The sequence below is a fragment of the Cucumis melo genome, chromosome 6 (genome assembly GCF_025177605.1).
Source record: "Cucumis melo cultivar AY chromosome 6, USDA_Cmelo_AY_1.0, whole genome shotgun sequence".
NCBI classification, from domain to species: domain Eukaryota; kingdom Viridiplantae; phylum Streptophyta; class Magnoliopsida; order Cucurbitales; family Cucurbitaceae; genus Cucumis; species Cucumis melo.
Genome location: NC_066862.1, coordinates 30,516,224 through 30,659,990, shown reverse-complemented (window position 1 = coordinate 30,659,990; position 143,767 = coordinate 30,516,224). Strand labels below are relative to the sequence as shown.

General features: G+C 31.5%; 7 protein-coding genes and 1 non-coding gene across 16 annotated transcripts; 4 read left to right on the top strand and 4 right to left on the bottom strand.

Moving 5' to 3' along the window:
- Window positions 1-22,301: 22,301 nt before the first annotated feature.
- LOC103491130 ((-)-germacrene D synthase-like) lies at window positions 22,302-25,791 on the bottom strand (the record flags this gene model as incomplete). Its single annotated transcript, XM_008450957.3, is given in 7 exon segments — window positions 22,302-22,710; window positions 23,221-23,469; window positions 23,563-23,707; window positions 24,000-24,218; window positions 24,478-24,770; window positions 24,772-24,851; window positions 25,524-25,791. Coding segments are annotated over 7 exon segments (1,548 nt in total), but the record flags the coding sequence as incomplete, so codon positions are not given.
- A 7,303-nt stretch (window positions 25,792-33,094) lies between these two features.
- TRNAG-UCC (transfer RNA glycine (anticodon UCC)) lies at window positions 33,095-33,166 on the top strand. The gene has a single exon. It is a non-coding gene; the product is annotated as a tRNA-Gly (tRNA).
- An 8,439-nt stretch (window positions 33,167-41,605) lies between these two features.
- LOC103490982 (DNA-directed RNA polymerase IV subunit 1) lies at window positions 41,606-56,817 on the top strand. Of its 6 annotated transcripts, XM_051086509.1 has the most exons (21): window positions 41,620-41,744; window positions 42,029-42,125; window positions 43,621-43,690; window positions 44,042-44,140; window positions 45,113-45,233; window positions 45,325-45,449; window positions 47,743-47,796; window positions 47,901-48,128; window positions 49,148-49,303; window positions 49,422-49,517; window positions 49,610-51,535; window positions 52,037-52,206; window positions 52,303-52,369; window positions 52,466-52,584; window positions 52,722-52,870; window positions 53,641-53,894; window positions 54,008-54,181; window positions 54,274-54,411; window positions 55,032-55,294; window positions 55,576-55,687; window positions 56,049-56,817. In XM_051086509.1, exons 3-21 carry the CDS (start codon window positions 43,655-43,657, stop codon window positions 56,217-56,219), a joined length of 4,458 nt encoding a protein of 1,485 aa, XP_050942466.1. In that variant the 5' UTR covers window positions 41,620-41,744; window positions 42,029-42,125; window positions 43,621-43,654; the 3' UTR covers window positions 56,220-56,817. The 6 variants fall into 6 exon arrangements, with proteins under 6 accessions (XP_050942467.1, XP_050942466.1, XP_050942465.1 ...); XM_051086510.1 differs by lacking the exon at window positions 42,029-42,125 and having other exon boundaries at window positions 41,606-41,744; XM_051086508.1 differs by lacking the exon at window positions 41,620-41,744 and having other exon boundaries at window positions 41,757-42,059.
- A 5,855-nt stretch (window positions 56,818-62,672) lies between these two features.
- Window positions 62,673-66,573, bottom strand: LOC103490981 (uncharacterized). 2 transcript variants are annotated; one of them, XM_051086507.1, is made up of 12 exons: window positions 66,440-66,573; window positions 66,256-66,352; window positions 65,911-66,135; window positions 65,454-65,536; window positions 65,275-65,375; window positions 64,932-65,055; window positions 64,659-64,813; window positions 64,209-64,345; window positions 63,966-64,136; window positions 63,663-63,887; window positions 63,147-63,383; window positions 62,673-63,047 (listed from the first exon to the last, which is right to left on the bottom strand). In XM_051086507.1, exons 1-12 carry the CDS (start codon window positions 66,526-66,528, stop codon window positions 62,904-62,906), a joined length of 1,788 nt encoding a protein of 595 aa, XP_050942464.1. In that variant the 5' UTR covers window positions 66,529-66,573; the 3' UTR covers window positions 62,673-62,903. The 2 variants fall into 2 exon arrangements, with proteins under 2 accessions (XP_050942464.1, XP_016900589.1); XM_017045100.2 differs by having other exon boundaries at window positions 66,256-66,357; window positions 66,440-66,521.
- Window positions 66,574-70,235: 3,662 nt separating this feature from the next.
- Window positions 70,236-73,844, bottom strand: LOC103490978 (uncharacterized). The gene is made up of 4 exons (XM_008450747.3): window positions 73,410-73,844; window positions 72,504-73,323; window positions 71,527-71,693; window positions 70,236-70,607 (listed from the first exon to the last, which is right to left on the bottom strand). The coding sequence occupies exons 1-4, from the start codon at window positions 73,589-73,591 to the stop codon at window positions 70,400-70,402; spliced, it is 1,377 nt and encodes a 458-aa protein (XP_008448969.1). The 5' UTR covers window positions 73,592-73,844; the 3' UTR covers window positions 70,236-70,399.
- A 911-nt stretch (window positions 73,845-74,755) lies between these two features.
- On the top strand, window positions 74,756-83,446 carry LOC103490977 (probable protein phosphatase 2C 6). Of its 2 annotated transcripts, XM_017045164.2 has the most exons (6): window positions 74,756-75,565; window positions 77,537-77,923; window positions 80,603-80,720; window positions 82,109-82,332; window positions 82,404-82,446; window positions 82,610-83,446. In XM_017045164.2, exons 1-6 carry the CDS (start codon window positions 75,236-75,238, stop codon window positions 82,630-82,632), a joined length of 1,125 nt encoding a protein of 374 aa, XP_016900653.1. In that variant the 5' UTR covers window positions 74,756-75,235; the 3' UTR covers window positions 82,633-83,446. The 2 variants fall into 2 exon arrangements, with proteins under 2 accessions (XP_016900653.1, XP_008448968.1); XM_008450746.3 differs by lacking the exon at window positions 82,404-82,446 and having other exon boundaries at window positions 74,764-75,565.
- A 15,017-nt stretch (window positions 83,447-98,463) lies between these two features.
- On the top strand, window positions 98,464-100,805 carry LOC103490976 (scarecrow-like protein 18). The gene is made up of 2 exons (XM_008450745.3): window positions 98,464-99,185; window positions 99,840-100,805. Exons 1-2 carry the CDS (start codon window positions 98,482-98,484, stop codon window positions 100,315-100,317), a joined length of 1,182 nt encoding a protein of 393 aa, XP_008448967.1. The 5' UTR covers window positions 98,464-98,481; the 3' UTR covers window positions 100,318-100,805.
- A 10,731-nt stretch (window positions 100,806-111,536) lies between these two features.
- LOC103490975 (peroxisome biogenesis protein 5) lies at window positions 111,537-124,673 on the bottom strand. Of its 2 annotated transcripts, XM_008450744.3 has the most exons (15): window positions 124,260-124,673; window positions 123,954-124,076; window positions 123,688-123,865; window positions 122,363-122,556; window positions 121,530-121,781; window positions 119,636-119,758; window positions 119,233-119,388; window positions 118,097-118,278; window positions 117,753-117,999; window positions 116,891-116,975; window positions 116,061-116,170; window positions 114,387-114,611; window positions 112,385-112,450; window positions 112,095-112,189; window positions 111,537-112,011 (listed from the first exon to the last, which is right to left on the bottom strand). In XM_008450744.3, the coding sequence occupies exons 1-15, from the start codon at window positions 124,374-124,376 to the stop codon at window positions 111,933-111,935; spliced, it is 2,232 nt and encodes a 743-aa protein (XP_008448966.1). In that variant the 5' UTR covers window positions 124,377-124,673; the 3' UTR covers window positions 111,537-111,932. The 2 variants fall into 2 exon arrangements, with proteins under 2 accessions (XP_008448966.1, XP_016900629.1); XM_017045140.2 differs by lacking the exon at window positions 119,233-119,388 and having other exon boundaries at window positions 124,260-124,618.
- Window positions 124,674-143,767: the final 19,094 nt, after the last annotated feature.

Below are 143,767 nucleotides of genomic sequence, written 5' to 3'. Positions count from 1 at the left end.
TGAGAAAAGCGTTGTGAAAGGCTCGTCCGATGCACGAACTGGACGGTGTCGACAAAGGGTTATTGCAAACGCACTCTTCGTCAACCTAGTCAATACGTCGACAGTCGAGAACTACTAACATTTGTTAACGACGTCAAAAATACCTTATTGCCGACGTTCGCCAAGTACATCGACATCGTCTAGTACACGGCATCAGCATTGTTGTCTAATTTAATTTTTTATTAATTAACGTAAAATTAATAAAAATTATTAAAATTTTAAATTTTATTAATTAACATAAAATGAATAAAAATTATTAAAATTCCAAATTGAATTACAATTAACATAAAATTAAAAATAAATTATTAAAATATCAAATCGAATTTATATTAATATTAATTCAAATATAAGTACACGTTCATAGGTCTAGAAATTGCATGAATAATAAAAAGTAAAAATGAAACTTAAAACATAGTTCTAAGCGCCGACGCTAGTTTCTCAACTTTTGCACATTGCCTTAACATGACTGCAGCTAGTATGATCATAGGAACATGGGCAAAATGTGCAAGGAGAAAAGTTGAACATTATTACGAGGTGCGTTGAGGGAAATACAAGGTTGCTTCGAACAGAAATAACTCTTACTTTGGTGGTTCTAGACAGTTGATTGGGAAGAGAGGAGCACTAAATGATAAGATCGATAACATAATAGTAAGTCATAGAAAGTTTCTCACTTGCATATTAAGTAAATTTGATTGATAGCTTTTTTAACAATCAATCATATTTACCTAATATACAAGTGCTACGGCTTACCTGTTCGTGTTCTCGATCTTATCATTTTCTGCTCCTCTCTTCTGAATCAATTTTTTGAACCACCAAAGTAAAGGTTCTTTCTGTTTGAAGCAAGCTTGTATTTCCCTCGACGTAGCTCCTAATAATGTTAAACTTCCCTCTTTACACATTTTGCCCATGTCTCTATGATCATACTAGCTATAGTCCATGTTGAACTTCGGACTGCTACTTTTGACTTTCTTTGAGCTCCTTCATTGCACATAAGCTCCTCTATAGACTTCTCATACTATTTCTTTTCTTTCTTCGCTGCTTCAATATAGCATATTGTAATTTTGAAATACACAACAAGTTCGATTTCAAAAATACATACAATATACATTCAAAATAACTAACTGTGAGACCACATGAAGGGATGAAAGCATTTGCACAATGGAAGAATTACAAAACCATTATTCAATTTAATTTGAAAATATAAAAATACCAATACATTGGCAAAAAGATACATAAACTAATTTTATAGAGGCTAAGCATGCTTTCAAGAAATAAATTACAAAGAATGAATAGCAGGAAACTTACGCACGTTGACGTCTCTCGATCTACAAAACTCCAAATTAGAGCACTACCACCTAGAAACCTTCTTATTCTCTGTGTTGAGATTTTGGTTTGTGGGAACCAAAATTGGAGGGGAAATTCTAAGAGAGTGATAATTTTTCTTGAGAGAATTTTTAGTACACAAAACTTGCAGAACTATTTCGTTCTCACATACCAGTATCTCCTTTTTCTTCAGTTTGAGGAAGAGGAAAGTTGAAGAGTAAAATGGGGAACGTGGGAAAACCATCCACGTTCCCTATTAATTTAACTAATTAAATTAACATTAAAAAATTATTTAATTAATTAAATCATATTTAATTAATATATCATTTAAATCATATTTAAATGAATATCTCTCACATAACCAATATCTCTCACATAATCTAAATGATCGTGTACCAAATCGCTTTACCAAATATATTACGCGCGCATTGTTAACGGTGTATTTTTGGTATTTTACACGTTGGGCCTCTGGGCTTTTTCCATTTTCGGAATTGTTTTATACAGTGTAAATACTTTGCCGCTTTTTTATATTTTTGAAAAGACCCTTAATTTAATTAAATCAAATTAAACTAAATTATTAATTAATTTTTAAATTAAATATCGTATATTTAATTTAATCCAAATTTGAATCATATTCAAATATAAATTTCTTTCATAACCTATAGTTTTAATGTGTATCATATACGCATTAAATTTTTACCTATAGTTTTAATATGAATCTCATTCACATTAAATTAATATTTGAACTATTCAAATATTTTATTCTCTCATAAATTAATTTTGAATCATATCCAAAATTAAATTTATATAATAAAGTTTAATTAAAATATAAATTGTAATGTATCATCATACATTATATTAATTCCCAAAGTAGATTTGAACATTTCAAATTACAACCAGTACAATTAAATTTCATTACCCTTTTACGAGTTAAGGAGGAGACCTAATGGACCTACAGATCAGAAACTACAATGATATGAGATTAATTGGTTAAACTCATTAACCACACTAATCAATATTTGTTAACTGTGTGTTCACTCCACTAAAGACTCGCAACTGAATTCTTCTCACTGTAGACATATTTTTATGTTTACGGATGTAAACCAATACCAGTAAGTTAGTCCTTCACACGTGTTCGTAACACCAATTGCATCAAATTACCGTTTTACCCCTGGGTCACTTTTTAGTCTCCTTGAATACCAGTACTCCACTAATGAACAACTTGTTTATGGTCTAACCACTAAACATAAATCCCTTTACGTACCATAGAGAAGGTAGGTCCCTTTGTTCAAGTCCTAAAGACACCATTTAAGGGAACCCTTATCTACTTACCCTAAAGTCGAGAATGAGTGAATTTCATCTTGTGTGATTATGTTCCCAGCTCCCCACTCGATCTTATCCCAAAAATGATAAGCATATTGAGTCAATAATCTGGCCACTCTCACCCGTACAAATCAAAGGAAAGTCTCTTGCAAATAAGAGTTCGTAATACACTCAAAATTAATACTAAGTTACCTAAGTCATCCTAATGAAATAGAAATCTAACTAGTTAACAGAGTTACATCTACTAGTTACTATTTCGCGGTCTGATCTTATGCACACTCATTGCATAGGATACTCTCATTCACATGTCACCTACACAAACGTGTTAAATCATTGCGTTTGTATCAAATACCAAGTGAGTCATATCCATAGTGCTACCAGGATAAGGTACCCAACCTTAACCCTATACTATAGACCCTTTAAGCTAATCTCGAACATTGATCCCTGTATGTCTCTACATACTGTTCAAGACTCATCAAACAACTTATGATGTTAGTTTATTGGACTTGGGTTATTAAGACAAAACTAATAATATAAAGAATAACACTTATTGAAATTATAATAATGATACTTTATTAATAATGATCAATGGATTATATTTACTATCTATGAGTTTTATGGCATAAAACCCAACAACACACACACATGAACTTAGCCAGGACAAATTAACAACAAAGTATTCAACAATAGTCAGGACAAAAAAAAAAGCATCAACCAACAACCCAACCAGCCAACGATTGAAAAATAGTTAAAATCATTTATGACATTTTTGAAACACGCTTTTAATTAATTATTCAAAATAAATTGTGATGATATGAAATTTGAAAGTGTAGAATTAAACATTGAATTAATTTGATTAAACTAATTTTGATTGATTAAAGATGTGTTTTGGAGCAATAACTTTTGAATATTTCAAAAGTGATATCAACTATTTTTAAACACTCCAAATCATACACTGAACAACAAAAGGAACCAAATAGAACAACCATCAAACCTTTGGCTTAAACAAATCAATAGGACGACTACCTAGCTTGTCCATCAACCATGTGAAAAATATATTAGGAACTAAGGAAGATCGAATATTTTTCTGATTATTTCGACAAGATTATATCACGCACTTACAATAAAAAGTTAAATCGTTACAAATTGTATAGAGACTAAAGTATTATTTATTAATGTTCAAAGACTAATTTTTAAAAAAATTTACAAATACAGAGACTAATTGTTTAAATTGAATGATCAAAATATGAAATACCAGTTTACAATTTTATATGAAAAATATGAATATACAATACAAGGGCATACATACAAAAAATTGAGTAGGTGGCGGCGACTCTCGACTTCTCTCTTGAACTTCCCTTTAATTGATTTCTCTCGGCGGTGACTCTCAGCTTTCTTCAAACAAAGCTTTCGACCTTCTCCCTTCTCAGTCTGTGAATTACAGAATGCGAAGTTGGTTTTTTATAGAAGAACTCCTGACGTTTCACTTGTAACGTCGGTATAGGATCCCAAACTCGCACGCAATCACTTATGGCATCGTGCGAAGACTGTCAAGCAGTCAAAATACCACACATCTCACGACGTCACCTACCCACGTCGGCCAAGGTCCATCTACTCACAACGTCATGCAATCCGGCATAGTGAGAACCCTGTCAAAGGCAGTCAAAACATCACACGTCTGGCGACGTCACTTACCAACGTCGGTAGAGGTCCGACCTCTCACGAAGCCATGCAATCCAGCATCATGAGAACTCTGTTAAAAATAGTCAAAACATCGCACATCTCTCAACGTTACCTACTCCACGTCAGCAGAGGTTCGACCTCTCACAACGCCATGCAAGCCGGTGTCGTGAAATTGTTGTTAGAATTTTCAAATGTTCACCCTTTGCTGATGCAATCAAAGAAAGGTCGACAAAAGGTCGATCACTCACGACGCCTTGTATGTAACGTCGGTAGTAATTGAGAAAACGGTGACACATACATGCATGGCGTCATGAAAGTCTATATTATTATTTCAATTAAACGTTTTCGCGACGTCTCCTCGCACAGTGTCTTGAGAGCCTTACCCTTTGTCGACGTTATTTGTGCAACGTCACCAAAGATCCATACTGCATACGCTTCCTTTATGGTGTCGCGAAAAGTTTCTTCTTACGACATCGTTTTTTTCGATGTCATTTTTTGCGTTAGCAGACCTTCGATTTTTTGTAGTAATACAATCTTTCCCTTTAAAAAAAATAACACATTGTTTATTGTAAGTATAACCCATAGACTATAATATCGTACTTTGCACCCAAAATATGCCCTTTAAATTTTCTATTTTGATTTTCAGAGAAAAAAATTATACTCAAGGGTTCCAATTCAAGACAATTTTGTTTTCTTTACTCTCTTTTATTTTGTTGTTTGTTTCCATTCATGTGAGGTTCGGTTATCTACATGTTTTCTTTTTTAATTAGTTTCAAACTAGATTTGTGGTAATTAAATTTAACCTTATACTATTAAGAGAAAATTTTCTGATCGAGTAATTGTTTACTAATTAATTTCTAGACGAGAAATATTATAAATTCAAACACAACTACTAATCATCTCATATAGTTAAATTTCAAACATTTGAATCTATCTAGCAAGGCAAACATATTATTACATTACTTTCCTTTATGTCAATACATGTAACGACTCAACTCTTTATACTAAGTTGAGATCATTACTAATAATAATACATAAAAACTTGCTTAGCAAAATGAAAGATAACTCTAAATTTTATTGAAAACCCTCAAATTCTCATTTATAAATCATAAATAGAAGTACGTAGAAATATGTAACACCCCAAAATAAGGTATTTTTAATTTTAATTATCTAGTTTAATTTTAACCATGTTGAAATTATTTTGGGTATTATTTGAGTTAATTGTTGAAAATTATTGATTTTGTGGAATGTAGGATTAATTAAATATTTTGGAAAAATATTTAGTTAGTTTAGAGATTAAGAATTTTTGGTGTTATTAAAGATTTGTTTTAAGTGGAATGTGATTGGTTGATTTTATATTTGGTGAAGTTGAGGTAATTATGATTGATTATATATATGTGTTTATATAATTAATTAAATTGTGAAAATGTTAAGAATAAGAAAAGATAAGAAGAAGATTTGATAGGAAGAGTTAATAAGGAGAGAGGACATTTAAGTTTTAAAAAGGAGATTAATTTGTTTTAAATGAAGAAAGAGAAGGTATAAGATTTAGTTTGGGAAAAGAATAAGGAAAAATAAAAGAAAATAATAATAATAATTTTATTCTTTTTTTTCTTAAATAGGTCTCAATTTACGTGCGTTACTATTCTTTCTTCTTCCTCACAAACCCTAACCCTAATCGTCGCCCTTGCTCCGCTGCCATCTGCCACGCGTCACTTATCTCTGTTATTTCCGTTGTGCGTAAGATCCCTGTCTCCGTCATCTCCGTCAGGTTCATCTTCAACCATCATCAGACGTCTTCGTCTATGTTCATCAAACCAATCCGAGCCAATCCCTCCGTTTGCAATAATGAGTTATGTTGATGATGATGACTGATAGTTATTAATGAGTTATGTTGATGATGACGACTGATAATTATGACTGAGTTTTGTTGATGATGATGTTAATGATAATGCATGAAATATTAATCTCATGAATTAGAACGTTATGATTTGTAACGCTCCAAAATAAGATAATTTTTAATTTTAATTATCTTAAGTTTAATCTTAACCATGTGGAATTATTTTGGGTATTAATTGAGTTAATTCTTGAAATTGTTTGATTTTTTGAGAAGTAGGATTAATTAAAAATTTTGGGAGAATATTTAGCTAGTTTGAAGATTTGGAATTTTTGGTTTTATGAAAGATTTGTTTTAAGTGAATTGTGATTGGTTGATTTATATTTGGTGAAGTTGAGGTAATTATGATTACTTATATATATGTATATATAAGTAATTAAATTGCTAAAAGGTTAGGAATAATTATATTACTGAAGATAACATAATTATTTAAGAAAAGATATATTATTTTGGGAGAAGAGAAAATAAGATAGAAAGAAGATTTGATAGGAGGAGTTAAAGAGGAGAGAGGATATTTGAATTTTTAAAAAAGGAGAATTGAATGGTATGAATTGTAGAGAGAGAAGGTGTAGGTTTTGTTTTGAAAAGAATAAAGAAAAAGAAAAGAAAAAATTATTATTATATTATTATTATTTTTTCTTAAATAAACCTCGTGATGCGTGAGACACGATTCATCTTCTTCATCTTCAAGAAACCATCACAAAACCCTAGTTGCCGTCACTTTTGATTCTTTGATCAACCTCCATCGCTTAGTCTGTCATCTGTCGATCTTGCCGTTGAAGCCGATTGCAAGCAAGCTGTTGATCACGTCGCAAATTCGAACAGCACGAACAAGAGCCGTAGTCATGGGTTGGGTTTCTATCGTGCTCCACCGTGCTCTAGTGCCTTGTTCTTCGTCGTCGTTGGAGCCTTCGTTTTCTCCGTCGTTCCGCCGTTGTAAGCATTGAGCCAAACTCCTCAGATCTAGTCGAGTCCACCCGAGCCAATCACTCTTTCGTGAGCCGCACTCTAGTCGATCGTCTGCATCAAGCACAATCGTTTCATGCATCTAAGCCGAATGCGCCCCCTTCTCCTCCTTCCGTCGACCCACACGCGCGTCCTTCTCCTCCTTCAATCGAGCCGCGTGTGTCATACCCTCTTCCTAGTTGAGCAACCAAGCCATTTTCCAGCCACCAAGCTTATTTTTTGTCCTTTTTCCATCTATTTTGCCAAGTTTTTAGTGGATTTTGGTTAATACCCATGAGATATTAATTTTGGACGTTAAATAACCTAATTTTGGATTTAAGTTGGAATTTACTTTAAGTTGGATTATTTTTCTTGAAGGATTTTTAGTTGAATCTTGGAAGTAGTTACCCGAGAATTTTTGCCTAAGGTTGAGTTGGTTTCAACCCTATTTGTTGGTAAGTTGGAAACCCTAATTAAATTTTGGTAGTTATTGGTTAACAAAATTATTAAGTTAATTTTGTCTGTATTTAGGACTTGATTGTTTGGGAAAGCTTGACTATTGCCGTTAGGATTACTTTTGGTTAAGCTAATCTCTAGGTAAGAGATTCTCCTACTAGACCCTTGTAATGAAGTTAAGAGTTTGCATGAGATTTTTCTATTATGCATTAATGTTGCTAAAAATGCATAATGTATTGATGTCGTATGATGATGACTGATAGTTATGACTGAGCTATCTTGATGATGATGACAGATAGTTATGACTAAGTTATGTTGATGATGATGACTAATGATGTTAATGTTAATGCATGAAAAAATAATCTCATGATTTAGAATATTATGATTAATACTCATGCTATGTTTATGATGTTATGATGTACTACATGTTATGGATAGGGTGCTTTGTTAACTTTGTCTATTAGAGTCGTACCCACATGGGTGTCCTTAAGGTCCCACCTTTTTATGATTGTGTGGTTCGACGGGATCACCAGTCTCATGAGATGTTATGTTTATGAGTGGTCCGACAGGATCACTTATAGCCCGATTGTCTTAAGTGTTCCTTCAGGTTCACTGAATATCAGTTTGTCCTAGGTGTTCTTTCGAGTTCACCAAAGACCAGTTATGTCCTAGGTGTTCCTTTGGGTTCGTCAAAGACCAAAGATGTTCGATGTTATATTATTGGGGATAATATAATTATTTAAGAAAAGATATATTATTTTTGGAGAAAAGAAGAAAAGATAAAAAGAAGATTTGATAGGAAGAGTTAATGAGTAGTAAGGACATTTGAGTTTTAAAAATGAGATTGATTTGTTTTAAATCAAGAGAGAAGGTATGAAATTTATTTTGGGAAAAGAATAAGGAAAAAGAAAAGAAAATAATAATAATTTTATTATTATATTTTTCTTAAATAGGTCTCAATTTACGTGCATTACTATTCATTCTTCTTCCTCACAAACCCTAACCCTAGTCGTTGCCCTTGCTCCATCGTCATCCGCCACGCATCACTTATCTTTGTTGTTTCCGTCGTGCGTAAAATCCTTGTTTCCGTCGTCTTCGTCAGGTTCATCTTCAACCATCGTCGGACGTCTTCGTCTGTGTTCGTCGAAACCAATCCGAGCCAATCCTTTTATTCGTAAAGTCTCTGTCGCGTCAACCCATTTCCGCCGCACAGTGTTCAGTCCCTCTGCCGTCTTCCTCCGTCAATGCCACGTCCTTCCGCCTTGCGGCAACACCGTTGACAAACCCTCATTTGTCGTACAATCCCCGCCATTTTTTTAAGCCGTTCGAGCCGCACGCAAGCCCTCCATCTTTCGTCCCAGCTGAATGCGTGTTAGAAAGTCATCATCTCCTCTTACCCGCGAGCCAAGCTATTCCCTTTATCCCTTGCAAGCCACTACTCCATTCATAAGTCGTACGTGAGTCGTCGAGCCACCTCTTCATCCACGCGGGTCGACCCTTCTACCCTACCCGAGAGTGAGCTACTGAGCCAGTTTCCTCCTTTAGCTGTGTCACATGAGCCACCTTCTCCTTAGTGAGCTAAGTTGAACCACTTTCCCTATTTTTGGTAGATATTGGTTAACAAAATTATTACATTAATTTTGTCTATATTTAGGACTTGTTTGTTTCAGAAAGCTTAGCTATTGATGTTAGGATTATTTTTTTTTTATTAAGCTAATCTCCAGGTAAGAGATTCTCCTACTAGACTCTTATAATGAAGTTAAGAGTTTGCATGTGATTTTCCTATTATGCATTAATGTAGCTAAAATACATAATGTATTGATGACGTATGATGATGACTGATAGTTGTGACTGAGTTATGTTGATGATGATGACTGATAGTTATGACTGAGTTATGTTGATGATGATGACTGATAGTTATGACTGAGTTATGTTGATGATGATGACTGATGATGTTAATGATAATGCATGAAATATTAATATCATGAATTAGAACGTTATGATTAATACTCATGTCACGTTTATGATGTTATTGTAAACCTGATATATTCTTTCGATTTTTTTATTTTTTTAAAAAATATATGAAAGGAATAAAAGAAAAATTAGAATAAAAGAAAAATTAAAATTTAAGTATATGATTTTTATATATATAATTAATAGCTTTTATAATAAAATAAAGAGAAAAGAAAAGAGAAAGTGAGGTAGAATTTTGGATTCGGTGCATTGCTTGTAAATTGAAAACCCACACCGCCAAGCTTCTTTCATTTCATTCTTCACCATTTTTTTTCACCATTTCTTCACCAAATTTCAAATGGGTTTCAAAGGGTAGAAGGCTGAGAAAGGAAGAATAAAAAGTTCAAAAAATGTATGTTGAAGAAGACAAGTACTTTGCAAGATAAACTTTTCTATAGTTCATTAAGCACGTCTCTCGTTTTTTATTGACTTTCAGCTATACAAAAAGAATTAAGAGGTGAGGTTTAAATTTACTGAAAGCTAATTCATTTTTGAACAAATTTTATGAAGAAAGCTTGAGCAAATTCTGGTGTTTATTGGGTAAATTTTGACAGAGAAGACAGGGCAGGTTCTTTTCATACGAAATCAAGAGATCTCTGGTTTTTTTAGTATTTCAGGGTGTACCAATGAAGTTAGGATCTCTATTTTGTATGGTTGAAAATCTTATTCAATTTACTACAACTTTCATGAAGAAATTGTAAACCAAAAATGACTGAAGATAAGTTACATTGTAGGGACAAGTTAAAAGGGTCGTAGTGTACGCGATTGTTGCAGTGGTTCTGTTTCGAGGGATGTACTCTGAGATTATACACAGGGAATTAGATTTAAATGTCTTCAGGTAAGTTATAAAGGACCTCAAAATAAAGATTTTTACATAAAGAACTCTCATTTTAGTTAAGTATTTGAAAAGTTAAGATCATTTGAATTTCATGTTGTGAATCTAGAAAATTTTGAGAAATGTGTGGAATATGGTGTTATTTCTTAAAGTTAGACTTCTTAAGCATTATCTTTAGTGAGCCATATCAAGCATAACATTTGAAAGATCATAATATTTAGGTTTCTAATACTTGGTTTTGGTTTTTTGACAGGCCAAGAGGAAATAGGTCGGGTTTACACACCGAGGAACTAGTCTAAGACGGTAAGTGACAAAAATAAGTTTTGAAAATGATTCTTTTTTAAAAAAAATGTTTCTTATAACTAAATGTTTAACGTGCTTGACTACGAGTTTATAAATGATATATGATTTCTATGTTTAGTTTTCGAGTATGAGTTTCGAGGTTAGATTTCATAATGGAATCCACATGTTAGCACGTAATTAATGAGTTCTGAAAAGCAGTTGAAATGGTATTTGTTTAAGCAAAGCATAGTTTAAGCAAGAATTATTTTAAGATTTTCAGTTTTTCCATAAACAAGCTGAGTAAGTTTAAGCTTATGCAAGGTGTTCTTTTTAGTTCACCAAAGACCAGTTTGTCCTAGTGTTCTTTCTAGTTCACCAAAGACCAGTTTTGTCCTAAGTGTTCCTTTGGGTTCACTGAAGGCCACAGATGTTCCTACGAGATCATTATATTGTGTGTGTTCGGGAATGCACCAATTTAGGGGTACTTATGTACAGGACTCTAATGGGAAGTTAATAGACACCTATCGGAACTAGTAGTAGGTCCCTTACTGAGTATATGTTTATACTCACTCTTTCTATATTTAATCATTCAGGCAAAGGTAAATGTAAGGGCAGTGGAAAGCTCGCGAATGGCTAGATGTGACCATGACATGCCACAGGAAAACTTTTTGTTTTTGCTTTTACTTTGTAGTTATAATTTCAGTATTCTTTGGTATTCTTTGACTATTTTTCTCCAAAAGTATATAGGACCCAAATTAGGAGTTTATTTTATATTTATTTCTACATTATTTATTTATTTATGATTTTAAATGCATATTTGAGGTTTTCAGTAAAGGATAGCTTTATTTTCCATTTTCTTTAGAGAGTTTTTATTTTCCTTTAAGTAGTAATGATCTCAACTTAGTACAAAAAGTTGGGTTGTTACAGTTGGTATTAGAGCCTAAGTTTTTAGGTTCTGCAGACTGACTTACGATGTAAGTTTTTGTTTTTGTTTTTACCCCTATGGCTAATACGGTCCTTCGTCACTCACCAGGCATGTTTTATGATTTATGATGATGCATATGTTTATGACCTTGCCTGAATTAAACTAGATAAAATATGAATGTTATGATTGTATAAGTCTCTAAAATAAAATCCTAGCTCGGGCCCTATCCAATTTTTTTAAAAAAATAACCATAGAAACAACTTACGAGTTTGATAAATGTAATAATACCAAAAATACTAAAAGTCAAAACAGAAAAGTAAAAGTGGTGTCACCACGTTCCCGAGACAACGTATAGCGGCCGACGTCCTCAAAATGGGTTAGTTTTAAAACAAAATAGGAGTTGTCACCAATCCTTTTCACAGCTTGATTGGACATTGAAATAAAGTAAAAAATTTTAAAATAAAATCATAAAAAATGGTCTGCAAAAACTAGAGTTGAGTTCGGGAGTCATTTGTGTATGAGGAAGGTGTTAGCACCTCACAACACTCGTTTAGAAAAACGGTAGCCAAAATTTCAAATCTTGAATTAAAAATATTCTTTAATTTATTTTAAAAACAATATCTTATTTTACCCCACATTATTCAATATTTGAAGTAATGATCTCATAAAATAAGTGGAGAATATTTCATCAATTAGACTATATGGAGGAAAATATTCTCATCTCAAAAAAGTGAGAAATTAATAAAATTTCTCAAAAATCCATTATAAGAATAGTCTTTTTATAGAGAAAATTTTTAAAAAACATTAATTAAAATCATTTTTTCTTGGGATCAAATCATGGACTCCCAAAGATGCGATCCCTCATCTCAAGAATTCTAGGAAATCGAACTCTCATATTTCCTAAATTCCGTCATAGAATTTTGTTTAAGAAAAACGATATAAGTTATTAGAAAAGATTGATTAAGAATCTTATGAAATCATAGATTAAATTTTGAACGTTCTAAAAACATAAAAAAATTATAACTTTAAAAGAAAAAATTTCTAAATTATTTAAAAAAAGAGTTATAAAAAATTTTAAAACTTGGAGAGTTTTAAATTGGAAAGATTTTAAAACATTGAAAAATTTAATTAGAAAAATTAGATAAGTAGAAACAAGAGTAAAGAAGCACCATAATAAATTATGCAAACATAAAATAACATATTGAAATTTTAATAGAAACATATTGGAGATCGATCTCGGAATTCCAAAGAATCGATTTTCGCACCTCAAGAATTCTAGGAAATCGGATGTTTTTAAAGAAAAATAATTGAAAATGTTAAAGTTTTAAACAATTATTAGCAATAACATATTAAATTGACCACAAAAGAAGGAAAAAAGTAAGATATTAAATAACATATAAAAACAAGAACATATTAAAACAAGCAATAATCAAAGTGAGAAAATATTAAGAACCAATAAATAATGCTATAAAAATAAAAAATAAAAAAGATTAAAAATGGTAATTAAAAAGAAAAGTAAAGATACAATATATAGAGAATAAAGTTTAAGAATAAATTAACAAAGGAAAGACATAATAATAAATAAAAAAGAGATAAACAACGAGTTAAGAAGAAATATGTAATAAATAAAAGAAAACTATAAAAGAGAAGCTCACAAGATGATAAATAAATAATTATAAGAGAAAGTAAAATAGAGAAATAAGAACAAAAAAAATAAGCAAATATTTAATCATTTAGTCTTTCTTTTTATTTCTTTTTTTTTAATTTTTTAATAGAAGCATGAAGAAAGATAAATAAAATAATGAGAATAGTAAGAATAAGAAAAAAATAAAGAACTTTGAAGGAAAATAAACAAAATAAAAAGAAGAAGAAAAGGAAAAAAGAAAAGAAATAAAGATTGAAATCCCAACACACTAAACTTACTTGTTTGAGGTGTGGATCATTGGGACCAATGCCCTACCATACACCTCCAACTAAGTTGGAGTTTTTGTGTGTTGGATTCTTGACATTGTAGGGAGAAAGATGAAGATTTAGAGAGTTGATAGAAGAGAAGATAAAATGGATGTTGTAGACCTTTTTATTTTTTTAAGAAGATATGAAGGTTAAGAGAAGTAGAGGATATGAAGGTTAAGAGAAGTAGAGGATATGAAGGTTAGAGATTTAGGTGAAGAGAAGATGTGAAGGTTATAAAAATTTTTAGGATTTTTTGTGTGGCATTTTCTTTATGTTGTGTTTTTGTCTCATGGATGAAGAAGAATAGATTATTTATAGTCAAAATCATTTCTTCAGATGGCTAAAAATTCAAAATGGTGGGATTTTTTTGAATTTAAAATAATACTAACTTTGGCATACATCTCAAAATGGCATGGAGCCTTTATTAACAAAACCAATTTTAAAAAGTTATCATATTGAGTAATTCTCTACCTACCTTAGTTAGTATAACTAATTGATTTAGTTACTCTAACCAAACTACCCACAAAACTTTAAAAATAGATAAATAACATTTTTTTTAAGAAAAAGGTAGTTAATCACAAAATTAAAAATTAGCCAAATTAAGGCAAAAATTAATTTATCAATTGAATTAATTTTAAATAAGGCCGAACAAAATTAAGTGGCTACAAGTGGAAGCAAAAAGTTCCCTATGGCAAGTTGCGGTCGCTTCTTGTCATTCGCCAGCTTCCATATACCTTTCCCTTTACCTTTGCCTGAAAAATTAAATATAGAAGGAGTGAGTATAAACATATACTCAATAAGAGACCTACTACTAGTCCCGCTAGGTTTCTGTTAACTTCCTATTAGAGTCCTATAAAAAAGTATCCCTAAACTGGCGTGTTCCCAAACACATGCAATCTAATGATTTCGTAGGAACATATCTGGTCTTCGGTGAACTCAAATGAACACCTCGGACAAACTGGTCTTCAGTGAATGTGAAGGAACACAAAGACAATCTGGTTGTAAGTGACCCCATCGGACCACTCATATACATAACATCTTATGACAGACCGGTGATCCCGTCGAACCACACAGTCATAAAAACAATGGTGATCCCGAGGGACACTGTAACGACCCAACTTTCCGGACTAAGCTGAGGTCACTACTCAGTACTAAGACTCGACCACACAACACAAAATTCATAACGGACCGGTTACGATTTCTTAAAACGTTAGAAATATTACAAAAACAGTTTCGGGCCCTATTTTAAATCACAGTCACAAAAGTTTCAATTAAAAACTCAGGTCATCAACTCAAAATCACAAAACCAAATATTCTAACAAAATACATCAGCGGAAGCAATAAGAAAACCGGACGCGTCCATATGGCCTTCACGCATCCTTCCTGCCTCTCGTCGGTCTGCCCCTCGTTGTGCCCTTAACTGAAAAGTTTAAGAAGAGAAAAGGGTGAGTATAAACATACCCAATAAGGGACCCACTACTGGGCCCGTTAGGGAACAACAGTTAACTTCCTATTCAGGGGTACCCTACATAACAGTCAGGTGGTTCCGTAGAACGCACATATCAGTCTCGTGATCCCGAAGGATACACCTATCAGTCTAGTGATCCCGAGGGATGCACATATCAGTCTAGTGCTCTCGAAGGATGCACATATCAGTCTAGTGCTCCCGAAGGATGCACATATCAGTCTAGTGCTCTCGAAGGATGCACATATCAGTCTAGTGCTCCCGAAGGATGCACATATCCGTAAGGTACACTACCCCATAGATGAAGCTAACCGTTACCCCTCAGTCCATACTAAACCGTCTACAACAGCCATATCCCAACAACATTCATATTACAGTTCCGCCATAGGCTTTGCCAGTCAGATAGTATAGGTTTAAACAACTACACCCGCAATTGCTATACGCATTTCCAATTCGCACACCATTATGATAACCCCTAGACCCAGTCAACTAATCAATCAAAATCGGACTCACCGTCCTTCCCCGACCAAACTCCATATTTTCAATGTCCAGATCAATGACTACCACGTACCCAACCGTAAACTTCAAGGTCCATCGACATACAATTCCAATCTACAACGTGGCCCATTAACATAACCACACTATACCGAACATCCAGCATCGGGGTCTATCCGCAAGCAACTCCTTACACCCGATAGCACACAAGCTACAACTAGCGGTCGCGTTACCTTTACATCAGACAAGAGTATAGTAACAATACTTAAGAGTCAAACACACATACATTTATTCGGTACAGTTACTAACGTGTAATCCCCTGTGGATTACTACGTTTCCAGCCTCGATCCGAGGTCCAGTAGTAGGAAAACCCTTACCTGAAACTCGGTTATGCCCCTCAATCGAGTCCACGCTCAACGGATCCACCTAAACGAAAACACAAAGGTTTTAATCGATGATACTAGTAGAAGTCATTTTAAATGGTCTTAAGCAACATCCGTTGACTTACCCAAGGAAAGGAAAATTATCTCCAAACAAGCCTGCCGCGGAACCCGAGAACTTAAACGTCAACTCCTTAATACCTTCAAGGGATGAAAGGTAGGACCAAATCTTATTCCAATATTCAAACTCGAATCGGATGTAGCAACATTAGGGAATTCATCGAAAACAATCCTTACCGAAGACTCACCGTGACCCGAAGTGGAGGGAGGAAAATATGGCTTAGGTGGCTCGGCTCGGCTTGGCTCACCCTCGGCTCGGCTTGGCTCGGCCTTGGCTCACGGCTCGGCTCAACTCGACTTGCGGCTCGGCTCGCAGCTCGGCTCAAGTCAGCTTATGGCTCGGCTCGACTCGGCTTGTGGCTCGCGGCTCGGCTCGATCTTCGGCTTGACTCGGCTCGCGGCTCGGCTCGGCTCAACTCGGATCTGCAGCTTGAATCGCAGGTCGGACTGGAAGCGGGTCTCGGGTCGGGTCAGCTTGAAACCGGGGCGACCACGAACAACGGTCTTCGGCGTTCGACGACGGGAACGCTTCGCGGCTTGGAGGAGTCCGACGACCGGCTCCGCTTCAACGCGGCAGAGAGCGACTGGGCGTCGGCGGACACGGTGAGATGAAGGACGCACGGCGCCGTTCGGGTGCGTGAGATCGAGAGGGAGTTCGGAAATGGATGGGCCGCGGCGGACGAAAGCTAGAGCGGTGAGATTCCGACGACGGAGACGGAAACGGTACCACCACAGAGAGAGGGAGACGGAGAGAATGGATGGCGACCGGCGAATGCGGAAAAGAGAAGGCTGGGGGACGGCAGCGGTGGCCTGCGTGTGGAAGACGTTGAAGAAGAAGAAACGGAATGGGGGGCGGCGCGCTTTAGGGTTGATTTTAAAAATTATTATTATTATTATTATTATTATTATTATTATTATATATATTTTTTTTTTTATTTATATACTAAATAATAATGTTATTAAATTATAATAATAATAATAATAATAATAATGTGATGTAATAATACTATTAATGTTAAATTATAATAATTATAATAAATAAGAATAATAATAATAACAAATAATAATAACATTAATATTAAATGATAATAATAATATTAATGTTAAATTATGATAATTATAATAAATAGTAATAATAATAATATAATTAATATCCTATTATTATATAGAAATTTACAAAATATTAATTTAAAAAAATTCATAACCCTAAATCTCTTTTTCTACCCTCTTCGAAGGAAACTGAGAACTTACTCCAAAATTTTAAATTTCCGAAAAATTTACACAAAACGATAAAAGTTTACCTCGAAGATTCGGGGCGTTACAGACACCCATATGGATACAACCCTAATAGACAAAGTTAACAGAACACACAATCCATAGCATGTAACAGATCATAACATTATAAACATGGCATGAATATTAATCATAACGTTCTTAATCATGAGATTAATATTTCATGCATCATCATTAACGTAAATCAGTCATCATTATCATAATATCAGTCATACTCAGTTATCAACATACGTCATCAATACATTATGCATTTTAGTTACATCAATGCATAATGAAGAAATCACATGCAAACTCTTAACTTCAATACGAAGGTCTAATAGAAGAATATCTTACCTTGAGATTAGCAAACAGATACTAATTCTTTGGTTCACAGTAAATCTCCAATCTATTCAGTCTTAAATATAGATAAAATTAAATTAATAATTTTGCTAACCAATATCTACCAAATATTTAATTAGGGTTTCCAAACTTACCAACAAATGAGGTTAAAACCAACTCAACCTTTGAGGCAAAATTTCTCATATAACTACTCCAAAATTTAGCTAAAAAATCCTTCAAGAAAAATAATCCAACTAAAAGAAAATTCAACTTAAATCTAAAAGTAATTTATTTATGGCCAAAAATTAATATTTGATGGGCATACCTAAAACCCACTCAAATACTCACCAAAATAGGAAAGTGGCTCAACTTAGCTCACTAGTGGCTTAGCTAACAAAAGGAAGATGGCTCAAGAGGGTGAAGGCACGCGGTTCAAGCACAGGGGCGGCTCGACTTATGGCTTGTGTGTGCGGCTTCGATGATGGCACACGGCACGAGTAGAAGAGATCGACTCAGCTTCGAAAGAGTAGCGACATGAATAGTTTGTGCTCACGGCTAGGCTCGCAAAGAACTACCGGACGACTTACGAAAAGCGACGTTCAATAAGACACGACAGTGGAAGATGAAGGCTCATCGACGGTGAAGCTTCTCGATGGAATGACGCAGCGGTGAGGCGAAGAACGGTGCTTCAGTGTGACGGCTTTCGTGACGGCTTCACCGTGGCCAACGAAGGAGAAGGAGAACGCGTGCAGCAGAGAGGTTGACGGAGACGACGGAGGTGGTGGCTGTGACGGCGGCGGCGGTTAGGAGCTAGGATTTCTTTGAAGAAGATGATGAATAGTGATAACACGTATCCCGAGACCTATTTAAGAAAATTAATAATAATTTTATTTTTCTTTTTCCTTATTCTTTTTACCATTTCAAAAACAAAATCAACTTATTCTCTATCTTCCTTTAATTCCTATCAAACCAAATAACTTTATTCTCTCTCCTCATTAAATCTTTCCATCACATCATCTCTTTTAATTCCCAAAATTCCTATAACATAATAACCTTCATAATTATAATATTTTAAGGGGTTTTAACACAAATAGCCTAATTAGGCCTATGATATTTCACAATGAACCTAATTTTGCTATATATTACATTAAAGGACTAAATGGGCTAATTTTTTACATAAAAGTCTGGCACAAATTACTACACTACCCATAATTAATTATTAGCGATTTAAAAATAATAATAATAAAAGGAAAGTGTAACGTTAATGCCGTATATTGAGGCATTTTCGAACCACGAAAGGAAAGTGAACAACGTGTAATACACAGTAGGTTCCTCTAGGTTCTTCTGCAAGAAATTGTTAGGGTTTTTGAAATATTTTTCATCGCTTCATCATCGTTCTTCCATTTCGATGAGTTTTTTGCAGCATTCAACCATTCCGGTGACCCATTTTTTCTGTCTTATTATTATCAACTAAATGGCGTATATATTAAATCTATTTCGTGCGCAGTGATAGAGCTTGAAAACGTGTTTAGGGTTTTCAATACCTCATCCTTCAGCAGAAAATCAATTTTTGGCAATTTTCGTCTCAACATAATCTTTACCGTTCAAGTAAGTTATTTTGTTTCGATTATTAAATAGAAACAAATGGGGTATATATGGAACAGTCTGTGAAATACTCATTTGTTAATGTGAATCTAATTTTGAAAAATTTTATACATAATAGCATAGAACATAGACAAATTTTACAGTTGAAGTAACTTATTTTGATTCGATTAATAAGTAGAAACAAATGGGGTATATATGGAACAATCTGTGAAATACTCATTTGTTACTGTGAATGTAATTTCAAAATAATGTAGACACAGTACTGCAGGTTGTACGTATTTCTTGATTGGACATGAATTTTGAAGTCTGTATATATTAAAGTAATGCATGTCGCATACTGTGTAGTTTATATTCTTGCATAATTTATATTGTTGCATAGTTTATATTCTTCCATACTCTATAGGAAAATCTTGGAAAAAAAATGGTTAGAAGAAGCGAAAGATGCCTTGGATCAAGGCTGAAGAAGATTAAATCTAACAAAGGAAAATCCTATTTTGATAGAAGATAATGCAGAGGTAAATTTTATATTTACTGAAATACAATAAAATATTGTATATATAGTTAAACAAATATTTAAAATGTGTATATTTCGTAGGAGGACATAAGAAATGAAGAACCTCCGAATTACGAACCAATACAAACAATTTATCCTGAGAATGATGAAGAAGATTTACAAGGGCCAACAGGTACACAGATAGTAGTGTACGATGATAAAAATTTTATAAGAAGGGATATGGTTTTTGAAACTCCAGAAGCCAAAATGCCCAAACAGAAGAAAGGAAAACAAGTAAGTACATGTTATATGTATTGTTGTATATATATTGCATATATTACATAAGATTTCTATATGTACTAACGTATATATGTACTTAAATATATATATATTGATGCTAATTCCCTTCATTATATTTGTTTGAAGATTAATGAAGGACAAATATCGCATTATGTACCTGAAAACTTCTCATCCGAGTCTGATGAGGTATATGAGGTATATTGGTGATTTATACATATTATAAAATTGTATATTATTGTTAATTATATTCGATTATGAGCAGGACAATGTACCAATATCGAAAAGAAAATTGTTCGAAACTGTGTTCAAGGGGAAAGGAAAGGAATATGCTGCTGAAAATGTACGTATATTTCAAATGTATATATGTAGATAACTCGGTTTTAATACTAAAAGTTTGTTATTGTTTGTATGAAATGTAGGTATCTAAAAAGAGGAAGTTTCACAATGGGGTTTTAACTCAAATAGCTAAAAAATCTACCCCATCATCATGAATTTGAGTTTGAAAAGAAGTCGAAGTCAATGAACCCAAACAAATAGATAAAGGACCAACAGAATGAACAATAAGGGCAATATGACGCTCAACATTCGATGTTATTATATGGTAAACCCATTTAACATCATTATCGTTCGTTATAGACAAACCATTCTTAACACATTTTATAGGACCTAGGCAAAGGTATATATCAATATTGTTCATATCAATAATACTGTCTAACTTGGATCTAAGGCTATTGTACAAATCTTTATAGCACATATGTTCATTAACTACAATCTCGGACACACTAAAACTAACGTAATTGTGTGATTCATTGAAAAAACCATCGAAATATACTGCAATTCTGGTCATCCTGTAGAACATATTAAGGGGTATATATCAAACTAAATATACTTCAAAAATGTCAATCCGGTATATATTTAAATACACATTTATGATAAACGGGTATATATTTAAATATACACTTACAATAAATAACTACTGTAACTTAAAATGTAAATATAAACTACAGTATATTAGGTATATATTTAGAATAAAAGATAAGAAATATAACTAATGAAACAAAATGTAATTTAACTACTGTAATATGTACGTATATATCAAAAATGTAATCTAAATACTGTAACGTTTCTATTGTAAATATAACTAATTAAAATTGTGTATATATTACAAAATCTTAACTAACCTGATATATGTGAAGGTGGTTGGATTCGTAAAGAAACGAAGGTGAGCATTGTAATATAATCTTAAGATTCCGACGGTTGAGGATTTCCGACGGAAGAAGATTGGAAAAATCGACGATGTAGAAAATCGGTAATGAGGTAAATTCCGGGAGAAGAAGTTAAATGTAAATAAAGAAAAATTATTATCCACGAAATAATCGAGCTAAATATCAGAAAATGGAATAACGAAGAGAGAGGATGGAGGAGAAAAAATGGAGAAAATTGGATGAAGATATACTTTTTAAATAATATTACCATATAAAAACATATATTATTTTATTATAAAGCTTGAGCATTTATAAATAAGGAAACTAAATTAATATAATTACAAAAACGTTTTTTAATTAATCAATTATTAAATATTAATTGTAAGTCTAAATAAGGAAATTATATTGTATATAATTATGATAACAATAATGTAATTAAGGAAATGATTATTTATTAAAATCGAAAATTATATATATTAATTGTTAATGTTAAGGATAAAATTGTCCACAAAATAAGTGATTTCCTATTTAAGTAAAAAAAAAATTAAATTTAGGATATTTCCAAAATATCCTAGCTAAAGTAGGTCTTTCCTCTAAATCTTTCTTAAATTATAATTATTTTTCTCTTTCTTTAAATAATTATATCATCACCAATATAATTATTCTCATATCAAAATTTCTTTAATTGTATACATCTATCTATACATATATATATATATATAATTGTTCTTGATTCATTCAAATTCAACACCAAAATAATCAACCCAAAATTAAATCTTCAAAATACCAAAATCTCACTTTTCATACTTAATTAAATATTCATCCAAAGTATTCAAATAAAATCTAATTTCTACAAATCAACAAACTATCTCAAATTAACACCTTAATAAATCCAACTTCAATCAAATTACACTAAGATAATTAAAGTTAAGATTACCTTATTTTTTGGGTGCTACAATGCATATAACATAATTACTTTTTAAGAATCTCTTGTGATCGAACACACTCTTGCAAGCTGAGACGAACTTTATGCATCATATAATACTCATATAGTAATGCTTAAAACATTTAAGTTGGTAAAGGTTCTACGATGATAGAGGCAATGAAATGTTTTGTCGTCTTATCAACAAATGTGTAACCGTCTTCTTCTTTATAGAATAGATCTGAGAGTCTTGCAAGATTCAACACACGTAAAAGGATTTCATTTGAAATGTTTGTAGTTTTGATATAATCTTCTGTTATATCTCTCCATGCTTTAATCACTTCATTCTCCAATTCCACTAAGGTTTCTTCTTCTGATAATCCATGTTGTTTCATGTGACATTCAACAGCTGAGCCAACATCACCTCTCTCTTGTTCAAACTAATTACAGATGAAACATAACAAATATTAGTCAAATGGAATAATTTGCATCGTCTATATGTAGAATTTCTTATATTCAATTCATTATAATCGCAAATCTTAAAGTAGTAGTCCTCTACTCAATAACTTGCATGTTGATCTCAATTATTATTATTGGATACATTCAATTTGTTTTTTAAACATATTATCAAGTTGTTTTTTTTATAGTAAGCATATCGTGAGATCTAATTACTATTTAAATAGTGCTAATGTGAAAAGTAGAGATACATCGTAGCGAAAGAAAAAAAATTCGGTTAAATTGCGAAAAATAGAAAAAGAAAGAAAGATGATGCTCTACTCATTAAATTTGTAAATTTCAATGCTATATTAGTAGATTATCTTTCTTGGACACACTTTTTTAAACCATAGAGCGTGTTGTGTGACAACTCAATTTATATGAAAGAACTGCTAGTTGAAAATTTCAATAAAGTTAAATGCAAGGACAAAACTTTAAGAGGAACTTTTTCTTACCGTGTGAGAAGTTACGTCATTCATGAGCCTCCCAATTATTCCACTTGCTTTAAGAAGCATTGGGTCACTCTCAACCCATTCAAAAGCCTCTTTTGAAGCAGCAACTCCCATTCCAACAAATGAAATTGGAACAAAAAGATAATAACAAGTTGACACAGTTGCTACTTTCATGTACTCTTCAAATGTAGGCACATACCCTTCATGAAACCATTTTGCTTCTGCAAAATAAGCTCTACATTGCCTTTTCATCTATACACAATTATTTAACATATATATTAGAAAAGCTTGAAAATTTGAAAATAAAATTATATAATATTGACGAGTAAATTAAAATTTTCTCACCCCTTCTTTTGCATAGTGAATAGCATATGGAATAGTAACGTTGTCCTTGTTGATATCTTTTTCAATCTCCTCATAAAGTTTTAATATAACTCCATAGAAAATTTTCATGTACTTTGGGAGTTTCACAATACAATTCATATCCCATCTGAAATAATTTAATCAAAAAGATATGTTATTAGCTTTAGGGTTTAGGGTTTTACAAAATAGCTATGTTAATCTCTCCAATGGTGAAAGAAATTAGTAACATATATTTCATCTTTAACCACTAACATAACCATACTAACATTGCCAAAACGAGTATATGTAACTTAAATAACATAAACCTCGTAGTAAGATTTTAAGATCAGATATATTTGATTCGTCCACTTTAAACATTCTCAAAAAGCAATAATAATTCAAAAGATTAAATCGATCAAAGAATGATGAGTTGTTCAAACCTTTCAATTGCTTGTGTGAATAGTTGAAGTTCATCCAGTGTAGCATATAAATCATACATATCATCAAGAACCGTTGCAAGAGCAACAATTTTGGCTAATATTATTCTACCAAGAGAATATTTGGGTTCATAATAAACTCCCAATGCCCAAATGTAACTCTCCACCATCCTATCTCTTGCAAAAGATAGTTCTTCAAGTAAATTTAGATGCTTCCACCATCTATATATATATACACAAAACCCAGTTAGAGCTCCCAAAAAAATTGCATGTCTCCTAGATAAAAATTAGAAAATATTCTATTACAAAAAGCTAAATTAGGCTCATCGAATAATTTTTCACTACAAGGTATTTAACCAAGGAGGATTATATTTAATCCTACTAGCAACTCAACAATTGTTGATCAAATCAAAATTTTAATATCTTTATTAAATTCAAAAAATAATTATAAAAACTTTATGATTTAGAAAAAGGGGATCACCTCGAAACTTCACATAGTTCTTTTTGGTAGAGTTTTTGCATAGAATTGTAATCCAACTTAGCGAATTTGAGCAAAACATTGTTCTTCAATGGGTCCATTTCATAGATAGAGATATGGCGTTTGATGATAAGCCTTGGCAAAGCTTTTAGGATTGGCCATTTCAAAGCATATGCAGCTTCATCTCTAAAAGGAGAGCTAACATCCATAGCCATTTCTTCAAGCTTAGTAGTCGTAAATGCTAAAGCTCTATCCAATATAATCTCTCCCTTCATTCTCCAATGTGATGCTTCATACCAAACTCATTATTTCCCTTTTTCCTTTCACAATTGATTCTTTGAAATCTTCATCTTCATTTGTAAACTTGTTGAATATCTCTGTTTAAAATTTACAAACAAGTCAGTTCTCGTTAGATTAGATTGTTTAAGCAAAAATTGACAAAAGGAATGGTGATTTTGGGAAAAATATTAGCCATAACGGGGAAAACAATGAAACCGAAACAAATTTAAAACTTTATTTTATTTGTTTATAAGGGTTGGTATAACTTCAAAATAACATTTCAAAGTAGATTAGAAAAAATTAGTAGTTAAACTACATGTTTTTAATTAGAGGAAACAACTAATAATAATTTTGTGTCAAAAGTATGTCTTAGAAATATTGTGTTTGGAAACACTAGTCTCTCATATTCTCGGCGTGCGATTTAAAAATAGTACATTTAATTTACTTTTAGAATCCTTCCAACTAGAGGAAAAAACTTTTAACAGTTTTTTTAAATTGTTTCAGGGTTGAAAAATATATATTAAGGTGTGTATTGTGAAGCTCAAAAGCTTTTTTTTTTTTTTAGAAGAGCACAACATGAAAATTTTTCAAGTGGTTACCCAACTTAGTACTTTTCAAGTGGTCACCCAACTTAATACTTTTCAAGTGGTCACCCAACTTAGTACTTTTCAAGTGCTTTTTTTTTAGAAGTTCAAAGCTTTTTTCAGGGTGTAACGTACAATGATATTTGCATTTTAGGATGTACTTGAGTATTGTTGGAAGAAACATACCAGTTGGGATAGCATAGCCTTGTTGTCTAAGCAATCGAAATCGAAGGGCAACCTCGTAAATGTTTTCATCATTGTCAACTACGGAAGGCTTTTGCATGTGGTGCAAGATCTCAGTAATCTCTTTCTCAAAGTGATAAGACAAACCTAAGCGTTGAATTGAATCAATCAAACTTAACTTTTGGGAAGGGTTTTGAGCAATGATAAACATGCTCATCACTTCTTCCTTGAGCTTTTGAACCTCTTCCTCAACCATTTCTTCTTCTTCCTAATTTTCATAATATATTTATTCCAAAAAAAATCATATTTCATTAATTATATATTTCTTAGAAACATAAATGAAATTTAAATTAATGATAAAAATTAGGTTAAAATACATTTTGTGTTCTTTAATTTTCGTGAAAGTATAAATTCCATATACTTCACGGTTGATACCAACAAGGTGTGTCCAGAGAAAGAATGAAGTTCTTCCAAATTAGATTTCCTAAATTGAATAAAACTCTTCAAATATTATGGACTAAAACATGTCATTTAAATAATAAACAATATGAAACAAAAACACTTCATCACGAAGGCAACAAATATCATCTATGTGATGCTCATTAATATTGTATATACCATAGTTTTGGATTGATGATAAAGGAAATAATGTCCCCCAACAACTGGGTTGAAACTTTGATGATCCACGAGGAGAACACCGTTATCATTGAAAGAGCCATTGTAATTAATTTGATGCCTTTGCATATGATCCAATCGTATCTTTTTTGGAGGAAAAAAAAAACTTCTTTCATTAACGTAATAAACGTTTATTATGTTAATGAAGTTGATAACATGCATAGGACAATGTTATGCTCTTTTTATTTTGTAAGCTTATTATTTTATTGACTCGATTAATCATTGAAAGAAAATATGTTAAATAGTAAAAGATATCTTTTTAAGTATTGTTTATATATAAAAGTAAAATCGTACAAATTAGTCTACTCGATCTCTCTACTTCATTATATATAGTTTGTTTCTACTCGATAAGAAACTTAATCGAGCTCTAAAGATATGTTATAAGAGAGAAAAACATAAGCTCTAAGTAAATCATTATCATAAATCAAGATATATGTCACTCTAATATGTGTCTATAATGTACAATTTTATATAGTTCAAAGATATTGGCTTTTATTGTTTTATCTAATATTTGAATTTTGTTTTATAATCATATGAATCGAATTAAACTTTCAAATAGAGACGTAATAAGGAAATTAAAATAAATCACCCTTCTCTTTGGTATATATAGTTTGAGTTCTATTTTGTGTTTTTAAATTCACCAAGTTTATATATTCAAATACACCTAACACACTTAATACTTAGTCAAAATTTTGAACTTCCTTTCCTTCTCCTTTGGCTGCGTCCTTTGAAATTCATCATTCGACAATTAGTCAAAATTTCGGTGTTCCACTTTTTTTTAAAATTCAATCTTAACTTATCCACCACTTTATTATGAATATATAGCTAGGGTTTACATGATGATATTTTTCTAACGGTTATGTCATTCAAAATGATTTTTTAATATATAACAATGTAATTTTATTATAAATTTGTAAAATTGTATTACTTAGGGTCAAAACTTTCATCGAAATTAAATGTCAATTTTTATAATATGGGACAATTTGGTCTTTTTCAGTTTATAAGCAAATTTATGGTCACTAAATATAGCTCAACACGCTTATCAATGTACATACTTAAGAAACCTCATTAATTCGTAATCATTCTTCTAATGATCGATAAAGATTCCATTGTATACATTAAAGTTGAAAATCTAAAAGTACATTTGGATTATACATGAAAAAAATGTTTTTCAAGAATACATTTTCTTTTAAACATTTTTCTTTAAAATGAGTTTAAAATATAAACACTTACTTGTTTTGTTGGATCTTTTTACAAGGGTTTAATATACATAATTTTGTTTAAAAGTCTATTTTCTCAAAATTTGGTTTTGAGTATTTTCTTTAAAATGGATTATTGTTCAATCTCATTGTTTACAAATGCATTTGTAAATTTGGAAAAGTTATCAAACAGCTCATTTTTTTTAAATAATTGTCTTTTCAAATTTAAACTGTTTAAAAGGTAATCCAAACACACCCTAAACTATTAGAAAAATAAAAGTAAATATATCTTTTATTTTTAGAAAACAAAGTTAGAAATAAAAACAAACAAAATCTTGGCCTATAGAAGGCAACAAAATTACATCAAATGGTCATAAAAGAAAAAAGAACATACACCCAAACATACAAATTTTTTCCAAACATGTAACTATAAAACAAATATACCATAGTGTTGGACTGACAAGAAATGAAGTAATCTCCCCAAGCACTTGGTTGAAAGTTGGCACATCTACGAGTGACAACAACCCCATCATTGAACGAGTCATTTTTGGACCTTATGATCACTTGATCAAATGCCATAATGACACTTATTTTTTCCTTTGGTATGTAGCTTTTGAACATAATTTTAGAGCTTTAACAAAGTGATATTTATAGGAATAGATATTCAATGAATAAATAAATGAATGGTCTTAAGGTAATTTGAAAAAAGGTGTGAAGCACACTTTGCATGGATAAAAGACTTGGAATTTAAGTTGGATACAAGTCAAATATTAATGTTTGTGACGTGAACTCTTCGGCGTATGGCACACTTTTGGAGAAAGGTTGTTATATGCATAATGTAGTGATAATATTTACAAAATATAGCAAAATTTTAAATTCTATCAACGGTATACATTTATTAAGTCCATTGATATACATTAATAAAATTTTGCTGTATTTTGTAAATATTTTGATTTATTTTGCTATATTTGAAAATGTCTCTTAAAAATATTTTGCTCTTGTTAACAATTTGATTCCTTTGATTTTTAGTATTTAAAAACAAAGATAACCTCTTCCATTTGTTAAATTTCTTGATTTGTTATTTACTTTTTTATTAATATTTTAAGAAGTTGAAAGCCAAATTTTCAAGAGTAGAAAAAGTGGTTTTAAGTTTTTTTCTTCTCTTTCTTTTTTTTTTAAATTTGGTTTAAAATTATTCTAAGTTTTTATTCAGTAAATATGCAAGTTATCATAAGAAATCGAAGAAAAATAGATTTAATTTTCAAAAACAAATTTATTAACGATGATTTTTTGTGTTTAATTGTGTTTTTTTTGTGTTTAATTGTGTTTTTTGTGTTAATTGTATTTATTCACTACTGAAAGATTAGAATAGGTAAAGACGCAGAATATGTTCCAAACGGTTTTCATTATACATATTTTACGTGTATTTTTATAGATAGAACATTTGATCGATTTACTTATTATTATTATTTCAAAATTTTAAACTTCTAGATTTGTGTGCGTCATTTTTTCTTCTCCATTTTTTTCGTAGTGCAGCTGCCGCCCATCCTTTCCTTTCTTCGTCCGGCATCTTTGCTTTTCGTCGGTCGAGCAGTAAAAAAGAAAAAGAAAATGATATTAATACTAATAATATTAATTCCCCTCTCGGTCAGCGTGAAAAAAAGAAATCAACTTTTCATCTTCTTCTTCGTTCATCCACCTAACACCCGCCCCGTGAGCAGTTCGTCGTCCGCCGCTCAACCTCCTTCTTCATCTCCGTCCAGCCGTCGCCGAGAAAAAGTCTCCGTCCAGGGCGCCAAGTCTCCATCGCGTACTCCCAGCCGTCTTCCACCACCAGATCGTAAGTCGGCGTTTCCATTTCCGTTTCGTCCAGCCGCGCCGGTCTCTTTCAACATCATTAACCAATATCATTCAATCTATGTAAAATCTTCAACAACCCAAATTTTAAAATTTCAATAATTAGTTAAATATTTTTTTAATAAATATTTAATTAATCCTGAGATCAAACAATATATCTCAAAATAACATTCAAAAATTTCAAACATAATTAAATTAAACTAAACTAAGATAATTAAGTTTAAAATTTATCTTAATTTCTTTTAGGCGTTATCTAGACCATAATAATTATTGAGCACTGGTGGACCATGCAAAATAAAAAACAGACCCAGATAGTTAATTAACCCCACCATGAACTTAACCCAAGTTAAAGAGAAGGTGTCGTGCAACCATATGAGAATCAAATAACAAGTGTTATAAAAAATTTCCATATCCCATCGTTTTATTTGTAAATTATATAAATTTTATTATTTTTGTAATACTCCAAAATTTAAGGTAATTTATTTTTAATTATCTTAAGTTTAAATTTTTTATTTTAGGTGTTATTTCATTGTTGAATTTTATTGGAACTTATTAGATATTTTGAAAAAATATCTAATTGTTTGTATTTGAAAATTTTTGATTGATTATATATTTGATTGTATAATTAATTGATTTTAAAGTTAAAATAATTAGGTAATGATATTATTTTTTTATTTCTTTAAAGATAAAGGTGATTGGATTGAAGAGAGAGGAAAATTTGAGTTTAAAGAAAAGATTTAATGGATTTTAAATGAAGTGAAAGAAGATTTGGATGATTATTTGGGGAAAGAAAGAAAAGAAAAAGGATAAGATAAAAAATAATAATATTATTATTATTATTATCATTATTATTTTGTTTAAATGTGGCATAGGGAGTTGTGCCATCTTCTTCATTGGGAAGAAAAAAAAAGAGAGGAAAACTCTAACCCTAAAAACCCTTACGTCGTCGCTCGCCTCCGCCCAGCTTCGTCGTTTTCCTTCCGTAAGCTAGTCGGTCGCCGACCCACACCTGCAGTATCCCCTTTCGTCCGTCAGCGTCTTCATCGTCGACCGAAACCCAAAGCCAAGCTATCTCCGTCTCGATCTGATTTACTCCGTCTTTGCCTTAGCGTTTGTGCATCGCCGTCGAAGCCCAGTCGGTCGTCGTTCCCGTTTTGCCATCGTCATCCGCAAGCCGCCCGTCTCCTTCATTAATCATCGTTGAAGGTAGCCAACGACCTAAGCGCTTCAGTCGTCCACCTCCATCTCACCGTCGCGAGTGTCGCCACGGTGTTCGAAGAGCTGCCGTCCACGGCGATCGTAGCAAGCCACACCTTCGTCTTCGATTAATCGCATCCCCACGGCAGTCGAGCGCGCCTTAGCCAAACTCAACCCGCGCTGCACGCGACTTCTGTAGTCGAAACTTGCAGCGCCCAAGCCGAGCCGCGAGCACAGCGCGAAGTTCGAGTCGCACCCGAGTGAGTCGCGTGCGCCTGTACAAGCCGTCCGAGCCGCGACTCCCCTAAAGCACATCCCAGTCGGTTTCTTCCCGAGCCGACCACCTACCTGAGTTAATTTCCGTGCCTTAGTCAAGCCGATCCCTGTCTTCCAAGCCATTTAAGCCACCTAACCTATTTTTTTGTCCTTTTCACCTATTTTTGGTAAGTTTGAGTTGGGTTTTGGTTAGTGGCCAACAAATATTGATTTTTGGGCTCTAACTAATAAAATTTTGAATGTTGGATTAAATTGGTTAGATTTAACTAGAAATTGAGTTGAGAATTTGTCCAACTAAGTGTAAATCAATTTCATGGTAAGTTAAATCAACTGGATTTTTGGATTCTTAATCAACTGCGAGTTAAATTATTAAACTTAGTTATTTACCCTTATTGTTTAAGATTTACCCTTGGGAAGCATGACCTTGTTAGGAAAATCTCGGTTTTAACTAATCTCCAGGTAAGAGATTCTACTACTAGACCCTTGAACTAAATTTAAGAGACTGCATGTACTTATGGTTATGTATTAGTGATAGTTAAAATGTATAATTGGATGCTATTGATAATTACTATCATTATATAGGTGTTTGATGATGGTAGTTGTTAACATGTTTATTACTAGTAGTATACTGATGATGACGACTGTGTTATGTCTTTGATGACAATGTTTGATTTAAAATGACATGATCGATACTTATGTCATACTTATGATAATGTATGTTATATTACATGCTATGGTTAGATTGTGCTGTTAACTTTAGCTATTAGAGTCGTACCCGCATGGGTGTCCTTCGGGATCACCACCTTTTATGATTGTGTAATCCGACGGGATCATCAGTCCAGTATGACATAGACATAGACATGATTATGAGTGATTCGTTAGGGTCACTCACAGCCCGATTGTCTTAGTGTGCCCTTCGGGTATACTAAAGACCAGTTGCCTTAGGTGTTCCTTTGGGTTCACCGAAGACCAGATATGTTCCTACGGGATCACAGATTGCACGTGTACGGGAACGGGAACGTGCCAGTTTAGGGGTACCACTTTACAGGACTCTAATAGAAAGTTAACAGACACCTAGCAGGACTAGTAGTGGGTCCATTACTGAGTATATTTTTATATTCACTCTTTCTTGTTTAATTTTTCAGGCAAAGGTAGAGGTAAGGGCAGAGGGAAGCTGGCGAATGACAAGAAGTGACGGTAGCGAGTCATATGGATCTTTTTGCTTTTGCCTTATACCATTGATCAAATGCATTTATTTTATTTTATTTTATTATATTATATTTTATTTATTTTTCTTTAAAACTAGATAGGGTCCGAGTTATGATTTTATTTAATTTTATCTTTACGTACATTTGTTTATGATTTTTAATGAGTATTTGAGGTTTGTTTTATTTTCTGATTTTAATTTAATATAATTTATTTATCTTTTAAATTAGTAATGACTTCGACTTAGTATAAAGAGTTTGGTTGTTACGGTTTTAGTATAATATTATAGTGTCAGAGGATTCAAACCTCCCACCTCTAAAATGAAAAGTCATATTCATTCTCATTTGCTTCTTTATAAAAGGAACATTACTTTTATTCTTAATCCCCACACAAAATATAGGGTTATGATTGGTAAGTTTATGAATAAAACACTTGAGTCAAAACATAAAAGTGAGAAAAGAAATATTTAATTACTCAAAGCAATGATAGGATGTTGTAACTTAAAATTCTATTTTAATTATTTTAAATTATTTGAGTGATAAGTTGATTTGTTAAGATTTAATTCGCGATGGATGTTAATTAATTTTAATTCGGTAGATTAAGAAACTTTTTTGATTTTAAAATGTGGCAATTCTCCTCGATCATAATGTCTATTCCACTTCCATTTTCATTGTTGGGCCGAATTGGGCTTTAGGTACATCCTTCTTTAGAAATTATGGCCCATGGGCTGTTCTTATAAATTAAAGGATCTAGGGTTTAGAAATTGACGATGTAAGCAAGTATTGCTTACACAAACTATACCTATTTCTCTCCATTAAACTAGTTGGCCGGCCTTTATACACTTGGGTCAACTTCCTTCTTCTATGTGTATACCTACTAGTATCTACGCTTTCAACATTCACAAAATCTCCTAATTTTTGTAATGAGTGAGTTCTTTTATATATGATTTAAATTAAACCTTTTCGAGTTCTATCATTTAAACTCTAAATTTTAATTAATGGGTCACTTTTGTTCTAAAACTATTGTTTTGCATAAATTTTTACACAGTTGAATATGACTTCTGAATCAATATAATACTAAATATAAATGCTAAAATTGATTGAATAATAATTAAATTTTATTTAAAAAATTAAATATGTTAAGAATTTTGAAATCAACAAATTAGCGTTTGTAGTCCAACGGTTAGGATAATTGCCTTCCAAGCAATAGACCCGGGTTCGACTCCCGGCAAACGCATTTTATTTATTCTTATAAGTTTTAGATTTCCTGTGTATTGCATTGTTTGCCAAAATCTTTTGCATATAATTTTCAAACTATTTTTTTTTCTATTTGGTTTTAGATATATTTTCAAATTTTATTTCATAGAGGTTGAGGGGAGCTTCTCTCAACTTCATGTTCATTATATAACTTATATTCGAAACAAAATTTGCATTTTATCAATAATATTAGTTGGTACAGTGGTAAATTAGTCTTCCAATCCTTTGATATAGATTTAGGTTTAAGTTTTGTTTTTTTTTTTTTTCTTTTTCAAATTATTTATACTGAATTATAAAACTCATCAACAAACTTTCTAAATTTTTTCAGTGATTAATAAGATAAATTAATTTCTAAAATACAAATTGATTTCACCCCTATTGCTATATTAAAATTAAATGATTTCATCCCATTCTATAATATATTGTTTATGGGTAAGTGTAAGAGTATACAATTATATAGAAAAAGGAGAACTATTTTATATGATAAAATTATTGAAAACATTTATAAAATATAAATGTAGCAAAATGTCATTGTCTATCATTTTCTATCGATGCCATTGATAGACGACAATGACATTTTCCTATATTTATAAATCATTTGGTTCACTTTATTGTATTTGAAAATGTCTCCATATATTTGTATTTTAAACAAATTTATATGTAAAACGTATGTGTAAAATTTGTCATGATCAGCTTTAATCCAACAATAATTAACATGACATTTCTTCCTAAAAGTTGAATGTCTAATCCTCCATCCCACAATAGTTGTACTAAAAATATGGTAAAAAAATGTGTCATTTTTTACCCATATTATTTAACAAAATCTATACTTACTATATTAAAGTAAAGTTTGGTGTAAAAATTGGTATATGTGCGTGATATAATTTATGTAAATTGACATGAAAGTTATAAGTGTGTGAAATTTAATTATAATAAATGATCTTTAATAGTATTTTTTACTATTAAATAATTGTAACACAACAAATCTTAATATTTTATAATATTATAAACTTTTAGTTCTTACACATCAACTAACTACGTTGATTTCGAAGTTTATTTGATTAAAAGATATATATTTCTTAAAACAACTTCAAAGACTCAAAAATATTTAATGAAACAAATTTGAATGCTTAAGCTAAAAGGGAAAGTTATTATACTTGAAAAGTTTGGATAGTTTGGATGGATTATTTTATTTTAAAAAGTAGTAGAAATTTGTATTTAATAAATGAATAAAACTATAAAAGAAAGCAAAGAAAGTGAAAGAATCAATTTTTTCTCCCTCATGGCATAAAAAGTGAAAAAGTTGCTCCCCAAATTCAGTGAGAAAAAAATGGAACACAAGCATAAAAGTATAAAGTACTCAAAAAGCTCTGAAAAGCAAAGATGTGGTAAGGCCTTGGTGGGACACTATGTTTCCCCATATACTAGTGGACAACAACAACCAAACAAAAGGTTAAATTATACAATATACCACAACCTTTTGAAGTATATCATTGGATTTTGAAAAGTTTATTTGTTATTCTTGAAAAAAAAAAGAAGTAATATTCATCTCTAGTGAAATGAAATTTCTTACACGTGTTACATTAAGATTATTTATAAAATAAAAAGATATTAAATTATGTACTTTTAGTAAGACCTTTTGCGACAAAAAAATTAATAAGTACTCATTATAAATTTGAAAGTGTAAGAACTAAAAGATTATAAATCAAATGTCAAGTTTATAGATTGAATCATTACTTTTACGAATGCTTTCGACTAAAAAGTGATTTTAACTCATCACCTTTTCAAGTATATATTCCTTTACGTGGTTGGGAGATGAAATGGAATTCATTTGACTTCTTTGGCTCTACGTATGTGTGTTGCCTTTTCCTTCCATTTAGTGAAGCACAAAGTCATATGAGGTGGCAACGTAAGCTTCCTTGGGTTTTTATAGTTTCTCTCTTTCCCTCCTCTTATCTCTATCCCTTTCACCCATCCCTATTTTTCCTTCCTCTTTTTACAAGGCAAGAGTTTGTTTCCTCCACTTTCATTTCGTCCATTGCAATTGTCATTCATTTTTCCAACCTAGTTTGTTCTTCTTTTCTCTCTCCCTCCTCTTCAATTACATAATCGCTTGTACATGTCTCGTTGTACTATATCAACCAATCGTCAAACTTCCCTGGATATAGTCTTGGATAAGTTGATCCAAATCTAGACCTAATAAGATTGTTCCTCCAGATTTGAAGGCGTTGAAAACATACAAAAGTAGAAGGAAGGAAAGGGAGAGGGGAGCAAAGGAAAAATAGTAAAGTCACGTAGTCTCAAATAAAAGAATTTTTATTATATATATAAGCAATAACATTAGTTAACTAAGGTTCAATTTTTAATTAAGAAACTATATACTTTCAACATCAAGAATGCATTTCACACATCTTTCTTTACCAATAGTATATTTTTACTATTATTTTTTTTCAAGACTTTTCAAATAGGGTTCTAAATATTTTGAATGTTGTTATTCTCTTATTATATTCCACTTAAACTTCCTTAATGCAATTGCTAATTTATATTATTTTTTTGCAATACTTTTTCGTTTAGATATATATAATATGAATTATATATACCAAAATAACTTAACCGGCGTATAGAATATGCTATCAATCTCAAGATTATAGGGTTTCACTTCACTCTACTTCATATGTTGTTAGAAGAAAAAAATACTTAACCCATCGTTCAATAATTTAATTTTTTAAGTTCAAAAAGTTAAAAGATCCGACTATCGATCATAGGAATATGAATATAGTTAGTAATATGGGAAAATAATGCATAAAACTACCATGAAGGGGAATGTATAGTTGGTAATAAATAAGCAAAGGTGAGACAAAAGTTATGGCTCATGTGACCATATACTTATTTATTGGGTTGCAAAAAAGATTGATATTGTATTTTGCACCAAAATTGGACATATTTGGACATTTGTTTTTAATAAAAAAAGGTATAATTTAGACAAAATTTAGTGTTTTATGAGAAGTCAAAAAAAATGATTCCCAACATAGATATTCTACACTCGAATGAAAAATATGATTATTGATTTTAGGGACATAAGATTCCATTCAAAGAGACAAGAATGATGTGATGGATCATCACACATTTGATTTAATTTGATTCTCTTTTAACTGTAGTGAATAAAATCAGTTTTTGAGCTAGTTGCATATATTAGTTTTATTAAACTATTAAATATAAAAAATGATTTAAACTTTGATGAACTTACTAATAAATAAAGTTACTTATTAATAATGGTTAACAAATAATATATTGAACAGTCATATTTGATTATTATTTTTTTTAGTATAACTGGAATTTGAATTACGTTTTTTAGTTTATAAAGAACAACAACCAAATTAAAGGCTTACCTCTCGAGAAATGAAATTACAATACCAAATAAAAATAGAGGAAAACCTAATACAAGGGATATGATCTTCCAAAGCATTCATCACGGAGGGTGCATCAAAACATCATGAGAGTGATAGATACGAGAAAAAAGAATAAATTTTTTACCTCATTAATGAAAAAAAAGAAATTAAACTTCATTTAGGTCAATGGCTTGCCCATCAAGCAGCTTCACCACCTCTAAACAATCATCTTCAACCATAATATGACTTGTGTTATTGATAATGCCTCTTCAAAGTTATCACAACTTAAGCTCCAATAATCTTGACCTTCTTGCACCTATGAATAATGTAGCATATACCGACAATACAAACCCAACCCAAGTGATCAAGAATCACACAACCTAGTCAATAAAATGATTATCGAAAATCCAAGTGGCATCCAAGATCAACTTTCAACAAAACTTGGAGGGAGGGAACTAACCGGATCAAAAGCATGTGTAGAAGCTAAAACCCTTCTCACCAATCGCATTTCCAACACCATCTTCTCAAGCATTAAGACACTTAATCAAATGCTTAAAAGTGATAAGAATGGTGGAATCCACGTCAACTAGATTCCTCTAGAATATAGGACCTCATTTCTCACCCTACAAACTAATCATGTGATGATGATAATGACTAAACTCAACTTCTACCATAAACATCTCTTGAAGATCTTGCACGAAGGATCTTGATTGCTCCATGTTGTTCTTTCGTCACACATAGTATCAACGTTTGTTGTCAGAAATTGAGGCTTTAAATTCTTGGTAATAAGGTATTTCCTTATCAGATGTTTCCACATTCTCCATACAAAAGCCACTTAAAAGATTAGTATATGTGTCCACCTTTCCTCCTTAAATTCTCTTTTGAAAAATTTTTCAACACCATATTTTAGCCTTTGAGGGGCTTGAGCTTTCCAAAAGCTTTCCCATATCTATTCCACAGACTTTCCATTGGATGATCTCGGTTCAGATAACCTATAAAAGGGGCAAACCAAAAAACTATCCATTTTTTTACGAAAAAACTTCCCTTATGTTCAGATCCCAAATGATCTCATCATTTGGCAAAGGAATTTGAATAACATCCTTTGTGTCAATCATATGGAAACGAGAAAGGGTCGTCTCTTCTTTCCATCTCCCTTCAGCAGTTAGACATGCCAAAGTATGCGCTTGTAACTAAGATCATTACATGATATTTCTGGCTCTTTCTGAAAATCTAAGTATCATGTGGAATTAGTTTGATAAAAATTCTCGTTGTAACAATTAAAACCCCAAATTTTTATTAGTGAGTCACTCTAGTACTCTCCATTAGAATTATGTTATTAATTAAATCATTAGTGCATGACTTTCACATGTTTAAGTAAGCCTACTTAAATATTTTGAATAACATAGTCCTAAAGGGAAACACTAGAATAAAATGAACAATAGTAATTTCCTTTTATATAATTAATATGGGTGAATTTGTATCTTCTTGTCCTCCTTTATTTTTCTTTACTTATTCTTCAAAAATGACGCAACAAAATTCACTCTTACTTTGAATTAACATTTTTTCTCTTTTGAAAAACTAATAATTTAATTTAGTTGATTTTAAATGAAATTAAGTGAGGAATAATCACAAGAGCAACTAATTTAACCAAATTGAATTAAAATTTAAATTAAATAGCTACTTTGAAAAATGGCAAATTGACTTAGCATAAATAAATGATAAAAAATGCTAAACAAGATTGATTTCTTATCTAAATTGAAAAAAGAAAACATGCAATTATTCAAACAAAAAAAAAAAAAATAAATTAAAAAGGAATCCAAAATCTAAATTGATAAGACATGCTAATTTAAAATGATTAAAAAAAAAAAGAGATTAAATCTAAAATGGGAAGAGAAATTAGGTAATAATTATAATTTTGTATTGTTTTCAAAAGAGGAAGAAAAAACTGCAAAGAAGGGTCCTACGAACAACGCATTGGTCATATTTCATTAAATTCATTGTTGGACCATTTCTCAAAATAAATGGGTATTTTTAGTCATGTGCTCTATTTTTGGAAAATTGGAAGGAGTTGCTAAATATGTTCATTATCATTCAAAACTAGGAAATAATAATAATAAGAGTAATTTTTTTTTTTAAATGTCTTTTTAAATACAACTTGAAAGTGTCGATTAAGCTAAGCTGCAATGATAATAAGAATAATTACAATTATCAATGAAATATATCCAACTTGAGATTTATTTTCAAATTTAGCCCCTAAATTCTTATTTAGAAATTGTAACGAAAACACAAAAAATAAAACTGTTTATAAAATATAGTAAAATATTTAAATTGGTATAGAAGGTCGAATGAATTTTACTATATTTTGTAAATAGTTTCGACATTTTTCTATTTTTGAAAATACTCATTCTTTTTTCCTAATTATCATTTAATTTCATGTTTTACATTTTTTTTTTATTTGGAGTTTTTTCGATTCAAAGTCCACCACAATTAAACCTAATGATCCCATAAACCCTAACGGAGCCGCATAGGAGTTAAGGGAAGGAGGTCTCCTATCGTTTTTGCATTTTAATATAAATTTTAGGACAAATATCAATTTATATCCCTGAATTTTTGGGTTGTACCAATTTAAACCCATAAACTAATAATTGAATCAATTTAATTTTGGGAGTTGTATCAATTTAAACCTTTAACTTTCGTAAATGTATCCAAATAAAATATAATGAAAGGTTTACATTAATATATTTATAGAAGATAGTCTAAATTGATACACTCGTAAACTTTTAGGGTCTAGGGATATGTACACCCCCTCTTCTCGACCCCTACAAAATTATTTTTAAAAAATATCAAATTTTACTATATTTTAAAAATAAAAATTTTAAAGTTCTTTTTAAAGGATAAACTATTTACACTTCAGATAAAAAATCATTAAAAGACAAAAATCTGTTATACCATTTTTCTAACAAAGGACATGTAGTTTATTTTTATATTTTTGACATTTTCTCAATTTTAAATATTTTTATTTCTAGTACAACAATCATAGAATATAAGATCTCTTTAGAATAAGACTAGGTCAATTATTGTACAACTAACCTCACTTTAATTTTAAATAATAGACTTATATAACTTGACCAAGCCAATCTAAAAATCTTTTATGGTTAGGTTGGATCTCGAGTATATCGTCTAACTAAAAAAGTTTAAATTAGATAAACTTATCTATATACAATTGAATTAGGTAAAAAAAAAAAATTTTCTTACCTTTTTGGGAGAAATATCCATTTATGAACTTTAGAAATTTTATCAATTTTAACAATGGACTAATAGTTGTATCAATTTAAATTCCAAACTAATAATTGTATCGATTTAAATCTAAAGCTTTCGGTTGTATATCAATTGAAATCTTAAACTAATAATTGAATCAATTTATACGAGACAATGGTATAAATTTAAATATTGAACTTACACAATTTAATAAATTTAAACCCTCTATTATATTTTATTTGGATATAATTATAAAATGGGAGCCTACATTGATACATTCATAAATGTTTAGAATTTAAATTGATTCACCCGTAAGAATTAGGATTTAAATTGATATAATTATTAGCTTGGAATCTATATTTTATATAACCACGAAAGTTTAGGGTTTAAATTGATACCCTATTTGATATTTGCTCTATATTTTTTTTGTACCGGAGACCCCATTTCACAACTTTTTGTTTTTGTTTTTGTTGTTTTTTTTTTTTTAATTTTAAAACATCACTTTAATCCAATAACTTAAAAAAAACCCATTGCTTCCACTTTTATCTATTTCCTAAATTTGAAAATATTTTAAAATTTATGCTAATTTTTGGAATAAAACCACAAAAAAAAAAGTACGGAACAAAACCAAAAAAAAAAAAAAAGTATGGAACGTTTTTAAATATGAAAATCATTGTAAGTGACAAAATTACTAAAAATATTTAAAAAGTATAGTAAAATTTTAGATTCTATCTATATATATTTAACTATATTTGAAAATAACCTTATTTTAAGTATATCAAAATGAGTTAACTTATTTACAAATACAATAAAATTTTACTTTTTTTTATCTCTAATAGACCGTGATGGGCCTATGTGATAGACATTGATATGTATCTTGGTTATCCTATCTATTGATGGCCTAGATACACATCCTCCAATTTTAAATCTTAAATCTTAAACTCTGAACTCTAAATTCGATCTATCACATGTAAAAAGTATATTTAAGTAGTTTTGTAATTTGAAACAACTTCCAAGAACAAGTATACATATATTTTTGAAATGTACCTAGTAGTTTTAATATTTAGAAAGTTAAAACCAAACCAAACAATTATATTATTAGATTAAGCTATAAATTGTCCAAGGATTTTGATTTTGAGTTTGGTCCATATCTTTCATCATTTTATTTAAAGTTTGGTTCAATTACACAGTTCAAGTATATTGGAAAGTTAAAGTATTTATTTTATCTTTTTATCGATTATGGTCGAGGTAGATTGCGATGAGTCTTCCAACCAATGGAAAAAAGAAACTTCATTGAAAGTGGAAAACTTTGAGTACATCTCCTCAAAACTACCCTAAACTTTTCACTTTTGTACGTAATAATTTTTAAACTTTAAATTTTATGTTTGAGAAAAAATAATTAATCTATTACCCATAAATTTATATTTTCATAGATATTTAAATTCTATATTTTGAAATTTTTGAATAAGGTAGATCTACAAATTTTAGAAAAAATTTTAAAATTAAAAAACTAAGTTATTAATCTTTTTTTAATTTTAATTTTGGAAAATTAAGCCTACAGATTTCTCTTCTACCTCTAGATTTTCAAAAATAAAAAACAAAAGAAGGAATAGAAATAGTTATGAAGTAGAGACTAATTTTATAATTTTGTTTTGAGTATTATGTAAATATTGGTACTAAGTTTGTAATTTAACCTCAATTTTAGGAATAATAAAAAATAAAAATAAAATAGTTAGCTAATTAGAGATTAGAAACCATGGTATCTTCCCCCAAATTGCAAAGGAAGAAACTGCGGAAAATTTTTGAGAGAGACATGAAGTCTGAATGAGATTCTCATCATAAATCCCACGAGAGCGGTTTGCAGAAAGTTTCTTCAAGTGTCAGAATCGTAATAAGAAGGAAGCAGCAAGGGTAAAATTTCTGACAAACTCCAAAGACCTCTTTTATCGGCCCTGGTTTCGGACTCATTCAATTCCTCGAACTCGGCGTTTAGCTTCTGGTTGGTGGGGGAAAAAAGAAGAACTGGGGAAGAACCCGGCGACGATACTCGGCTCTTTTTTCCCTCTTGTTCTTCCTTCTTCGACCTTCTTCCCCTTTTCAGAACAACCCCTTTTCCCCATTTTTTGTTTTTCCCCTTTCCCTGTTCAGTCCCCTGCTTTTTTGTTAACGGTTTCACAGACTTCCCCCTTTGGCAGAGCTTGAAACTTCAAGAAATTTCGTTTCTGGGTTTGTGTGCTTGCTTTCTGTGAAGTGTTACATTCATCTAGCTCCTGTTTTTCCCTTTACTTTGGAGTATGTTATCACTCTTTTACTTGATTTTGATTTCTGGGTTCAAATGGGGTTTTTCATGCATGTCTAAAATGTGTGATCTTTGCTCTTTTAGTACTGCATTGCATTTGGGTCTCTTGGGTTTTGTTGGTTTTTGGGATCATTGGGGATGGTGAATGTAATGGGTGTTTGTTTTTGAAGTTCTTTTTTTTCTTTTGTTTGGAAGATCAACTTTTGTTGGCTGTATAGCATGTTGATCATGGTGTTTCGAGGTCTTTTGAAAGAAGTTTTAGGTGGTGGTCTTGTTCCAATTGTTAAAATTTGCTCATTATAGTGTTTAGTTCATTGAGCTAATGAAAGCAGAAGATTTTGCTCGACTGTCGAAGCATTTTTTATTCGGATTATGTTTTTTACACATCAGCATTCTACAAAGGGAAGAACTTTGTTTGATGTTTTGTTTTCTGCTGATAGTGTGCAAAATCAGTGCATGGCGCTTTAATACTTGAGTTAGCAAGTTGGTTTATGAAGAAAGTTTTTGTTTTCATGCATTTTGTCTTCTTGAAATTTTAAGGAACGACTAAAAGATACAATAGTTGAAGCCATAGCAGCTTGTCCTGACACATGGCGTACCGATCTTTCTTTCTGTTGAAGATAACTATTTTTATCAAGGAGTTGCTGCCTAATAAACATAGCTATTTTTAGCATTCAATTATTTTGTGTCAATATTTTCATTTATAATCGATTGATAATTTTGTGTATTGATTGAGGGCGAATGCATTTTTTGCTGCATTATAACATTGGACAAAAGTTGCATGCATTTTGCGGCCCTTCAACTTCAGGCCTTCTTATTTTGGGATTTTATTATCAACAATAAGTTTGTGGCACTAGAGTATGCTAGAATGTCTTTTTCTGTTCATAGGATGAATGAAGATTTCACTGATCTATCTTTCCAAAATCTGTTGAACTAAATGTGCTATTGTACTTCATCTACTTCTGTAATGGTAATTTTACTTATGCTGTTTGGTTTTTGAGCCACTCATTTATTTTACTGGTGCCCAGTATCATTGCTACTTTTTGCCAGGTCATTTCTCTTTAATAAGTTCGTATAACTCGATCTTAACTTATTGTTAGTTGACTTTGTTCAATGGACATATGTTTTCTGTTACTTATTTTGTATTTCATTATGTCATTTATGGTTTTGACATGTTTATGGTAAATGGCGATGCTAATTTCCGAACGTAAGAACTATGCTCAATGAGTTAAGTTAGAGATAATGCCAAGTATTTATTCTCTTTTCTTCATTAGTGAATATTTTCCTTTTCTTTTCAAAAAAGAAAAAAGGTCGAGATATGCCAAAATTAGAAGCACTGTTTGTTCTTGATACACATTACACATGTATAATTAGTATGTCAGTTTTTTCAATCGTAGTTTTTTGACTTACTGTAGTGAACTGTAAAAGCTTTGAACATTTTGACATTCCATCATGAATACAAATTTGTTGTCTCATTTATTTCTTCAGGTGCTGAACTGGCTTGGGTGGGAGAAGAAGTTGTATGAGTTCTGCTGAAGACTTTCGACCAGGCCAGAAGGTATAGTTTTCAACTCGATATTGCAGTTGAGTCTTGAACTTGTAGTTCTAGAGTTGATCATCCCTTTAACTCATTTTGTATCCAACAACTCATTGTTTATTTCTATTATATAAATTTTCCACTTATCTCTCTTCTTCCAGTTCAAGGCTTTCGTTAAATGTTATTGTTGTGACTGCTTTATTATTATTTTTTTTTTGGTATCGGTTCCCGACCAACATCTCTCCATGCTTTCCTTCTAAGTTATTGTTGTGACTACTTTCTTTTGGGTTCCGGTTACTGACCAACACCTCTTGATGCTTTTTCATGATTTAGATGCAATATAGTTTATTTAATTTATTTCAAATGCACTAGGTGATGATCCATATGGAAGATGAACAGGATGGCGAGCTACCAATTCCATCTGGTCGCCTTACTGGCATAAACTTTAGTGTCTCAAATCAGCAAGATATAGTAAGTATTTTAATTTTGATATATAAACCTCACATACTACTTTAGGAAGTAAATAATTTTCAAGAACAATCACTAATATATATTGATAAAGTTCAGGCCAGGGTTTGTTTTTGTTTGTAATGGGTTCTTGCGTTGGGTACACTATAGGCTAGTGGGGTTTTTATAATTTGGAATAACCTGGATGTCTGTGTAATTAACACAGTATTGAATATTGATTACCTTGACCGCTTCCGCTTTGTGTAGTTTGCTTCCTTTTTGTGGGTTTTATTTTCTAGATGTCCGTGTATTCTTTCATTTCTCCTCAATAAAAGTTCAATCACTCATTCAAAAAGAACCACTTCTGTCATGGAGGACTGGGGATTGAAGCTTTTCAACAAAGTAACAATGCCTTACTGCTGAAATGACTTTGGAGATTCACTCAAGAAGAAGGATCTCTAGAGAAGACCGTTTTTTCTAGCATATATGGCAAAAACCAACTCTTGCATGCATGGTCATAGTGTGTGTATATAGGTAGAAAAAATACCCAATCACATCTCTCCTTAGGTTTATATTTAGTTGGTGTCACATTTGCTCAGATATGACAGCAAACTTCTATTTAATTCCAACATTTTTGGTTGGGAAGCATTGTGGTAGCAAGATCTTGACCCGCATAGGGTCTCCTCAAGCACAACCAACACTCTAAATTATAAAATTAACGATGAAAAACAGAATTTAGTTATTGGAAGGTGAACACTTGTCTTGTTCTTCTTTTTCCCCTACATTTATCTTAATTTTTATTCCATTAATGTTTGTATGGAAAGTTAATTTTTTATTTTTGTTTCATATATAAAAAGTATTGTTGTTGGATAAAAAACTGAAGGTGACTTAAACTTGTGAGTTTATACATGCCTTTAATTTTGTATAGTGTCGTGTTGCTATACCGATTTGACTTTTAATATTCTGATGTGCAAAGAATTTTTATTGATGTATCAGGAGAATATAGCAGTAATAACAGTTGATGCAGCCAGTGAGGTATCTGATCCTAAGTTGGGACTTCCAAATCCATCTTATCAGTGCACCACATGTGGTGCTAGCTCTCTAAAATTTTGTGAAGGTAATTAAGTAGTCATGTTATAAAGAGGTCTTACTTGTTTTCTTTGACACATTGCTGTGTACTAACATTTTTGTTTGAATGGTTTTGGAAGGTCATTTTGGGGTTATCAAATTCCCATATACTATAATCCATCCTTATTTTCTCTCGGAAGTTGCACAAGTGTTGAATAAAGTTTGTCCAGGATGTAAATCTATCAGGCAGGAACTATGGGGCAAGGTCAGGTACCTCACTTATTGTGATGAACCTTGAATTATTGTAATTAGTTTAAAAGTTATGGCTTTCTGTTATTAAATGACACAGTTATCTTGCCTATTTGGATATGTAGATTCTCGCAGAAAAATGCAGTTTCTTCTTTGCGTCCATGTTTTTGAGGAAAATTCTTTGAATTATGCATTCAATTGAAGAAAGATTTACAGGGTTTTAGTGTCCAATCAGAATTTCGCCTTACCACTCTCCCCTTCACTTATCTTTCCCCTCCAGAACCATTTTGTCTTCACTCCTTTGGGTCCAACTTTAGGTTTAATAAGAGTAGTTATTCACTTGACAAAGGAAGAAGGATTTTCATGAGAACCCTTTAGAAGGATGTAGGTACCAAATATCAACATCCGTTCTCCTAGTATTGTAACGAAAGTCCCCAGTCATTGATGATGTCCAATGTTTCCCTATTAGATAAAGCACGTCTAAAACCCAATGAAGGGGAAGACACTGACTTAGACAACATTGCTACAACAAAATGATTACTCATTGCAGACAACTAATACATTGGAGGGAATAAAGAGCAGAGCAGTCTTATCCCCCAATGATTTATCCTCTTAGAAAAACGTGTCTCTCTGCCCCAACTGAGTCATAAAAGAGAGAGAATAAAGATACTCCTTTCCAATATGATACCTCTCAATGATTTCTGGAAATGTCTTTGACCCCACTCAAGGCCCATTCAAAAGAGGATGACCTAGACTTGCTCACAATGACCTTATGGCAAGTCCTGATATCACAACCATTAAGCCATTATGGGAGTTCTCTCATTCATATCTCAACACTATGGATAGATTTCAAAAATGATGTCCATGGATCGGTCTTTCTTCATCATGGTGCTGCCTTTGACAAAGAGAGAATGAGTCTCATAATCATTTGTTTATCAACCACACCTTTGTGGCTGTCATTCGGGCTGGAATTCTTGATGCTTTCTAATGGACCCTTTTTCCTCCCAGTGATCCTAGAAGTTAGATTGACTTGCTGCTAAAGGAACATCCTTTCAAAGCTACTAAAGAACTTGTATGGGCTAACATCATTATAGTTGTTTTCTGAAAGATTTGGGATGAAAGAAATGCTAGAAAATCTTCTGAAGAAGTCCTAAGATGTGACTCGACTAATCCCCCCAAAATCTAATTGGTTTGTTACTGTCTCCCACTTAATTAAGTGAGTTCCTTTACTCTCCTCAACTCCCACCCAAACAAAATCTCCCAGAAACTTTTCCACCGATTTACTCTCTGAAACCGAGATAAGAAATAGGTTGGGATTGCAATCAAAACAAACTAGTTTAGAGTGAGGCTACCTCTCTTGGAGAAGAAACTTCTCTTCCAGGACACCAACTTTTTCTGAATCTTACTAACTGCGGGTTCTCCAAACAAAAACACTATCCCATGAATGAAACCTCAAAGCCAAGAAGAATTTGCAAAAGAGGCTCCTAACTCCCTACAAAGCTGCCGAGAACATTCATATGACTAGAGGAAGGTGCACCAAACCTTAAACCTCTTTGGAACATCTTCGACAGAAGACAAAAGGAGAAGGCTTCATTAAGACACACCATAAGAATTAGCAACCGAGAAGCAGTTATCCACAAAATTAAGACTTTAAATCATATACTGATAACACAAAGATATCTGGCCCATCTCTTGGAAAATGATTCCAATCATTCATCAGACTCGAACTAATGTGCTCATTTCTGTGAAATTCTTTGAAATATCTCGTAAAACGAGCCTTTAAAGTTTTTAAACATGACTTAACAAAGAATTCAATAGTAAACCATCAATTGTAAGTCTCCATGCAGAGAAGTAAAAACTGAAAAGGATGAATGATTAGCTTGAATAGATGTAGAGTTGATTCAATGGTAAGTCTGCATGCAGAAAAAAGTGAGAACTATTCTTATAATAGTTTCCTCTGGCGCATTTTATCTACACCCATTTGTAGTTCGGCCAATCTTCTCTCCTTACTTTTCATGGAGAGTCTTTTGTATCTCGAGTTGCTTGGCAATGTATCTTTCCCACAGTCCCATTCATAGTTTACATCTCTTTAATTGATGGAAATTTGTTTCTTATCAGGAAAAAAAATGATGACATTGTGCCATTGGAACTCTTCACCTTTTGAAATTTTTATCTGGGTTGGTTCAATATTGACTCACCATGGTCACATATAACTGCCTGGTGGTGGTGGTAGCTTCCTGCATTTTTTTCCTGATCTAATCTAAGATTTCTTTTTGAACTTGTGTTTTGGTTCTCTTTACATGTAGCAGGTTGAGGATCCAACATCTGATTATAATCGACCTAAGGGTTGCCGATATTGTTTTGTAAGTTTGTTTAGCTCACGTGGTTATGTTTCATTCTTTGCTGTTTATAGAAACTGTCCTGATGAAAACGTTCTATTTCAAACCATGCTTTATATGCTCAACAGGGAAGTTTAAAGGATTGGTATCCACCTATGAGGTTTAAGCTTTCAACTACTGATATGTTCAAAAAAAGTATGATTATGGTGGAAGTGAAAGAAAATATGTCGAAGAAATATCAAAAGAGGGTCGCTAAAGGAGGTTTGCCTTCAGATTATTGGGATTTTATCCCTAAAGATGAACAACAGGAAGAAAGTTACTGTAGACCAAACCGGAAAATCCTAACTCATGCTCAGGTATTGGGCCTGTTTATGCATCTTAGTCCTGATTAGATTTAGTTTTTGCAGGTTTTTCATCTATGCACATTTTCGTTCTCTCAATTTGTTTTCACTAGAAATGTTGAAAATCATTGTATTTCTTGATGATTATGAACCCCATGAAACCCTGATTTGTTGTACGTTGTTATAAGTATCTTCTCTTTTCTTACTAAAGTAAAAAAAAACGAAAAAAAATTGAAATCAGAAACCAAACCATTAATGAAATGAATGATATATTTCAAAGAAAAAAATAAAGATCTGCTAGCAAGTGGGTTGGAGGCTTGTGAGGAACCTAACGCACTTATTTTTTCATTTATGTTCTATAATCTAAAACGAGGAATGGGGGGGGGGGGGGGGAGAGAGAGTCCTTAAGACTTGTTACCGTTAAATACTTAGCATAGTACATAGACGAATAATAATAAATATCAAAATTATAAATTTTAAGTGAACCTTTTATTAAGGTTATAAATGCCTAAGCTCAATAACTTTTAAAGATTATACAAATAATAGATTTCCTAGATTTTTACTTTGTTGTATCCCTTTTCCTAACTGGAGGTTTTGTGGGCTTGTTACCGTTGTTATTCATTTATGTTCTATAATCTAAAACGAGGAATGCGGGGAGAGAGAGAGTCCTTAAGACTTGTTACCGTTAAATACTTAGCATAGTACATAGACGAATAATAATAAATATCAAAATTATAAATTTTAACAGAACCTTTTTGTAAGATTATAAATGCATAAGCTCAATAACTTTTAAAGATTATACAAATAATAGATTTCCTAGATTTTTACTTTGTTGTATCCTTTTTCCTAACTGGAGGTATTGTGGGCTTGGTTTTTTATTTTTTTGCATACCCTTGCATTCTATTATTTCATTTTTCTCATCGAAAGTAGTTAATTCCATAAAAAGAATAGATGTCCTGCCATCTCGTTCATGTCGTGTTGTGCTTTTCTTTTAAGATTTTTCCCTGCTTCTTGTCTGTCTTCTTGGATTTCAGGTTCATTATTTGTTGAAAGACATCGACCCAAAGTTTCTTAAAAAGTTTGTACCTGCAATAGATTCACTGTTTCTAAACTCTTTCCCTGTTACTCCGAACAGTCATCGTGTGACTGAAATGGCACATTCATTTTCAAATGGACAGCGTTTGATCTTTGTAAGACTTTTCTTCTTAATGCCCCGTTATTAGGTTGAGTTTATTCAAACAAGAGGATGTTTGAATGATATTTGCCTCTTTCTAACTGTTTGCCTTTAAACATGTTCAATGATTTAAGGATGAAAGGACCAGGGCTTACAAGAAGGTGGTTGATTTTAGAGGGACAGCCAACGAGTTAGGTTCTCGTGTTCTCGATTGTCTCAAAATTTCGAAGGCAATTTACAAGATCTTCGTCTTTTGCCTTAATCATGTTAATTATTATGTGAAACTTTTGCTCTTGCTTATGTTGTCACTTCTTTTATGCAGCTTAGCCCAGAGAAGTTACAAAGTAAAGATTTGGTTTACCAGCAAAAAAAAATTAAGGATACTGCTACTAGTTCATCTGGTTTAAGATGGATCAAAGATGTTGTTCTTGGAAAGCGGAGTGATCACTGTTTCCGCATGGTTGTCGTTGGTGATCCAAACATTGAGTTAAGTGAAATTGGCATACCTTGTCATGTTGCAGAGAGATTGCAAATATCTGAACATCTGAGTTCTTGGAATATGAAGAAATTAAGTACTTCTTGTTACCTTCATCTTGTTGAAAAGGGAGAGATCTATGTTCGTCGTGAAGGTCGTCTGGTTCGTGTACGTAATGTTCTTGAACTTAACATGGGGGACACTATATATAGGCCCCTAGCTGATGGGGATGTTGTGCTAGTTAATCGACCTCCATCCATACATCAACACTCACTTATTGCTTTATCTGTCAAGCTTCTTCCTGTCTCTGCAGTTCTTTCCTTAAACCCACTCTGTTGTTCTCCTTTCCGTGGAGATTTTGACGGTGACTGCCTTCATGGTTATGTTCCTCAATCGTTGGAAGCCCGAGTTGAGGTTAGAGAGCTGGTTTCCCTAGATAGGCAGTTAATTAATGGCCAAAGTGGTAGAAATCTGCTGTCACTTAGTCATGATAGTTTAACTGCTGCTCATTTAATTCTGGAAGATGGAGTTTCGTTAAATCTTTTCCAGATGCAGCAGTTGCAAATGCTCACTTTACATCAGTTGTTGCCTCCAGCAATTGTGAAATCCCCTTTGCTTAGAAATTGTGCTTGGACTGGGAAACAGTTATTCAGCATCCTCCTACCTCCTGATTTTGAATATTCTTCTCCTTCTCACAATGTTTTCATTGAGAAGGGAGAATTAATATCTTCAGAAGGATCTTACTGGCTTCGAGACAGTGGTAGAAACCTCTTCCAAGCGCTAATAGAACACTGTGAGGGCAAGACCCTTGATTACTTGCGTGATGCTCAAGGGGTTCTTTGTGAATGGTTATCGATGAGGGGCTTGAGCGTTTCATTGTCAGACTTGTACCTCTCTGTGGATTCATACTCTCACAAAAACATGATGGATGATATCTTTTGTGGGTTACAGGAAGCTGAGGAAACATGTAATTTAAAGCAGCTGATGGTGGATTCACATAAAGAGATCCTTACTGGAAATGACGAAGATAATCAACACTTGTTATCTATTGCAGTGGAGCATTTAATTTATGAGAAGCAGAAATCTGCTGCTCTAAATCAAGCTTCTGTTGATGCTTTCAAGAAAGTTTTCCGGGATATACAAAATCTAGTTCACAAGTATTCTGGTAAAGACAATTCACTTCTTACTATGTTCAAGGCTGGAAGCAAGGGTAATTTGATGAAACTAGTTCAACATAGCATGTGTCTTGGCTTGCAACACTCTTTGGTTACTCTATCCTTTAGCCTTCCGCATAAGCTCTCATGTTCTGCATGGAACAGTCAGAAGATGCCTCGTTATATTCAGGAGGATGGTCTTCCTGACCGTACACAGTCTTTCATACCCTATGCTGTGGTGGAAAATTCCTTTCTCTCGGGGCTTAATCCATTTGAGTGTTTTGCTCATTCTGTGACAAATCGGGATAGCTCTTTCAGTGACAATGCTGAAGTTCCTGGGACTTTGACACGAAAACTTACGTTTTTAATGCGGGATATATATACTGCATATGATGGAACAGTGAGGAATGCATATGGAAATCAGCTGGTTCAATTTTGTTATGATATTGATAGACCTACTAGTGTTTCTAGTGAATCGGATAGTGAGAATAATAGAGATCGTGATATAGGTGGTCATCCTGTTGGGTCATTGGCTGCTTGTGCTTTCTCAGAAGCTGCATATAGTGCTTTGGACCAACCAATTAGTCTACTTGAAGCTTCGCCGTTACTAAACCTAAAGGTACTGTAGCCTTATCCTCTCAATGTAACAGTTTAAGTCGAGGGTTTGGGAAATATGTGTTATTTTTAGTATTCTATACTCCCTTTGTTGAATCATCAATTAGCTGATGGGTTTTGATTGATTTGATCTTATATTCGAAGACTATTGTAATGTCATTTCCGGCCCATTTCTATCGATAACATTGAACATTGTGCTAATTTTAAGCCCACAAGTGTGGAAGACATTAATGTTTTGAATAAAATTAAATTTACAGTAACCCATAAACCTAAGCTTTTGGGTTTGGTGTTAATTTAACCATTTGCAAATTAATTTTATGTTTTTTGCTACATGCTATATATGTATATATTTATTTGTCTTAAAACGATTTTTTAACTTATCTTCCAAGTTTTCTACCCTAAGAAACTGTCTTTTTTTTAGTACTAAAAAACTTTTCAAGCATAACTGCTAAACAGATCTTTCTTATACCAAGACTAATGGTTGTGATATTTTTGACTTATGCAGCGAGTGCTGGAGTGTGGTTCAAAGAGGAATAGTACCAAACAAACCTTTTCATTGTTCTTATCGGAGAAACTTTCAAAACGAAGTTACGGATTTGAGTATGGAGCTCTAGGAGTTAAGAACCATTTAGAAAGAGTAATGTTTAAAGATATTGTGTCTAGTGTCATGATAATGTAAGTTACTTTATTTTCAATGTTTTCTTTATGTCATTACCTGTGTTATGGTATTTTTTAATTGACATTACTACCAATGTTTTCTATGGATACTAGCTTCTCCCCACAGCCCTCCCGGAAGAAGCATTTTAGTCCTTGGGTTTGCCACTTTCATGTATGCAAGGTAATGCAATCTGGAAACTGTCTTTCTTGATATATGAGCAACGGTATACTGTTAAAGTCCTCTGTATCTGGTATCAAATATAATTTATCCATCCAGGACATTTTGAAGAAAAGAAGATTGAAGATGAATTCTGTTATCCATTCCCTCAATATGCGGTGCGACTCTGTGAGACAAGAAGGAAGAATGAATTTGCCCTCTTTGCAAATAATTACCCAGTACGTTTCTTCTTCCGTTGACATTTATAGTTGGTTCCCTTTCATTAGATATTCTCTAGTATGGGCTTTTCTATCAAAGCATGTTAACCTTCGTAATCTCACTTGAGCTGTATGTTGTTTTGTGGCTGGCTGATAAGGGATTGTCCTCTAGCTGATTCACTGACAGAAGATGGTGATACAGTGTGCTTAACTGTTACAATAGCTGAAAATACAAAAAACTCTTTCCTGCAATTAGATTTCATTCAAGATTTGCTGATTCATTTCCTTCTTGGTACAGTTATAAGAGGTCTGTACTGTTTGTCACCTTGCAATACTTAATGTGCATTTCCATACACACATGGCCACTTTGAATAGCTGATGTTTTGATTTGATAATATTTCATTATTACTTGTCATTGGCGTCTGCTTTTTCTTGAATTTAGGATTGAAGTTGCAATGGGTCAAAATGTTTTCAGTGATATGTTCCTTTAATATTTTCCCCAGAACATTGGGTATAATTGGTGTGCTTTAGTTCTGGGCACCTGGGTCATTCTATCTGTATAAGATACAAGTTAGGAGTTAGAGAAGATGTAGGGCCGTTGAGTTTTGGGAAAAAAGAGCCTTATTTTTAGAATGCCTAAGACAAGGTTGATTGGTCACTTGAATTGAGCTCTAGATGGAGAATGTGGAGAGTGTTTTCTTCTGCAAAGTCAAATTGCTCTGTATCTGTTATTCCCGAGTTTGTCCAGCTAGAAGGTTTTTCAATAATTCAAGTCCGGTGCCCCCTTGTTAGCTTTGCATGCATGCCTTTCGTGAAGTTATTTGGTTTCTTTTCCTGAAGTTATAAAAAGAGAACATTTAATGTGCTATGCCTTATATTTAACAAGACTTAAATTATATTTGCATTAAAATTGTTAGGTTTCTCTTGATATCTAGCTGTTTCAACTGACACAACTTTTTTGACATACCTAGGTAGTGGGCACTTTTTAAGATAGTCTGTCGTTTGCTTGAGTAAGTTAGTTATTTGGCTAGATTTACCAAAAATTTATGTTTTCTTTTCCCTTGGTATTTGCATTAGGCTTTGCTGAGATTGACAGGGTAGACATCACATGGAATGACCGCCCAAAGGTCCCAAAACCTCGTTGTAGTCATGGTGAGCTCTACTTGCGGGTGACCATGTCTGGAGAAGGAAATTCAAGATTTTGGGCAACTCTCATTAATAATTGCCTCCCTATAATGGATTTGATTGATTGGACTCGTAGTCATCCAGATAACACTCATAGTCTCTGTTTGGCGTATGGCATAGATTCTGGATGGAAGTACTTTCTCAACGTATGTATTTCTGTTCACTACTTTTTTGACAAGTTTGGCTTGGTTCTTGCATCAGACCATTTGCAGGAACTTTTGCATGTTTCAATTCTAATCATTCAAATATCTTAATGCAGAGTTTGGAGTGTGCAACGTTGGATATTGGTAAAACAATACGTCTTGAACATTTGCTGCTTGTTGCAAATTCTCTTTCGGCTACAGGAGAATTTGTAGGCTTAAATGTGAAAGGACTGACACATCAAAGGGAACATGCTTTGGTCAAAACACCCTTTATGCAAGCTTGCTTCTCAGTTAGTTATCTAATTGCTAATCTTCATTTGAATCACCATATTGGGCCAGCAGTGAATGTAAGTAAATTTATTTCGTGGTTGGTTTCCTACAGAGTCCTGGAGCTTGTTTGATTAAAGCTGCCAAGGCTGGAATCAAGGACAATCTGTCAGGAAGTTTAGATGCTTTGGCATGGGGGAGAATGCCTTCACTGGGAACGGGGGGACAGTTCGATATCCTATATTCTGGGAAGGTGAGATTATATGTTCCAACATCATATTTAAAAACAAAATGTTTCAGCCCATGGATGCTTATAAGGCCAAAAAGAGGTTTTTATGCAATCTCCGAAGTGCAATTTCATTGATGTTTTCGATTATTCTGTGTGCAGTTCCATATAATTATATCTGTTATTTGAAATAGGATTTAAGCTAATCGTTTCTCAAATGTGTGGCAAATGAATTAACCATAATCTTAAGATGTTTGTCTTATTTTGTGTATGTGGGGCTTTCTTCTCCTGCTAAGTGTCCACGATATAGGATTTTTGTTTTTATATGTACATACATGCATGCATGTTATGCTTAACCATTAGTTTGGTGACAACTTATGGCATTTCTTGTTCAAGTTTAGTGTGCTATTTCTTTTTCTTTTGTTATTAAAATATCGTTAGTGGATCGGGATGTACATGTGTTTTTGTCCCAAAAAAAATCAGAGTTCAAATGAAGAATGATAATTAGAATGTATCCTATATGATCTCAATCCTAGACGCATGGAAAATTTCATATCTACCAGTCTATTCAATGGTCACTGTGCCTGTTATATGTTGGTTCAGGTTTTTGCGGTATTTCAGCTATCTAATGGTTCATTACTCTTCAGGGGCACGAGCTTAATAAGCCTGTTGATGTTTATAATCTACTGGGTGGACAAAGCACTTGTGAGAAGCAGAATGCGAAGATTGAATCTGTTGATAAGAACAATATATCTGAGAAATATAGTGCTCAGTTAGTGCTTAAAAATGGAGGTTCTACCATTAAAGGACTTAAAAGGCTGGATAGTGTTTCTAAATCAATTTTAAGGAAATTTTTGACGCTGAACGATATTCAAAAGCTGTCGTTTGCATTGAGAACCATTTTACACAAGTTAGTTCTTCCTTCTCTGGCATTGCTCAGCTCTTACAATTGGCATTATATCAGATGTGTTCTTTTTCTATTTTGACATTTTCTTTTATTTATAATTTCTCTTTTGGAAAGAAAAAAAGAGAACACCAATCCATGTTCTAGCTTAATGAATAATTGTTTATTACTTGAAAATCACTTACCCATTATCTTGGATTGTTCGTTTTTTAAATTTCAAATGTTGCTGAAAATTCCATATGCACAATGAAGTTGGAGTTCTAAAAGGTTTCTCTTTGTGTGTGTAGGTATTCTCTAAATGAAAGGTTAAATGAAGTGGACAAATCAACTTTGATGATGGCTTTATACTTTCATCCTCATCGGGATGAAAAGATTGGTGTTGGAGCACAAGACATTAAGGTATTTTCTATAGAAGATGAAACTGTTTTGGGATATAAATCCCACTCACTATCATTCTATGTAAATTCCCCTTCTAACTGTAACTTTGAAGTCAGAATCTATTCTCCTGTATAAATGGTAATATGTCTTGTTGTTTATTGGGATCCTTAACTTTAAACAACTGACATATGGACTACCAACATGTTCTTATCCTTTCCTCAGTTAATTAGTGTTTTTGTCCTTAACTGTGGCTGTAGATATGTACCTGATCTCTATGCTGTTATTTTATTACCTGCTACCTGTTTAGTAAGGAGATAGGTCTGATGCTTATTCGTGCGATTTATGTAATCACGTTTGTCTTCTACCTGGTTGTTCTTTGTAGGTTGGTAGCCACTCAAAGTATCAAAATACACGTTGCTTCGTATTGATACGATCGGATGGAACAACAGAAGATTTTTCATACCACAAGTGTGTTTTAGGTGCTTTGGAGATCATTGCTCCTCATAGAGTAAAGGGTTATCAGTCAAAATGGATGCAAGAAAAGTTTGAGTGATCCACCTATCATGTACATATTCGGGCGTTCAGGTATGTACAGTGGCAAAATTAAAATGGAGGTTTTGGTCTGAAGTATCCTGAATGCTGTCAAGTTGCCTTTGACTTAGCCTGTTGTCTTTATCTTTGCGCAACACCGGAAAGGTTTTGGTGTTTCTCTTTGCTGACCTGTTGCACTACTATTGATGAATTGCACTTCGACTTCGGTGATGGTGTGGTTCATCGGTTTTTGAATCTGTATACCCCTTTTTTGTTTTTTTTTTAATCTTTTACAATTTCGTCAAGAGTTAGTATAGGATGTAGAATATGTGAACAGGAAGAGAGCTAGATGAGCTGTTAACCCATTCTCTTTCTTTGTTTCTTTTGTCAATAAAAATAATAAACTCTCATCTTGTATATTTGAATTCCTGAGCTTCTTTTTGCTCCTTCTACTCTAACTTGTTTGCCTTAATATAAGAAATAGGCAGAAAAGATCTAGTGGAAGCAGCAAAGAGAAGCTCGTTCAGGCTGGTCTCTTCATAATGTAATTTACTTGATGATATACATTCTGGTATTGTTTGTTTAATGGCTACTGGGATCATGATTTTTTTTGCTCCCTATTCTGCATGACTGTTTACCGTTTTGGCTTCTTTAAAAGAAAGAGTCAACTGCATATTGGTGACCAAATATTCTCTTTGATCTGGTTTGTTGTGTTGGGTTTTGCAAATCCGACCGGGATCTTTAATCGTCAGTTGCTGGAGGACCTGGGTCCTATTTATCGGAGATATATCTCGTAATTGTTCTTGAAAACCTACCAACTTTGTTATGAATAGTTGAAGGAGGTTGTGAATTTGAGATGAATGTTCATCTTGTATTTCTTCCCCAACGCTATTTATTAGTTTTTGGAATTTGCAAAGTTTCAATCATGTTTTGGAGTTGAATAAATCTTTTTGAGTTTTTTCTTTTGTTCTTTGTTTCTTTTTTGGCAAACTTTCCCAAATTTGAGGTCCCAAAATTAAATTTTCCTCATTTTCACAAATTAGGTTTCCCCTTTGTAGCACTAACAACACGTGGAATTTTGATGTTGCTCCAACAATAGTGTATTCGGCACAAGTTTTTCTAACCCTCTTATTCTTCCCTCCAAGGTCTCCTAAGACATACAAATACAAACCTCCACTTAACATACTATACTTAGTGCCAACCCAGAATACATGGATCAACTTTACAATAACGAAAGAAAACCTAAATAAACGATAAATTCATACTTGTGAACTATTTTGAAACATAGGTTGAATATCTAGTGAGTGACTAATTTTAAATCAACGATAAATGCATACTTGTAAAAGTACTTTTAATAAAAAAGCATAGCAAAATATGTTTAAATAAACTTAGTAGAACATTTCTTATTTCTTTGATACCCATTGGGCTACATTGTTGTAGGGCTCCCATAGTATCTTAATGTCTTCGATGTCGTGGAGTTAACTCAACACCAACAATGACAATCTTTTTACGTGCACACAGTAATCTCTTAAAGGGCTAAGCATCTTAGCATGTGGTTAAAAGCCTATTGCATTTTGAAGTGGGTCCCAAATACCTATCATCTCTCCCAAGTACCTTATCACTTGATATGTGAGACTCGAGTTTGGATTAGAAGGGTTGATTTTGGAAAGGAGGCGCTGAAGCTAGGCGACGCAATGAGAAAGGTACGCGTCCAAGCTGTGTAAAGCAAGATGAAGTCAGGCAAGGAAAGTTAACTATTTCGAGAAAATGTCTAATCTTGATTTGACAGCTAATTACGTATTAACTTTAGATTAAGCATGATCTAGAAAGCTAAGTAAATTGACACGAGTAAAGTTCTAAGTAGGAGCTGGCAAGCTAAGAGAGGCTTAAGGATGACTAATCTGGTTAAGGACGAATATATAGGATTGATGGATCAGAATAAAGTGTTGTTATTTTGATTTTCAAGTGTTGAGTTGCTAAGGCTAGGCAGAAGAGACTTGGAGTAGCCGTTCAGATGAAGGAATGAAACTATGTGTTTTTGTGATTGATTTTCTAAAAGAATTAATATGTTTTGAAAGCATTCTATCTAAGTCTTTATATGTTATAATGAAATGTTTAACGTATGATGTAATGTTCATGATCTTCACTGAAAAGTTAATTATTTGAAAAGAAAGTTTCCAAAATTGAGTTTCTATGTTATAATGTATGTATGTATGAGAGTATACCATTAGCTATTATTCCCATTAATAAGCTAGCTATTATGTGCATATAATGAACCAAGTAAACCATAGGGTGAAAGGACCAAATGGTGGTAAGAAGCTGGCCAATGCATTGAAATGAGCATATTAAGTTAGTAGCTTGAGCAATGAGAAATGAACCGAAAAATTCTCCAAGTGGTGCTAGTGAAATGAATCTCAGTAGTCTATGCGTGAAAATGGTTCATGCTTTTGGCGAAAGGAATAAGTAAAGGCTAATGTGTGATTTGTGATTTATGAATGAGGCGTTGAGAGCCTATAATGAAAATGAATTTATTGATTGAATTGTATATATTCCCCAAGAGGTTTTCCAAAATATCATTTACTAAGTATTTGACTTACATTTTAAGTTTCGTCTTCTCAGGTACCAAAGCTTTGAGGCCAAGTAAAGAAGGATAAGGCGAGCAAACTAGGTGTGTTTTAAATGTGAAGCAACGATAAACTTTTTGGAAGCCTTATCATATAGTTTTTGTACTTGAGAAAGTATATATTGAAACGCATGTTAAGTGAAATAAAGAGAAGCTGTTTGTTTTATCTTGTATTGTGAAAGTTAAAACTTAAAGTTCAAACTATGCGTAAAACTCAAGTTGCGATAAGATTGATTGTTGGATTAATTTCTACTTACTAGGCATTTAGCATGCTATCTCGCAATGAGATACGCGCTGAGTATCTAGGCGGTCATGCCCTCACATGTTCGCAAGAAGTGATCTTGGGGCGGAATTCATGATTGAAAGAGAAGTGATCTTCTAGTGATAATACTAAAGCTATAATGAAAGAGAAAGGAAAGGCTTTTTATGAAAAGAATTTCTCTGTTGTCTGTAATTTTGACTTAGGTGTTTTCTCGTTGAAACTCAATTTACCTATGGTTTGCAAACCCTTAGTTTGGGAATATCCGAAATCCTTGATAGAAATAAGAAAACTCCTCTTATCGGATCTAAGAGGTGGTTACCGGTCCGTGGTAGTTTCATTTCTACCGCTCCGTGGAATATGTACCATCAAATTAGTCCCATAATTCAACTTAAACATATTCAATATAGAATTAGACAATTCTAAGTATCGGGAAATGTGCTCCATGACATGATATTAGATCTAAACTGATATCTCTCGAATATAGTAATGATGTAAAACACACATATATAACTTAAATAAAATAACTTGGTTGTAAGCTTAAAATACTTTAAATTTGTCTTCCGCAACATAAATCTCATACTTTTCTTAGTAAATGTTGTACTAAAACTTACATAACTCTCATGATTGGTAACTAAAGCATTTCGAAAATCAACTTTGCTCGACTTATACTAAATCTAAGAAAAGTTGGAGAAAACATGCTTAATAACTCATGCTTGATAGAAAAACATGCTAAAAAATAAACTTCAAAATAATTTTGTCACTCATGACTTTAAAGGTTGGCAAACTTGCCACACTTCTTAACTTGAAATGAAGGAATTAATCTTTGATTAACTAATTTCTTTGGACTTCAGAAAATTTCAAATTTAACATGTAAATCTTGAAAATGTTAAAAATGGCTTAACGACACGACGAGCATTGATTGCCTAATGGGTGTTGGTTGCTTGCATGCACGCTCATGATAGGCTTGCCAAAACACGTGCTAGCCTTCTAGGCCTCATTGCACGCCCATCTCATGCCATGTGCCCCTTGCTATGTCCTTTTTAGTGCCCCGGCAAACTCATACTACCTAGTTGTGCACACTAACCTTGCAAAGATCTTGACACGTGCACAAGTGCTCAGCCGTGCGCCTTAACCTACACCCACCCTCGATCGTTTAATATTGCATGCAAGATGACACTCCCTTGGCCAAGTGCTTGTGTCTAGTCGTCATCCTATTTGTGTCAACCTCTTGAGATGTTGGTCACCAATGCTTAGCAATCCTTGCTCAATGCCTCGACGCCTTCCTATACACATGCTTGTTTGTTCATGGCTTGAAACTGCCCGTTTATTCAAAGATTATAGATCTCACTTTTAACTTGAATAACTTAAAATTATTTTATCAAATCGAAAAACTTCCTTCTATAAGCTTTTTCCTTATCCTCTTAAATAGCCTACCTTTAAATTTCAGCTTAAAATTTCTAGTTATGCTCAAAACGTCAAGCACTATCCGAATTGAGCTAAAATCTAAACAATGTAAAATTCCTCTATATTTTTAGCATTCTCTTCAGCTCGTCTCTTCTAAGAAGCCTTCGCTCATAAGCTACACTCAAATATCTTTTTTTTTTTTTACACCAAAAACATAGTTTTTAGGAAAATGAAAGAACTCTTTGCCTAAAGTTGGCCCTTTAATAGACTTCTCTCCCTGGTTTTGCACGACTACCTCCTACTTGGTTAAGTTGATTCTTAACCCTAATCAACCATTTTCAACCCACTTAACCTACTTGCCTAGCGTATCCTACCGACTCATTTTAGGTTGCCTAATACCTAACCTACACTTTTAGGTCGCCTAGTTCCATCTTAGCCACCTAACACATCCTTTGCTCACCTAGCACTACAACACTCAATATTGCCTAGTGCTAGCCTAGGATACTTGGCTAAGACGCCAACCACCATCTTGCCTACAACTTCATCACCCAAGACGTCTAGAAAACACTTAGGTAGCTAATCTTTTCACCTATAGTTAATCTGGTTCACATAGTCTAGCCGCCTAGCTCAACTTCTCTAGGCCACCTAAGGAACACTAATTTCAAATACAACCTACATAATTCGGTTGCACGTACTTAGCCCACAAGTAAATTTCAAATACAACCTTCATAATTCAGTGCAAATCCTTCATAATTCGGTTGCACGTACTTAGCCCATAATACTTGTTAACTACAAGGAAAGCCTTTGGTCACCGATACTTGGCTTAATTTCCTTTTTTTCTCATCTCTTTATTCACTTTCCTTAGCATTAATGCTTTCAACAAGAATAACAACAATAACAACTCTTACACAATTAAACAAGTATGCTTAAAGGAAATACAAGTTCTAGGATCTATAGGTACAATGTGATATGAAACCTGGACATCGAAATGTCTTTTGCTTTGATGTAAAATCAATTGTATCAATTGTACCCGAATGTCTTTTGCTGTGTAATCAATTGTATCACTGTATGAATGGTTATTTTAAATGTAGAACTCAACTACCTCAACACTAGGTGAATGCATATTCTTCATTTGCAATCCTAGTGGATAAAGAACATAAAATAATAATGTCAAAGTCCATTATAGTTGTGTAGCAAAACCTATTTCATCGGTAAAAACATGTGGAATGTAGAGCGTCACCTATAAATCTCAATCACAATTAACGAAAATTATAATTTTTCTAAAATCATAATTAACGAAAAAAATTAGAAAAAAAGAAAGTAAAAGACCACAAATTTCTTTTTAATATCCATGAAGATCTACGTCAACTAATCTTACAAAACAATTCACCTATTTTCCACGTCAAATGACAGATCCAAAAATTTTAAATGCAGAATGCGATTGCTAAAACACAGAAGGGAGTTAGGGATGAAGTGTGAGTTTGTTCTCTCGATTTTCGCACACTTGTTCTACAAAGATAACCTTGTCTTTGTAGATGAGGACGGATAAGACTTAACATTGTCAGTGACGGATCCATAAATTTTAAATAGTGAGGGTAAGAAAAACTTAAATTTTGAAATTTGCAAACATAAGATTGCGTGGAACACAACCACTACACTACAACCTATTGATTGCAAGTGTGGGACACAACCATTACACTACAACCCAGCTTTGTTTAAAACACTAATACTTCAAAATTAATATTAAAATACAAAAACCGATAATGTGTTTGAGAGGAACGCGTGCCCCGCTGACCCCTTAATAAATCCGACCCTAGCATCAAAATAAATCCGTCCCTACCTGACGCTACACACACATGAATGACGTCAACACATGAATGTCGAGAGAACTTATTGGAAATCAATTCATTTCCTATAAGTTCGTAGGAAAAGATCCAAACAACCCCCAACGAGAAGAAAATAGTAGTAATTCCATGGGAACTAAACTTTACAAGATCTAACCAGTAAAGAACAAATTGCTTATACAGAAATCTTTAACATTTAGAATTGAAAAATTAAGTGTAAAAACTGACGCATTTAATCAAGAACCCCAAATCTCTCAACAGCAACAATTGGAGAAACTGTAAACAGAGGTGGCTTTGGAACAATTTTCAGAAATAAAAAGGGGAAGACGTGAAAATATGTACTTGTTTTAATTCCATACCATTGATCATATTACTTTATGGATAAAAGAGCTTGAACTAGAAGCATTATTTATATACAAAAACTCTGACATTGACAATGTCGCAGTCCTAGATATATGCATATTAATGTTTCAGGACTAAACCTACATTTGTGTTTTTCTCTATAACCAAAAAGAAAAAACAAGACAAAAGTCTCCAAAATGTAAGATAAGATAAAGGGAAAGAGGTGTAGATTCATATTCGAAGGTGCAATAACCTTGGAGGAATAGATACCAAAGGTGGATCTGGAAGAACGTCATTGGGCCCCAAGTCATCTATTGGTGGCCTTGCTCTGTGGTGATCAGTTGCAGATTGGTAAGCCATAGCCAAAGCTAAAGCCTACAACACAATCGTTCATCAAATAAGTAAGTAGTTTTCCTCAAAAACCAAAACGAATCTTGTTTTTTTTTCATTCCAAGACTAGAAAAAGTTGCATACAATGTGATCCCTGTGAGGTGGAGCATAAATGCCAGAGGTAATGGTGACTTTTCTTCTTGTGGTGCCAGTTGAAGGTGGGTTTGAGATATTTTTGAAACCTGTTGGAACAACAATAATAGGCAGACCAACAAGATTTCCCATACAAACTTTCTCCCAGTCAGTGGCATTGCCAATTAAAGCATCAACGTTGAAACTTTCTCTAATTTCTCTAATTAGCTTTCCCCTTGCTCTCTGTGCCTGTTCATGACATTGGATAATCAAGCGTAGAAAAAAAAAACTTTTGGTCCCTACAGTTTGGTTGGTAACTATTAACTTCCTATACCGGTCCGTTTTTCCTGAACTTCAGTAAGTATCAATTTAGTCTCAATACTTTAGAATATGCAACAATTTCGTCCCTATTGCAAAAAGTAGAATAGTAATTATTTAATGAAATTTATTGCTTGTGTAAACTAATGAACTAAGCGGGATCAAGTTTATTTATAAATAGTGAAGATTGAGTCGTTCTGTAGACAATACCTGAACATAATCTACTGCAGGGATTAAACGTGCACGACGGAGTTCAGTTGGCCATTGGTCTTGAGCTTCATATTCATCATCAAGCCCCAAACGTTGCCATTCGTCAAAATGAGCCAACATATCAACATCCATAGTAAAGTTAACAATGCCTTGAACAGAGTCGACAGAATAAGACAAGTTGAATGGAATCATATTAACACCCTTAGAGGAAAGAATCTGAACAACCTATAATAAACATTTTAAAAATTGGGTTAACATCAAAGATGTCAAAGAAGAAGGCTCTACTCTGATGGAGTTACTAACCTCCATGTCAGCATCGTCAACATATCCAACAGTAAGTTTAGAAATGTCTATGGAGAATGGATCATCAAGAGAACTCTCAACTGAGGAGAGGTCATGTGGATCCTTTCCTCTTATGACATCCAAAACGACTGCACAATCAACAGCGTTTCTACAAAATGGACCAAGCTTATCCTGTTAAACAAAAGCAGAATAAATACAAAAGGCGAGTTGAGAAACAAAGCAAAAAGCGCTTGTGGCTACTACCAAGCTTTCAGAAATACTCATTACTCCACTGCGACCAACTGTTCCAAACGTTGGGCGGATTGCAGTAACTCCACATCGAGCTGCAGGATAAGTCATTGAACCAACTGTCTCTGATCCAATTGCAAATGGAACCATACCTAATAAAGAGGGGGCAATGCATATATAAAGCCCCATATCCTCTGGGTTCATTATCCAAAATTGTGAAGGAAATATTCTTATAGCAAGAAACTATGACAAACTTGACAAACTCTTTTTTTCATAAGAAACACAAGAACCTAACACCTGGAGCAAATCAATGGTTAAGGCAATGAAGTCTCAATTTGAAATGAAAATTGCCGGAATTCAACAAAAAATATTATACTCAAGATGATGTTGTAATGGAGATGTTCTAAGACTTGCTAAGAGAGAACATTTTGTGGTGAAACCATCAGATCCAAATCTAAATCGTACCTGCAGAAGTACATGCTGCAGGTCCAGCTGATGACCCTGTGGTGAACTCCTCAATGTTCCACGGGTTCCTCGTCCGCCCACCAAACCAGATGTCATCATATGCAAGCGATCCTGTAACAAGTTTTGCAACAAGAACAGCACCTGCTGACTTCAACCTGCAAAACCAAATGATTCACGGTTTGTTTGGAAAAATGTTAAAAACCAAATGATTCATGATTTGTCGGCAAATATGTCAATTAATATACTTAGATAAATTAGTCAAATTTTTCATACTGCTTATAAACCCAAGCTTCAACATCAATTACTTGTTCTTTAAAACTTTTTGAACCCCAAGTTGTTTTGTATCCTGGAACAGATATTATATCCTTCAACCCATATGGAATTCCATGCAGTGGACCTGCAAGACAAGAACAACCTTTTATTTCAAAGTTAAAAAGTATAAATTTAACTCTGCAAGAACAATAAAAATATTTCAAAGTGAAGTACAAAACTTAACACCGCATTTGAAAAATAAAGTCGAAAGTCAAACAGTGAACTACAATACATAAATGCATCACCCAAATCAATGACTTTCATTGAAGTAGCACAAAAAATTGTTATCATAAAAAACACGAACCTAAATACACTCCTTGAGCAAACAGTTCATCAGCCTCTTTCGCTTGTTTGTAAGCAAGTTCTTCAGTAAAAGAAACTACAGCTTCAAGAACATGGTTGTACCTGATATTGTTTAAAGAAATTTTTTAAATAAGAACTTGAACTTTGTTCAGAAAGACTGTAAGTTGATCCTTTATATACCTTTTCAATCTCTGCAGAAAAATTCGAACAAGCTCCTGAGATGAAATCTGCTCCGTTTTAATCAGTTCTCCAAGTTCAAGAACCTAATAGAATTCAATCATCACTCCCTTCAGTCCCTAATGCTAAAAGAAGGATCAAATGAATCTAAAAACAATTATTTTTTAATTTGATAGTACTCCAATATTTTGATGGATCCACTTTAGTGAACAATAAGCAATTTTGGGCCAAACAAGTTACTACTCGCTAAGGGATATGAAATGAATACTATTTTATTTTATGGTTACATCAATCAAAACATATTTTTTACTCGATCATTCAAATTCCAACATTTGTCAGTTAAATGTGGACTTTTTTTTCCAAATCAAAGGGAAAAAGATGGAAAAAAAAAACTTGAACACTCAAGACTAAAGAACATATTTAGCTTCAATTTAAACTAAAAAGGTCGGTGCAGACATACACTCATGAAAGCAATATCATCTTCATTGTTTGGTCTCTTTACTCCATGAACAGGAGGATAACAGAACCTTTTGCTCTTATGTCGAGCGTTTTCATTTGCCCACTCAGGGTTGAACACCAAAGGGGAAGGATTATGCAGACCACCATTTTCAGAAGCAACTAGCTTCCGATTGGCTCTGATTGTAGGCACATTAACTTCCTCAGCTCCCTTTAAAACCTCATCCCTCTACTCAAAAACAAAGGTTCCTCAACGTTAAATGAGTGTAAAAGACAACACAATGTATAACTACAAGTAAAAGACAACACAATATATAACTACACGAAAACAATTGGTGCTTTGTTGAACCTTAGTGTTGTTGAAGAAATCTGCATCAAATGCTCTAAATACACATTTTAGAATAGATGTTCTCCCCATATTCTCCAAACATTCAGAGTCTTTCTTGCTGTCCTGATGAAAAGAACATGAAAAGAAACAACAAGACGAAAATGGAGTAGAACAATCGGTTAGCAGAGTAATCAACAAATGTTACCTGCAGAAAGGAGGAATATGGCTTATGAACCCCAACTTTTTCATACAAAAGTTTCCAGAATTTTTTATAAGTTCCCATCTGTTTAACATTTATCAAGAAGAATAGTTTTCAAAAAAAGAAAAAAAAAATACAAAAAGAAAGACTTCAAAATGCCCTGGAAGTAGAGTACTAATTTTTTGTCTAGATGTCAACATTTTCATTATGTGTTTTGATGAAACATAAACAACAAATTGTTGCAAATATAAATAGCATATAATACAATTTCCTGATTCATTTAAACTATCTTTTTACTTTTTATTATTATTTTACAAAAACATTAATATCGACATTTTAATTTACATTGATATTCTCGTAAGACAGAGCTTAATATATTAGTGGATATCAAACTTCTAAACACAGATTACAATTAGGGCGTGTTTGGGGTGGGGTTTTAGAGGGAAAAGGATTAGGAAATTGGGCCAAACCGTGTTTGGCCCAAGGAATATGATAAATAATCCTAATCCCTAAATAACCCTATCTTATCCTATTTTTACTTTCTTACAACCCTACATTACCCTACCTAAATAACCCAATCTAAATTCTATTATTATTTTTTAAATTACTATAATCATAATCCTTCCCCCAAACACATATTACTATAACACTACTATCATAATCTCTCCCCCAAACACATACTATTATAATACTACCTTTTATATTCTTTCCCCCAAACATAATATTATCATAACACTAGGATTATCATAATCCTAGGATTATTATAATCCTTTTCCCCCATAACTCTTTCCCTCCCCCAAACGCACCCTTAGTGTTTGTGTTAGTTTTTGCAGTTGAATAGAAAAACGGAACATTACGAATTTGGTCCTTTCATTTGGAACCTAGATTAGGAATTACAAAATTACTCTCTATGGTAAATTTTGGGTTTCTCTATAAATAAAGAACCGAGTAAAATTTGGCCCACCAGAATGCAACCAAGAGCCTCAACCGACATTTATCAATTTACTTTTGAAAGTTATAGCAAGAGCTAATTTTCTAAATTTCCAACCACGTAAACGAGCTATAACATGTCAGGTTGCAAGTTCTGAGTGAGAAATTTAACAATTTTTGCTATATTGGAAAATGCTCCATAATAATAAAGAAAACTATAGCAAATAACACAATTAGGAAAATAATACAAAAATATAGCACAACTTTATTGCACATTTTCCAAATTCAAAGTTATTACTGATATCCTAAGACACTCCATATTCGAGGTGGTATTGGTGATGGACACTTGTGTTGGACACTTGGCCGACATCCTGTAACGTGGTGGACACGTGTCCCTTTGGAGTACTTCACAAAATTGAGAGCCAACATCAAATGTTACTGCCAGTGTCCAATCCTCAAAGTTCATTTTTTTTTTCCTTCTTTAAATCTATCTATCATGTTAGTTGTCAGCCATTGCCTATTTCAAGTTGAAATTCATTTATATATATTTTTTTTCTTTTTAAATGTTAGGATGACATCTATAAACCCTATTCCCTGTGCCGTCTAAAGAGTTTTGTTGTCTTGTACTCATACAAACTAAAATGTTGTCTTGTACTCATACAAACTAAAATGGCTAATTAATTTGACAATTAACATTTTAAGTTCGTTTAGTGGAGTATATTGAGTATTTTATGTTAAAAAAAATAGTGTATCCACATGTCCGTATCATAAAAAAAGAATTAGCAATTGGCGTATATGTGCTTCTTAGGTGATATCCATCGATGAAGAACACATTTCTCAAATTTCAAATTATCAGTAATAGCATTGGTAGGTGTGAGTTTTTTAGTTTTTTACCAACTTTTGTGTTATATATGTAATTATTTTATCTCTAGGCTATCTATTCTATTTTTATTTACTTATTTCTTTTTTTTTTTTGCTTAAATGTCATTTACGCAAAACTTTGATAACAATTGTAATACAATATATGATAATAATATAAAATTGGTGGACAAGAAGAGCAAAGCTTAATAAGAATATCAAGAATAACATATTAACTTGGAGGTTCGATCCCTTGCCCCTAAATTGTAAAAGAAAAAATAAATTAAATTGGTTAAGCCATACTCTTTTTGGTAACTCCAAGATTGTAAAAGTAAAACAATATGTGGATAGGAAAATAGTAATCTAAAACACAGTTTGGTTTTGGTTTTTTTCTTTTTGAAAATAAAGTCTATTTTCTTCCTATTTCATAATTAGGATCCTCAAATTAGCAGCTTATTTCAATACAATAAGTTAAATTGAAAAAGAAAAAAAAAATTTAAAAGATTTTTTTTTTCCATATTTGGGTTGACTTTTTAAGGTAGGGATAAAAAATAGATAACAAATGAATAAATTTGGAGCTAAATATAATGTCTTGATTTTAAAAAAAAAAACAAAATAGTTATCAAATTCAACCCAAGTCTTTTCTTTTGGATATAAACTTTTATATCTAAAGCTCACGGGTGAAAGGTCACCCAGAGCTGACCCATATTATGTCCCATCTCTTTACCATTAGGGCTAGTAGTTATATTGTTACAAACACTATTGCCATGAACAATGCCAATTGAGCTCGATTAGAAGGGGAAAAAATCTCTCATAAACAGACTAATCTTTAGGTTTCTAAAAACCAAAAGAACCAATTTTATCAACTAACCTGAAGACTTAAATAAGCAGGGTATAGTATCTAGTTGGGGCTTTTCCAGAACAAATAAGAGAATGATGATTCTTTCCGATGACAAAAGAAGAACAATAAAAAAACACAAAAGGGAGAAAATTGCGATGTAAAAGCAGAAGAGAAGTTACCATTTGTGTGAAGCGAGGCCAAGAACGTTGATGGAAGGAAGAGAAATGGGAGTAAATGGAAGATCGAACCGAAACTGCGAAGAAGATGAAGAAGACAACGAAGCAGTATAGTGGGAGTCGACACCATTGTATGACACTTGTCGAACGACATGGCTGACCACTGAGTGACCACTTAGTCACCGCCGGCACTGAATCGAGATTTCTCAATATTCATATTTTATCAATAATGCAACGGAGGGAATATTGTCTTTTTAGGTAGAGAACTACCTACCATTACCAAGCTAGAATATATTCCAACCATGTCATACTCATACATTATAAACACAAACGTCTATCTTTCATCAATTAATTTCATTGAGAATGATTGCAAGGTGATGAAATCTTATAGACATTGAATTGGTTATTATAGCAAGTCGTTACAGTAGTTAATGTTTAAGATGCAAATTATTTTAGGATTAAGAATTAGTCAAAAATAATAAAATAAATACTGAAACAAAAATAGTTGTTAAATAATATTTACTATTATAAATAGTTGACACACTACTACTATAGTTGGTGGCTTAAACATGGAGCAAGTTATAACAACTTGTTCCACTAATTTAAGCTGATGCCTTGGAAGCAAAGAAACGAACAAAGATTTCATATAAAAGAAATTAACAAATCTCAACACACTAGTACCAAAGTTCATTAAGACCAAATGAAATTGATATATAATCTAAGAATGATAAACCCGAAGGACCAACTTGGAAGATATGTTAGAGAATTCTACATCTCATAAGTTATGTCTCATTATCAGTCAACTTCTAAATGAACCTTCATGTCTATCCAATAATAAGGCGGGTAAACAACTCATTATTTGCAATTAGGACACCGGTTATAATAGTATGATGATTTCCGATAGATGTTAGTCCATCTTGTTTCGATCTCAATCATCTACCGAAGCTTTCCTTCGGCTGCATGCAATGCACAGATTTAATTTATATACCAACCAAAATATGGCAAAAAATTTGACATTCTACAACAAGTGAGAAATTGTCTTTAACTAACTACATTATATTCTGAAAGAAAAAACAAAATTGAAAATTCTATTCTCCCTACCACCATTCCCTTTTCTAACAGAACAAAGATGTCGCATCTTAAATCAAAAGTGTGCATCAACTAGTCGCCAGTTAAAGCTCGTGGCCTATGCTCAAAGGTAAAAAGGGACATCCCAGTCTGCGATACTGCTCGAACAAATGACATGTTAGCAGTTAAGGTCGGGGCATTCCAGTAGTCACCAGTGCCGAACACAACCTTGTTCTTCAAAGCTAACTTTCTTGTGGTCGGGAGACATGTCATGCGTTTAGACACCATGTCCAGCACAACCCTGTTTCATTCTCAACACCAATCAGTGCACTAATATATTGACATTTACCAAGAAGATAAACATATCCATAACATTGTCCATGTGGTTGCAAGGACAGGAAAACTGAAACTGAAAGTATTGGTAGCACAAGGTCACAAACCTACTTAAACAAATTGGGCTTCTGATTAAGCTGAAAAAATCTCGATACAAGTAACGAAAGACTCTAATTTCTCCCATGAGAGAAGAATTGACCTACTGTAATGCTAATTAATATTTCTACCTACCTTTCCTATTCCCCATGGCACACCCACAATTATTCTATGGTGCATCACTGACCCTATTACATTCGATCGACAAGGTTTTTCGTGGGATATTAAATCTTAAGTAGGTGGCTAGACTACCGTAACTTGAACTCATTTTCTATCTTTCATTATTTACATGACTCTTATTATTTTTTATCTCGTAGGATATTAAATCTCAACGGGTGCCTACAACATAAGGCAAACGGAAACCAAGGCATTTCTATCTACTTCATGTTTTACTTTCAAATACAAACCAAAATGGCCTAGATTTCGGAGAAAGAAATGCAAAACTTCCATTGGGTGTTGAAGGTACTAAGGTGGGAGTCACTTGGTGGGATGAGATCACGTTGGAAAGCCTGAAAGGTCTCTCCATCCATAAACATGGTGGCATGCTAGGATTTTGCACTTGGCATCTAGAGTATTAAAAGGACAAATTATTCTCTTCTTTGCAAATATTTGGAGATTTCCAAATAACTCCAACACTTAATTCTGGACGGACCCAAAATATTGTTACACTTTTTAGGTTTATGAAACCAAAAGTGCTAAATCCAACTTATTCACATGTTTCAAATGAATGTGGATCAAGGATCAAAGTAAGAATATTAAAGAACAACAAAACCTTGTCCTAATTGACTCACATGATGTGTTTTAGTAAGTGGTTTGCTCTGGACTTCTCATTCGGCCCTCCACACATTGTTATAAGTTCCTTGAACTCAGAGTGAACACTCTGGCATATTATGCCTCTTTTTCCAGACAATAGAGAACCCAGCTCCACAAGAATAGGCTTCTTAATTTCTGACATTGCCTAGCAGAAGATTGAGAGGGCTCAGAGACAGAATCACATTGGCTACAACAAAAAGTAATAATAATACTAGGAAATCCTAGTTCCAGACCACGTAAGACTAGCAAAGAAATCGACCAAACAATTGGTTGGTAAATGGAAGTCAAAAAGAGCATTTGTTATGATCAAAAGCAATGGTAAATAAAATCTCAATAGAAGTCTTTGCGCCTTGGATGTTTCCTCACAATGTAATTCAAACAAAAACTTCCACCAAGGTTTACCGTATACCAATCTTATCTGGCTGGACAAGAAGAGAGGTATTAGTTACAATATGAGAGGAAAAATTTATAAATTGTTTCGGCAGATGACTTGACAGTAAACAAAAACACCATTTAATAAAAAGACCAGCAACGAATAAAAGAGGTAACTAGTAAAAGGAATGCTTGAGTAACTCCACGAGGGATTATTTTGGGATATAGTCCAGTAATGCAACTAAGCAAAATAAGTTCAGTGGAGCAACAATCCAGCCAAGGCAATAGGGAACATCCTCAACTCGAACATAATTGTGGTCTACATGCAAGTTCAAGATAACTCAATAGCTTTTAACTAGTAATGACTAAAGTGCAAAACTTACAGCGAAAATGAAAATAAGTTCTTATTTCAGTACAATCTTTTTCATTCAAGTGGGATATTATATTATTCTGCATAATCTCCTGCTTTAAATTAACAATCGAAGATTATACATTTAAGCGAACCTAACTTGTAAGTAAAATAGTGGCTAAAAAGTAATAGAAGATAGTAGAGGGTAATGCTCATCTGCAAACAAAAACTCACCTGACCAATCACAAAATCATAGTTACTCTTGTACTTCTGTTTCAATTCATTCTCTGGGGTAGCCAATAATTTAGCAGCACAGCCATTACTAATGCCGGACACTAATGCAATCAACGCCGTGGTATCAAAATTTATTAAATCACTATCACCACCCAACAATTGTTCCAAATTTGCGGACTCCATATCTTCGATACCGTTCATAGGATTAGGCTTCATTGCCATAACAACAGAGCAGAAAGAATCCCCAAGATCTATCTCGGTATTGCTGTTCAAGATATCTGGCTCATCCACACCACTAGAACATACTTTACTGTTATAATTTGAACTCGTAGCCCCACAATTCCTATCACTAACTTTTATTTCAAGAACACAAGCTTCTTCATAGCTTCTTGAAAGCACATTAATCCAATCACCATCAATCTCAGAGAAACCAAAATCAAAATCCGAGAAATTGAAATGAAACTCAGTGGCTTTAAATTCATCCCGGAGTCTTTCCAGAATAAACTGATCAAGCCCATGCGAAAAAAACAAAATGATCGAGCAAGGTTCTAAGGCTTGCAAAGAGCCAGCAGCATCAATCACTTCCTCAAGTCGAGATTTCAAGCCCTTACTTCTATGGCCCTTGTACCAAGAAATATACCTAGGTTTTCTATCGGAAACAATAACCCACACAGGATTCCTATTCAAAGTGCAAATTATATCAACATAAACAGCTTTCGAAGAGGAGGAAGATGGAATCGGCTTACAAACACGTGAAATTCCAGTGACGGAAGGGTGTTGAAGAATGTGAACAATAGCTTCAAGGTGCCCAATATTCAAGCTGTATGGAAATCATTGATGAATATGAGAGGAAAGATAGAGAAGATTGGAAAGTGTAAATACTCTAATTTGAGAAAATGGTGGAACCTGAGAGGGGTGGAAGACGAAAAGGAGCAGCGAGAGAGGAAGTTGAGCTCGCGAAGAGCTAATTTTTGGAGAGTTTGGGTACATGAAACGGAGATGTTGGTGGAAGAAGGTAGGGTTTCGATTATGTCCATAATCGCTTTGCATCTTTGCTTGGCCAATTCTACTGTATTTGGTTCTGCCATTGTTGGGGTTTATTGGTGATTAAGTCTCTCTCGACCCAAATGTCCCAAATTTCATCAAAATGCCTAATGCCTTGGAAGAATAATTGACAAGAAAAGTATATATAACTTCAAAAGAATAATCATTGTCATGAAAGATAGCAAAGTGTGTTGGAGTTAATGGAAAAAGATGTGTGTTCTAACAGAGGAAGAGTTATGGGATTTAGGGAGATCATCCTCTCCAAGTCAAAGTTGGAGGGAGGGATTGTCAGTACCTAAACAACATTCTTGTTAGAGCTCATATTCTTGTTAGAGCTCATGAGGTGATAGTTTGGTTTGAGTCCTTCTAGACTTGAGTGGATAATTATCATATGATAATGTAATGTAATCGGAAAAGTTACTGCAATAACAAGGTTTAAAATGTGAGTTAACACAAATAATAAAACAATAAATCTCTTAATTATTGGTATATTCAAAACCTAACTCAAGGCTAAATTAGTGGAAAATATGCTATTTGTGTGGAGTTGGTCAATCACTTGGTCTAAGCCTTTAAAACTTTTTAAAATGTTGTTGGTATGAATTTAACTGATTCTATCAAACTTCAATAACCCATTGAACTCCTATTATACTCTAATGGGATTTGAAAACCTCCGCAAAATAATCATCAAACTTCTAAGACCTTCTATTGCTCATCACCAACGTTTTGAATTTTAGATTTAGTGAATTTACTATCCAAGTTATTAAAACTGCCTTCTAATTAAATTTTGAAAAAAAAACTTATATTTATGAATTTATTAAACAAGTTTTTAAAGACCTTCCTAATTAAACTAAAAAACAAAAAACTCTTACTTAGAAACTAATAAATAAGAAAAAGTTACAACAATTTCCTAAACGTTGAAGATTGACTTTCTTACCTTACCTTTGATAAACTAAAGGAAAAAAAAAGTAATAATTAAAACCACAAACACACATGGTTTTGACTATGTTGACTTTAATTTAAAAGTCAAAATCATGAAACAAAAGTAAGCTTCATTACAGCTCTAAAGTCATCATCTTTCACAATAAAAGTAACGGACAATAATTTCCACAGCCAATACCCATCTTGGAAAAGAAAAAAAAATCCCAACTTTTTGTTGATTCTAATCCTTATAAGAATCGAATCCACTAGTCTCTTACACGACAAATTGCACCATTGTCACTCCAGTACATGTGTAGCATCGTGTCATGTCCTGTCGTGTCCTTCCAGACAACTCTTTGACTGCCCATTCCCGAGGTTTTAGCTGCTAACAGTGGTAAATACCGGCAACCCCACAAAGCTTAACTTCAACCACAACCACCGTATACGACGGAGGAACAAACCGGGAACGGCCCAATCAACCAATGGGTTCAAAAATTTCATCCCCCTTTATTGAATAAGAAAAGAAAGAGAAGTAATTGTTTTTCTTCTTTAAATTTAAGATCCACACACCTCGATAACGATGTTTCATCAACTTCGAATTAATTACCATATTGTCCTCCATTTCCTCACGGAATCCCAACACTGGCTAGCAAAATAATTTAATTCCAACCCGATATTCAATCGGAAGGGAAATTGCGCCATAACCCCCTAAAAAGGGGCAGAGGAAGCTGTTTTGGCGTTGATTTTGGTTGATTAAGCCGATTTTGTTGATGGGTTCTTGTCATTCGTCTCCTAAAAGGCGGCAGAGCAGAGGTGGGGTTTATTCTGCCGCCGCAGCGCCGGGAGAGGCTCCGACTGTTTCTACAACAGAGTCATTTTCTTCTTCTTCTTCTTCTTCTTCTTCATTTTTGTACTCGACGAAGCCGCGTTGGTGGAAGAAGAATTCGACTAAAACTTTTGGGGTTGCTGTTTGTTCAGAGAAGGTCCATGAATTCGAGGTTCCGGGGAGGATTTGTTCAAATGGGTCATCGAGAATTGCTTGTTTGTATACGCAGCAGGGGAAGAAAGGGGTTAATCAAGACGCCATGATTGTGCAGGAGGTGAGTGCCTAACTGTTGTTCACATTGTTACGTCACTGTGTTCTTCGTTTTAAGCTGATTGATAACATCCCTTTGAGCTTACATTAAATTATTTGAAAGTAGATGTTTGAGGGCATATATGGAGGTTCTACTGATTTTTTTGGATAATATTAGAGTTTTTGCTTGTTTGTTCCTCGTTTTTGGAATTTCAATTGATGTGGTTTTTTATGCACTTTTTAGCTTCTGGGAAGGTTTCTTGTTCTTTCTTCTTTCGTGTTTTTCTGTTTGAGGATTGATATTCAGCTTTTACATGCAAAAGAAGATTGTCATCCCTAAAGAAGAAAGGATTGTATCTGAACAGTTCATATTTTGTTTACTGTTGATATTCTGACTGTCCTGTGTCTCTATCGGAGCATTTTGTGGACTGAAGGTTCATGTCAGTTACAAGCAGATTATTTAGATCAGGTAGGAACTAATAGATTGGTGTCTACTCCTTTTAGTGGTTTAGAGTTGTAAAAGTTGGTGAGTTTAGTGTGCTTTTGACATGGTGCAGAGTACTTCAGAAAAAGTTCACGGGGCTTGGTTATGTAGTTCAATATAAACTCCTATCAAAGGTAGAAAATTGATTGAAGAAGTACCTCACTAAGTACAGTTTATCCAAAATTCAGTAGTTTGGCAAGGGAATATTCTTTAGACCCTCGGCTACATATTGCAAATCCTATATGCCTTCTTGGAGGAGGTTAATGGTTTTATCTTCTCTACCTTATGAACTTATGCAGTAACATTTCTGTTTCCAATTACAATCCCTCGAATAATTGGCAAGTTTTAACATGTTTAAATGGACAATTCAGAGCATACAATGTAACCTCATGAAAGTCACAACTGTTGGAAGATTTCTGGATATTCTCGTGTTTTAATTTGAAAGGGTCTGGCGAAGGTTGTGTCAATAATATTCATTTAGCATAAAATCTAGATTTTTGTGAATTTGTCTAAAATATCAGGTCTGTTCCTAGTGGCTACTAAGCTTATTGATTCTTGCCTCTTTAGTAGCTTGAGGAACCCAACAAGCAGTCTCAGGGGTCATTTGGGTTTATGAAGGGTTTCAGAAAAGGTTGTATGTTGGTAATATTAATTGTGCCTAAATCAATGTCCGATCATGATTTACTATTTACCCAGCAAGTGTTCATGCTCTTGGCAAGACATTTCACAAGTTGTGAGGTCATGACTCACCATATTACTCACGAATGTGCCTTCCAGGAGCTTCTGAAAATTGTTCTGTGCTGAAGCTGAGCTGTAGATAAGTTAATCAGGTGTGAAGTTACGTCTTTGCCATGACAGGAAACTTGAGGAGCTGTTGAGCAGCTTGATTTACAAAACATTCCTAAAAAACTACTTTAAAAAACTTTTATTGGTTGAATTTTTTCACTAGGGTAACTACTTTGTTTCGTGCTTTTGTAGATTAGGTATAGTAAGAGAAAGCTCGTATGCCAATGTTTAAGTAACCAAAGATCTTTGTCTCTCAAACTCTAGCTTTTCAATAAATCAGATACATAAGTAATAAACATAAGATGATTTATATCTCAGACGAAGCTCCCCTCATTATTCATACTCTTAAAGTAGAAAATTGAATTTAAAAACAACTTCCAAACAGTTCCTATCTGCCAAGTTAGTTTTTACTTACTGTGGGTTTTACCTTCTCTGTTTGGGGCTGACAAACATTGATGAATACATTAGTCAGTGCCTAGCATTTGCTGAACTTCAGCTATTAAAGCTATGCTATTTATCATATTATTTTCCTACTTGGTGGGTTTAGAACTCTATCATGGCTTGTATTTTGTTGTGAAGTTCTGTCTAAGCTCTTGTGTATTCCTTATTTGTGAATAAGTGAATCACGTGTATTGGTTCATTGTTTTCTTTTGACAGTCATTAGTGGCTCGGCTCTTTTACATTTCATTGCCGTTTGGATTAACTTGGTTCAAATACTTCTGACAGAATTTCAGTTCAAAAAGAGATACAGTATTTTGTGGGGTATTTGATGGACACGGTCCTTTTGGACATATGGTTGCGAAAAAAGTTCGTGATACCCTCCCTCTAATCCTCTGTACACAATGGACATCTAAATCAAATGAAGATCAAAGCAACCTCTTTAAAACGAGACATTCCCGAAGTTCAAATTCTGAAGATTCTGTTGCTCTAGATGGAGATGAAGATTCTTACAAGTCATTGGAGGGCGAAGAAAATGAAAAATTCCCCAAGATGTTTCTACCACTCAAAGTATCTCTACTGAAGTCCTTCAAATTGATGGATAAAGAGTTGAAACTGCATCCCAAAATTGATTGTTTTTGCAGTGGATCTACGGCTGTGACTCTAATAAAGCAGGTAATATTGCATCATACAGTGGGTTTTTTTAGTGTATTTGCATACATAAATATTTATCTGTCAGAGCCATTTTATTAAAGGTTAAAACAATCAAATCTCATTCATTTATTATTCCTCTGATTTTACTCCAAACTGACAAAACAAGTATGCTTAAGAATAGATAACATAGACAAATGATTTCATGGAAGTTGGTTTAGAAATGATGGACGCAATCTTAAATGAGTACACTTTGGAAATGGGTGGGAGAGACAATTACACTGGTTGCACGGCTGCAACTGCATAAATGATGGCAGTTATTAGTCTTCTCTGTTTTCTTCAAAGATTTAAGCAAAGGTTGTATTAGGAGCTAAGTTAGGTGGAGGTGTCTCACATCACTTGAGTCTAGTTGCCCTCAATAAGTCTTGTATTATGGCATACACATATCTCAATTATTATTATTATTATTATTATTATTATTATTATTTTAATTAGAAAAAACTGAAAAGAAAGAATACTGTCCTTATTAAATGAGGGTAAAAAGGATGGGAGATGAGGTATTGCCTTCCAAACCTTGGGAATTACAAAAAGATTGTGTATATATATATATAAATTAAACTTCCCAGTTGGCATAGATATGGGAGATATTATGATTTGAAGTCTTTTGAGATTGAATACTAGGCAAACACTTTAACTAGATCCCAAAAGGCCTTTATTGTAGTCTCCTCCAATTGGAAGATCCTCTTGTTTCTTTTGAACCTAAATTTAAAAAGAAGAGTCATCACCACACTTGTCTATGAAACTTCTACAGGGCCTTATAAGTGACACCACTCGGAAGCTGAAAAAGCAACCTCCTAGCTGTTCTTTGGAAAACATCAATTAATTCAGAAAACATTAAAGAGAGATTTCCAGCAGGACCTAGGAAAAAACATGTGAAATAGAATGTATCTTTGATCATCCACATTCTTCTTACAGGAGACTTTCCAATCAGGAATTAGGGCGTAACAGGTGCAATCCTATAGAGGACTTCAACTTTCTTTGGGATATTGGCTTCTCAAATAGACTATCTATAAGGGGTTGAGATACTCGCTGCTACCCATCAATTTAGGGACTAGGTCCCTACCCTTTTGAACAGTCTGACAAACGTTAGGTAATAGTAAATCCTCTTGAATTAGCCACCCTGTAAAGTCTTGGATAAGCTGATTAAGTATGTTTGTTAGCCATTTATCAACTTTTTGACAGCAGCTAGAGATGTGCCTTCATGGCCTTTGAGTCTATTGTAGTCGTTTGGGGTTGGGATCTGACCCTTAACTTCTATTTGGTATTTGCCCGTTGTGAATCTATTGTATTCGTTTGGGGGTAGGAATCTAGTCCTCAGCCTCTATCTGTACTTGCTAGCTATGACATTCCTCCAAAGAGCATTGGTCTTTCCTATTGAAACCGCCATCCACATTTTTCAAGGGGAGCCATGTTTTTTGGCTTCAAAACCTCCTGCTCCAACCCCTCCTTTGGAAACAGGTTAGGAAGTTACTTTCCAGTTAATTCCATTCAGGTTCTCTTCATGGTCGATACCCCTGAACAGCTTCTCCAACCTCTTATAGTGGGCTAAATTGGGATTCTATTATATTTTCTTAATTCTCTTAATTATTATTATTATTATTCTTTCTTTCCCTTAAGGGAGTTCGTATCTTTGAGCAACAGTCTTGTTTCTTTTCTTTTTTTTTAAAGAAATAATAAAAATATATATTTTATTTTGTTAAATGAAATGTTTGGTTTCTTGTTAGAAAAAAGAAGGGGAAAAAACTTTTTTGCTCCTAGAGTTTGGTGGGGTATGATTGTTACCTTCACTTTTGGAAGGATCATTGGTGGAGTTCTCAGTATTTTGATTTTTCTTTACCTAGATTCTTTGAATTGTTTCTTTTCAAGGATGTTCGGGTCTACTTCCGGCCCCTTTCCTCGGTGTTTATCTAGAGAAGGAATTAGACAACCACGCTTCTGAATGGATCTCCCTCTGAAGGATTGTTTGGTCTCTACTGAAAGAATATTCTCTAAATTTTGAACTATTGGTGCTGAAGGTCTTTAACCATTAAATCTCTGTTTTAGTCTTTTTAGAGTCCCATCCACACATTTGTGAAGTAAAATTTTATTGTCAATTTTGGTGCCTGGAGGTTTAAGAACTCTTAAGCTATCTAGCTTAGTGAATTGAGATGCTTTGTGAAACTTGGTAGGAGAGAACAGAAGGTTTTTCTCTAGTTAGTGAAAGGGGTTTGCTAACTATTTGTGAGTAGGTATATCATTCTTGTCTACATTTTTTTCGTCCTTAACTGGTCCTTTGATTGGTACCCAATGGAGGATGTTTTGTTTTGTTTAGCTCCTTAAGGTCTTGTGTGTTCATTGTGTATGATTGGAACTTGCAACTGTTTTGTGTAAGAAAAATCTTATTCTGGACCTATTATATCTGCTGAACTTGTAATTTAAGAGAGAGCATAGATTCTTGTTCTTCGTTTTAAGAACTGCAAATAATATACTTGGGAAGTTAATTCTCAATGTATAGCACTGACCACTGAGTTCTATAAATAAGCATCTCTCCTTATTTCATATCGAAAGAAGTATATACACTGCACTCTCCATATGATACTATAAAAGTACCATTTTATCCCATTATATGTAGCTAAACTGAAAGTGAAAAATGATGTATTTTAGGGTCAGAACCTCATACTTGGAAATGTTGGTGACTCGAGAGCAGTGCTGGCTACAATAGATGAAGATAACTCTTTGATTCCAATTCAATTAACGGTGGACTTGAAACCTGACCTTCCTGGTAAACTCATCTACTAGTAGGAAATATGCCGTCATTTTTAATTTGGTCCTTAAAGTTCAAAAGTTCCATTTTAGTTATTTGGTTCTTAATAAGTTGTAATTTTAGTTCTTTGGTTCTTAATAAGTTGTAAATTTAGCTTTTACCTATTAAAACCTTCAATGAAAAAGTGACATTAGTAACCTATTTTTATGCTGTTCTACACTTAGGGGCCCTTTGGGACCCCCAACTACAAGTGGGTGTAGCCCACTCCATATTTAGGATCCCGACTATAGTAACCTAGTGTTTTGCATGGTAAATACTTTTGTAAAGCCTTCTTCAATATAGTTTTCATTATTTTTCCACTCAACCTCTTTGCTACAATTCCCCTTCTCATTTGTCTGTTTCCCACAAACTCTATCTTTCGTAACTCTCATCCCCACTTCTCCTCATTAGGGTTTCTCGGATGATTTTGATCTCATGCGCTTCACCTTCTTTGGGGTTTTATGTTCTCTTCTACTCATTTGTCTGATCTTTCCTCTCTTATTACTTCTCTTTCACAAGTTCTCCCTGTGGCAGTTTGTGGATTTATAGTTGTGTTTGGAATTCATAGTATTTTAGTTAGTGTTTAGGTTTTTATGAGTATACATGAGATTTCATATTTAAAAATATAAATAAAACTATTTCTTCCATCACTTTATTCAAAATGCGAATGGATTTTAAGTTAACATCCATCCGTTTTGGTCATTTTGGGGTGTACCAATATTGGTGAACATGCAAAAAATATATTAGATTAGGCTATAATGAATGATATGAATTATAGCCTTATCTAACGTATTCTTTTGCATGTTCACCACTATTGGTACATCCCAAAATGGACGATATGAACACAATTCAAAATCCAACATATTTTATATAAATTGGTGGGACAAATGGTTTTATTTATATTTTCAAAGTATGATATTTCAGGTAAAATTACTAGTTTGATGATTGATGAAAAAAATATTAGAAAAAAACTTAAACACAGACTAAATAACATGCACTTAATACACAAAGTATTAGAAGACTAATAACTTGTATCTCAAACAGAGACTATTTTAACCCACCCACCGTTCCAAACGCCTCTTTAGATTTTCAAAATTTTCCAGCGAAGATTTTCCTTAATGCTCCTTTTTTTATCTTCTGACTATTGAAAAAGCTTTTTAACTTTTTAATTTTTTTTTTCAAATGATCAATTCTATATTTATTATGAATTATTAATATAACATTTTAGACCTGTGTCTAAGTTTAGGTTGACGTTAGAGACAAAAACTAGTCACAAAACTATATTTTCCCTAAACTTACATTGTTCAAGTTATGTAAATCTGAGCCGGCAGTATGGACATTCTCCAACTTTTCTTTTTGTAATCTAGGTGAAGCTGCTAGGATCCAGCAATGCAAAGGAAGGGTCTTTGCTTTGCAGGATGAGCCCGAGGTTGCACGAGTCTGGTTGCCAAATAACGATTCGCCTGGTTTGGCGATGGCAAGAGCTTTTGGAGACTTTTGTCTGAAGGATTTCGGTCTTATTTCTGTTCCCGATGTTTATTATCGTCACCTTACCGCAAGAGATCAGTTTGTAATTCTTGCCACTGACGGGGTATATTTTTTCTTCTTTCAACACTTTTCTGATCAAGCTTTAAAGAGTCTTCTAATTTTTCATATTTGTAGTTTTCTATTTGTATGGAGGAAGGGTGCGTTTTCTTCTCACTAGGTAAGTTTGTCCCCAGGACATAGATATCCTCAGCCTCGTGGTAGTATATGTTTCATTAGAGTATTCCTTCTGGTATCTTTAAACCAGAATGAAAATTTCAGTTGGAAGTAACAGGCTTTCGGATGAAATGTGTTTAATACAATCATCCTACTACATGACACAGGTTTGGGACGTTCTTTCAAATAAAGAAGCTATCGAGATTGTTGCATCAGCCCCTTCTCGCGAAACAGCAGCCAGAGCTCTTGTGGACTGCGCCGTTCGTGCATGGAGACTGAAATATCCTACATCCAAGAATGACGATTGCGCTGTTGTATGTCTCTTTCTCGAGTATGAGCCTGAAGTAGAAGAAAACACGGAAACTTGTGTAATGCCAGTGGAAGAAGTTCTGGTCGCACCAAGCAACGACGCAAAAGACATCGAAGTTGATTTAGATGATCGTAGAACAACTGTTGTCGAGCAGTCAGGCACTGTACAAAGCTGTAATGAGATTGTACCTGTCTCCGACTCAACGGATGAGAAAGTTGTTGCTGGAGGTCGAAACCGGTCAAAGAGAAGCTTAGCTGAGTGCATTTCAAATGAAGAGGAGGAATGGTCTGCATTGGAGGGTATTACCAGAGTGAATAGTTTGCTAAGCCTTCCAAGGTTCCTTTCTGGTGACAAAAGATCAGGCAGTTGGAGAAAATGGCTATGAAGTTTCTCTTTTTCAAGTGCCATTTTTATTGTTTGTCAGTTTGGAGGCAGAAAGTTCCTATTTCTTGTGGATATAAATATCTTCATTTTCAATGCTCTGATCTTGCAAATAAAAGAAAATTTGTATTGGTAATTATTTCTCTTGTATTTGGAAAAAGATATACGTAGTGTTGTTTATAATCTCAATTATATTAAGCATAACAAAAAAAGACGATTGTATATCTTAGAGTTAGAGATATGGTTTGGTCTTTCTAATTTTATTTATATGATGTCTTGAACTCCTATCTTTAATCTTAAATCTAATTTCTGATGGTTTGTTAGTCAATGGTAGATTAGCAAATTATAAGAGAAATGGATCTTCACTCCCTTACCTTGGATGTAGAAGGTTGAAGAAAGTGTTGAGGTCGAGCCATAGCTAAAGTTGAAGGCATTGCAATTCTAACTAGAATCAAATTGGGCAAAGTTGAGTTGTGTTAAGGTCAAGTTGAGGGGCATCAACCATTGTGTTCGGTTCAGTTCGGTGTTAAATTGAAGTTTTCGATTTTGTATATATACCAAATTGAACCAAGCTACAAATATTTGATTTTCGTCTATGTATGGTTTGGTACCATTTGACTTTAGATACAATTTCAAAATGCAAAATTGAATTGAATCGGTTTTAATGTTCATCCCTAAGCTATAATGATTGAAATAGAGAAAGGGAAGAGTCACTTAATCCGTTCTCCCTTCCTTGAAAGATTTGAAAAAACATACTATATCAACTTTTGTTTGAATAAGTCTAGCTTGAACCTAAGTTTGAAGAAACTAACACATAAGTAACTATTATAACAACTAACAACCACTCTATTCAATAGTTATAAATACCAATAAATTTTCAAATTTCAATATATTAAACCCTTTCGGGGCACTTATTAATTATTGCATGAATTCTATCCTATTTGTATATTTTTTATATATAAAAAAAAATATTTCTTAGAACTAGAATCTAAAGTCCCTTTCATTGATGTGGTAACACCAAAATGATAAAATGCAAGTAAAAAAGAGAAATAGAGATTCACCAATTTTTCTCATTCCAAGTTAGGGCTATAGATTTCACTAAAATTGAGGAACATTAAAGCTTATTCACATGACTCTAAAAAGAATCATGTCTAAAAATAAATCATTTAAACAATCCCATTCACACTCTCCAAGAAAAAAAACTCTCGTTCAAGATATAAAACGTCGATGTAGATAGAAGTTTTGAGATTTCAATTTTGTGGAAACATCAGTAAAATGTCCACGTACGTCAAGATATATTTTTGAAAAAAAAAATTAAAATGTTTAAATTAATAAGTAAGTTATACGACACTTGTCAAAAATACATTAAAAGGTCGTGTGTTGTTTTCGAATATATAGTAAAATGAGTCAACTTATTTTATCATGAATTATAACGTTAATTTACTATATTTGAAAATATTTATTCCAATAGTCTTATCTTTAAGACGACATTACCCTAAAAATTAAAGGTCATAACTATTGTTTACATTAATTTGTATTAGAGATAATTCGTTGTTTATTTGTTATATTTCATATTTTTCTATAATATAATAGTAAAATTGATTTACACCTCATGTCGAATATTGAACTGTCATGAAAACATAAAACACGTATACGTAAAGTAGGCAAATTGACAAAAAAATTAAAAGCCTAGGATCAATCAATTGTATGGAAGACCCATTAAACAAGAATCCTAAAACAATATAAAGGAAAAAAATCAAAGAGAGTAAAGTTGGTAGAATACATAAACATGCAGCAACATGAAGGAGTTATTTTATGTATAATTAATGAGAAATAAACATACTGTAGAAGAGGGTGAATGATTGAAATGTAAAACTTTGGAAGTTCAGAAATGTCAAATCCAAAGGAATTGATTTGAAAAGAGAAAAGAAAGCATATTGAAGTGAAGAAATAACTCAGCTTTTTAAAGCTTGCACTCCACATTTTTATTTTGTAGGGTAAAAAACATCAACATATAGGGTTTATGAAGATGACTTTGTGCAGTACATTTCCAAGCCATTTTATAAGTAAACAACGCCGATTTAAGACCACCTGTTTATATATATACACATAACGTAATCAGAAGAGTGTTGGAAAGTGCAGGTAATCGAAGATAAAACTAAAAATGAGATTATGAATCGTGAAAACAGTGAAAACGACGATGGTTGGATTAAAAATTGTCGAAATGGATCAAAAAGAGTCGTTTTGTATTATAAGTGTCATGTCCAAAACGCTCAATTCAAACGTGAGTTTTAGATTACATTACATCAAGAGCTAAAGCACAACTTGTTTGGTGGGTATATATAAGGAGTGCATGGGACATTGAATTGTTGGTTACTATAAAATCAATAGTTATTATAGGTTGTGGTTTATAATATAGTTTATGTTTGGGTCACGTTGTAAACTATTTTAGTCTAGATTATAATAGTTTGTGTTTTAGTTGTGACTATTTTAATTTAGCTAGATAGAAAATGGTAAACACGTCAACAAAGTAAAAAGAGAAGAGAATGAGTAGGAAATAGTAAATCCCGAGACAAAAATAGTAAATATTGTAACGAAGATGAAATTGAGATAGTGGGTCTTCAAATATGGAGTGAGTTATAATAGTCCACTTCACGGCCTTCTTAAAGTTGAGGCGGATCAAAAGCCCCAACAAATGTAAATATCTAGATTATACTATTTGTTTTATAAAAACGTATAATATAATATTGAATATGGCTAGATATTTTGAGATACAATATTTTATCTTATGATGCCCTATATCGGAGAGGTATAATTTTGGGTGTCGTTTTAAATCATAGTTTCTTAAGATTCTCATGTCTTAGTGCATTATATAATGATAAAAACTCTACTAAAAGTATTAACATTATATTACCTTGGAGTGCTTGTCCTAGTGATGTAGGCATAATTAATTTTATCATTGCATCATATCATTGAACTAAGAGGAGAATTGATTAAAGAATATATCAACGTACCTAGTAAAAGCGTACATATGTATGATTATGTACCTGTTATATATATACATGACAGGGAAGATATTGTTCAAATCTTACACCAGCAAGCATCATATTGTTGAGCTTGAAAAAAGGTGCATGGATTTTGGTGTTAATTAATTAAATTTCAATTTAAATGATTTGAAGTTCTTCATTGTTTACAACCTTTGTATACATACAACAAGTTTTCTTTGGGATATATATTCACTTGTATAGAATAACTGCTATGAAATCAACTAGTATATAGAAAAATGTAAAAGAATAGAAAAAGACAAATTAAAATGTTTATAAAGTACACTTCTCTAAACTCTAGGGTCATAATAATCGTAATAACCATATAATTAATTAAATATGTTGAATACAAACTTTGAATAGGTTTGGAGGGCATTGCTCCCAAAACAACCCATCAAATTGCATCACATTTACACTTTATTATGTTTTATTGTTCGTAACATAGATAACAAATTCAAGACATTTCATCCATTCATATCATTGAACCAAGAAAATAACTTAAAGAATAAACGACAGTTAGATTGGTGTTTTATATCTTTGCTTAACATGTACCAGCAAACCCTATTATGAGGAAGGACTTAATTAAAAGAAGTTAACAAAATCACCAAACTCACAATCTGCAGTAACATCACCTTATGAATTAGTTACAATTACAAATACAAACGAAAAATTCTACTTTCAAATAACCTAATCTAATTCGTCATAACAATTAATAAATAAATAAATAACCTAATCTAATAATTAACAATTCTACTAAAGACTTTCAATTACTCAAACCCACACCTCATTGGTTAAGTATCTTAGAACATGAATTGATTAGAAAATATAATCGTAAAACAATAGATAATCGATACACAAAAGTTTACGTAGTTTATAATCAGTCTGTTAGCTATAGGTTCATGGGCAAGGAGATAATAAAATTATAGACTATTGTGATGAGAGTTAATGATTTGTGCATATAAATATATAAAAACTGCTGTTGAAATATCTGACAATAAACATGAGACAATTAACGTTTTGTTTTTCAAAGATGTTTCAGAATGTTGTCATATATTAATTATTAGGACTTCCATTGAACAAGGGAAAGCTAAAGCTAAGACTTTTTCATCACTGAAGCTGTTCTCAGAAGCTTTGTAAGTTTATCACTAAGATCATTAGCAAAGAAAAAGCACAAAAATGAGGTATTGATTTGGACATATCGAACTTGTTGTGATGCAAAAGCTAAAAACATTTATAGTCTATGTCTGATTCTCTCTTTTTCTCTCACACAATGACAAGAACCTACGAGGATTCAGACAAAAACACTCTAAGCTGACTTTTTTAGAATATATATATAAAAGTAAAGAAATAATATGTTTGAATTCACTAAAGATGAATTTTTTTTTAATAAACTAAAGTATTTACAGACTTTACGGACTATAGTAAAATTTTAAATTCTATCAATCATATTAACAATTTACTGTTTTTAATTTATAAATATTTTTATCAATTTTTCATTCATAATAACTTCCCTTTTTGAAAAAGTTGTTTTTATTTAAACTATTTTGATAAAAAATATTTAAAATAAGTTCTTCTAGAGTGGCTGTCAAACACTTTAATTCTTTTCAAAATTAAAAATCGCGTGAAAAGTTTTATCAAATACAACTTAAAATGGTTAAATTTACCGTTGTCTATATCAACTTAAAGTTTTAGAGCAAATGTGAGAAGCATGTATAGTCCTCAAAAGAGATAGAGAAAGAACAAGTCCGAAAAAAGCTACAAAAGAAAAAAAAAATGTTATAATTAACTGCAATATATCAATCAAGTTGAAAAAAATATCTATCAAGGACAACGATCCTCAAAATGCTTTGATTTCATGGTTTTATATATCATTCAAAAAGTCGTCTTACATGAACGAAGACATATATATTATCCGTGTAAGAATCTTCATGTCCATGTTTATCGAGTTCTCAAATAATTTTTCGTTCATGTGATTGAAAAAAGTTGTGGAGAAAGAAGAGAGATATAAGAGAAAATGGAAAAACCCTAAATATTGAGGAAATTAAATGATAGATAGTGTGAGGAGGGAAAGGGCATTGGGGAGTGTCAGTGTTAAGCGAAGAATTGGGGGTTAAGTTTGCTGCAAAAAATGTACATAAAAAGTAAAAACCTTCATCACATTTTCACTTTGCGTGTGGCTTTTCTACTTTGATCTAAAATAATGATTTTTAGATACATTTCTATGTTCTTTTTCTCTATTTCTCTTTTATTATTATATAATATTGTTTTTGTTAATTATTTTAACTTTTCTATATATAGTTCACTAGGGTTTCTTCTTTGAATTCAATATCCCCAACCAATTTGTTCATTCCACTACTTTGATAAACATTTGCTTTCTACTACATTTCATTTCAATTACACGACGTCTCGGGCACTTAATTGATTATTATAGTATGAAATTATGGTAGTATGTATTTGAAATGCATGCTCTTTTAGTCGTCTTATAAAAGTTTGTGTTTAGAGTGCAAATTATTTTAGTACGATAAAAAATTAATAGTGTAAGCAAGAAGGAGAGAGAGGATGAATAGAAAATAATAAACAAGGTAACAAAGAGAGATTTGAAAGGAGAAAGTTCATGATTAATATTAGTTTCCAAATTATCGACGATTAAACAAAAATAAGGTTGAAGCTTGAACTATTACCAAAAATAATAAGCCGGTATAGTTTTGGTTTAGAGCATAAAGGTACACGATTTCTCTTAATCGAGTCACACCCTACGTGGCCAACCATGCCAACACGCGTAAGTTTGTTCAAATGTTAAGACTAATGTTATTGACCAGGTCTATGACTTCAATATTTTTTTAAAAAAATTTAGTTTATTTAATGAAAAATTGTTAAAAATAGAACATTTGACAAATTATTTACTCTTCAAAAAATCAAGTGTAATAAATTTTATTTTTTACTAGTTTTGTTCTATGGAGTGGAAATAGTTTATCAATTTTTTTATAGTTTTAAAAAAGTTTTTATCGTCTTTAATATTTTTAATTATTAATTCTATAATTAAGTCTTATATATATTTTAGTTAGTAATTTCGAAATGAAATCAAATTATTTAAATAATATTATTTTAAAATGACAAATTTAAAATATTAAAAACATATTTAAAAAAAATGAAAATTAGAATCTGCAAAGGAAAGAAATTAAATAAAAAGAATTAAAATTGAAAACTAAAATTTTAATATTAGAGTAGAAACGTCGTCTCTGCCAAAAAAATCTAAAAATAAAATATATTACTATAGCTAAAATTTTAAAAACATATTTCTAAGAAAAAAAATAATCAAATAGGAATTGAAATTGCAAACTAAATTTTAATAAGTATGTAACGATCCAACTCTTTATACTAAACTAAGGTCATTACTGCTAAGAGAAAATAAAAATCTTCTTAACAAAAATGAGAAAAACAACATTAATTTTAACTAAAAACTTCTAATATTCATTAAAATTATAAATAAATAAATAACGTAAAAATAAATCTACAATAAACTCCTAATTCGGGTCCTATATACTTTTAAAGAAAAATAGTCAAAGAATACCAAAGAATACTGAAAAATAGTCGACGGCGGCCGAAAATCGTTTGCGGGAGGTGGTATGACAAACTCGACAATAGACGTCTGCGAGCGGTGGATGGCAGAGAGAGACGACGACGATGATCGATTGGATTGTTTGAGAGGGACGACGGCAGAAAAGTTTCGATAGGGCGCAAAGAGCGACAGCGGCGTAAATGAAAAGTTAGGGCTTTTTTTTTTTTTACACCTCAAACTTGTGTCAAGAAAAATTAAATAACGACGCAAAAAATGTATCATTAAAAATTTCGCATTTTTTATTTTTAATGACACATTTACTTCCACCCCACCATTTCTTTTATTTTTAACGACACAATATTTTGATTACTAGTGTTGTTAAAACCCAAATTTGTTGTAGTGATCACGATCACTTCTTGTCATTCGCCGGTTTTTCTCTATCCTTACCTCTACTTCTGCCTGAAAGATTAAACATAAAAAGGGTGTCTATGTATATACTCAGTAAGGGATATACTACTAGTCCCGCTAGGTGTCTTTTAACTTCCCAATAGAGTCCTGTAAAGAAGTACCCTTAAACTGGTGCATTACCGAACACACACAATCTAATGATCTCGTAGGAACATCCCTGGTCTTCGGTGAACCCAAAGGAACGCCTAGGAAAAAATTGATCTTTGGTGAACTCAAAAGAACACCTAGGACAAACTGGTCTTTAGTGAACCCGAAGAAAGTCTTAAGACAATCGGGTTGTAAGTGACCTCAATCGTCAGACCACTCATATACATAGCATATCATGAGACTGGTGATCCCGTCGGATCACACAGTCATAAAAAGGTTGTGATCCCGAGGGACACTCATGTGGGTACGACTTTATTAGATAAAGTTAACTAAACACCCTATCCATAGCATGTAGCATGAAAATTAATCATAATGTTCTCAATCATGTGATTAATATTTCATGCATTAATATTAACATAACTCAGTTATAACTATCAGTCATCAACATTCATCATCAATATATTATGCATTTTAGCTACATCAATGCATAATAGGAAAATCACATGCAAACTCTTAACTTCATTATGAGGGTCTAGTAGGAGAATATCTTCTATGAAGATTAGCTTAACCAAATTATTTTTAATAGCAACAGTCAAACTTTCCAAGAATAAGTACTAAACAGTAAGGGAGGAATAACTAAGTTAAATAACTTAACAGTTTCTTAAAGATCCAAAAATCCATTTAATTCAACTTAACTAAAGTTGAGGTTGAATTCCAATTCAACCTTAATTGGGGAAAAATCAAAATTATCAGTTCCTCCAATAAATTCTAACTAAGCCTTCATAAAATTATCATTCAACTTAAATGAAATTCCATTTTAAAATCCAAAATTGACATTTGTTGGGCATACCTAAAACTCAATCAAAACTTACCAAAACTTACTAAAAATAGGTTCGAAAAGAACTAAAAACAAGGTTGGTGGCTCAGAAAAAGGCTTGGTGGCTCAAGTGGTGACTTGAAGGGATGCGTGCGGCTCGAGGCTGAAGGAGAAGAAGGTGAGCGGCTTGGCTCGTGGCTGAAGAAAAACTCGGCTTACACCACACAACTCAGGTTGCTGATGGCTTCGAGTGGCAGTTTGAGTGGACTCGGCTAGGCCGCAAAGAGCGACTCGCTGACGCACACGACTTGGACCTGACGACGACACTCCAGACAACAAAGAAGAGGGGTGACCGATGGCGTGCAGTGGCGTCGACAGAGAAAGTTTTGGACGGAAAGCGACGAAAGCTTACGAGTTGCTTGTTGTGACGACTAATCGAAAGGAAAATGACGGGGATAGCGGTGAAGCTTGCGACAAAAGTGACAAAAACATCCAACGACAAAAACAACCAGAGATAGGTGACGCGCAGCGGATGGCGTGACAGAGCAAGGTCAACAACTAGAGTTAGGGTTTGTGAGGATGTGTCTTTAGCATGCTGACTGAGGGACCCTATTCAATAACAATAGTACTAATAATATTATTATTATTACTACTTAATATTCCTCTTTTCTCTTTCTTCTCCTTTTTAAAACAAACAAAAATATATTCTCTCTCTTCTTTCGAAAATCAATCAATCATTCATTTCTTTCTTCTTTTATTTTTTCTCCAAAATAAAAATCAAATATTTTTCTCTCCTCAATCACATCCACTTTTATCTGTCCAAAATAATAGTTATATCCTTAAATAATTATATTACTTTCATAATATAATTATCTTAACTTCATAATTGAATTAATTATATAATCCTACATATAATTAATTATAATTCCCTCGACTTCACCAAATATAAATCAACCAATCACAATTCACTTAAAAAACAAATCTTTCATTACACCAAAAATTCCAAATCTCCAAACTAACTAAATATTCCCCCAAAATATTTAATTAATCCTACTTCCCACAAAATCAAACAATTTCAACAATTAACTCAAACAACACTCAAAATAATTTCAACATGATTAAAATTATTAAAATTAAGATAATTAAAATTAAAAATTATCTTATTTTAGGACGTTAATTAAAAAGTAAATAATCAAATAGGAATTGAGAGGGGAAAGTGAATTTTAATAAGGAAACATATTTAAAATTGAGGATTTTAATATTAAATAATTAATATAAATAAGATTATATATATATATATATAGGTGAGTGGCATGTACTTTTTTTTTTTTTGTCAATTTTTTTCTCTCGTATCCTATTTGTGTCATTGAATAATAAAATAACATTACTTTAAAAAAAATTGATTTGAAAGAATAAAATTGTAGTTAATATAAATTATAATAGTTAGAAAAACATATATCAACTATGATAATGAGATCAATCTCAAATAGAAGTAGCTTATAATAGTTCACTCTAACCTACTTAAAAGTTTGGATCCAAATAACTTTTCAGATTTTGGTTAAAAAAAATAAATTTTAATTTGATCATTCTGATATTACTATTGCAATTAAATCGTCATTCCTCTTTGGAAAAAGATATTTCCAAGCAACTTCGTTCATAAAAGAATGTATAAAAACAATGCTAGAGAAAGTCTTCTTAATTACGAGAGGATAGAGAAAGTATTGTAATTAAATTATAAAAAAAAACCTTATAGTTGTTAATCCCCATATTCTATCGGTAAAAAACCTCCCGCTTCTACGTAGGAAAAAAATAAAAAGAAAATAATAAAATATAATAACACAAGAATTTAGATGAAAAACTCACAACTATGAGAAAACCCGCGAACTAGAAAAAGATTCATAATATGAAAAATTGCTACAATCACACATAATAATTTTCTCTCTCCCGAATCTAATAACAAAAAATGTTCTCTAAAAGCTTCTGGCTATGTGTACCTTTTCTTCCACTCTCCAACTAGATAATAGAATGAAAAACGGTGTGGGATAATCAAAAGTCCTTTAGTTAATCCTAAAGTAATTAATTGTTGTAATAGCTAGATGAACAATGGAAGTAAATAACACCTGAAGCTTTGGTAACCCAGTTCGGTGAATGTCACTTACGTCTAGAGAGCTTTCACAGCTTAGATAAGAAATATTATTAAGATTCAAAGTTGTCAATATAAATAAATACAATAAGTACATTATAACTTAAAGTATTCAAGCTACCTTGAATTTATGGATGAATCTTCTTGAAGATAAACTCAAGCTCCCCCTAATTCATTGACCGTACTTCAACTATTTCAGTCTTTTTTCATATTTCTTATCAACTCGTACACAGTAAAATCATCAATAATTTGTCATCACACATAAGGTAATTGATGCACCTTCGAAACTTTTCTCCAAAAAGAATGCTTTCAAATTGAATGTTTAGTGATGGCCCGCACGAATCAAGGCTTCAATATATCACCACTATATCAAATCTTCGAGATCTTTTTTTAAAGGATATATAGATAAAAGATTCCTATTTATGAGGAAGATCTTTTATCTTTTAAAACAAAAATCTTTTTAACCTCTTTTGAAATAATCCTTGAATAATAAAAAGAATATCATTAATTTTTTTTTGAAATAAATCTCAACATAGAAAATGAATTTAATTAGAGTTAACACCCTATGCTTAAAGTGGTTCTAATTGTGACAATTGAAAACTAAAGACAAAATCTTCTTTTATAGTTCATAATTTTTCTAAATCTTTTTAATGTTGGACAAACTAATCATGAATTTCCTAAACTCTTTTAACATAATACCAGCCCATGATTTTCCTAAACCTTTTTTACATTAGCTGATAAGTACATTTTTAATATTTTGTCAAAATGGGTATAGTTCAACTAATACAGTGTTTGTGCTATTAAATTAAAAGTTAGAAATTTGAGTCTCCACCAACACATATTGTCAAAAAAGAGAAAAAAAACGTGTAACATATAATGGACTAACTTTGGAATGTTTCATCGTATTACTCTTCAATTCAAGTATACAACTTAATTTCAATTTTTTTCCGTCAATTTAGAACATCTTTATTGTGGTTACATCGTGCTATGTCATTATCATATATCGTCAAGGTTAAAACATTTGATGTTGATCAAACAACAAACTAATGTTGTTGTAGCCAAATTCTCCCCATGGGTGGAGTCACTTTGATTGATTATTATGTTTTGTGATTGATGTGTGGAAATGATTCTCTTTTCTGTCTGCAATTACTTTTGATTTATATCTTTTGAGTACACCTCGAGTCACAGTTCATATTGTTTGGGATTTTTTTATTACTATACTAATTTCTTTTCCTCAAAGCTTGCATTTCCTCATAGCTATTGGTGTCCTTCCTCATAGCTAATTCATTTCGGACATACTTTGGTCTAAGAGGATCACCTTTATCGTTTTTGGTTTAGCTTCATTTGTTTAAAACATAGATTTGATATGACTATCGTGCATTTTTTCTAGGTTCGCTTGTATGGTGGTCGACCCTTGACAAGGTTTGACTTTGACTATTTTTTTAGACATAACATCCAAAGAAGCTTCTTTATTTGAGCGAAACCTAGAATTAAATGGGGAAAAGTACCATAAGGGCAGGATCCCTAGTTGATGTGACCCTATATCCTACTAAAAAGACCATGTTGCTTATCGGTCTCTCCAATTTCCTCCATGCCCAATTCTAATGGCCCGACAACAATCACCTAACAAGGTGTTCCAAACACCTAATAGGGAGGGCTCTTCTTCTCGACTTCAACCAATTCCAATTTCTATACAATCAAATAATTTTCATTAAATAAATTCAAAATAACACCGAATAAATTAAATCTAGTTAAACAAAACTAAGATAATTAACTCCAAAATTATAATTTTGGGGGTGGTTACAATCTTTCCTCCTTTAAAAACTTTCTTCCTAAAAAATTCAAATCTTTAAACAACTCGGAATACCGGCCTCTCATGTCTTAATTAATAATAATTTCTACCAAACTCTATAATCTTTAATTAAATATAAATACTCATGTATATATATTTAATTAATCCAATACAATACACCAAATAAATTTCTTAACTTCTAATTTTAATTAATCTAACACCAAACAAATTCCATAACTTCCCATTCCACTTAATATAATACCCATAATAAGTTCATTAAATTTTTGGAGTTTTACAATTCTATACATAATTCATTTTCTCTTTTTTTTTTCAAACATTTATGTGAATTTCGATCTCAATTATAAGTTTAAACAACGTAATTAATCAGTTGATGGTAAATTATATTCCTCAAAGAAAAGTTAACTCTAACTCGAACTCAAAATTATTTATGCCAATGGTCTCTTATCCGAAGTTAAGGTTGGAGTGGAGTCTTCTAAATGATAATAGCTAGAGCCCGAGTGCAAGATAGGGCTTGATAAAGCTTAAGCTCTTTTATATGATTGCTACTCATTTGGAAGCAAAGTTTAAACTAAAGAGACAGAGTATTATTTCATACACTAAGCTTTGTAGAAAATAATCATCTACTATTTTTTTTCAAAAGAAAAATAAAGAAATAAAAATCATAACATTTTATTTATGAGATAAATGATGGGTCTAGACTTGGAGACCAATTTTGTACTGTAATTAACAGTAACTTTTTCACTTTATTTTGCTAGGGATTTTTAAAAATGATAAAGTTGACAAAATATTTACAAAATATAGTAAAATTTGATAGATGCTAATACATTTCTATTAGTCATATTGATAGACATTAATAAAAGTCTATCAATGATAGAATCCAAAATTTTGCTATATGTCGTAAATATTTTAGTTTATTTTACTATATATTTAAAAATTTCCATAATTCTAAACTATTTTAGAATATTAAAGTAATTTTGTACGTTTAAACATGTTTTTTTTTATTTTTTGTAAAGAAAAAAATTATTACTACTAAGCTACGAGTAAGTAAGCAATCTGATTATTTGATTTTTAGTTTTAAGTTTTTTGAAAAATAAATTTAATAATTTTCTTTAATTTTTCTTTAGAAAAATATTTGTTAAATTAGGAAAACAAAAATAGAATTTAAAAACTACTTTTAGTTTTCAAGGTCTAATTTAGACTTCGAAAACCACAGATAAAAAATACCTAACAAATTAAGAAAAAATCAAATATTAAGAAAAGAAATTGCTAAGAAACACATATTTGGATAATCCAATTAAGTTCTAGGAATTAACAACATGAAGGTGATTAGATGGGTGGATAAATCTTTCCTATTAATCAACATCTCTCAACACACAACATTTCCCTTTTAAGTTGCAATCTTCACCCTCCAATATAAGGGCTTCCCATTGTCCCAAACTTCTTTTTTGGGCCTTGGCTGACCACTCTTTCACGCATAGGTTATAACTCTATAGCTAGCTAGGCTTAGCTCAAACATGAGTTGACATCTCTCTCAAGTTTAGGAAAAAAAAAACTTCCATATATATGTATGCATGATGATTCTCACTTTTACACCCTAATGTTTCCATAGGTTGGCAAAGCACAATTAAACTCACATATCTTCCTAAATGGAATAGTTTCTTTGAGTATTTAGCAAAGAAGTAAGTTGTGAATTCCTCAAATTTAAAGTGTTAAAGGGTAATAAGACACGGAATTAATTTTTTTAAGTTATATGTAGCATATAAACTCTTTGTGTCGAACAAGAATTGAGGTTTACAACTCCACACTTCTCAACTCTCTACCCCCAAACTGCTAGTTCCAAACAAACTCTCGTACACCATAGTTTGAAAACTTGTGTTTTTGCAATCAAGAGCTCTGAAAAGATAGAGGTTTTTTCGATAAGCGTATAAATTTTAACCGTGGATGCTATTAAAGTTAGTGGAGTTACTTGTGAACAAACACTACCTAAATTATAGAAATACATCAAAATCTTATATAGAGTCTAAACTAGGGGAATGATTTTTTTTTTAAGTATTCTTTTATGTGCGTGTGTAATGTGAAGGGTATAGCAGAGAGAGGGAAGAAGAAAATTCAAAACCTTAACTTTGTTGTATAGTTTTTTAGAAAAGCATGAAGATTTTGTACTACCCATCATGAAGTGTTTGATATAGCACTTCAAAGAGAGGAATAAAGAAAGACTTTATTTTCTTTCAAATAATAAATGCATGGTATAAAGGTTAGCCAGTGGATAGATAGAGATAATCCTCTTTTCATCCTCACCCAAAATTTAATTTTTTTTTTTTTTTTTTTTTTGTTGAAAAAACCACTAAAAATCTATCTCCAAAATCAAAAGAATCTCTTCCTCTTTCTAACTTCCCAAAGAAACCTTTCAAGTAATTGTGCTCCTCCTCCCTTCACTTGGGTTTACTGAGGATGTCAGATTGGAAAAAAAATAGTCAATTTACACCTTTTATTAATTAGCTTTGAGATAGAATTGAACGTAAATTAATATGTATCATAGATCATGAAATTTAAATAAACATTCAATCCAAAAACACACAAACAAAAGAGATCTAATTCAGGAGTAATAAACCTAAAGAAGCACTATCACAATGGAGAGAATATTTATATATAAAAGATTCCAAGGAGAGACCAAACGACTTTATATTCTTAATTCATAAATTACTCCTCTCTCATTATTAATTATTCCTAAAATGAAATCAATTTTATCTAATATAATATCATAAACCCACGAAACCTAAACAAACATTCAATTCAAAAAGCACACAAAATTAAAATGGAGATTCCACCCAAAAATATAATTAGGTACCACATGTTGATGTTGAGAGATTCCACATTCAAAAAACCAAACATTGTCGATCACAATCTTAACAAAAGATACCGTCACTCTTCTCATTATTGAATAAATATTAAATATAGAATTTCATATTATCTAATATAACTCGAATGAAGGTTAAGAGTTAGCCGAGTTCTGATCCATTTTCTTTTTTTTAGGGTAAGGGTTTGACTTTGCTTGTCACAAATCAATGTTTGCATCCCTCCATTTTTACCCTCCTTTATATATAAAAACAATGACTTGAAAAAGTTAAAGAACCAAAGCATCAAAAGTAAAGAAGAAAAAGAAAAAAGAAAAAAAGGTACAGTGCTTCTTACTGTTACTAACTACTACAAGTTTCAGATTCATGAGAGAAAGAGAGAGAGAGAGAGAGATAATAATGATGTGGCTCTACTTTTCTTCATATTATGTCATCAAAAAAAAAACGAAAAATTTTTCATTTCCCCTTTCCATTTATATCCCTTCCAACCCAACAAAAAAACAAAAAACAAAAAACAAAAAATCCACACACACCATTTTTAAATTTTTGGTTCATAATAATAATGCTTATGGACCCTTCTTTCAATTCCTCTCATCAAGAACATCAACAAGAACAAGAACAACAGGAAGATCATTGTTTACAAATGCGTCAATTACTTATCCGTTGTGCTCATTTCATTTCTCAATCTGATTTCATTTCAGCTCACCATCTTCTTTCAATTCTCTCTTCAAATTCCTCTCCTTATGGTGATTCAACTCAAAGATTACTCCATTATTTCTCTTCTTCTCTTTCTCATCTTCTCCCTTCATCAAATTATAGTTCATCTTTTCATCATCACCATCATCATCATCATGATATTGAAAAGATTCAATCTTGTTACTTATCATTGAATCAAATCACACCCTTTATTAGATTCACTCATTTAACTGCAAATCAAGCCATTTTAGAAGGTATTGAAGAAAGTGGTATGATTCATGTTTTGGATTTTGATATTATGCATGGTGTTCAATGGCCTCCTCTTATGCAAGCTTTGGCTGATCGTTTTCCATCTCCTATGCTTCGTATTACTGCCACTGGTCTTGATCTTAATTTCCTTCATAAGACTGGTGATAGACTCTCAAAATTTGCTCAATCACTTGGTTTGAGGTTTCAGTTTCACCCTTTGCTTCTTCTTCATGATCGTGATCATCATCGCGTTATCCCTGCTGCTCTTACCCTCTTCCCCGATGAAGCTCTCGCCGTTAACTGCGTTCTCTACTTGCACAGGTACGGTATACTTTAAATCATTTATTCACTCAAAAGTTTATTGAAAGTCGGTATAAATGGTATAAACAGATCGTGGTTATTAGATTTGTTGCCTTGAGTTTGAAAGGTGGAGAAATTTTTTATGGAAAATCATACGTTTCTAGTTACATGAGTTATTAAGTTAAACCCATGTATAAGGTTTGATAATGTTAATTAGTACGAAGATCGAGAGCATGAATGAGATAATACAAATTCATTGATGAAGAAACATCTTAAGTTTAAGTTTACACTAGACTCATAGATTTGTAGCCTTTTTGAGTTTGAATGGTCGGGGATTTTCTTGGAAAATCATATTTTTGGCCAAGAATGTGTATAAGTTCCAAAGTTGGTACGATTTTAAAACATAAATGTTAGTTGGAAAGAAATTGATATATATCATCGATGAAACAAATGGATCAAAGAAGAATAATGTCTTTATCTCAATGTCTTGAACTTCCACCAAACTCAAAAGCTTAAATTTACTCAATGTTATAGATTTTTCTTAGCATGCACTAGCCTTTAGGTGGTGGATATTAGTATAAGGTCAAATGAGTGGTTTATGGTAGTGTTAGGTTTGGAGTGACGTTTGACTTAATTAACAATTTATGAAGCTGATAGGTTATGATAAATTTACAGGTTAATGAAGGACGAGGTTCGAGCATTGCTTAATAAAATCAAGGCTTTGAATCCAAAAGTGGTGACAATAGCAGAAAAGGAAGCAAATTTCAACCATCCATTATTCATGCAAAGATTTGTAGAGGCATTGAATCATTACACTTCAATATTTGATTCATTAGAAGCAACTTTGCCTCCAAATAGTAGGGAGAGATTGGCAGTGGAGCAAGTTTGGTTTGGGAGGGAAATAAACGACATCGTTTCAGGAGAAGCGAATAAGAAAAAACAGCACTATGCTGAAAGGTATGAATCATGGGAAATAATGCTTAAAAGTTTAGGGTTTTCTAATATTCCTTTAAGCCCTTTTGCTCTTTCACAAGCTAAACTCCTTCTTAGACTTCATTATCCTTCTGAAGGTTATCATCTCCAAATCCTTCATGATTCCCTTTTCCTTGGTTGGCAAAATCAACCCCTCTTTTCAGTCTCTTCATGGCATTGAAAAAAAAAATCCAAATAAAAATTAGGTTTGATTTAGAAACTCCATCCAGAAAAATGAAGGAATTGACAAGCTTTCATGTTCAAAGAATGACGAAAGTGCTAAGAATATGTCAACCTAGCTAGTTGAGATGTTTAGGTGCACCTACTTAATCTCTTAAGTAAAATTAGCAAGAAGAATATCGAGGGTTTGCATGAATATGAAATTAGCATACTTTTAGATTGGGTTCAATAATGAATAACATATCAACTTAGTTGAGATGTCCAAACTCTATTGAAGTAGCTAGGTACTCGAAGGTTGATATGGAAAAAAATTGTTAGCCTATGTAATTTGGCATATCATGATATTGGCTAACTTTGCTTAATTAATTGTGTAAAAGCCTAGAATCCTTTCAGGTGTTCTTTCAATGGGGGAAAGGGTGAAACCGACAAATATTGAAAATGTATTATTATTTTTTATTATTGTACTAAATAAAATCTCTGTTTTTTTTTTTTTTTCCACCCCTTTGTCCACCTATGGAAATATGTATTTATTAGGACATAAACCACCTTGGCAAATTTGATTATATATAAAAAAAAAAAACATTATCTTCATTAACATGGTCACTTGTCTCCTTAATGCATCAATGCTTTGATTTTTTTATATATATTATTTTCCTTTTTTTAAGGTTAATGACAATGACTAATGAGGCATATTAGGGCTTCTCTCCTTTTTCTACTCATAAATAAAAGGTTAAAATAGAATTAATATCATTTTAATTCTTTTTAGTTTTTTAACTTAGTCTATGTACTTTCCGTAAATCATAAATTACGTACATTGACAATGTAACAGTAGTTGAAAATGTGAAATCGAACCTCTTACCTTTAAGAAGAAAGATTGTGTAACATTACACTCGAATAAACCTCATTCCTACTAACATATTAATTTAACCAATATAACAAACCTCATTGCTACTACCGTGTTAATTTAACCAATATAATATAATACAATGGTTGATTTGTTCCCTTACATTCCCATTTGTTGCATCAATATAATGGTGTGTAGCTTCGAGAAGGGAATCCATGAGGGTTCTTGTTCTTTGCACTTTTTTGTGTATCCCTTATTATTATAAATATAATAATAAGGTGTAGTAATATATATATATATAATTATCGATTATTAATTTATTTTGGGTGGGGATTTGTTTAATTTATTTTTGAAATAAAAAAATAAAAATAAAATAAACCAGAAATTGTGCCTTATGTCCCCTCAACAAAACCATAAAAGTTCTCAAAATGGAGTTTTTAGTGCTTCCCTTTGGCACCCTCTAGGGTTTCTTTAAAATTAATTAAAAAGCTAAGGTGTTAGAGATCCAAAAGGGTATCCCTTAACTCTCTTGTCCTATGGATGTTGGAGGACCAATTTTTTTAGGGACACTTGATCCCTTCTTCTTGCCTTTTAAAGAGGGAATATATATATATATATATACTTTGTCTTTTTCTTCAAACTATATATTAAAGTATATTCCTTCTTATCCTTTTCTTTAATATTTATATATATAATATACCTTAAACTATTGGCTGGCTCTATGCTTAATAGTGATTTAGTATTATTGTTTATTAAAGTAGGTGTGTGTTTAAACTCATGGGTTTTATTTTGCTATAAATTTCTTACCTTTCAAATGAGGTAGGAGTGTTAAATACATTCTTCAATGTAAGAAAGCCCAGGATGCCTTCTTTTATACTCTCAGAAAAATTAAAAAACTAAAAAGACAAGTTGGTTTCCTTTTCAAAATTTTAACTTAGAATAATGTTAAAAGAAATTGCATGGGTTTATCAAACAAATTAAGCCTAATGATTAGTTCAATCCCTTGAGTGATCATATATAATTTTCTTTTGATCTTTGGTACACTTTGATAAGTCCTTTGTGAGCTGACAACTGAGGAAAAGAACAAGAACTTATTTCACAAATATTTAGTTGTGACTATTTAACATAAATTCAATTTTTATATAAAAAAAAAAAAAACTATTATTGTACTATTCAAACCCTAGAACACATGGTTTTTTTTTATCCTTAGATGACTCATTAAATATAAATCTTAACTTTCAACTCCCGAATAATTTAGTTCCATTGAATTCAAAAAGAGATTTAAATGTAAAGTTATGATCTATCACTTGTATAACTTTAAATTGGAAAACTTTTCTTTAACGTCAACAAAATATCACGCAATTGATCTAGAGTATGATTAAAATGCCAACAATACATCTTTAGTGACTCTTGAGATATAACAAAAATACTACATATTAAGGTGTCAATCTAGTTAAGACATTGTCTACCAATCTCTTCATCTAGTATATTGTTTAAAAAAAAAAAAGATACACCTACATTGATGAACTCATTAAAACCGAGAGAAATAGATATACACATGTATTATGTACAATAATAATGAATGTGAGAGGGAAGGGAAATGAGACAACAAAGGAATAAAAGTTGTTGAAAACCAAAGAGGGAGAAAGAGAGAGATTGATGAGATGTGGTGAGATGAAGAAAATGAAAAAGGGGAAAAAGAGAAAGGAAAAGGATATTATAATATTAAGTGAAGTGAAGAAGGTTTGCGTGTGGAAAAGAAATAAAAGTGATGAGTGAAGGGGGTAAGAGAGAGTTGTTGGTGCACGCATGGCAATATGGCATTGCCACAGACACATTTCCATCCATCCATCCATCCATCTTTCAATCTGATTTTGACCTTACCTTTTGCATTATTCTTTTTTCTTTTTCCCATTTTCATCATCTCTCACCTTTAATATCAATATCATATATATGTACATCTACACACATACATATTCTCAAACACTAAAATAGAATAAACTTACAAGTTACGAGATTAAAATAGATTTTCATTTTATTGATCAAGTATAATAACGTTATACTTGACATTTAAGATAGAAGATCGTGATGAGTTAAGCTCATTTCAACATTAAAAATAGACTTTATTTATCATGATAAGATTATTAAAATAAATTTTATTTTATAAGTTACATCGGTTTAGGTTTACGAGTCATTCAATAATAAAATATTAATAAAATGCATGGAAACTTCTTTTATGTTGGTGAGAGTCAAACTATGTTTCTTTTCCAATAACATGTTAGAGAGTTTACCTACTTGATTTGGGTGATATAATCTTATATATATATACAATTATTTTAACACTAAACATGGACATAACTCATCAAATAGTACAAAATTGGTATTGTCAAGTTCTAATAAATAAAAAATATTACGATATTAATTTTTAGATCTAGGTAACTTAATAAATAAAAAAAAATTAAGATGATAGAAATAAGATTAGGGTTTTGAGATTGGAATCTTTTTATTTTTCTTTCTTTTAAATTTGATTCTGTATTTGATGCTGTCTTTCTCTTGACCCTCAAATGGCAATATCATTACAGAACTGTATGCTTTTCTGTTTGACTGTTTTCCTGTGTACGCACGTGTAGAGAATCACTACTTCAATAAGAGAGAGAAAAATAAATAAATAAGAGGAAATAAATTAAAACTATTATATAAATAAAGAAATAAACAAAAAAATTGTTATATATATATATATATATATATATATATATATGTGTGTGTATGTATGTATGTATATATACTTAGGTATGGGATGTTTATAAATGTGCGTGGAGGCTGGAACGGCTGCCATGAATGAAGCTGCTGAAAGTTTGTAAGTCTAATGGAAGAAAGAAATAGTATGTTTACACAATTATTATTCCAATACTTACTTCCTCTGCCACTATTTAATTCCTATCTTTTTTTTTTCCTTTCATTTTAACTTAATTTATAGGAATTTTTTTTAAAAAAATATTTATAAATATTCAAATTATCATAGTATATTATTTACGGTAGACCACGATAGACTTATAGACATTAATAATAGTCTATTGCGGTTTTTCGTAGATAGATTGTGATATTGTATAATTTGGTTCGTTTTGTTATATTAAATCATTCTTCTTTATTTTATTATTATTATTATCATTATCATTATTAAAAGACGGGGAGTGTTTGTATCATAAGTTTTACGTAAGTTGAGTTGTGTTCATGTTGGTTAGATAATAAATTGCTATAGACTATAAAAATCGAAGAGTATTTGTATTATAAATCGAAGATAGATCGAAAGTGAGATGTTGAACTGTGAAAACAAATGAAAAATAGGGTTGAAATGAAATGTGTCGTAACTTAATGAGCTCAGGCCTAAAACGTCCAATCCAAACAAGAGTTAAACTTAACTTGTAAGTTTTGTTCATTCTATCTTGTATAATCACCAAACACCCCTTATAAGTTTTGTCCTTGAACTTGGAATTTAATTTAATTTAATTTAATTTCTTTTGGTCTCATGTTTACAAATGTATTGGTTTACATATTTGATTTTACTTACCAATATAGGCATAATTTGAGTGGTTAAAATGTTATAGCTTCAAATTAAAAGTTGGAGATTCGAATTTTTACACTCTTAACAATCAGCATGCTAAATAAAATAGAACTATTTTTACATATCCAATTGAATGGTATAACGAAAAAGAGTATCTTAAATCGATAATTTTATATACCAAAATGTCGTTTTCTTAAATATTCAAAATGTAGCATGAAATCTACTTCTTATATTTCATGTTTTTTTCTATAAAAAAAATAGTATATACGACATGGTCAATATATATTGTTTTTAAATTTTTATAACATACGAGGTTTAAGAAAATCAAATACGATTGCCTTAAGGTTGATACTACAAATTTTATAAATTAACTTAGTTATACTCATTTAATAGATAACATGCGGGTACCGTACTAGCTACATTGGCAACACTAAACACATAGATGATATACAATATTCAATAGTCCTTAGAGAAATAAGGTTGCTAAAAGTTTTGTAGCATAAAATGAACACAAGTTAGAAAGTATTAAAACTCACATTGTCCAAAGGCACATTTGCCAAAATAATATTTAAAAATTAAAAAGGAGTAACAAGAGGACACTAATGGCAGCACACATACATAGCAACCAAAGAGTAATGATCAAAAAAATAATTTTTAGTTTGTTAGGGTCCCCCAATGAGAATTTATGTAACACATGAAGAAATTATTATTATTATTATTATTATAATACATATAGAGAAAAGCTTTTAACACAAAGTAGTTAGGAATATGTAGTCTAAATATGGAATATAAATACACACTCCAATTATTATTATTTCTTGATGGAAAAAAAATTGGTATTTATTTTGCAATAAATAGTAGAGATTTTTTGTGATGTAATATTCAAGGACAATTGGTATAGCCAACTAAGAAACACACCAAAATTTAAGATGTTTTTAAGTTTGGTCTTCTAAAACAAAATAAATAAATAAAGGTAGATGCAAAATCTAGTATTATTTGGTAACATTATACTAAATTTTATTTTTAAAAATAGAGAATATTAATATCGACAAAAATAGAAAGAAAAAAGATTAATGAAGTAAATATATAATCAGAGGAGAGTACATCTTACTTCATCAATTAGACTATATTATAACTAGAATCAACTTTCTTTACGACTTGACATTAATTTTTGTTAAATTAATCCAAGTTAATGAGGTAGATTTATCTCTTGTGGGTTATTATAAACGGTTACTATATCTATGAGTATATGTGTATGTATATATATTTATATAGGTACATACGTACATATATTTATGAATATATGCATATTTATGTATGTATTTAATTATTTTTTATATATATTTTTTTAGTACAATTATTTCTTATATTTTAACTTTCACGTACTTACTAAAAAATATTGATTTTCATCCCATGTCTCATCATGATGGACAACGAAAAGTGTACAACATATATGAAAAAGTGTTTTTGATATTTTTTAATATTATTATATATTAAAATTTGGATATGCATTGTGTGGATTCAATTGATTCAAATAATATTTGATATCGATTGTTTAGAAAAATGGATATCAATTGCCACACTAAGTTATAGTACGTTCAATCCTAACAAAAGTGTTGATTTCAAAACACATTTTTTTACTAATTAACCTAAACTTTAAATAGTAAATTTAGACAAATAGGAATATTGTATTTTAAAGTTCTATTTGTGACATGATAGGGAATATTGAACAAAATTTTGAGTATAATAACCGTAATACTTTTTAGAATTTTCTACCTTCAAAATCATTTTAATGTCGATATAATGACTTTTGAAGTCACTTCCACTAAAATAAAACGAAAAAACTATAAATATTTTCTACTTGTAATAAAGGAAGGAGAACTTAAATCAGAAATCTTTAAGTCGTTAACACATTTGTATGTCAATTAAACTACGTTCGCTTTGGTCAAAAGCTAAAAGATTTCTTATAATTTATACAATTATTATTATTATTATTGGATGGAGTTAAAATGACTCATAAGATGTATGTAGATCAACACTTATTACCACAAAATTAATTCATGACAAAGTGAAGTATTCAAAGTCATGATCACGTTGGTTTTTATTCTTTACTTTCCAACAAAACACAATAAAATAATATTGGTAAACATTGATCCCATTAGAAATCACTATTAAATTTCTTTAATGTATATTCAAAATATTTACAAATGATTAATTCCTCATTATATTACTTTCTAAAACGGACTTTCAACCAAACTTAAGGATACATATTATCACTGGTCGTAGACGGAGGGTGATGTCTCTATTTTCGATTAATATTGCATATACTTTGTGTTTTATGATTAAAAACGATGATCATAACTCGTTTAGTTATATAAATAAGAACGATATTCCTATGTTTGTAAGTATGTAAATGACCAACTATACATATGTTCGAAGATATATATGCAATTTGTTAGTTCTTTGATTGAAAGTTTGGGTTGATTCAAGAACTTGTTAGACTTCAAAACATGTGCAATACAATTATATAGGTATTTCAAATTGTACAATTTTTCATTAGAAAAAAAAAAAAAACCTTGACATGCAAAACGTGTATAAGAATTAAATATTCTTATTCTTGACATTAGATTACTTGATAGATAATAAGTGTCAAGATTAATCTTAACGAATAATAAATGTTAAGAATAAACAAATTCTTGACACGTAAAAAATGTCAACTGATCTCGTATACTTGACGTTTATAAAGTGTTAAGCATATTTTATTTTAACACTTAAAAATTGTCGAGAAAAAACTCTTATTTTTAACACTGGATTACTCCGTGTTTTTAAAAACCAAAAATAAATCTTAAAACTATTGTTTTAAATTTCTTCGATGCTTTAAACTTAACCCTTTTAGGAGGATAAATGGAATCAAAACTAATTCATTTTCACATTTATTTTGTTGAAAAGATCACGGCAACAATTTACAAATGATAGTTTTATTTCTCAATAATTGAATAAAGAGTTTAAGTTCTTCCATATAATTCATGAACAATACAGTTAAAATTAAATTAGCAAACAATACTATTATTCAACAACAATAGAAATTATTGTCATACATATAAAAATATGGGTATCTTTTCTCTTTTATTTTTAGTTTTTAGTTAAAAATAACGTTTGAACAAATTTGTAATTGTTTGAATCACTAACTTTTTGATGAATGATACAAGTGATCTAATATATGTTTGAGTTGATAATTATTGCATACAAATATTCAACTATGTTAGTCTCATAAAATTTTCAGACGAATCTAGTAATAAAATTTTTAAATATAGCAAAATGAACTAAAATATTTATAACATATAGTAAAATATTACAATTTAACAACGATGGACCACGATAAACCAAAATACACTACTATTTGTGTCGACATGTATCATAATAGACATAGATAGTAATCTATCTTAATCAATCTATCATGGTCTATCACAGATAGATTGTGATACTTTTCAATATTTGTAAATAATTTTTAGAAGTTTTGACATTTAAAACAATTTTTCTAGAATTAATATATATATGGAAAGCTAACAATAAAATAAAGAGAAATTATTTTAGCTGCGTGTGATTTTCCTTTTTTAAGTATTTTATCAAAATCCAACAAATATCGATAAGAAAAAAATTTGAAATACCCTTTTTAGTACATTAGGTGGTAGGAAAATTCAAACCACATACCTTCTAATAAATTACATTCTCGTCTTTCGATTGAACTATAGATAATTAGAAAAATGTAATAAATCGAAATAAAGCAACCTTAAAAATGAATTACATTCACCATTTATGAATTTTTCTCTTTTATAGTTTTGGAAGGGAAGATTGTAATTAAGATAGATTATTAATTATTCTCAAATCATAGGAAGAAGAGGCAAAAGGAAAAGAAAGGAAAGAAAGAAAAAGAAAAAGAAAACTCACTTTTGCTTCTCTTTTATCAAAAAGTTTGTTGTAATGGAAAGGATCTTCTTTTAAGCAAGAATCTCTCCTCCCTATGCTCCACAAAATTAAAAAAAGAAAAACTTATAAAGGAAGAATGAAAGTGAATATTCTCATTTTTATTTGATGACTTTACTAAATTTGTGGAATGGAATCAATTAGAATAAAAACATTATGTACTTTTGGAATCATCCCTTCAATTTCTATTGCAAAACACTTGGGAAAAACATCATCCCTACATACATACATGCTCTACAAATCCAACATCTAAATAACTAAACTTATTTGTTCATTATATTGTGCTTTGATTTCGAAATCAAGACAAAGCTTTCTAGGTGCCATTGAGCTGAACTCATTGTATATCCCTATTGCAACGGACGATACATGAAACCGATCGTTAAATGTATGAAGAGGGTTCAAATTATAACATCGAACAAGGCTTTACTCATGCCACATTGAACTAGGTTCGGTTCCTATCGCAAGTGAATGGTTCACAATAATACTCGTTCGTACAAAACATATTAAAACGGCAAAAGTTCGAAACTTTTAAGTCCGAATTTAAGAACCACAACATTTTGACAATTTATTGTACAATTTTCCTTTTTCTTTCTTGCCCATGTGTTATAGATTTACTGCCAAACATGTTGTTGAAGTCAAGATTCTTGAATATTTTTATAGTACCTTTTGAACGGACCTTGTAATTTTATTTATTTTACTTTTTTTTTTGTAAGGACCATTTTTATATTATTATAGTTTGAAAAATGAGAAACATGAAAACGAAATCTTCGGAACCCAAATGAATAGATTTCATACACATTGGAATACTGATTTATTATTTATGTATTTTGTAACTGAAAAGATTTTAGTACAATCTCCCTTGAAATAAGGAAACCCTTTGCTAATAACCAAAATGTGCATCTTAAATTATATGAAAATTGGGTTATGTTCACTATACCCAACCGTAACGAAATCAAGATTATTGAGAATCTAATTACGACAAAATTTTTGAGTGTTCGACGTTCGTGTTTTGGGTGCAAAATTGGATTAGTCCGATCTTCTGTATCTGTGTTTGAATTTCAATAGTTGGTTGAAGTGATTATTTGTTATTATTATTATTATTGTTTGGGTGTTTTTCTATTAAATATATCTACTTGTGTAGCAGAATTTGAATACACACGATAATATATTTGACCGTACACAATTTCTAATAAAAAATTTATTCAGAAATATAACAATTAGACCTAAAATACTTACCACAATGTCAAAAAATATTCTAACATAGTAAAATTTAAATATAGGTCTCGTACTCTATCAGTGATGGATAATATCGCTGATAAGAATAGAAAATAATATACAATATCTCTATTAGAAATTTATCAATGAGAATCTATCCCGATAGAATTTTGCTACATTTACAGTTATTTAAAAGTGTTCATGTATATTGAACTATGAATCCTAAAAGTGCTGTATGTGGTAGGTAGAGAGCTACCACCAACACACCACAGAAGCATTTCTCAATAATAAATGCAAACACAAACACAAATTGATTGCCAATACACAGTACAAGATACCTCAAACATCCAAAATAATCACACATTTAGTGCAAGTTCCTTAAAAGGGAAAAAGAGATCATGGAGGCATTATAAGGAAATAATACCACAAACAAGAGTAGAAAGAAAGAAGCAACACAAAAGAATCATCAAAAAAGCCAATCTCATTAAGTTAAAAGAACCGAGTAGCATATGACATAGCCAATAGCCAATTGCCAACAGCCAACAGCCAACAGCCATGTCATGTGATAATTTCAGGATTCATAAGAGAAAGAAGAAGAAATGAAAATAATAAATGTGAAAAGAGTAGAGTAGAGAGTAGGGGTATGCAAACTGAGTACAAAAAGCTGTATGGAAAGGAAAACGGGGGCGTGTGCAACAAGTAAAAAAATGGCAGAGAAAAGAGAGCAGAAGCAAAGATGGGGTAAACAGATATTATTTATTTAATAATTTTCATAGTAGATCGTACCAATCTTTCTATCAGAACCACTGCATTATCCTACCTAAATCATTGTTCTATGGAGTGTACAAGTTGTGTTTCTGTTGTGTTTTGATACAAAGACAGTGAGAAAAAAACAGACATACATAATCAGTATGAACGGACTGTAAAAGCTTTCCCCTATATCCACTTCTCTATCTTCCTCACTTAAAAATCATTTTTCTATCTTTCATTATTAAATAAATAATATTTTCTTTATTATTAAATAAGATAGAAAAGTGAAAAGAGTTCTTATATGAGTAAACTGATAAACTAATTAGATGCTCAATATATTTTTATAAAATACATAGGGACTAACTAAATCATTACAAGTTTAAAACTATTGTGAACTAAATTACAAATCTATTAAAACCTTTTTTATTTCCTTAAGGTTTAAGGACAAAAAGTGTGATATAACTTTTTTTTTCCTTTCTTTTATTTTCTCTCTCACACAAGTGACGACAGAAATCTTCAGTGTGTGGCTTTTAAAATTATCAGGATCTACAATAAGAAAGAGAGGAGCCAAGTTTAGGTATTTACCACAGCGTAGAAGTAGGCATGGAGAATCACTTCACCATTTCTGCAAGTTTTCCAGTTTCTTCATCAATCCCACAACCAAAGCTCCATCACTTTCACTGTATTTTTAATCAATGACCAACTAATAAGATGAAAAAATAAAAGGAAATGTGTGATGGAAATTAAATATCATCAGAAGCTGATATATTCTTTCTGTTTATTGAAAACTAAGCAAGAAGATTCGTACATGAGCTATGTATATATTTATATACAGTCATTATTGGGTGTGTAGTAATACACAAACTAGCCAAAAGATGCAATTATTCCTGAAAGAATACATTGATGTGTGTAGAGTAAAGGTACTATCATATTCAAATCATAATTAATACAAGGGGAAAGCTAATTTGGTTTTAACTTCTTCACCAGCTAGCAAATGGTGAGTTATGCTAAGACCGACGCTTAGGATATTAATATTCCTCTTCCAACAGTACCAGCAGCCTATTTTTATGTTGAACTGTGGTGGAATATTAACACACCCTTCTTCCCCAAACCCCCAACAAATTTTTGAAAAAAGAAAAAAGAAAAAGAAAAAGACTAACAGTCCTAAGCTGCAGCAAGTATTTTGACTGTAACTTCCTCCAATAGAACAGAGATGTAGCTCTTCAGTCAAAGTTTATTCATTCAAACGCTTGTGAATAATTCATAATGGGAACTCCTTTTGAAGGGCATCAAGATTGCGGGAATCACAGGCTTCCAGCATGTCATTCCTTGATGCACAGCTACAAAACAGAGAAATTCTATGATTTCATATTTGCATTTAAGGGTAAGTGATGCGAGAATAAAATCTCTCCAAATCATATACCTTAGTGAAATTCTTAAATATTGCCACGCATTGTCTGCCTTTGGATTCATGCTAAGTGACCTCACATAGTACTTAATTGATTCCTCATAGAGCCCCTAAAAGTGCAGAAAAAGAGAGAATCAATTCATATTTCCATACAATTTTATAACTGTAGATGAAAGATCCATCCAAGAAACTAGTTATGATTGGTTAAAAACAACCCGAAAAAAATGTTGGAGAAAGAGGACTTTCAACTTTTTGACAATTCACTGAGACAGGAAAAAGGAGAAATAATTAAGCATTGGACATACCTGATTGGCATAACTGATTCCCATATTGGCCCAGGCACGTACATAATTAGGCTTCAAATCAAGTGCCTAAGAGACAAATTATGTCAGTTAATACATTCGGCAGACAAGGCCAAAATAAATCAGAGTAAACATGCAACTATTTTGGCAGAATGCATTAATTACACAATTTGCGATAAGGATAAGGCAAGTTGTTCACGGCCTAATGAAGTTTGGTTTCACATGGTGGCCAGAAAAGAACATCGACTCCAATGAGACCATGACCATACACATGAAAAATTCAACAAAATGTCTCCAACCATATAGTGAATGATTAGGGACGCATAAATTGAGAAAACAGTTCAAACTTGAGTTCACAGCTTCACCACGTGTTTCTACAACCATAGTGTAAAAACATTCAACTCTTTCTTCAAAGTTCAAACCTTAAAGTTGGGAGATTACTGTCACCCTCATTATGTGACTACCTGTTTCATATCATTCACAAATTTGGATGCAAAGGAACTCTCGTGTAATCATCTATTAAAATACATATACATATCTGCACTACCGTAATGAAGAACTTTTGAGGACAAGACAGTATCCTCCCTTTCCTCTACAGTCAGACTTTTCTTCCTTTAACTTATACAGAACTTCCTCTACAGACAGGTTATCTAACTTCCTTTAACTTATCAACAACTTCCACCTTTTTCCCACTTTCTTCCAGGTTAATCACCATTTCCAACCCTAGTCTGTGCAAGTTTCAGTTTCCTCCCTACCTAAAATTTTGAAATTTCCAATTTAATCCTTGTGGTTTGCTATAATCTCTTTTTTTTTTCCCTTACCATTACTGAATGCAAATAGTTCCCTTAGTGACATTTTTGCATTGTAACGAGAAGATGAGTTAGATGTAGGGGATGTGTATGTGTGAAAGGTAAAAAGACCAATTGAATTAGGTTACTCGTATTATTGTTTGAATTGGGTAAATGGTAGATGGATGGTAGGGTTAAATCACCAAAACCCTCCGAAAATGGAAGCGCCAAACCAACAAAATGAATAGACAATTGGAATTCTATCTACAATGTTAACCTTGACTACATAGAAGTGGGTAAAATAGTTAGATTGTTGAACAAAGCATAGCTACAATACATCCACATATTTATTTGAACCTCTCCTTGAACTAAATATAGTTGTCCACACTGATCATCCTTAAACTTTCTTACAATGCCTGTAGTTGAGGTATAGCAGCAACTTAATGACAAGGATGCAATATTGACTAAGTTGAAGTCCATCTGAAATGGGTACACATCAGTCAACAACAGATACGGCCAATAATAAGAATCATGATGTTCAACTATCTGTAGGAGAAAAGATATAAATGCAACTTAAGCAGAATCCTTGTTCATAAAGAAAAGAACTCAGCTAAACATTCAAATGTAGACCGTCCTCATTGGTTTGTTGGGTTTTCCAGATACTGATTGAATTGGTGATGTAGCCAAGAGATTCATCAGAAATGATAACATTGCAGAATAATAGAACTCCTCCCCCTTGTTAAAGATTTTCTCCAATCATAACAGTCACAATCTCTTGTTTGCCCAAAGAATATGTTGTCTATGGGGCTCCTCAAGAGGACCTAACACTTCTCAATCCAAAAGCCAGTAGCTAGTTGGATGCAAATCAATCCCACAATTAATCCTCTCTTCGCTGTTTCTGTTCCTCCTCCAAACACTCACCTAAGGAGTATCGTAAATAATTCAAACTCCATATTCAATACCCTAGATGAATACTGCCAGCTTTTTAGGCAACTATCTCACCCTCCCTCACTCTCACTCAATTCCAATGTTGCTTGTTTGCAGCTTGATGAATAAACAAGTATCTCCCCTCTTCAAGCATTTTGAGAATTAAGACCATTGCTTTTTAAAATAAATTTTTAATGCCGACTATTTAACATTGAATTTTGTTTTTATCGAAAAAAAATGTCAAGCACTAAAGACACGTTGTAGAGAGAGAGAGAAATGGGGCTGGTTACCTGTTGATAAGCTAATATAGCATCAGCGCTTTGAATACTGTTAGCTTGTGTAGCACCTAGCTTGTTCCAAAGAGAGTAATCTTGCGGCTTTAATTTCAAGGCTGTTTGGAAGGATGCAATTGCTTTGTCAAATTCTCTGGACAAATTATAAAGGACCCCAAGTACTATGTGCACATCAGCATCATCAGGAAACATTTGTGCAGCTTCGTTAAATAAGCCAGCTACCTGTACATACAGACAGAAGAACGATGCATAGTTTTAGACCAAAGAGAGAAATGTGCTTGAGGACCATCATCTTAAGTTGCATATTAAACACTCTTAATGCTAATAAAAGTTGTTATCAGAATTATTGCTATGAAAACCCAAACTTCAATTTTAAAAAAAGAAAATATCAAGAAAAGGTGAAATACAAGGGCAATAAAAAAATAAAGCCAATAAATAAAGAACCAGACACAAAAAGAAAAGCTTAATCTAAAAAACATATTAAACAAATTGCTTCTTCATATCTATTTTTCCCCCATTGAATTTCAAAGAGTAACAGAATGAACACCTTAGGGAAGCAACTGAGCAGGGGAAAACCAAGAAAGCCGAATAAATCTTGAACCAACCAAAACTAAAACCAGTTCAGTTCAACAGTTTACTTAGCACAAAACAAAAACCGATTAATTTGGCTGGATTACCCAACTCATCTGCTGTTGATCCATCTCTAAATTCATCTGTAAGGGTTTGTGAACCCTGTGGATACCACTTTTTTGCAGGAAGAACTCTCTCTCACCCTAAGATTCTATTATCTCTACCCCCCACCAAAACACACACACACCAAAAAAAAAAAAAAACAAACAAATAGCCATTGTAAGTGTTAGAATTTGTAGGGCTTTGCCCTTAGAGTATTTTTGGAAAATGGATGGACCTCGGATTTATCTGTGATAAGGTAGACCCAGGTAAGACGGGTATGGTCGTCTATGAAAGTTACAAACCACCGCTTTCCCGAGGAGGTGGTGACCTTGGAAGGACCCCAAACGTCACTATGGATGAGGGTAAACGGTTGTGTAGGTTTATATGGTTGTGAGGGAAAAGAGACCCGATGTTGTTTAGCCCAGATACACACATCACAAGATAGAGAAGAGACATCAAGTTTAGAAAAAAGGTGGGGAAATAAATATTGCATATATGTAAAGTTTGAGTGGCCCAGTCGAAAACGCCACAACATACAGTCTTGTTCAGAAGTGCTAAAGTAGGATGACAATAAACTGACCTTAGACAAACTATTACATGAGGTATCATCATCAAGGATGTAAAGTCCCCTGCTATGCCGGGCAGTGCCAATTGTTAATTGCTTTCAATAATAAGGTTTCTCAATAGTTTGCTAGTTGCTATAACATCCAAGTCCAGATTCTTTTTTTTTTTTAACAGTTAGCACACTGCAGAAATCATTAGAGTAAATGCCAAAACTTAATACCCATGGACTTGAAATTAATTTTTGCACATCAATGAACCAGATAACTGGATTTAACCGGAAGTGTTATACCTTCACCTAGTTTTCTAAGCCTTCACAACATCATCCTAACTCAATAAACTACAGATAGGCACATTTTCCAATAATAAATTTCCCAAGATTTCTAAGTTTGTAATAAAAGCCGAAAGAAGAATGAACACAAATAGCATGGTGCTTACATCAGCGTAGTACAACGAATCAGCAAGCTCTGGTTTTGCTAGTGTTCCATACTTTGGGTGATGCTGTAACCATCCATACAAGTATCTTAATGCAGCAGCTTGCTCTAATTCTGCAGAAATTATTTTAGTCATTGATCAATTTGCTTATTTAAGAAACACACCCATTAAATGTTGAAAAATTAGAAAGGGAGGACAAGGGTTGAACAAAAAGAGAAGACCACAAAGATTAAGGTCTTTACGATTGGCGGAAGAAACAAAATTTTCTTATCGATATAAAGATAGGCGATTAAATCCAATCTCATACATCTCTCTTCATTTTCCCTTAGAAAACATAACAGTTGAGATGTGAGGCCAGGCTGAATCATTTGGATAGAAACCCCTCTTCTTTTCATATTGCATGCTTTATTTAATTCCATTGGTCAACCATTTGAACCTATATATATGATACTACGAGAGAACTTGAACAATAGTCAATATGCCAAGTGGGAAGATGCCTACGTTTGAACCCATAACTTAGGTTTTTGTTTGCTAATCAAATCACCTAGCCAAACCATGGTGGTTACCATCATTCAATGTTTGACACCAAAGAGAACTATCTGAGAATCTAATCTTACGAAATTTAACAAAAAAAAAAATTCACTTTCTGACCACTACCAAACCCATATTTAAATTGAAGTCTCTAGCAAAGCTATATATAATTTATATGCGAACTTACAACAAAAACCCAGCCCAAGAAACAACTGTCATTCAGCCAAGATAATTAGAAAAATTGCTTTTAGTGAATATAAATCATATACAGCATGTAACTAGATAAGGAAGCAACAACTGACCATTTGTGTGACTCACACCAAGCGCAAGAAGCACCTCTAAGTTCGTAGGGTCAACGTCCAGTGCCCGCTTCATTGCAGCAATAGCCTGCAGATATCAATTTATATTATATTTATTTGTACAAACAATAATTACAAATCAGAAATTAAACATGAGATGGTACACCACAATACAAGAAGTATAATTGCCATGAAAAGGGATCACCTTTACTAATACAATCAGAAGTATTAGCATTATGAATGTCAGAAAATTTTTGGCAGTAAAAACAACAGGCCTCTAGAAAATGATAGAGCATGTAATACAACTCGAGCAAGCCCTTTTGAAAATTTTAAGATTTCACATACAAACATAGTATATAACTGCTTGTATATAACTGCTTCCCAAGGTTTTGGAAACTCTGAGTCCTAGTTCATCTCATCACAAGAAATTAGTAAAATAATAGTTTTTTGTTGCCTTCTGACTGCCATAATCAAGTGATTTCATAAGAAGATTTGATAAGTTTACCAAAAATGGTGAATAAAAACCACATTGACAAAAGAGATAGTGCTTTCAATCAATAATTTAGTTCACAATCCGGAAGAAACATAGAAGTTCCAGCAAAATACTACTGAACAGTATAAGCAAAAATCTATCAAACTAATTATTCTGTTTTGTATAAAATTTATTAAGTTCCTATTTGATCTTCTATTTCTTGACATTTCACATCCATAATGTCAAATACCCAATTGGTCTTCTATTTCTAAACATTTCACATCAAGAATTTCAAATACCTACTTGGTGTCCTTTTCAAAAAAAAAAAAGAGAAAAGAAAGAAACCTAGTTGGTCTTATAAGCCAAAAATCCTACATCAAGAAAATAAAATACCTGTTGATCATCATCATTTTCAGCATGTGCAATTCCAAGAAGCCTCCAACCTTCCGAATTTTCAGGGTTTTTCATAACTTCAGCCTCTAAAGCAAGCACTGCCTCACTCAGCAGGCCTTTACGGAACAGATCCTGACCTTCCTTCAAGGGATTAGGATGACCGACATATGGGTTCATATCAGAAAAGACATATATCCCCTTGGAAGCATCCATTTTTCCTTTGGCAGCTACTTGTTCATTTACGAACCTGTCAGAACAGAAGAGCACAATGCAGAAAATAATTTATCATTGACAGGTGTTACTGCATTACAATATAGGCGCTTGAAGTGAAACGTCAGACTTACTCATCGTATGCATTTGCCCAATTATCGGCTTCTCCAGAAACCCCTTCTCCAACCTGCTGACCAAATTCTTCCACCCAGTCTTGCATGTGCAACTTGGAAAATTCATTTACCCATGGATCATCTGACACATTTTGCTTCTCTTCAGCAAACTCATCAGCCCACCGATTAGTTTGGTTAGAAACCTGAAACCATTTTTCATCATAAAGTTTAAGTTTTGCAATTGCATTAAAATACCATGATACATGAAAAGCAAAGACCCTTTTTCATAACAACTTTGTTTTTAGTTTTTAGTTTTTAAAATTTATGCATGTTTTCTCCCAATTTCTCCATTACGAAATTTACCTATCTTAAAGAAACACTTGAACCCTAAACCCTAAAGACATAGACCATGTTTAGACAAATTCTAACGACAAAAACAAGATTTTGAAAGCTGTCTTTTAGTGTTCATACTTAGCTTAGTTTTTAGAACATGAGTAGAAAATGGATGAAAGAACATAAGTTCATGAGTAGAAGTAGTATTTATAAACTTGATTTTCAAAAACCAAAAACCAAATGGTAATCAAATTGGACCTTAGTATTTTAATTTCAGATATTCATAATAATTTGGAAAGTGGTAAGAGAATTCTTTAGACAGACTCTGATAGAGTTTTGGTGGGGCGGTGGGAATGGGAACGAGTCTACTTTTCTAAATCCAGGTAGGTTTCCAATTCCACCTAGAACATCTTAAAGGTTCTGGATTTTTCAAAATTTGGACAATTGGAAGCCTGTAGTATAAATCCCCCTCAAGCAAGCTAGGGCTGCCCCTGAGTTTGTCTTTAACTCAAACAATTTTGACATTTCCATCTAATTTTCTCTCTTGGACGAGTTGAAAATTTATATATACATATACATGACACAAATGCCTAACGAAAAGTTTGGCCTCATTAAAAACTTTTGTTGCTTCACCCCTACTTATGGGAAAATTTTCTAGCCCTGACATCCATTCTCTCGTTTTTATCAATGAACAATGAAAACAGAACAAAAAACCAAACAATATCCAAACAAGAAAGTTGCTCATAGAAACACCAACCCACCCAACAGACAAGATTGTGGGGTGGGGAACAAAGGGACGGGATACAACTTTTTTCATGACTTACAAATTCATCAGCCCAGGGAAGACCCCCACTATACTGTTGCTGATACTCGGAAGCCCAGTTATCTGTCGGAGATAAAGAGTTTGGCTTGACTTGATTATCATCAATAATAAGTTCACCCCTACTCATCTTTGAAACAAACTGGAGAAACTTTGAGTTCTGCATCCCAGAAAGTTCAAAGATCAAACATGGTTTTTTTAATATAAAAATGGTTATGCATTATCAAATATTTTTCTATTAAAACTAATTTTACAATGCAGCCAAGCATAGTTGATCAAACCAACTGTTGTCAACATTTAATTATGTGTTGGCTGTTGCAATCTTTTATCAAATATGACAGGAAAATGAAAAGCATTAGATATGTTTTAGATGAATGAAATACTAAAACATGTTACAAAATATCAACCTGAAATTTAGGGTCATTGTTTTCAGCTAACGTATTTGCAAGCTTGCGAGTCTGCTCCATTGCAGATAAGTTCATCATATTACCACCTGCCATTTTTTGTGCCGATCCTAACTGAAACCTCTCCTGTGGCAACAAACCAAGAGAATTACAATCCACGACCATAAAGTCAAATAGAAGTTATTATAATTGAAGTAGAATCACATTAGGCACTGTGCATATATAATCTATTATTGTACTAACCAAGAATGAAGGACATGAGTTTCACATAGAAAGTAAAATGAGGTCCAGTAACACAAAGGCCATAGTGTGTAGTTGATGGTGGTAAACCAAAATTTCTTTTATGAAAACAACTTTCATTGGATAAAGATGAAAGATTACAATGGCTAACAAAACATCCTCAATAGACCTCCCACTAAAGGAAGGATTCCAACTAAGAGAGATGTTTTCTGGCGAATAATTACAAGAAGGCTTCGAAACCGAAGCCCAAAGAGAGACATGAAATCTCGTCCCAGTACCACACCTCACAAGGGTCCCTTTCCTTTCCTCTAAGAACTCTGTCATTCCTCTCCCCCAAAATATCCCACATAATTGCACACACCCCAGCAAGCCACAGAAAACGACCATTCTCTTTAAAAGGTGGATGGAGAAGGAACTCCTCGACTGTGGCTCAAATGTCTCTCCCAGCAATGCTAACACTGAACTCCTGCAAGAAAGAAATCCACACTGTCCTTGTATCCTGGCAATCCCAAAAAAGATGATCCATGTCCTCTTCCACCTTCTGACACAGAATGTAACAAAAAGGTCCACAAGTGTAGTTCTTCTCCAAACCAGCCTATCACAAGTGTTCACACGACCAAGTAATACTTGCCAAATAAAAAACCTAACTTTCTTAGGGATCTTAATCCTTCAAATAATATCAAACATGGACAGCCCAAGAAGGGAAGGATCTAATAACAGTCTGAAGAAGGATTTAGAAGAAAACCCCTCCCGTAGGATTTGGATTCCAAATGTGAACATCCCTTCTCTCCTCCCTAAAAGAGTACCCCTCCAATATAGAAAGCATAGAGGCAACCTCCATCTTTACCCTATTGGACAAATTAGGACAGAATCCAAAGGAAAAAGAAACAGAGTTCTCAGATCAAACACAAAATCAGAGATGGGACAGTTTTTAAGTGAAGAAAGGTGATACAGATAAGGAAAAACTGTAGAAAGAGCACCATCTCCCGCCCTCTGATTCTCCCAGAAATATGTATCCCTAGGATTTCCCACAACACACCTCACAAAATGAGAAAAGGTAGGAAGCTCGAACTATATATCTTTCCAAGGGTTCTGCTGTTCCAGTGTGCGCCTTTAACCCCTTTCACCATCCATTCACAAGGGTGGTTACCATGCTTACTTGCCACAATCCTATGGTGGTAAACCAAGATATAAACTGCCAAAACAACTATTAAGAAGCCTTATCAATGTTACCATAGTCGAAACATGAAAAATCAAATAGGCATGGCTTAAATAACTCTGTATGACCATCTAAAATGCTAAAATAACTCTGTATAACCAAGTCTACAGGCTAAACCTCAAAATTGATCCAACAGAAACTTATGTTTCTAATTTAATAACCACCAAGGATTATAAGCTTACAATGTGATGTCTACCTAATGACAGATTGACAGTTCCATGATTATCATTAAACAATGCATTGTCATTTTTTTTTCTTTTCCTTTTGAGTAAAAGAAAAAACAAATGATTCAGTTGATCACTCTAATTCAAAGAATGAATTATAAACTGATTATTAGAAAGCTAATAAACATAACAGTCGCAGATCATGTAATACGGATAGATCATATGAAGATCAGTGTTATAGTTGCAACATGTAGGACAAGCTACAGCTCCTTACCTGCTCAAACTCAGAGGCCCAGCCATTGGCACCATATTGTTGTTCAAAGGATTGAGCCCAAGCATCATGATCAGCAAACTTTTCCCTGTTTAGGCTATATTCAGAAGCCCACCCATCTGCAACATGACCACCAGGTCTCTGGAGAGCTTGAGATTCATTCCAATAATCCTCCATCTCACGGAACCTACCAGGTTGAGGCCCCCCAACCTGTTTACTGGTGTCGATGTCCAAGGAAGATAGAAGTGCATTTAACTGAAGGAATTGAAATCAAAGGAACTCATATAAGTTTTCATTTACAATTTACCAATTGAATTAACAGAAAGTTGGTATGTGATCCTTCTCTTTGCAACACAACTGGAAGAATCATAAAAAGGTACAATCTCTTTTCTTGAGAATATAGTTCTTTTTATGAACACAACTAGAGGATGACTCTTTTAATACATTTGGTGTCTAGGGCCAATGACTCCCCCTTTTCATGTACTTGTTTTGCCATTAATGAATTGTCTCTTAACTAAAAAATCATAAATATTTCAAGCAACAATAAATTTTCAAGATCTGTAGTTCATTCTTTCAAGATAAAGGGAATTAGTGTTTCTTTACCCACAAAAAATAAATCTGTAAGAAATATAAAATAAAATGAGAACATGGAGTTGAACAAAATGGGAAAAGTTGAGAGCTACACATGAGATGAGAGCACGAGATATGAAGATGGTGAAATCCTATTGCACTTAAACTAGTGGTTGGATAATGCTTGGAAATTTGGTATGGTCTGTATAGAAAAATTAACAACATGCTTTCTTACGAAAGGGTACTAAAGATAAAATTCTCAAAACCTGTGCATTTATGAAGTCTTCACTCTTATCTGCAAAAAAATGTCGAGCCATTATGCTGCTACGATCTCGTATACATTGTTTATCACCCTCAGATAGTCCCAATAAAGGCAGAGGGGTTGGATGAAAAGGTACTCCACCACGGCTACTCTCTACAAATGAGTGCAAAAAGTTTGACAGCACTCTCTGTGGTGGCCCTGGTTACAGTAAAGGTGAAGTTAAATATTAAATTCAAGCTCTAACACAAATAGATGTAATGTCACATAGTCAAGGTTAAATGTAAGAATTTTGTGATGTACTAAAAAAATCTTCTATTCTTCAAGGCAATAGTGGTTGAAAATTCTGCATATTTCTTAGTATTATTTAGGTTTGCACAAGAGGACCCAGCCCAGACACAAATTTTAATTAGGCTTTAGTCTCTAAATGAAAATTTTAGATAATTCAAAATGAAATTCGGAGATTGGAAATTCAACCGTTGTCTCAACTGTTGTTGATTCTTGCAAATATATCCACGAATTAGAGTTTCAAGACTATGATCTGGAAGTTCTTCAATTAAATATACTACACCGACGAGATATTGCACCAACTAGTATATACAAGTATGAAGTATCTTCACAAGCCAAGTTATGGACGAAAGGCCTTCCTGGTCAAAAACCCAGAACTCCATGTCTCTAGCTAAACTAAATCTTCCCATTCATCGAACTGCACCTTGGGGTTCTCTTAATTTACTTATGGCTTTAAGTAGTTGAGTACAAGTCCTGAACTAGGAACCATGTGTAACACCCTAGGCCCAAGATTTGGAATTCGGATCCCCAACATTCTCCTGATCCCCTATGACCTGGCAACATCATCCTTATTTGTCTTAAAAGTTTATTAGAGTGAAAATTGTCTCTACAAACCAACACGAATTTTTTCGACATGTTTTGTCCTCACTCACATGCAACCTAGGAAAATTCTCAAGAGATCACCCAACATAGAATTGCTTCGAGCTAAGCACACTTAACTTTTGAATTCTTACGATCAAGCCACCGAAAAGGAAGATGCACCTTGTTGATATAGAAAGTAACTTTTAATTATTTTAAGTCCTTCTTAACCTTACTTTCACGTAGGATCTCTCTCATTCAAATATGATATTGGTTGATTCATGTTCCCTCCTAAACTCAATGGCGCTATACCATGAACTAACGGACAATGAATGTTACTAAACTAAAATTTTGCTGTCAACACCAGTCCTTTGAACAAGGTTTCACAGAAACAAAAAAGGCACTACCAACGATGACAACCATCCAGAATCTTAAAGAAAGCCTAATGAGGAAACTTAGAAGTACCATCCAAAATCGGTTGATGCTGAGAAGCAGGTACTTGGTCATAAATTCGATCAAATTCAGCAAGACTTGGTTGCATTTCCCTCAAGTGGGCAGGAGGAGGACCAGCCTGTACCTCATTCCATGCAGAGGCGAGACCAGGATCAGCAGCCGAGTGAAAGGCATTCAAAAAATTTGACGCCTGACATTAAGCAAAACAGAAATAATCAGATAAGTTCAAAATTCCATGAGAATTCCGAACAAAACAAAAAAAAAAACACAAAGAGAACCTGCTGATTGGGTTGAAGCGGTGGGTGATCAAACTCAGACCCAGGAAGCTGCCCATGAGTCTCAGGGGCAAAAGGCCTTTCAGGACCTGTGAGTTGCGATGTAGGAATTTCCCGTAACCTTTCCTGCTCAGAATATAGTTCAAAACATAAGATGAAAAACCAATCTGATTCCAGGAGGCACAAAAAAAGACGGCGAATTCATGAATTAACATATCAATATACTAAAAGAAAAAAACACACACACACACAATACCAAAGAACCCCAGATAAAAGAAAGCAACAAAAAATATCAAATGGAAACCCAACCTGGGTCTTGGAAGAGGAGCCAATTAGAGCGTTGGCAAGAGCACCGAGTGGGTTAGAAGAAGAAGAACCAGGAGCAGCACAATCAGCTCCACCAGTAACCAAGTCACGCATCGCCATATCTATCGATTAGAATTTTCCGTTAGCTGTTTCAAATTGCTCCCTTTTCCCAAGAACTGGAATCGATTACGTAAGTAGAGGTTGTGTTTTGAGGTGAAATTGCAGGGAAAGACGATAAAGGGATGGGCTCTGGGTGTGTTTTGTTTGAACACTTAGAGCCACAATTGCAAATTGCGAACCTTCCCTGAGGACTGGAGCCGAGTCCACCAAAATTAAATTAAAAAATGAACATCTTTCTTTCATTCTTTCACCGCCATAGTTAAGAAGTTCGAAGAACATCCATCCAATCCCTAAACCAAATTGGATAATTATGTGTTTTAATCTCGGATTAGGAATATAATAAATCATTTTTCTACTTCTAAAATATTCCAACTTCCCATAAATATTTTTTAAAAAACAATATATATTATATTAAAGCTTTATTCAAAATAAATTTACAATCAAATTAAAATGTGAATTACATTAACAAACATTAAAATTAATTACTATTTCTTTTCTTTCTTTTTCTTTTTTTTTTACATCCTACGTTTCTTGGTTTAGATATTAAATAATGTAAAATATATAATTTAAGTTACTAAATAAATTTGAAGAATTAGAACAACTTAAATACGGGTGTTTGAAAAATAGCAAAAATATTTATGATAATATGATACATGTCACCACATTTTTTAAATTGCAAAAGTAACAAATTTAAAAATGGATAGTCCTCTGATAATTACCTAATGTATCTAATTACTTGTCATATTTGTTATATTTATGATATACAAAAAATATGTGCTATTGGCTATTTTTTTTCTAAATTTTTTTGTCATCCGATAGAATTTTCCTAAAATTCATTAAAAATATAAAAGAGTATTATGATAAATTGAATTCAAATTTCATTTCCATGAAAATAAACACATGAGAATTTTACCATTTCAACCCATTTTTTTATGTCATTTTTCCCTTCTTGGTGTTTATTATACTTTTTCATTGTTTTATAACTTTTGAACCTGATTTTATTCTTTTATTCTATGGACAGTAAATATTTTGTAAATTTTCTATTTTTAACCACTTGGGTTTATCTAATATTTTTATTATTATTTATTTTAAATAAATATAGATGGTAACATTCAAAAGATAATAATTTTGATATATTAATTGTTTAAAGAAAGAATTTTCATATATTATATAAAAATGTCTATGGAGACAAATTTGAAAATGTTGAAAAGTTTTCAACAATCATGTAATATTGTGTCAAACTTTAGCCTATTAATATAGAGACCCCTTTGGTAAAAGGGCTACATTTGGGCTATTAGAAGTTGGGCTAATTACTTGCCCACATGGGCTTTGGTCTCTTTTTTGAGTTATTGTACACTCCAAGGTGTTCGAACAAATATCGATTTATATCTACGAGATTTAGGACTTATATCAATTTAAACCTTAAACTAATAATTGTATTTATTTTTAAACTTTCATAAATGCATCAATTTATACTATAAACTAATTTCATATATGTATCAATTTAAACATAAGTATATCCAAGTAAAACATAATCGATGGTCTAAATATATTGAAATATTTATAAAAGTTTAAGGTCTAAATTGGTACAATTACGAGTTTGTAGTATAAATTGACACATCTTCCAATGTTTAAGATTTAAATTGATACAATTATTAGTTTATGGTTTAAATTGATGCAAACCTCGAAGTTTATGAGTATATAACACCCCGAATTTAACAAGAGGACATGAATGATCCAATATCACATTTGAATGAAATGAATCCTAATGAGAATATGAAAATAAGGTTAAGAAATGCTTAAAAGAATTAAAAGTTAATACTTATACCAACAAAGTGTACATTTTTTTTCGGTAGCTTAATCATAGGAACTTCAAAATTAAGTGTACTTAGCTCAGAACAATTATATGTTGAGTAACCTCTTGGAAAATTTCCTACCATTTTCACTCCAATAAACCTTTAAGATATTGAGGAAAGTTAACAAATTTATTTATTTATTTTTGCATTTTTTAACAAATTTATTTATTTATTTTTGCATTTTTTAACAAATTTATTTATTTATTTTTGCATTTTTTAAGTTAAGAAAAGTATACTAAAATATCATATTTACTTTAAAGTAATAATCCATTGAAAAAAGTATTAGTTGACTCAAATATGGTCCTAATTATTTTAAGAAGAAATAAAATAGTAATTTATGAAAATTCAAAGAAATTGTAGTATTTATGTAACGACCCGAACTTTTAAACTAAGTCAAGGTCATTACTCAAAAGATAAACATCAAAAGACATTTTTTTGAAAAGAGGATAACTAAAATCTTTATAAAATTAATATCAAGACGTTCACAAAAACATAAGATTATCAAAATTAACAAAAAATAATTTGAAAAAGTGACCCGATGATTGTAACAATTTTAAGTAACTCAAATCAAATAAATAGGATAAAATAATCAAGTAAAATGGTTAAAATTTTAAAATAAAAGATATATAAATGAGTGCGGAAGCTGAAATGTGTCTCCATATGGCATGCGATCCCTCGCTGTTGCTCGCCAGCTTCTTAAGTTCTTTACCTTAGCCTTGAAATATTAAACATAGGAAAGAGTGAGTATATAAATATATTCAGTAAGAGACCCACTACTAATCCCGCTAGGTGATCTGTTAACTTTCCATTAGAAACATAATCATAACGTTGTGTGTCAAATGGAGCACACCTGAGTGAGTGAGACCGTACGAACACTCCTAAATCGTACGAGTGATCCCGTAGGAACACCCCTAGTCGTGTGAGTGACCCCATAGATAGGACCATAATACATGTTATTGTGGGGTAAAAAGCTTAACAAACAGAGTTAACAGACACCAACATGTAACATCATCATAAACATCATAACATGACATAAATATTAATCATAATGTCCTTATTCATGTGATTAATATATCATGTATCATAAACATCATAAACATACCAGTCATCATCGTCAATCATAATATCAATCATCATCATCAATTATAATATCAATCATCATCAACACAATATCAACCATCATCTATAACATCGCATTATGCATTTTAGCTACCATCAATGCATAATCGTAAATACATGCAGTCTCTTAAATTCAGTTAGAAGGTCTACTAGTAGAATCTCTTACTTGGATATTAGCTAAAAATATTTATTTGCTGATAGTAATTTCTCAATTAAAGCAGATCCAAACTTAACCAAATGGAGGTTGAAAAATTGTCTAAACCTTGATGAGAAAATTCATCAATTCTTCAAGTTTTGCCAAAGGGACCAATCATAACTAAAACTGGTGAGGCGGCGGGAGAAGGTTATCTTAGTAAAGAAGATGAAGTACCTTTCTCTTTTTCCTTTCCTTTTTAACTTAAGCATTCAAATGCTATTTATAAACCCAAATAATAACAATAATATTTATTATTATTATTTTCTTTTTCTTTTAGGATATAAATATGATACCAAAATATACATATATCTTTATTCTCATTGTATTTCTCCAAAATAATTAATTATCTTCCACAATAATTAATTATTATTTATCTTCCTCTAAAATAATTTCCACAATAATTAATCATTATTTATCTTTCTCTAAAATAATTAATTATCTTCCACCATAATTAATCATTATTTATCTTATTACAAATAATTATATTTTCCCAAAATATAATTATCTTCCTTTTTCTCCCTTAATAAATATCTTTTCTCCAAAATACAATTATCTTTTCTTTAAATAATTGTATTTCAACAAATATAATTATCTTTTCCTTTAATATAATAATTATATATATATTTCCACATATACATATAATTATCAAATCTCCAACAAAATTTCAATTCTACAAATTAATTAAATAATATTCATAATTATTTAATTTAACTTCAACACACAAAAAAATCCACAATTTTACTTAATCCTCTGAACCTACCATTTAATCAAAATCTCAACAAACACTACATGTCGAAACCTCTAATTAGTTAAATATTCATCCAACAAATATTTAATTAATTTCAATTCTCACAATATCAAATAATTCTCATTAAATGAATTCAAAATAACGTTCAATAAATTAAATTTAATTAAATAAAATTAAAATTACAATTTCGTAAATATGATACGATACAAAGATAGTATTCATTTATAAAAGGATACACCGTTTTATTGTGTAATGAGAAAGTTAAGCTTATTAATTAACAGTAATGATTTCAATTACATCATTGATTATTTTAAAGTAATTGTTTAAAATGTTAAATACAATATGTTTTCTGACTTATAACTCTAATTTAACCTATCTAGATTATTGATTTAAGTATAAGAGTATTTGATAAATAATGTGGTGATAATTATTAATCAATTTGAAAAGTTAGGATATTTAATTCGGTTGTATATGAATATACTATATACAAAAGAAATACTAATTTGTAAATGATAAAATTGAAATCTTAAATCTAATCTTATGAAAATATATTTTTAAAAGATAAAAGATAAATAAATAAATAATATATATACATATATATATGTATGTATATCTAACTCTCTTCAAATATTTTCGAACGATAAAATAAATAAAGAAAAATTAAGATGCATATTGTATTTGGAAAATTTATTATTATTGACAATAATGTGGTGATAATTATTAGGGATACTTTTAAGTTTTTATTAGTTCTTCTGTCAATGTCATTATCGTAGATGTTGATAAAAGCTTATTAGCATCGATGATTATTAGGATCCAAAATTTTACTATATTTTATAAATATTTTTGTTCACTATATTTTGCTATTTGAAAATGTCCCTTATATATATTTACTTCGATGCATCTTTTTTGTATTCCCTAGAATATACTTTGGATATTTCTTCTTCTTTTTTTTTTTGTTTTACTTTTACAAGTTTTTAATAATATTTTGATGAAAAAAGGGAAAATAAAATGATATTAAATTAAGAACAACAATTTTTAAAGACGAGAAAATAAAATGATTTTCACTAGTTTATTAAATTGAATACTCATTCATATACAAGGGAAATTGTATTGGATAGAACTATGAAAATAGGTTTTAGCAAATTATGACACATATTTTTTAAATTTTGTAAACACGGCAAATTTTAATCTCTAAAATATTTTGGAGATATTTTCTACTTTAAATTTTTTATTATTTTCAAATTGCCCTCATACATTCTTCTCTCTTTATTGATCTATCTCCCTTTGATGCTTCATCTTTCACTTTCTCTTCTTTTTTTGTAAACATCTATATCATATTTGTATTCATAATAAATAATTAATCTAATAATAAAAATGTTCGTTAAACCCTATTTTTTGGTTGGTTTTCTATAGGTTCTCTAAAAAAAAAAAAAAAAAAACGATCGTTCATTCAATCTCCGTTTTCGGCATCTTTATCTCCTTCTTCTTTCACCATTTTTTATCTAGATTTTCGATCTTCATTTTTTGTTAAATCTAAGTCCTTTCTTCAAATTTCTTTCAAATGGTTACTTTTAAACATGACAGCATTCTCACTTTTTAAAATACATTCCATCTTAAATATTTTATTATTCTCAAGCTACCATTCAATAACTTATCTCTTCTCCCGTTTTTAATGTCCTAATCATCTTATATTTCTTCTCCCACTTTTTAAGGTCTCAATCATTATTTGTTCTCTCAGTTTGTATCAGTTTTGTATATTAGTGCTGTGATGCACCTATATTATATGTATTAGTTGATTGATATACTTACTACATGATTTTCATTTTTTTCAAATTTTATGCAATTCAATGTAGTATTATTAAGTATATGAATGATGTAACTTAGTGTAGCAAACATATAATATGTATCAAAATGTACTAGTGATATTAAGTGTATCATCAGAATCTCAAGTGCATCAAATGTATTTTAATCAATCGAGCGTATTAGTAGATATAGAAAATATACCAACAATACATCAAGGGTATCAATCAAACATATGAACTGCATCAATTGTATTAAATCTGTCGAGTGTATCGGTGAAAATATAAAATGTTTATCAGTAGTGTATTAAGTGTATCGAATTTATTAAGTGTATTAAACCTAATCAAGTGTATGTCATGCTTAGTGCATCAAGTGTCCTTAATTGATTAAGCATATTTTCAAAGTTTAACAAATGTATCAACAACATATCAAGTGTACCAAACCAATGATGTGTTTCAAATGTTATTAATTCATTGAATGTATCAGCAAAGTGTAACAAGTATATCAACAACACATCAAGTGTATCAACAACACATCAAGTGATGCGTGAAAATGTTGATAATTCTACTGGGTAGATTTGTAATTTTTCATTTTTCAAATGTGGGTTGGACTTGAATTTTGCAATTTTTGCAAATCTAAAAGTGGTGTGCTATGGACCTAATCTATCAAACTAATTTTGCTAAATTTGCAAGAGCCTCATTTTTTTATTTTCAACCATTCAATTTAAACGAAAGCTTTGATTGTTTTCATTACAATCCTTTTTTGAAAGTATAACATAAACTAAGTCAATGTTAAAAGGATATTTTATAGAAGATCAAATTCTAACACACACGATGTGATATTGTTTATCTTTGTGCATTGTTAATAATAGGTCATTACCAAAATTTAAACCGTACTCAACACCGTTTTTCTCTTAAATTCGAATAGACACGTGTTAGTATTTGCAAGATTCAGTGTACGTGTGGCAAAAGGCATATTGCCTCCTTAGTAGATATAAATTTTTTCTTTTTAACTTATTTATTTACAAACATTGTACTGATTAAGCTATACTCATTTTGACAATAAATAACAAAGACATCGATAACACAGACTTAATTTTGTTATTATTTTCTAAAATCACCCTCTTTTGTAACTATAATTTATAAAATTAAAGCACCAACATGACACGATGTAACTCAATAATAGTTATCACATATATTTTTTTAAAACATATTTATTTTATATATAATTTTTAAAGACAACATTTATACATAAAACCCTAGATACCAAGGGAGGGATATTGGAAAGGTGATAATTATAAGTTTTCCAAAATGCATGAACTTAAACAAAGTTATTTTTTGTTTCTTGGTTTCAATAAATGAGACAATAGGGGTTTTTTAAACTATAGACACAAAATAATTAACAAACCCAACTTGGAGGTTTATTATATATCAAGGGAATAATATTACTTTTATGAAATATATATTGTCATGGATGACCTCATTTTTGCTCCCTTTGCTTTATCTTCATGTTTTAGAGAGACTTCCCTTTGTTCATTGAACAAATGATCATAAACATAAATAATTAACTTGGTTTTGCTTCTATATGTTTGTTTAGTTGAATTAGAAAGAAAACTTGGTTGCTACTTTATTTTCTTTTTGTTTTTCTTTTTTTAAAATTTTTCTTATGAGGGTTTTTAGTCAAAATAATAGAATAAAGCAAAGAAGCAAAATATTTTGTTTAAGATCTATTTAAGAAAGGTTTGTTTGATTTTTTTTCTTTATTTTCTAAAAGAAACAACATTTGATTTATGATATCTTTTGAGTGATTTCTACCCTTTAAAACTTTTTGTGCCATTTTGCTAAGAGTTTTTTTTTTAATAATAATAAAGTAAAATATATTTTACATTTGGGTAACATTTTCAATATTTTTATAATATATTACTTTTTGCCATGCATAATAAAAATGGATAAACTTTTTATAAGATGATATATATCTTTAACCTAGCTATAGTGAAATATGTTCGAATAAATCTAGTTGCGTCTTTTTGCTAAGAAAAACTATTGGTATTTCTACTTATACATGTGGTTAATATCATGCCACCAATGTCCTTATTAAATTAAGTTATCCGTATCCTACCTTACTTTATCGAAAAAAGCACTAGCTAATCTTATTGCAACCAATTACATTTTTCCTTATCTTATTACAATCCAAATCCTAATAGATAGTCTCAATTGGTCATGCATGCTAATTGGTATCACATAGGCAAATATAATAATTATCTAAAGTTTTTTACTTGGCAAGGATCAAATAATAGATCATATAGAAGTGAAATGGAGTATAGTGTGGAATTGACATAATATGAGAGGACATTGCCCTAATAATTCACCTAAAAAAAATAATTAATACAATAGGGGTTGGAACAATTGAGCTTTTCAAGGTTGTGTAATTTTAGAGAGTGGGGAGAAAGCTTCACATATAATTAAAGATGTGTGGCCTTTTTGAAAGGTCAATATAACAAAAAGTTAGCAACTTTTTCCTTGGGTATTGAACAACTATAATTTAGGGACTCAAGCTCATTTTATTCCTTTCTTTATAGCTTGTTCTTTCATATTTCACTTTGTGTGGATAAAGTATTAAAATAATGTTAGTTGATATAATTAAACTTATCGTAATATCTAACTTAAATCTTTAGGTCGATACGAAAAATAATACATGTGATTGGTGTGGCCAACAAGGATGGTGATGATGACCCTTGCTAGAGAAGGAAAAACAAAAAAGGAAGAGAGGAAGAAAGCAAAAGAAAAAGAATTGTCGGGAAGAAAATAAATAACTGCACAGGTTAAACTAGTTTTAAAAAAGGGTAATTTGCAATTGGTAACGATCTCTAATGGACTTTGATCATTGATATAGTCTCTAAGAATTAAATCTAAAATTTTAGTAAAATTATTATTTTGCATTAATTAATAAGAGAAATTGCATCAAGATAACAAAAAAGAAAAGAAAAAGCGACCCATCACATTTTTTTTTTTTTTGCATATTACAAATATGACAAATAATTAGATATATCAGATGACTATCAGAGGCTATTTGCTTTAGAATTTACTACTTTTGCAATTTAGAAAATATAGTGACATGACTCTATTATCATAAATCTTTTTGCTATTTTTGCAAACGCTCGTAATAATAACAACAATACTTTCGGTATGATTGTTATATTTGCAATTGTCTCTCAAAAGCTAATCAAAGTTTGCACATCCTTTAACATCTCAAATATCATTTTCGTGAGTCAACCAACCGATTGACTTAATATAAACCACTTTTAAAACTTGAGGAACAAAATAGACATATTATTTCAAACCTTTTATTTTAGTTAAATGTTATATATAATACAAAGAAATTCAAACCTCTAATTTCATAATGGAAAGTACATGTTTTGGTCAAATTTAGCTATGTTTTCTTGTTGAACCCTACTTCAATGTTCAAACCCTATAAAATTAAAAGTGTGTGTGTGTGTGTATATATATATATATATGTTGTGATTAATTAATGAATAGTTAAGTTAGGGTTAGGTGATTAGTTAATTAAAAATAAGAATATTCCCACAAAGCGCACGGAAGAGACAAGAAACAACAACTTTCTCCTTAATCATCGGTTTTTGCTTACTCAGTTCACTACATCACTATCATTGTCATTAAAATTCTTAATCACTTTCTTTAACGACAATTTACATTTAACTTTCAGTCAAACTAAAATATATCACTTTTGATTTGATCTTTTGTTTTTAATGTTATTTTACTCTTTCAAAATTTAAAGTTAGATGCTTTTTAATTACTTAGCATACCCTCTTGGTTGCCATTTGTCACATTCATCTATTAGTTGTTTATGTATAGTTTATTATTATTTATTTGTTAAGTTTGCTTCTTACTTCTTTGAAATGTCTCTCTCATGTTCATATTGACATATAGTTCTAAAAGGTAACAATTATTAGGGTTTTTTTTAGTTAAATTATATGGTTAACCTTGTTGGAGAGTATAAATAATCCTTTACAACATATACAAGAGATACCTTCCATATCGTCATTCAGTGTCATGTATTTCCTTCGATTCTCTCCTTATTTATTTGGTTTTAGTATCAACGAGAGATCAACTAAAAACCATCTAGATGTATAGTTATTGTATGTTATAGAACAATCGTTGTTCGATAGTATGAGATTCTATATCTCAAAATCAATTGGCAATAAAGAGGAGTTGGCTCATCTACCGTATGAGAAGTGTGAGTCCTCTTAGTTTTTCTGAGATTCTTAACATCTTAACAATCGTTATTACTGTATTCTTCCACTAATAATCTAAGTATATAGCGAAAATTTTATTTACAAGTAAGTGTATTTTAATATATATTTTGATTACATTTTCTTATTTCATATATGGGTAAAATGTGGGCTTTTTTTTTTTTTTTTTCCTTCGTGTTATGATTGTTTCATTTCAATTTGTTACTAATTTTACTTGTTTTACATATGGGGTTGTATTCTAAATTTTTCACATCTAATGCATGTACACACATTAAAGTTGAGAGAGATTATTAAGCATGATATATGTATATATAACAATTAACACGTTAAATGTTAAATTACTAATTACATATCATATGTCTATGTATATCACTAAATAAACTACTATACCTACAATGTCAGATATTTTTACTTTCAAGGAATCATATCATGCAATTAAATCCTAAATGAGCTAGTTGTTTGAAGGAGAGAATTTAGTCTAAATTAAATCTATACTAATAGGTATATTCTCTCTTACTGATGATCACCTACATTTAGGTATCGACCATAAATAGTTTTCTTTAGACAATATATTGATTATTGATAATGTTAAGTGTGTCAAGGCTTTGACGTTGACCCACCTACAAAACAAGCGTAGAACTAATGAGACCATATCAAACTCATGCCTAATTAAGTTCACTCTTTTATTTTTATTTTTTTCACAAATTTAGCTTCTCAAAAGTTACCTCAATTTGCTTTTCCACTATAATTACTTAGTTGTTTGGTCTCACTTGACTTGACAAATCCAAGTGATGATTAATTTTATATAATTGTCTGGAAGTATCAAAATCTAGGCGAGACTAAGTAACGTCATAAGTTTAATTGTTAACGTGAATTGTAGTTCAAAAGGTAAGACATTCCCGACACGTTTGAGAGTGATTCTAAAATAGTCAAAATTATTTTTGTTATAATTTTCAAAATTACTTGAGAAAATATTTTTTAACTATTTGAATATAATACATTTAAAAGTGTGGAATAAAACATTAAATTAATTTAAGTAATTAAATGTGTGTCTTAAGGTGATTCATATAAATGTTGGTTGACATAAAAACTTAAAAAACACAAAAACTTATAGTTTTAATCTCTACATACCAACATTAGTATTATCATAGTTCATAAATCCATTTATACATATTAAAATGCTATGTATTTTGTATTAGATTTAATGCTGTATCTAATCATCTATTACTTCAAATTTGATTTTAGTTTATAATTCATATATAATTCCAAAAACTCGATACTAAATATATTACTTTTAATTGAAAAAAAAAAACATAATTTTAATAAAGCATTTCATGAGCCATATGCTTAGTTAATTAAATTAAAATGAGGACAAACTAAATTATTGAAAAATAATTTTCGAATATTTTATATAAATTCTTTTATATATATATATATATATAAAAATCCAATTAATATTAGTTAGTTTTTTTTTCTTTTTATATAAAAGAAAATATATAATTTTATCTTATTTTTGCATATTTGGGGGATCGTGCTTCATTAAAAAAATAGAAAATTAAAAATAATATTTCAACCGACCTTTCACGAATTTTATTGCTGTGGAAGCGTCAATTGGCAGCTGGAATGACGGGTTGTGATCTAGACACGTGGCAGACATCTAAAGGTGGTTAACAAAATAATGGAGAACCAATCATATTTCTTCTAGGTCAACTTGATGGCTGATCCCTGACCGTTTGATTGAAATCTTAGAAGATCATGAGAGAAAAAAGTCATCGAAAGCAATGGATACACAAGATCTTGCCCATGATCTCTAACCACCCTTCCAATTCTTGGTAGTTATAAGTGCTTTTCTTTTTCCTTTTCTTTCTTTTTTTTTTTTTAATTTTTTTTAAATTAGTTGAAATATTTATAATTAATAATTTTTTCTTTAAATTATTCAAAACCATGGATAATTAGTAATCTATCGATATAAATTATCTGAAGACTTTTTTGCTATATTTATAAATATCTTGTTTTATTTAAAATAATACTTAAAACCTGTTTTTTTCTTTTATTTTTTTAAATGTAAAGAAAAAATGTGTATTGTACTTAGTTTTAGATTTAATTTATATTTAGTCTCTATATTTAAAATTGCTATACAATTTAATTTTGAGTTTGATCATTTCAATACTTAAATTCCTACTTCAAAATGTTTCAATTTTAAAATTTTAAGTTTTATGTTTTTATTTGATCATAAACTTTAAAATTTACACTTTTAATCTTACTTTACTTTTTTTACGTTGATAGTTAATGTTTGTATTAGTTAATTTTAATGTTTGTATTAGTTAATTTAAAATAACTATGAAGTGAAATTTTTAAAATTAATTTTAACAGGGATGAAATAATATTGAAGCAAATTAATTTTAATAAAGATGAAATAATATTCAAACTTAAGTAATTATAATTCTTTTAAATTAATTATTAAATAAAATTTTCAAACTTTTGCAACCTTTAGCCTAAACTACACTTTAAAACATAGGGATTAGATGAAAACTATAAATTTAAATTTTATAAATAAAGAAGATATTTTTTTCGAAAAATTATCAAAAATGATAAAATGAACAAATTATTTATATTTTAGGGCAAAATCAAGTGTAACGAGTTTTTGTCTTTAGTGATTTTTTTGTGATATAGTATAAATAGTTTGTAATTTTTTATTATTCCCAAAAGAAAAACCTTCATTTCCTGAAATATTATTATTTCAAAAATCAATTGCATGTTGTAGACTGATTTTGGTTGTTTGATATCTTTTCTAAGTGCTAATAATTCATGTCTTTTTCAATTAAAAAGAAACCCTCCTAGTAATTTGTAAAAAGTTGATGTAAAAATTACCAATTAAACCATGGATTAAATTACTCCTAGGATTTATTTTCAAATAGGGGTTTTTCATAGTTTCCAAATATTCCTACCTTGTTTTTATAGTTTTGATGTATTTTAATTTAGTCTATGTGATTCTATTAAATTATATAAATCGATCGTATAGTTAAATAGTTTGTATAACTATAGATCTAAATTTTTCTTACGTTATAATAAAAGCTTATTTTTAAATATAGTAAAATGAATAAAAATATTTATAGAGTATAACAAAATTTTAGATTCTATCAAATGATAGATTCTATCGGTAGCACATTCGATCTAAAATTTTACTATTTTTCGTAAATATTTTCAGTAGTTTGACATATATAATAATTTACACTATACGTATTGTTTAAATTATTTTTTACCAAATCAAACAATTATGTATGATAGAGATTAAATTGTAGTGAAAAATGTTTGATCAAAGCTAAAACTCTTATAAATGTTTTTTTAGGAGTCTTTTCAAAAATATAACAAAACGACAAAATATTTACACTGTATAAAACAATCTCGAAAACGAAAAAAATTCACAGGCCCACAATGAAAAATACTAAAAATGTCCATCAATCACGCCGTCAACAAAGTACATAATATATTTAGAATACAATCATTTAAATTTTGCTATTTTTGTACACGATCGTAATAAACGACGTAAAAAAGAAGAGGAAAAAAAGAAAGATGATGGAAAGAAATCATAGCGAAAAAAAGAGTAAAGGAAGAAAGACGATAGAAAGAAAGTAAATAGAAGAAAAAAGATGGTAGGACAAACTTCAAATATTTAAAAAATAGCTAATTTAATGGGTTTTGTTACACGACCTGTAAATACTTTAGTGGTTTGTTATATTTATGAAAATTAACCATTTTTTTATTGATCTATTTTAAAGAAAGGATAAAAAACAAAATATTTTTAATCATTTAAAAAAATTCTACAAACTATACTAAATTCATTTAGTGTTTTATATATAGATTATTTAATCTTTTTTTCTTCAAAATTTGACTTGATTTTAAAAATAATAGATAACAAAGTAAAATTCTAAAACCGAAAAATAAAATGGTTATAAAAGGAGGTTTTGTTTTCTTACTATTTAGCTACAAAATCTTACTTAAAAATTTATTTGAATTGTTAGTCAAATTTCAAATCGAAATTAAGGTTTTATTTTATTTTTAAGTTTTCGAAACATTGATTTGGATTTTAAAACCGTTTGTAAAGACAACAAAATAAAGAAAATCATGAGAATATGGAAGCCGTCTTTAAAAGCTTATTTTTCAAAATAAAAATCATATTGTTAAGGCCTTAGTTTCGTTGTCATTTTGTATTTGGTTTTCAAATTTTAAAAATTAAACCTATTTTCTTTCTAGTTTTTACTATGATTTGCATCATTTTAAGAATAATAGTTTTTTTTGTCGCATTTTAAAAATAAAAACAAAATTTTAAGATCTACTTTTTTAGTTTTCAAATTTTAAATTGTTTTTTAAGCCATTGGTTATCGTAAATAACAAAAGAAGAAATTAAACCCAATCAAACCAATGGCCTAAGAAATCGAGCTAAAATGTTTTGATTTAGATATAACACTAAATAATAGCACTCAATCATGCATATATTTTTCTCTTCTGCTAATGTTAATTGAATGTCATTGGTTAAGTTTTTGTTGTTGGAATGTCTGAAATATAATGTTGTATGCTGTTTCGAACGACCCACATACGACAGTCTCGTGGATCGGTAAATGAACCAGAGACGACAAACCCTAGTGGGGTTTTAGGGGTAACATCGTCCTCAAAACTTGAGCAGAATTCATATTTGACATAATTAATTATCTACAGTGCATTTACGATTATGACTCTAGGGTTTAGAAAAGTATGCTATACAAACTCTCTAACTTAGAGACACCACCATTTTGTATTCTATAATATTCTCTCGAATAAAATTGTTTTTCCCACGTAGACGTAGCTAACACCACTTATAGTGAACCACATAAATTTGTGTGTCACTTCTTTCTTATTTTACGTTTTTTTAATTCTTTATTTGTTGATTATTTCGTATTTATTTGTGTTTGAGATTGATTTTCAAAGCATTCAAATTGAGTAAGAGAGAATCTTGGTATATTTAGAAGTGATTTTGAGATAGATTTATTTTGTCAGGTTTAAAATTACAATGAAAAATTCATTTCATAGCGGTTACAAATCGAATATAACTTAGTGTTTTGTTTTTATACTTTCAAACATCTTTGATACATTGATCAATATAATTCGGGAAGAGGAGAAAAAAATAGAGAAAATTTAATTTCAAGTGAAGTACAAAATTAATTTGAATAATTTAACACTACTTATTCAAAGTTCATCTACTAAATAGGACCAAATATATATATATATATATATATATATATATATATATATATATATATATATATATATATATATATTTATTTATTTAAAAATTTGTCTTATTTACTTACCCTTCTTTTTTTACAGCATTTTTGAATATTTTGAAACTTTAGGTCAACTTTTAGGGGTTGTTTGGCCTTACATCGTGAAGGAGTGGAGTGGGCTATTTTAGCTCCCTCCATATTAGGCCCAAGAGTTATTATAACCTGAGAATTAGGATTAGGACTATTATACTAATTCTCCTATTTTTCTTTTGTCACTATTCCTCACTCCTCCATTTTCTTCGCTGACACTATTTCTCACTCCCTCATTTCTTCTTTTATCACTATTCCTCACTCCTCCGAGGGTTATTATATATTTCACAAAATTTTAATTATGCAACAAAAAATTCATCTAATGAATTTTGCTAGGAAAAATTAATTAGAAAAAATCTACTTTGCAAAAATAACTTAGGAATATGGCTTGTTAGGAAAAATAAATTTACAAAAATAACATAGTAAAAATTACTTAAGAAAAATTAATTTAAAAAAATATCTTAGAAAAATTTTCTTTGCAAAAATTTAGAAAAATTGATTTAAACAGTTAATGCCTAAACATAATACGAAAAATCAGTTGTGTTAAATTTAGGAAAATAGTAATTCATAGTTTTATCAATTTATTTCAAATTTTCAAAAAGGAAAAAAATAAACCTGACAATCAACAATTTTTGACAATGTTTGCTATAGAAATAAATAAATATAATAAAAATATGTATTGAAAAATGAAACTCTACTTGTGTTTCTATTTAATCAAAAATTTTTTTTCTTTTTTAGCTTTTATTTTTAAATAAACCAAAAGAATAAGTTTTTGAAAAAATGTGATTCTATTTTTTCATTAAAAATATATTTTATGAAAAGATTTAGTATAAAATAAAAATTGAATAACCAAATTTGTATCATAAATCTGAAGAAGAAATGATATGCATGATAATGCATTTTTCTTAAGAAGACATTCTGTGTTATAAAAAGAATGATAGCATGATAAAAGAGAAAATTAATAAATTTCTATCATAAAAAGAATAAATTTGTATCATACTTAGGAAAAATAAAGAATCAATAATAGTATGGCAAATGCATTTAGAAACAAAAGACGGTATGCAGTGGTTAAAATCATGCAAAAACTTATTTAATTTTTTTTTTAATTTTTTTTACAAAATTAACAAAAACTTCCTTTAAAAATCATTTTTGAAAAAAGAAACACAAAGTAATGAAAAACACCGTTAATTAAATAATGAAAATGAAGAATTAGTAATTAAACTTTCTCCTAAAATTATTTTGATGACATGTAATTAATGACTTACAAAAGCTACAACTGAAGAAAAGAACATCATAATTAACAAGATTTAACAAAACCAATTGAAGAAAAATGTGTATTTCATGTATCATATATAATTAACAAGTACTGAAAAACCAAGTTTGAAACTAAATTTACTAAATAATTAATATTATAATTAACAATATTTAATAAAATCAATTGAAGAAAAACGTGTATTTCATGTTAGGAAAAAAAAAGAATAATGAAAAACCCAAATTATAATAGTTTTCACCTCAAACACAACTTATAATAACACAGACTATAATAGTCTACACCTAAAACACAGACTATAATAGTGTACACCCCAAATGCAGACTATTATAATCTCTAGACAATTATAATCCAGACTATTATAAGTCACTCCTCCCCCAAACGCTCCCTTAATATTTTTTTAAAATAATAATAATTTTTTTCATTTTTTATCTTATATTGTATTAGAGTTTTCTAAAAAATATTAAAAAAAAACAAAACAAAATAAAATAAAATGACAACAATACTTTTCATGCTTTAAAAAACATGTTTCAAAATTAGAAAAAAAAAAGAAGGAAAAAGACCACATAAGATGAAGTACTTCATTTATTATTATTTATACTTTTCATAACATACTAGTTAAGAAAATAATAATATCTTTTTTCTCTTATTTTATTTTTAAATGAAAAAGTGTATTTTAGGGTTAAAAAAACTTTGGGTTTACGACAAACACAATTTTACTTTTATGGAGTATTGAGAAAAAATGATCACATTGTACAAAACTCAAACGTAAGAGAGTTGTCACTGTGACCTCTTAAAAACACTAAACAACTTTTCGAACTTCTCAAGTATCAAATAACTCTTTATAGATATAATATTAGTTTTAATATTACTTTAATTATCAGTATCTTAGATTTCGATCAACTTTGGTTTCTATCATTTTAACTCTATGACTTAAATAGTCCCTAAACTTGGTATTTCAAAATTATATTTTTTATCGAATTTGGTTAATTTATAATAATAATAATAATAATAATAATAATAATTTTTCATATAAGAAAAATATTATGTAACACGTATTCTTATAATTTTAAATAGTGACGTTTGCAAAGACGATATTATTTGAAAAAAAAATTTACAATAAAAAAATTGCATTTACTCAATTTAAATTTTATTAAATGTAAATGAATAATATTTATAAATATAACAAAATATCACAATCTATCTCTAATACATTACGATAGACTAAGTTTGATAGATAAACATAGATAGTAGTCTACTTTGTTTTAGCGCGATCTATCTTCGATAAATTATAATATTTTATAAATATTTTGATTCATTTTATTATGTTTGAAAATACTCGTAAATATATATATTATTAAGTTAATCCAAATCCATAAATTAATGGGGGTTGTACACTTGTACTAAAATGGGGTAGTTGTTTATTTTAAGGTTATGAAACTTTGTCTCTCAATTATTACTCCAAGAAAAGAAGATAGGGAATGAACATGTGAAATTACCTAACATATTGTATGCCTAAGCTACATGATTTTAGTGGTCTAAGGGTTCTACAATTAATTCTCATCCCATGTGCATTTCAAGGGTTTGTTCAACCAACAATTCTAGTTTTTCATAATTTTTTTTTTTTAGTTTTTTTCTAAAACATTAAGTATCTATTTGGATTGACTTTTTAAACGTTATAAACATTTTTTCTTTCACTTAAAAGCGTTTATTTAAACTCTTAAAAAGTCAATTTAAATGACCTTAAGTTTAACCACGAACATTTTCTATTCGTAGGTCTTTCTTTCCTACGTTTTCTTTTCAAGTTAAATTTAAAAATGAAAATTTAAAACTTTATTTTGCTTTTGAAAAATTTTCTTTTTAAAAAATGAGTTAGGCTAGCTAAAAAAATAAAAACAAATCGTTGGTATTTTTGTCAAAAAGAATAAATGAATTTCTTTTTTATTATTATTTAAAAATTGGTTATTGGTTTTTAAATTAAAAAAGATGAAAGATCTTCCACATTATTAGGGATCTTTTATTAATATCTTTTTGAGATTTTCTCGTAAAAGCTATATATATATATATACAAAAAACTGAAGATTATGAATTAACGAAGCTAGTTTTATTATTCTTCAATGCAAAAAAAAAAAAAAAAAATTGTAGTTGTGTGCAGAAGGTAGTTTCATCCTTTGTTTATGGCATCTTTGTGATGATCACTTGATGAAATTATTGATTAAGTAATATGAATGAAGACATTGTTTACATCGAACAGATGTTGAGCTCAAGGGGAGTATGATTCTGTCTTTAAGAAGATTTACTCACGAATTCAAGGAGAGACTGAATCTGTTTAAGTTCTATATTGCTTAAAGAGAGTCATTATATAAGAAGAAAGTTTCTTATTCTATTGATAGTTGATTGACTCCATTGAATCTTAATAATATTACTTATCTGAGCTAAAAAAACTCATCTGACATAGGTGACATTCACCGAACTGGGTTATTAAAGCTTTCTGTGTAATTTACTTCTGCTAAATATTTAGCTATTCTTTCAATTATTTACTTTAGAATTAGCTAAAGGGCATTTTTTATTATCACACACCTTTTTCAATTAGTATCAAAGCAAAGTTCCAAGACAATGGAGATAAGGAAAGGCCCTTCTGCCACTCGTCCTCCAGTACTTGATGGCAAAAATTACTCATATTGGAAGTTTCGCATGACTTCATTCCTCAAATCACTAAATGGAAGGACTTGGAGAGCTCTTGTAGCTGGATAGGAGCCACCTATGATCACGGTGGATGGT

Bases quoted from the DNA above. Each gene is read 5' to 3' on its own strand.
- LOC103490975 (XM_008450744.3), bottom strand. From the start codon at position 124,376: ATGGCGATGCGTGACTTGGTTACTGGTGGAGCTGATTGTGCTGCTCCT. The intron at 122,557-123,687 runs GTACTTCTAAGT...TACTGTAACCAG, and splicing joins GCATCAACCGATTTTGGATG to GGCCACCACAGAGAGTGCTG. The intron at 112,012-112,094 runs GTATATGATTTG...TCTGTTTTGTAG, and splicing joins TATTTAAGAATTTCACTAAG to CTGTGCATCAAGGAATGACA.
- LOC103490982 (XM_051086510.1), top strand. From the start codon at position 43,655: ATGAGTTCTGCTGAAGACTTTCGACCAGGCCAGAAG. The intron at 52,370-52,465 runs GTAATGCAATCT...TTATCCATCCAG, and splicing joins GCCACTTTCATGTATGCAAG to GACATTTTGAAGAAAAGAAG. The intron at 52,585-52,721 runs GTACGTTTCTTC...CTGGCTGATAAG, and splicing joins TCTTTGCAAATAATTACCCA to GGATTGTCCTCTAGCTGATT.
- LOC103490977 (XM_008450746.3), top strand. From the start codon at position 75,236: ATGGGTTCTTGTCATTCGTCTCCTAAAAGGCGGCAGAGCAGAGGTGGG. The intron at 77,924-80,602 runs GTAATATTGCAT...GATGTATTTTAG, and splicing joins CTGTGACTCTAATAAAGCAG to GGTCAGAACCTCATACTTGG. The intron at 82,333-82,609 runs GTATATTTTTTC...TACATGACACAG, and splicing joins TAATTCTTGCCACTGACGGG to GTTTGGGACGTTCTTTCAAA.
- LOC103490981 (XM_051086507.1), bottom strand. From the start codon at position 66,528: ATGTTAAACAGATGGGAACTTATAAAAAATTCTGGAAACTTTTGTATG. The intron at 65,056-65,274 runs GTTCGTGTTTTT...CTTGTCTTGCAG, and splicing joins TGCTCAAGGAGTGTATTTAG to GTCCACTGCATGGAATTCCA. The intron at 63,384-63,662 runs GTATTGTCTACA...TGTCATGAACAG, and splicing joins CTGCAGTAGATTATGTTCAG to GCACAGAGAGCAAGGGGAAA.
- LOC103490976 (XM_008450745.3), top strand. From the start codon at position 98,482: ATGCTTATGGACCCTTCTTTCAATTCCTCTCATCAAGAACATCAACAA. The intron at 99,186-99,839 runs GTACGGTATACT...ATAAATTTACAG, and splicing joins TGCGTTCTCTACTTGCACAG to GTTAATGAAGGACGAGGTTC.
- LOC103490978 (XM_008450747.3), bottom strand. From the start codon at position 73,591: ATGGCAGAACCAAATACAGTAGAATTGGCCAAGCAAAGATGCAAAGCG. The intron at 73,324-73,409 runs GTTCCACCATTT...ATTTCCATACAG, and splicing joins TCGTCTTCCACCCCTCTCAG to CTTGAATATTGGGCACCTTG. The intron at 70,608-71,526 runs GTGAGTCAATTA...AGAATGAAACAG, and splicing joins CACTTACTAAAACACATCAT to GGTTGTGCTGGACATGGTGT.